General features: G+C 43.2%; 1 protein-coding gene across 1 annotated transcript; it reads left to right on the forward strand.

Moving 5' to 3' along the window:
* Positions 1 to 16,862: 16,862 nt before the first annotated feature.
* Positions 16,863 to 86,789, forward strand: C1QL1 (complement C1q like 1). Its single transcript, XM_066586525.1, has 2 exons — positions 16,863 to 17,471; positions 86,302 to 86,789. Exons 1-2 carry the CDS (start codon positions 16,863 to 16,865, stop codon positions 86,479 to 86,481), a joined length of 789 nt encoding a protein of 262 aa, XP_066442622.1. The 3' UTR covers positions 86,482 to 86,789.
* Positions 86,790 to 144,179: the final 57,390 nt, after the last annotated feature.

A 144,179-nucleotide genomic window follows, 5' to 3' on the forward strand; every position in this document is an offset into this window, starting at 1 on the left:
ACAGCTGATCAGCTGAGGTCCCCAGCAGGGAACCGAAACCAATCAACTATTGATGACCTCTTCTAAGGATAGGTCATAAGGATCTTACAATTTTGCTCCAACATTTTGTTATCATGCTTGGTCTTGAAGATACTGGGTTAATAACCATTAATGACTGCCATTTTGGTCTACACAGATTTACTTAATGTAGGCCTAGCATGACCTACAGATGTAGCAAAGTTTAACTTGACACTTAATGTGTTGAATAAAACACACACAACATTTTTTTTTGTCTTTTCAATGGCTTTTATTGGGTTAAAAGTCAATAAAAGCCTTCTGAAAGCCCCCAGGGTCTCCATTGCAGATTGCCTATTAAGCCATGCCTATGGCATGGCTTGATAGATTGCCTGTCAGATTAGGGTATAATGTAATACCATGGTATTACTTTGTACTGCTGGAGCGATTAAACCATCGCAAGTTCTCGTTCCCTATGGGACCTAAAAAAGAAATGTAGAAATCAGGTTAAAAAGTTTTATTAATTATTTAAAAAAAATAAAAGGTAATAAAAAAAAAAACATCATCAGAAAAAAATACAGAACGTCAGAATTGCGCATTTTTGGTCACCCTGTCTCCAAGAAAAAATGTAATAAGAAGCAATAAACAGGTCATATGTACTCCAAATAGTACTAATAGAAACTACAGGACGTCCCGTAAAAAAGAGCCTTCGCACAACTATGTCGACAGAAGAATAAAAAAGTTATGGCTGCAGAAAATAATTTTATTTTTTTCCAAATATATATATATATTTTAAGTAGTACAACAACAAAAAAAGATATATATTTTGTATTTTAGTAATCATACTGACCCATGGAATAAAGTTATCAGCTCATTTTTGCTGCAGTATGTAGAAACAAGAACCCCCACCGCCCACCCCCCCAAGTAGATGGCAGAATTGCGCTTTTGAGCTTTTGCGATCGCCAAGTGTGAAGGCACCCTAAAGGGGGTTAAGATAACTCATTGCAGCAAGTTATCAGCGCTGGGTTATGGCCCATTTACACCGGACGATTATTGCTAAAAAAAATCGCTAATCGGCGATCGTTTTAGCGATAATCGGTGCGTGTAAATGTGCGTTCATCGTCTGCTTTTCGGCTGATCGTTAAATTCAGTCCAACATAAAAATCATCACTCACTTTCATCAGTCGTTCTCCCTGTGGAGAACAAAGGATCTGAGAGCAGATAATAGCCTTGGGCTATTAACTGTGTTCAGTGAAGGCTTCATTTGCATACCTAATTGGTATTTAAGTCGCTGAGTAGCTACTTAAATACCAATTCATTTTTATGCAAAATGATCGCTCAAAACTGTCACTCAAACTGATGTTTGAGAGATCTTAGAGCGATTATCTGCTCGTGTAAATGGGCCTTTAAATTTTGATACATTTCTATAACAATGCGCCACTTACAGATATAATATAGTGAAAGGGATTGGAATTGTAAGCACACGGCTGCTGTTTTAGGACCTGTGATGACGTCACCATCATTGCTTACATGCCCGTGTCACACACACAGAGCTCTGCTGCATGCAGGTCACACACACACAGCTTTGCTACATGCGCATCACACATACCACACACAGCTCTGCTACGTGTGCGTCACACACACAGCTCTGCTAGTGGGTGTGTTCACCCTTAGGCTGAGGGTTACTATACTTCTTAGCCTTACATTATGACATAGAAATGGTGCCATGTTACACCAGTAACATGGCAGCATTAACAGTAATAATGTAAGGCTAAGAAGTATAGTAACCCTCAGCCAAACCCTACAGTGCTGGAACAAATCTATCCACACTGTGCTTCTAGGACCTTCGTGCCTTGAGTCTATCCTGTCAAACCCCTAGCTTCCGGTGGCGTCAAGGTACAATAATACCGGCCTATGGATCCCTCAGGCATCAGGGCTCAGGTGTGATTGGTAGCTCTACACCCATCATCAGTTACTAAAAGAGGCATCACCATGTAATACCGTTAGTTGAGTTTGGTAAGACTCCTCATGTCTCTCTCAAGTGGTTCGACCACTTTGCATTTTGTTAATTGACAAAAATAAACTATTGACACTTCTATTTTTGAAAGCATTTTTACTTTGCAGCATTTTTTCCACCCCTGCCTAAAACGTATGCACAGTACTGAATATGGGAGAGAGTTGTGAGCATGCTCTGTGACCTGTGCAGAGTTTATTGTGCAAGGAGAGGGAGGAGGTAAGCTGTGACCATCACCTACTGTGAATGGTAAATCCTGTGTCATCTGTATACAGGTGTAACCTTTCATTGTAATCCTACCTGTGATGATAATGAGACATTTTCCGTACAGAACAGGAAGCGGCAGACTATTATTAGATCTTGTGAAAACTGCAGGATTTCAGGATTTTTTTAAAATGTAGATTGTGACATCAAAAATTTAAAAAAGCACTAAAATTCTTTAAAAAATATGTTTAACATAAAAATTGATTTTAACAGTAGGTTGTTTCCTGATGACACATTTCCTTAAAAATTGCGTATGCCAACACGTTGTCGGCGGTAGCAGTCAGCAGAAATCTTAATATTGCTCTTTGCTGAGATACGGCTTGTAACTCACGACCACCACATGATAAGTAATGGAAAGTCCTACTTATCAGTCAGATTGCGTTTTGTGTTGTATGAAAAGTCGCCCTGCCAATCCTTTGTCTACAGCACCGCACCTCTCATCAACTTTGTCGTATTAATAAACTAACACTGTGGCCTTTTCAATCCAAATATCACAAGTCTCTATTGCTATTTGATTAGGGTAAATAGGGAGGGGGAAGGTAGTTACGTCGATGCAACACCTGGGAAGTTTTTTTGTCTTGCGTGTATCTTCAGAAAGGGCAGATTGTCCTCAAGGTCTTCTCATGCTCAGATGAGGACATGGTACAGTTTATGTCACCGTGATCCTGATCATTACATAATTCAGCAGCGCAGTGTAAGCTACTGAGTAGAGAAGCCTTCATCCGGGTTGTCATCTGCAAGTCTGGTACTAAGCCATGGGAGTAACATAAAAGCCTTATGTCCTGATGACATATGATGTTAGAATTAAAAGAAAAAAAACATTAAAAAAAACAACTTACTCCTGCCGCTCTGAGGATGCCGTACTCTATCTGGCCCGGGCATGGTGCCAAGCCGACAGGAAAAAAGCACAGGCACGTTAAGCAAATTGGTTGAGGACTGAAGGTGTAAATGAGTGTTCCTTCTTGTGTATGTCCGTTTCATTCATCATGGTTGTTTTTCACTTTAGAGGATATTTCCATATGGCTTTATAGGACTGTTGTTTAATGTTTTAGTTCTTTATTAAGGGTGTTCTTATATTCGTCAATTCTCGTCCCGAAGTAACGAGCGCTGATCAACAAAGCATGTTGATCAGCGCTCGTTTACGATTCTTTCGCATGGGCCGAGAATAGCCTGCAAGGAGACGAACGATTGCTTCTACAATCGTACGTCCTTATTGAGCTGCTGTAGATCTCCCTGTTCACACATGAGTAAATGAGCAGAAGACCAGTGAGCATTTTTAAGCCTGCTAAAAGGCAACTACCCCGTTTCCCTGAAAATAAGCCCTACACTAACTTTTTGGAATTTTCAGGGAGGCCTAAAATATAAGCCTTACCCTGAAAATAAGCCCTAGCTGCATTACATAAAAAAAGGAATACATTACCTAGCTGGTACGGTACAGGTCCTCCTGCTGCTCTCCGGAGCTCCAACATGCTTCTTGCAGTCCTCAGCCACCCACAGAAGATGACTTCCTGGTTACAGGATTCATAAATCCTACCTCCAGGAAGCGATGACTCTGATTGGTTCTCGAGCTCAGCTTGGCCAAACAGTGCAGCATTCGATGAACAAATCCAATGGCTATGATTGGTTCATCGAGCTCTGCTTTGGTTGGCTGGGCAGCGGTCAAAGAACCAATCACAGCCATCATGTTGTGGAGGCGGGATTTATGAATTGGCCAATTAATGCCGTGGCTCAGTGCGACGGAGCTTCAGAGAGCAGTGGGAGGGATTAGCAGTAGTAGCAATTGTTTGTCCCCATACCAGTGATTCTCAACCTGTGTAAAAGAAATCTAAGCATGCACCAATCAACATGCTTTGTTAATCGGCTCTTGTTACATCAAGCCGAGTATCGGCCTGTGTAAAAGAATCCTTCGATAAAATTAGTTGCTTGAACATTGATCAAGTAGTTTCAGGTTGCCTTCAAGCATCCATATTTTGAAAGCTGTCAATTATAATATTTAACTAGCCTGTAATTGTGTTTTGTTAGTGACCCGTGCCACGCTGCTTTAGAATCCGAAAACGTGGCAATATTTCTTTATTTAAGACCAGGGAATATACATCAAACTTGATATCTCATAGGGGTTGTAGTTTGGTCTCTTTCTCAGATGGCAAGTCTAAATGATTCTATCTTTCATGCACCTTGATGGAGTTGTTATGGACCAACTGGTTTGCTTTGGATTTGGCGTCAGGCTAAGCCATGGGAGCGGAGTCGAAGGGATTGTGAATTCATTCCCCTAGAACCCACACAAAGAGGTAAAGACTTTCCCATGCAGATGCCCAGGTCACTAGCTCTGGAGTAGTCTCAGCAACAGCTGATGTTAGGATGGAGTGGAAACACCACTTCATGGTATGAAGTCAGTAGGCAGAAATTGTAGTCAGACGGGCTGAGTTTAGGACAGGTGGAGCATGTTCACAACAGTAGACAGGCCAAGGCAGGTAGACATCAATACAGTAGACAGGCAAAAGGTCAGGATGGGCAGCAGACAAGGTCAAAAGTCAATTAGAATAACACCCTAAGCCAACAATTACCCCAATGGCCTTATTGTTCAGTCTCACAACAATACGGAGGCTACCTTACAAAACTCAGGGCAACTGGTGATTGGGATATTACATAGGAAATTAACACTAGCCTCTTAAGGGCCCAGGAACCATTCCCACTCTACAAGTTTATGGAATATCTGTAGGGCATGCCATAAATGTTCATAACTGAAAGAAGCCCACTGGAAAAGGGTTCCTGTGCTCCCCTTATGTAAAGGACACACAGATGTACATGAGTACACTCACTCCACTGTTTCTATATCTCCCATAGGTTATGATAAAAAATGATGGTCACCTCCTCCACTGCAAACAGGCACACATAACACCGTGCAGACCTCAATTAATGTCAATGGCCTCCTTAAGGTCAACTATTTCTTTAAATAGATAAAAAAGTACCACCAACTCATTGAATATTGGAAACTTTCAATCCATACCATTTCGGCAGTCTTGGGCTTAGAGAAGGGAGCGTGACATGATGTGCCTTCTTGGCATTGGGCTTTCCTTATTCTATAATCCTTAGTTTATCATTATCCATCTGCATTTTCCTTTTAATTGAGTTCTGTCCCTGATGCCAGTGGCGGTCAATGCAAATGAAAGCAGTGCGGAAAATGTATTATGTAACGGTACCTCTAGGGAGTGAAAGTAAAGGATTATATAACTATAGACCAACATGAGCAACCGAGGAAGATCCATGTCCTGCATATCTGCTCTAGAGGGACGCTATGGGAGTTAATCATGAATCAATCCCATTGGTCATTCTATGTAGACCTACTACTGTCTGTTGGCCACTTAATAGGAGTACAGAGCATGGTTTCATAAACTTATTAGCTGCAGTGCCAATGGCCATGACTAGGAGAGTTGTGACTGTCTTGTACTAGTTACTTATACTTCTACCATGGCTGTAGTTAAGTAGGTTGGGATCCTGATGTTTAGCAATTTTTTGGCAAGATGGGCTAGATTTATGACTCACTCCTGTCATTCGGTTATCTTGCCCCACTTATTTGTGTACTCAGGCATTCCGTTAGATGTTTTACTTTTATTGTGTTTTATGTGATTTTGTAGCTATAGTTTTTTTTAAAGTCTCTTCAAGACATTTTCTGTGGACTCTTGGGCATTGTGGCATTTATTACACTGGCTAAATTTTTATTTTACCTCTCCGGCGTGGTCTTATTTGTTGATCCTCCTCACATAGGTCAGACAATGTGTCCTGCAATTGAAAACAACTCTTTGAAAAGCAGCTCTTGGGAGTCTCCGGGTTACCGTAACATTAAGGTTTTACTTTCCTTGCCGTTTCCTTTGCAAACCCCAGAACCTGCTTATTAGAGAAGAGGCCAACATCTGGAAGACGGAATTGTCTGAACTGTCTGGTTTTATGTCTTCCCCTGTACAAACATCTGCAGCACAGATTTAGGAGATCAATGTATCTCTTGATTTGTGTCTATGTAAGTCTAGAATTGTTAGGAGTAGATAAGGAGTAGAACTACCTGACGAGAATCGTCTGTGAATGCAGAGCTGCTGCATGTTCTATATGTATACAAGAGAGAACATAGAGGTCAATGATGTACAATGTACATGCTTTGGGAAGCAGAAATTAAAGGGGTTCTAACGTCTTAGCAAATAGTAGTCAGCTAAATGGCTTAAAGGGATATTACCACTTTAACCCTTTCCAATCCACTATCTGACGTCTATAGACATTCTGATTGAAAGCTGTACAGTTCCGATGTCGGAAGATGTCCAGCAGGGTATTCTTACTGTAGATTACTGGCGGCTCTGTCGGGGGGCCTCTCCAGCATGTCACATACCACAGTACTGGCTCTAGCCAGCAGATGGAGCCATTTTATAATAGCAGAAAGAGAAAGCCCCCTAGGAAACTCTGCTATCCAATTTTGGATTCAAAGGGTTAAAGAACATTAGTACAATGTAACTTTTGTAGCACTCCAACCATTTACGTAATATATCCTGCTGCACAGTTTTGCTTGCTGATGTAGATCTGACACCCGGTCACGTGATGTTGCATCTGGCCGTTTTCAGAGCTTCTGCCAATGTTGCATACATGAATCCATGCATGACGTAGTATGCATAAGCAGCAAGGACATCGTCAGCAATGTGTGTAATAGTACCTGCACTCCATTGATATGCATTGTGCAAGGATAGAAGCCAAAGCTTTGAGCAGGGGGTTGGACCAGATGACCCTGGAGGTCCTTTCCAACCATTCTATGATTCCATGATAAGGTACTCCTGATGGATAATGACCCCATAATGCAAAACTGGAAGTGATGCAACTGCTCTTCCTAGACTGAAACGAAGCAGCCTGCATGACCAAAATGGCAACAGGGGGACAAGCAATAGAAATTAAGGTAGAAAGCTTGCTTCAGGGCGTTACCATTGCAGGACAGAAGGTGACTGGAGACAGTTGGGAAGAAAAAAGGAAAATCCCTTTAAAATTTCCTGTTGTAAATACACTGCCCTGGATCATATCTCCACCAGTGTAGGGACAACTGATAATGTATATGTACCCATGTATGGGACTTTTATACAGATTTATGAAAAAGTAAGTGAACCCTTTTGGAATGATCTAGATTTTTGCATTACTAATAACATGTGGTCTGAAGGCACAATTATAGATAAACACAACGTAACTGGTAACACAAACAATTGTCCCGTTCGTGTCTGTAAGGGCTAATGCCCATGGACGGATTTCTGCTGCATTTCATGCGGCCGTTAACCAGCAGCTATTAGGTTCTATTGAATCTAATAGCTTTCTGCCTTTCAACGTCCATGCTGCGGAATTCTACCGCAGAATTCCGCAGCGTGAAAGAAATCGCAGCATGTTCTAATTGCCTCGGAAAAACGCCCTGCCAGATTCCATTGTAGTCAACAGAGCACAGCGGAAGTATTGCGTGATTAGGTGTCACCACCCACTGCCGGGGTGTTATGCGCTGCGCATGGGTGCAGGCTCGCCAGAAGGGACTCGCATGGTGGATCGGGAGAGGTGAGTATGGGGTCTTTGGGGGGCGCTGTGTCAGACTCCACTAAGATATTCCACTGGCGGAGCCCGACACGGCTGTGGGAATGAGGCTTGATTAAGCACATTAAGTAATTCACAGTGCAGGAATGAAAAGTAGGTGAACCTCTGTGTCATAATGACTTCTCCAAGTGTTAGTTCACAAAACGGTGTTTTCATTATGGAGATAAGATTGCAAGTGTGGGATTCACATGTGCTTTGCCCATTTAATGTAGGCATACAAAGCCTGGTTACTAGTTACACAACGTGTTTTCTGAAGAAAGTTGATTAGTGTGAACAGCGCTACAATGCAGACACCTTCCAAAAGGCCTCAGAAGACATGTTATAAAGATCCATGAAGGTGGAAAATGCTACAAGAACATTGTGTAATGATCTAGTTCAGGTTTGGAGTCCCTTGTTGTAACCGGTGTGAATTGGTAGTATAGTCAGGGAAGCTAGAGGTCGGTACACAGGTAGGTATCAGTTTGCGGTATGGAAGAGCAGGCAGGTAGCGTAGTCGAGAAAGCTAGAGGTTGTTACACAGGTAGATATCAGTTCACGGTACAGAGGAGCAGGCAGGTAGCATAATCAGGGAAGCCAGAGGTCGGTACAAAGGTAGGTATATAAGTAGCAGTATGGAGGAGTGGCAAATGGGGAGAGCTTGAATACTGGCTGGGAGCAAAATAATCTTGCAAGTATGGGAGGTAGTTAGCCAGGTTTATATGGTGTGGCTAATCAAGGGGCAGGGTGGAGCCAATCAGGGAAACAGGAACAGGGACCCAGGACCAGGTCATGTAGGGGAGGTATTTAAAGGGCTGGATAGGTCAGCCAGTAGAGCTGCTGCCTGGTGTACAGGAGTTCTTGGGTTCGAACCCTGACACATTGCTAAAGACCTGGATGTATATCAATCTCGTTAGACAAATTAAAGGGGTTGTCCCGCGAAACAAAGTTGGGGTATACACTTCTGTATGGCCATATTAATGCACTTTGTAATATACATCGTGCATTAAATATGAGCCATACAGAAGTTATTCACTTACCTGCTCCATTCCTAGCGTCCCCGTCTCCATGGTGCCGTCTAATTTTCAGCGTCTAATCGCCCGATTAGACGCGCTTGCGCAGTCCGGTCTTCTCCGTGTTGAATGGGGCTGCTCATGCTGGAGAGCTGCTCCTCGTAGCTCCGCCCCGTCACGTGTGCCGATTCCAGCCAATCAGGAGGCTGGAATCGGCAATGGACCGCACAGAAGACCTGCGGTCCACCGAGGGTGAAGATCCCGGCGGCCATCTTCGCAAGGTAAGTAAGAAGTCACCGGAGCGCGGGGATTCGGGTAAGTACTATCCGTTTTTTTTTTTCAACACATTCATCGGGTTTGTCTCGCGCCGAACGGGGGGGGGGGGCTATTGAAAAAAAAAAAACCGTTTCGGCGCGGGACAACCCCTTTAAGAAATTAAGAACAACCAGGACTGTTGCTCTTCTCCCTAGGAGCCTGGTTTTGACTCAGATTTAGGGCTCCTTCCTGAGTTGCCCGCAGCTATTAGGTTCTATTGAACCTAATAGCACAATGCTTACGGTGCGGAATTCCACCGCGGAATTCTGCACCGTAAAATCACCCGTCCTCACCCGCGGCATGCTCTATTTGCCGCGGGTGTACGCGCGGACGGCTTCCATTGCAGTCAATGGAAGCCGTCCGTCGCGCTATCTTCCGCTGTAGCACAGCGGAAGATAGCTTGAAACCGCTTCCCCGCCTACCGCTAGCCGCGTCATATGACGCGGCTGGCACGTCATGTGATGCTGTGGGCGTGTCATATGACGCAGTCAGCGCGTCACGCGCTCTATTGTGCATGCGCGCTGAAGCGTCATGCGGGACGTAGGACGCCGGATCTGGAGGTAAGTATTGGGGTCTCTGGGGGGGGCGCCGTGACGGGCTCTGCTGCGGTGGAGCCATCACGGCCGTGTGAAGCCAGCCTTAGTTGTGGAATTAAGACTATCATTTGAAGAGGTGAAATCCACATTGCAAGTCTGCTGCAGCTAATTGACATGCTACACATTTAATTCCGCACCTCATGTCTATTTCCACACAGATTTGGGGTGTGTGAAGAAGATTTTCAAACTCTCATTGACATTACTACTCCTGTAAATGCTGTGGATTTTCCATTCAAAGAGATTACACAGAAAATCTGCAGCAAACCCACCCTGTGTGGACATACCCTTAGGATGGGCAATCCTGAAAGAGACGAGGAAGAACCCAAGAGGAAGACTTACAGGAAATTCTACAAACACCAAATCCTCTGTTTATGTTTCAGCTATTAGAAAATCACTGAACAAGAAGGGTGTTCATGGAAGGAGGCCATGAAGGAAGACGCTGCTATATAAAATAAACCATTGCTGCGTATTTCAAGATAGCCTGAAGCTACCTATATGCTTCACAATGCTTCTGGGAAATGTTCTATGAACAGATGAGAAAAAAGTAGAACTTTCAAGCACAAATGCGCTACACTATGTTTGGAGGAAAAAAATACTGCGTATCAAAAACCTCATCCCAACTGTGAAGCCTGGTGGAAGGAACATAACGGTTTGGGGCTACTTTGCTCCTCAGGACCTGGATGTCTTTTGATCTTGGAGGAAACAATGGATTGTAAGGTGAATCATTTTACAGGAGAATATAAAGGCAACTGTCCATGACCTGAAGCTGAAGAGACATCGGGTGTTGCAACAAGACAATAACCCAAAGCACAGAAGTAAATCAACTAAAGAATGGTTAAAAAAGAAGAACATTTGTGATTTGGAATGGCCGAGTCAAAATCCTGATTGTAACCCTATTGAGATGCTGTGGCATGACCTGAAGAGGGTTGTGCATGCAAGGCATCCCAGAAATATTGATGAACTGAAACACATTTTCAGGGAGGAATGGTCTAAAATTCCTCCCCAACATGGCCCAAATCTTATTTGCAGCTACAGGAAACAGTTACTTGGGAGTGATTGCTGCCAAAATGGAGATCTATAGGTTATTAAATTCAAGAGTTCACTTATTTGCTTTTGCCTGCACTGTGAATGTTACTCAGTGTGCTCAACATGAGACATAAACTCTACATCCGTTTGTGTGTTATTCGTCAGATTGTGTTTGTCTATACTGTGACATAGGTAACAATCGGACCACATTTTATTAGTAATCAATGCAGAAAGCCAGGTAAGAATATATCTACTTTTTCTTGCATTCCAGAGAAACAAAAATACATTTTGGAACACGACAGCAGTGCTGGCCTTAGGTTAGATGGCATCTATGCAGAATTTATTTAGTCTCCTCTCATCACCCATCATAAGAAAAAAATATATATATCTCACTGATTGATAGTCTGCCTATGTTCTGTTTGTGCAGAAGGCAGCTCAATAGCAGTATATGCAGCATCAAGGAGCGGGCCCACAGCCGAAGAGACAGCGGGGTATGGAAAGGCCTTGTCACGGGGGGTTCTACCATGTCCTCCTTTGGGGGTAGCTTGGGACCTTGACACGTTACTGCTAGGGGAAATCACAGGGGTAGTAACCGAGGGTTACCTTAAAGGGGTTGTCCCGAAAAAATTTTCACACCCCAGTCCCCCATGTTAAGCAAGCATCACAAACTACCCATGTAAATCGGTTTTTTAGAGCGTTTCTACTCACCATGAAGCTGTTTCATGAAGTTATAAAAATCTTCTTCCAAGATGGCCGCCGTCATTTCCCAAGGTGCACCGCTCGTCTTCTCCCATGGTACACTGCGGGTCTTCTCCCATGGTGCACCATGGATGTTCTTCTCCAGTTTGAGCTCCACTGCCAATTACAGCCACCTCATTGGCTATTCGGCACCACATGACGGGGGCGGAGCTACGCAATGACGCGGAGAAGAGGGAAGAGCCAGGATGCAGCTCGTGAGCCCGGACCATCCAGAAGAGGAATCTTCAGTGCACAAGCGCGACTGTTCGTGCGACCAAAGGATAAGTTTGATCGTCGCCATGGAGACGGGGACGCCAGCACCGGGAGGGGGTAAGTGTATAACTTCTCTATGGCCAATATTTAATGCACGATGTATATTACAAAGTGCATTAATATGGCCATACAGAAGTGTTTAACCCCACTTGCTGTCGCGGGACAACCCCTTTAAGTACAGTTGTCAGTCATGAAGCCACCCTTCCATCCTCAGCGGTGGATCTCCCAGATGTAATAAAGTAGTCCACACACAGGGTAACTTTCTGAACAAGAACCGGTTGGTTCCACTCGTTTACTGTAAACTCTTGTACTCGAATCCAAACAAACACTCTTGGTGCAGAAACAACAAGTCATAGTGGTGCAATAGGGAGGATTCTCAGGGTATCTGGATAATCCACAGTCCAAGTTATCTGTATGATCCCTCTCCCGGCAACTCTCTCTCTCTCTACCGGTCAACACTCACTCTCGTTTCTTCTTCCTCTTGCTGTGAAGTGGCTTGTCCTTCTCTCAGCGCTCCGTAGAAGAACCGAGGTCTCCTGGGTAGAAAAGACCCAGGCTGAGCGTAAAGAAGTCGCTCAACTTCCTCCATCCTTTCCACTCACCCAACGACCTCACGGGCTTGCAGTCAGACTTTCTCTCACTCCACTTTCTTTTCTCTGTTTCTTTCCTTTCTTTCCTCTTTTCTCTCCTTTCTGACTTCTGCAGACACATATATCTATACTGCGACTATAAAATGATACACGAAATACGATACATTTTCCAGACAGGACAGGACATACTAGACATTAACCCTTTCAGTCCTGCAACCATCCAATCCACATAAATCTGATGCATTCCACAAACAAGACACTGACAAGACAATGCCACGAGACAGACATATAACACTATGAAGGGGTCCTACTAACTCTGGCCTTACATATACACCTTACTGAATACTGTACCAAACAAAACTCATAACATAAATACAGCACCAGAACCCAGCTCATTACATGAATACAGTACCAGAACAAAGATCATTACATACATACAGTAGTGGAACCAAGCACAGTAGATAAATACAGCACCAGAACCAAACTCATATCATAAACACAGCATCAGAGCTAAGCTCAGTATATACGGTAAATATGCACCAAACCAAGCTCATTACATAAGTACAGCATGAACCTACCTCAGTATATAGATATAATACCAGAAACAAGCTCATAACACAAATACAGCCCTAGAATCAAGCACATAACTTAAATATAGTATCACAACTGAGTGATTGTGTTGCGGGAGCACAGATGGGCTGATAGTAGTGCCTTGGAACACCAGAGGGACCAAGAGAATGATTCATGTAGCTATACAAGACATTGCTGCCTGGAGAAAGACGATCATCTGGCCAGGTGGACCTAAGTAAGGTGATCGCCCTAGGCTTGCATCTACCTGGTGCCCACCCCATAAGCTAGTGGACCTCAGTTAAACAAAATATATGCATACATTGCAGACCATAAATGTTGTGAGAAGGTTATATTTTGAGTGTACGCCTACCACTGACCTGGACCAGGTTGGATGTGATGTGTGATGGACAAAGAGCTCCTCATAATATTTCTCTTGATCATCAGTGATGTACACTCATTGTAAAAAAATCCCTTTCCCAGAAGTTGTCAGAAACTAATGAAACTTTCTCTGTGATTGTAACATCTAATATGAGTGATTACAATATCAGAGCAAAAGGGTAATTTATTGTGGAGAACTGCCTCTTTGTAGGGAGTCTCTAGTACTCTGTTGTACCGCCTCTAGCTTGGATACAAGATGTGATATGGGCGGGCATTGAGGCTCTAGTACCCTGTTGTACTGCCTCTAGCTTGGATACAAAATGTGATACAGGCAAACATAGAGGCTTTTGTACCCTGCTGTAGCGCCTCTAGCTTGGATGCATGATGTGATATGGGCGTGCATAGAGCCTCTAGTACCCTGTTTTACCACCTCTATTTTGGATACAAGATGTGCTACAGGCGGGCATGGAGGATCTAGTACCCCATTGTAGTGCTTCTAGCTTGGATACTAGATGAGATACAGGCGGGTATGGAGGCTCTAGTACCCTGTTGTACCGCCTCTAGCTTGAATACAAGATGTGATACGGACAGGCATGGAAGCTCTAGTACCATGTTGTACCACTTCTAGCTTGGATACACATAATAGCACTGTGAGATAAAATGGTTCTAACAGACACAGGGACCTGTGATGATGGCACCACCTGTCTCTGAATGGTGGACAATAAAACAGTTGGAGCTGCTGGTTCTTGTCGGACAATCAGACGATCCTCTCTATTGGTGGTCTATAGGGGGTGTCCTGAGCCCGGTCACCTTTTGTGCCCTCACACATCCACTGTCCCCAACACCTCTTAACAGTCTGGTCAGAACGGCCAGTGGGGGACAGTTCATTGATACGACCATCCAGCTTCTCCCATCCCAATAATGCGCCCCCTCTAGTAACGGAGTGAAATCTCTTCTCTGCGTCATAGAGACGTCTAGTGGTCAACAAGCTCCACACAAGCGGAAGAAGAGGTCACTACACACAAGGAGCCTCTGAGAGCCTTTTATAGGCCAATGGGGGAACCAGTTTTAGGGCCTCCGGTGACAAGACCGTCCATCTAATCACCACAACTCTCATCATTTACAGATCTGCCTGAGATGGAACTGCAGGACGAGTTTTGCAGCAAAACGACAACTTCTTCGAGGGGTTTGACAAAGAGTGTAGATCATCCATGTTTTACGACGCATTTGCACCATGAGCCCCATAAAACACATTATTACACCCTGATGCAGAAAGAAAGAGCCAAATAAATCAACAGTGTCGAAGGGAGCAGTCATGCAAAAACTAGCCTTAAAGGGACTGATGTGTAGCTGAATGCAATCCATTGTTCCCCGTTATTAGACATCTGATACCTGGGAGCGACTGACTATGGTATTTTTCACTGTGATGATATTACCTCCATGATTGATACTTCATCTCACATCTATCCAGTGCTGACAACTTCCATGATCATTTACATACATGCATGTGTGAGAATGATACTAACAGCTTGTCTTGTAAAGGTGCGCTTCTCTACCATGACAGATTTAGGTTTAGTGCTTCCTTAATTTATAAATATCCAGATTTGTCATATATGTCAAACATATAGCTTGAAGCTACTGGGCCCTGGCAGAAAAATCCCTTTGGGGGTCCAAAGGACTGTCACGTATCGTTATGTGCAATGGTTTCACAGGACAACAGGGAAGTCATTAAAGGGGTTGTCAGAAAAAGGGAAAAAAGGGTCTTGTCAGGTATGTTCAAATGTAGCAGGTATAATGTGGTTTTCATCTCTGGATTTGTGGACAGAATCTACTATTAGGGCTTTTTCACATGTACCAGAATTTGATGAAAAATCCACAAATCTAACGTGCAAATTTTGATGCAGAATTGAAAATGGCTTAATTCTGCCAGCAGTTCTGCGTTGAAATCTGCATTTAGATATACGGATTTTGGTGTGGATTTCCATGGCGACAAATTCCGGTACGAGTGAAAGAGCCCTTAAAGTACAAGCAAAGCAGATGAGATTTAACCCTTTCCAATCCAATTTGTATCCTGGTTTTCCTTGGGGGCTTACTCTTTTTCTGCCATTATACAACGACGCTATATGCTGGCTAAAGCCAGTACTGCATGAGGTGACACGTTGGATAGGCTCCGACAGCAGAGAGGCTGGCAATATACAGTAAGAGAACCCTGGCGGAGGTCTTCCAACTTCGGAGCTGTACAGCCTTAAATCATAATGTCTTCAGACGTCAGACAGTGGATTGGAAAGGGTTAAAGAAAGATTTCGAATCCACAGCATATCAATTTATGCTGCGGATTTTACACATGTATCACATTGCCGCGGATTCATTGCAGAACTTCTGCGGAAAACAATACCGTATATCCGCGTGGACGTATGCTTATTTTTCCAAAAACAGTGCCACTCATGTCCATAGATTGTGGCGGGCATTGCAGAAATACCCAGTTGCACTTTTTCTAATCCCAAAAACCCTTTTAAAGCCTCCCTTCTGCAGGCCCTTCAGATTTACAGCTGCCCAGAATTTATATCCACCCCAGCATATGCATCAGAAAGTAACGCTGATACACAAACATACAACTTCTCACACTTGTCAGATTGCTTTGCTTGCCTCCTGTAGTTTCGGAATATGATGTGCATTATGAGGACACGTAGCTTGTGTGCACCTATTCCTGGATATGCTACACCTGTGTATCTCCCTGCATAGAGCTGCATACTCTCTTTCATCCTTTAGGGGGCACTGCTCTGTTTCATATATAAGAGTGGGAATGCGCGGATCAACCTCTCACAAGTTAGATTCCCTGCCGCCTTTCTGCTTTGCCTCAGCAGCTTTCACCCTTTCTCGTAATCTTCTTCTCCCCAGCTCTCTCTCTTCTGTCCCTGTCCGACACTGCAGCTGCTTCTCTCTTCTTCCCACTTTAATCCTCTTCTCTCTAAGTATTCACATTTACCTGCTCCCCCTCCTCCTGTCTGTCCTACCCACCTTCTTATCTCTCTCATACAATTCCCTTTCCGCTCTATTCTTAATCATTGCTTTCTCCACTGTTCTGTCACATATTATCCATTCACTTTTTTTGGTGTCTCGTCTCTTGCAGTCTTGTTCTCATTCCTCCTGAGATCCCTTTTTTCTCTTCTTTCCCTTTCCTTGCATATTATTTTCCTGCAAGTTCTCTCAAGTTCTCACCTTTCTTTATATTTGATCGCTTTCCTCTCACTTTTGTTTCCTTTCATCCCTTCTAGCTTGGCTCATTCGTCTACTTCTACTTATTGCTCTCTTAAGTCTGCGCATTTTTCTTTTGCCACATTACTTGTGGTGACTTCTATAAGACTACCTATCCCCTTCATTTTTGGAGGGGCCACCTTGCCTCTCCAGCACAACACTCGGCACCATAGCTCCCCCCGGTCGCGCAACTCCCCGTCCCTTGGCCCCATTTGGCCTTGGGAGGAAGACATTGGTGGCAGTGGCTATTGGCGTGGTGATGGTTCTAATATTGGTCATCCTAATTCCAGTGTTGGTCAACTCAGTGGGCTCTGATGGCCACTATGAAATGTTGGGCACCTGCCGGATGGTATGCGACCCCTACCTCAGCAAAGCAGGGGTAACCACCACTAGTACCAGCATCAGAGCCGGGACTGGAGCTGAACCCTTGAGTGACAGAGGACAACAAGCTCCATCAACTTTAGTGCAAGGTCCTCAGGGCAAAGCTGGACGTCCTGGAAAACCAGGTCCACCTGGAGAGCCTGGACTACCAGGTCCACCAGGTCCACAAGGGCCACCAGGAGAACGAGGAGAACCAGGGAAACCTGGACCACCAGGCTTGGCAGGAGGAGGTGTGAATGGTGCCATAAGTACAGCCACATACACCACCATTCCCCGTGTGGCCTTCTATGCTGGTTTAAAGAACCCTCATGAGGGTTATGAGGTCCTCAAATTTGATGACGTGGTCACCAACCTTGGGAACAACTACGATGCGGCAAGTGGGCGTTTCAGCTGTACAGTACCGGGCACTTACTTCTTTACCTACCATGTCCTAATGAGAGGTGGAGATGGTACCAGTATGTGGGCGGACCTCTGCAAAAATGGCCAGGTGAGTGAGCAGCAATGGAAAATGTATTATTTTTTAGCCTAAATTATAATCGCATGGAGATAAATAGCTAAATCTAAAAAAAAAATTAAATTGCATGAAAACAAATGATGTTTTAAAATACGACAATCAGATTGCTACTTCTTTGTTGTAAAGTCATATATGGTCTGTATTTTTTCTATAATTCGCAAAATGGCTATTTATTATCATGTTATTAGCAAAAGAATAGCTAAAATTGCCTAAATAATGATAATTGCATAGAAAATTACAAAAACATCAGCGTTCACAAATGGCAAAAAGTATTTCCCGTCCTTTTGAATTTACACAATAAGACAATCATTCCTGAATAAGCAACACGGTATAAGATGAGCACCGCGCTGTGTATTTGTCACGCTAGGAGCCTTTTCTCTCTTCACTTTCCTTCCACTGGGAACTTGAATAAACTGAAAATATTCATAGGAAATCTGCACTAAGCTGTAGATTTTTTTGTAAGGTTATATTAGGTTTTCTGCATTAGGCTTCCAAAGTAAATTAAGTGATAGATAGGGTAAAGAATTTTAAGAGAGGCAGAAAAGAAAACATCAAGGAGAAGAGAAGAAGCATATTTAAAGAATTTCCATCTATTCTAGAACTTCTGCAGAATCCTCACTTGAGAAGCTCCCTGATTGGCACCATCACAATTAATTAGCATGAGAAAACAAGCTTGCCTACAGGGAAAATGAGTAATGAAGATTAACTAAACGGGCCATGAACTCACACGGGGCAACTACATTGTGCCCGTCATACCATGTTAAAGGGTCTCGTTACTCTGATAGCACATAACGTGCCATGGCCCCCGTAAACTTACATGTTCTTATTGCTCTATTCTTATCTCAGCATTGACTGAGGAAGATTTTTTTTTGTAGGAGCAGGAACAATGGGTGACTTATTAAATAGAACGCCTTAGGGATAGTGCTTATCCCTTCTCCAACGTTTAAACGTTAAATCACCCGCAGACAAGGGTAAGATAGCTCAGTGGAGCAGGGAAAATGAGTTTACCCAGAGGAAGTGAAAAACTAGCTAAGGTAGACAGTTAGCACATGGTAGGAAAGATAGTTTGCCTAAAGAAGGAGATAGGTAACTTATCTAGAAGAGATACGGTCAAGAACAAGTGAAGTGTAGTCAAGAACATCGCACGTTTTCTGCTGATCAATCAAGAGATATTTCAAAGATGACAGGGAAGAAGATAAGACTGAGTATAGATGATGTGGTCCTCAAAGAAGTTAGACTAGAAGCAGAAAAAAATGGACAATCTTCTAAATCCAAGGGAAACCACAAAAACCTTGGTAGGTTTCACTGAAGTTATGTTTTATGGATGTCCCATGGATAAACTTCTGATTTATGGATGTCCCAGCTGGTGGAGAGGAAGATATATTAAACTAGATCAAGTAGAAGAGTCAAAACACGTTGAATGTTAATGATAGCTAGTTATCAAGAATAGAAGATGTACAGTAGGACATCTTGGAGAAATAGCTACCTAGAGATGGATTAAGACTTTAGTTACATGTTTGTAGGTACCGAAAGAGCTTTAGAGTCCTTCATAACTGGGACCTAGATTGTTGAGTTGACCTGGTCCAGAAGACATGAATATATTCTGATTTATAGGAGACAAGTCAACTGTGCTGGCAATACCTTAGATCAAATTTGGTCAAGTACTCCAATGGTGGGATTTTTCTTAAATTCTGAATGGTTCCTTGTGGCTAATCACTGTAACATAACGTTATTTTTCTTTTTCAGTTGTTATTTATTTACCAGCTATATTGGTCCTGAAATAAAAAGATCATAACTGTGCTTTAAAATCATTCCAGACATAAAACCACTCAGAAAACAATTTACGGAGTATGACCACCCCCAAAGTTAAAGTGGAGCTTAGAATTTTAGGAAAGGAAACATTAAGGAAATGCATCTAGCAATAGCACAAAATTACAAATCATCTTGACGAATTGATGGGTCTTTACTTAATTGCCACCAAAAGTAATTACGCTGGGGGTGCAATAAACATTTAAACTTCATAAATATAGAAACTACACAAAAGTTTAGAGCCGTATCCACCAATACAATGTTCGCAATCATACAAAGAGCTTACCTCCCAAAGGAGGACAGATATTCTATTATGGATTTGGACATTGTTGTGTTTACAATGAGGTGAATAAATTCCCATTAGCTGTTCTTCTCCTAATCAGTACTTTGTTAAAAAGAAAACAGAAAAATGCAAATGATGCTAGTTCAAAGAACGCAAAAAACACAAGGACAGAACTAGTACATGAAAGGAACTAAGTGGATAGTAAAGACATCTAACAGGGATACAAAGAGATCCATTCCTAAGACACAGACTAGTCAAAAGTAGGGCACAAATATTTAGTCCTGATGAGTAGACGGATTTATTAGAGGGAATATTCCTAATCAAGAAAGACCTCGTTCAGCCGAGAAAATATAAAAACAACATTGTAAACTAAAAGGAAGCAAATGACATAAAAAAGGACGAAAAGACAAAATAAAATGGTGGCAGAATGAACCACTTATGATGGGGAGGGCGAAAGAGAAGACAAGAAGAAGAAGAGGTTGGATCATAATGAAGGGCAGGAAGGGCTAGACCATCTGAGGATAGAGAAATTATCCCAAATGTGCCGTATTGAAGCTCGGGAATTGGTAAAAAAGGTCATAGAGTAATAATGTAGTGAATGACAGGGCAACATAACTTCATGAAGAACCACGAGGACCAACCTTTGAAGAGTAGAGTCTAGCAAAGGGCAGGGAAGGCTATGATAAGAAAAAGAATGGGGGCGGGATCCTCTAAGAGGCTGGTGAAGCTAAGGCAGATATGATCCAAGGTGTGGATTGGAGAAATAACCTAGTAAGGAACAGGTATGGTGGTCATGTGTGTGCTAAAAGTAGAATGAGCCAATGTGAGTTGAATGGAGAACTAGTCTGTACTAGAGATGAGTGAGCGTACTCGCTAAAGACAGATACCTGAGCGAGTATCGTCCTTTTCGAGTACCTGCCTGCTCGTCCGCAAAGATTTGGGTGCCGGCGGGGGGCAGCTGGGGAGAGCGGGGGGAACAGGGGGGAGATCTTTCTCTCTTCCCCCCCCGCTCACTCCTGCTCACTCCCGCAACACAGCGCTCACCCCCGCCGGCACCCGAATCTTTGCAAGCAGGCAGGTACTGGAAAAGGACGATACTCGCTCGAGTATCTGTCCTTAATGAGTACGCTCGCTCATCTCTAGTCTGTACTGAATTGGGGAGCACTGTACTGTTTAGGACAGAGATAGTTTTGAACAGTTCTAGTCAAGTTAGGGCAATTCGAGTTAGTCTATGTAACTATAAAGTGTGCTAACATAGGGAGAGATAGCCAGTATGCGAAAAGGATAGGTAACCTATATAGAATGGACTAGTCTAATGGCTATTCCTCAAATAGAGCTCTCACTAATGGTAAGCCTAGGATATTTTCAATGCTAGCCTCAATCAGACCATCTGATAATTCATGAATTGGATGATCCTTAGCACTACTAGCATTTACAGTGATAAGATGGTAGTGATGTAACAGGAAGACCCATAACAATAACTGTACTTGAATATTTTTTAGCGGGTCAGTTCATTATTAGGTCTGATGGATCTGATCATGTCGCCTATCAATTGTCATTACCATTAAGTTCCTTTGGTTGGATTATTGAGGAAAAACTGCTGAGCCCAAAATAAGGATTAGACTCAACAGACTTCTAGAGGCAACTAACCAAGAAGATATGAGGCCTGTCAAGGCTAAGCAATGTGAAACAGGGATAGCTTAGAGGATGGATAGAAGGTTCAATAGCCTAGAGCAGGGGACACCCAAAGGCAATACAAGACAGTGGACACAACATATTTAGGTATTGTCTTACCATAGACTAGCTCTAAACAAAAAATTCTCACCGCAGATAGTACATACTATAAACCCGGAGTTTGGTGATCTTTTACAAAAAGACTATATTAAAATAAAATGTTCATTTACCCAATGATCCGCTACTTTAGTTATACCCTGTGCAGTTCTCATCTGTTTGAATGCTAGGCGAATGTTCTGCTATGGGCTTATCAGGAATGAAGCGCTGGTGACAGGAGCACCCAGGAAAGCCGTGTTAATTCTATATATGGGAAAGCTATACAAATCTCATAGTTGCTATTGGTAACATGAACCAAGGAAGAAATGGCGATATAAAAAGTAATGGAATGGATTGTAGAAGATAATGCTGAGGAAAAACAGATTATATTTCATATAGCAAATAATATACGGACATAATGGATTTGGTTTATTATTGTAGATTTTTTTGTGTTTCCATCTAACCTGCTGTTAGATAGATAGATAGATAGATAGATAGATAGATAGGAGATAGATGATAGATAGATAGATAGATAGATAGATAGATAGATAGATAGATAGATAGATAGATAGATATGAGATAGATAGATGAGAGATAGATATATAGAAAGATAGATAGATAGATAGATATGAGATAGATAGATGAGAGATAGATGAGAGATAGATAGATGAGAGATAGATATATAGATAGATAGATAGATAGATAGATAGATAGATAGATAGATATGAGTAATATAAGAGAGAGATAGAAGGATTAACAGATAAATAGAATGATAGAAACAAGAGATGGATGAAAGATAAATAGATACGAGAGAGTTATATATATATATATTTATGGACAGATATGAGATAGATAGATAGTTACATAGATATGAGAGAGTTAGATATAGATAGATATGAGAGAGTTAGATATAGATAGATATGAGAGAGTGATAGATGTGATAGATAGATAAATAGAATGATAGAAACAAGAGATTGATACAAGAGATGGATGAGAGATAAATAGAAGAATTATTAGACAGATATTACATAGATAGATAGAGATAGAAATGAGAGAGTAATACAAGAGATAGATAGGAGATACATAGATATGAGATAGATAGACATTAGTGAGTAAGCCCACCTGCAGACGGGCGGGTCGGATCCGTCGGCGAGGATTCTCACTGCGGGACCCGACCCGAGCGCCTGCAGGGAGCAGTGCGTACTTACCCGCGCCCGCGGCTCCGGCTGTTTGATGTGCCAGCTTGTGCAGACCGGAGCAGGCGGCGGTTTGTTTGCCGCGTGAGATTTCGTGCAGCCAAACCGCGGCCGTCTGCATAGGATTGTGTTTGTTAACGCAATCCTATGCAGCCTTCCAGCAGCGGAAATCCCGCCGCGGAATTTCCGCTCGTGTGCAGGCGCCCTAATACAAGAGATAATAGATGAGAGCTAAATAGAAGGATGAAAAAATAGATAGATCGATAGATATGAGATAGATAGATAGATAGACAGATAGATAGATATGAGATAGATAGATAGATAGATAGATAGATAGGAGATGGATAGATAGATAGATAGATAGATAGATAGGAGATGGATAGATAGATAGATAGATAGATAGATAGATAGATAGATAGATATGAGAGATAGATAGGAGATAGATAGATAGATAGATAGATAGATAGATAGATAGATAGATAGATAGATAGATAGATAGATGGAGAGATGGATAGATAGATAGATAGATAGATAGATAGATAGATAGATAGATCCCTGAAGTTAGTTTACTTATAGACAGCAAGTAGTATCATGAGTAGAGATGAGCGAGCATACTCGCTAAGGGCAAATATTTGAGCGAGTATTGTCCTTAGCGAGTACCTGCCCGCTCGTGAGAAAAGATTTGGGTGCCGGTGGGGGAGAGGGGGGGGGGGGTTGGGGGGTGTGGGGGGGGGGTGAGATCTCTCTCTCCCACCCCCGCTCCCTCCTGCTCACTCCCGCAACACACCGCTCACCCCCGCCGGCACCCGAATCTTTTCTCACGAGCGGGCAGGTACTCGCTAAGGACAATACTTTTGTATTTATACTCGCTCATCTCTAATCTGAGTCATCTCAGAATAATTATAGTACATATGAAGTAAAAATCTCTTAAAAACCTTCCCTATAGAGTAGTCTAGAAAGTAGTTTTGGTTACAACTGTACACTTTAGCTCACAATGTAGCCTATTGTAGCTACTATTGAGCTACTGTAGATAATAATGGATATATTAACCATGTAGAGGATCTGGAAGGCATTGTCCAGTTTGGAAGGAAACTTGGCTGAACCTGGTGAGACATAAGTGCCAGCCCCGCGGCACAGTGCCATCTATAAATCTGCTTTAATTACAGAAGATATTAGATATAGTGAAGTGACGGAAGTCTAAGCTTTATTCTGCGGGTCTGAAGTAATAGGCTTCTCTCTGCTAATAGAATTGTGATCTCTAAACCCCTGTAAATTCAGCTTCCCACCAATAATTCTCAGTTTATCCTGGTTGTTCCCTGGAGAACGGCAGCAAAATCCATAAGCAGCAGCATAACAATTATTTCAGCAAGAGAGGAAAACAAGAAGAAAAGTCCCAGAACTGAGGAGGAGAGAGTCTGGGAAATCCTCGTTTAGCTTTCAAAATTAACCCTGAAAATGGGAAAATCCTAAAATCTGTCTGTGTTACTTGGAGAAAATGATACGGTCAGACCCTCCAAAGCAGCCGATGTTTCAGTGATAAAGCGCCTCCTGGATGTAGGTGCTAAACTGGAACAGCTCATCAAAAGATGGAATGAAATTTTGGGGATGTGCAATTAATCAAAAATGGCGATGTGTACAGCGGCGGATAAATCTAATGAAAATCGTGACTCGTTGATATTACTTAACAGTCATACCGAAAGTACGAAATGATATTATTAGTATTATAATCGTTCGATATTTCCAAAAATAATGACAAGTATGATCATTATTATAAATCCCTTAATCCGGAAAAGTCTGGTAGACTGACGCAGAACTGTAAGATAACTTGGAATAGTGTATTATATGCCAGCACTAGATGTTTGGGCTGTCTTCAGAGGCTCTCTACCTTTACAAGTAAGTTGTATAACTTTCTTGCATGGTGAGATAGCCCAGAGCACTTCATAATCTGGAACATAACAGGTTTCCAGTGAGTTTTCTAATTAATCTATCTCTCTATCTCATATCTTATATCTATCTATCTATCTATCTATCTCATATCTATCTATCTATCTATCTCATATCTATCTATCTATCTCATAATCTATCTATCTATCTCATATCTATCTATATATCTCATATCTATCTATCTATCTATCTCGTATCTATCTATCTATCTCATATCCATCTAGCTCACATCTATCTATCTATATATCTCATATCTATCTATCTATCTAACTATCCATCTCATATCTATCTATCTATCTCATATCTGTCTATCTCATATCTATCTATCTAACTATCCATCTCATATCTATCTATCTATCTATCTATCTCATATCTATCTATCATCTGTCTATCTCATATCTATCTATCTATCTATCTATCTATCTATCATCTATCTGATATTATCTATCTATCTCATATCTATCTATCCATCTATCTATCTCATATCTATTTATCTATCATCTATCTATCTATCTATCTCATATCTATCTATCTATCTATCTATCTATCTATCATCTATCTATCTATCTATCTCATATCTATCTATCTATCTATCTCATATCTATCTATCTATCTCCTATCTATCTCATATCTATCTATCTCATATCTATCTATCTATCTATCTATCTATCTATCTATCTATCTATCTATCTATCTATCTATCTATCTATCTATCTATCTATCAATATATCTCATATCTATCTACCTGCCTATCTAAGATGGGGTATATTGCTTGCTTAAACTGTCATTTTAGATGCCAGTCTAAGTAAGAGTGGCATTGCCATGAAGTATACCAAATGTCACAAGCCTCTGAATACATTTGGCGCATCTTTTGGGCAGTCCGTGTCCCAAACCTGAAAGTTTTTGGTGTAAATTATAGTAAATCTGATGAGTCGGACGCCCCAACACCTCCTTATGGTAGGCTCTGTCCACTCTTTAAAAGAAGTGCTGGTGGGGCTGACGTAAACCTTCAAACCTTGCATGGCAATTGTGATTTTTTTTTTTTTTAATACCACTATTTTGACCCAAGCGAGATCCTACATAATGCCCCAATATCTGTTTTCTAATATGTAATATTACTGAATCCTGTAACTCTATTGTATCTCAGAGAATATGAAATGATATTCCTTTAGGCCGGTCTTACACGACCAGATTCGAATTGCAGATTCCGCTCTCGCCGTCCGTGTGGACGATTCGCGGTAAAACGCGGGCTTTGAAAGGCATGAACTTTCGATTTTTTTCCGTGCGTGTAAGAAAAATCTCAGCATGCTCTATTTTGCTGCTGAATCCACGTCCGACCCGCAGCCCATACACAATTAGCATTACATATGGGCTGCGGGTTCCCGCGCAATCACTAAGCAACAGAGCGGGAAATGCAAACAAAGGGGAAAAAAACTGTTCCACGCAAGACAACCTGCGAGCCTCCGCGGTCATCTACAATACAGATACTTGTGGAACGCAGCATTGCCGGCCGGGCTCACAGCTGGAATCTGCTGCGGGCCTACCGCATGCAGAATCCGACTCATTCGTGTGAGCCTTGCCTTAATCTGGCATCTGTCCAGAATTCTGAAAATCTGCCATTTGTTTCTAGTAAAGAATTGCATGATGGTCTTGAAGGCCAAAAGTTAAAGAATATGTAATTAGGAGAGTCCTCTAGAGGCATAATAAAGTACTAGTGACAGGCTTTGTATTTGGGTTGTCTTTCTAAGGTTGGTCTCACATGTCTTTCTGAAAGAAAAAAAAGCCACATATTTTGTGCTAGTTTTCATACGTTTTTAATTTTTTTTAGGCTGAATATTACAATTAAGTCCATAATGAAGTATAAAGCACACTACATGCAACATGTTTTGTGGTGTTCTAGCTCATAGAACATCAGGAACGAACGCCTTCCACAGGCCAACATATATAGTCACTGCCACAAAAAGAGCACTGTATCCTCTAATTAAAATTTTAATTTTATTAGTAATCAAATTATATAAAAAAACCTAACTGCACCCTATAATGTTCCAAACTATAATATCTGGATAAGGAAGCGGAGTAACCTCCCTGAAAAGGGCGACCTCACCTGCCTCTCCCTATCTTTCCCTAATTAAAAATAGGGAGTGGATAAGAGAAAGGGGAGGTATTAGATACGCAGGTCAGGAAAAAAAAGACCTGATCCAAAAAATAAAAAAATATTAAAATAAAATTTCCCTGCTAATCCCCAAAAACTTCAATTTTATTAGTAATCAAATTATATTAAAAAAAATACTAATTGCACCCTATAATGTCCTAAACTATAATATTTTTTCTTTGTATTTTTTTCATTTTGGTGGTTGTATTTTCTATTAAGTGTGATATTCCCTGAGTATGGTGCTTTTGACGTATTTTATAGCATTTTCCTTCCTCATTAGGTCCCATTTATGCCTGATGATGTCTGCCTTTCATCTTTGTGTTGACGCTCCATATAAAAGTGAATGATGAATTATTGCAGTATTCATATTAACCACTAGATGTCAGTATAACAGGCAAACTTGTGAGAAAAGCATTTCATTTTACAGCCTGCAGTGAAACGGAATGCTACCTTATTATTATCACTTGTATGTAGTTATACATTGTTATTTACTGTGAATTAACGCTATTAGTTACTACGTAATGTTGTATGCTACTAATGATAAAACTTGCGCTATGGGTAATTCATTGGGCATCATTTAATGTTAGGTTTTTACATTGAAAGTAAAATGGCGCTGGCTAGTCCTGTTTTGCAGCTCTCACCACCCCCTTCTGATGTCTTTTCTCACCATTCACAAAAAACTCAAGGCACTGAGGTGGTGTTGATGGTTTGCAGCAGCTGTCAAACAGTCTTGACTGTTACCTTCAGCGGCGATAAACACTTTCGCTTATTAAAAGACAGCCCATGGAAGAAATAGCTGTCACTAAACAAGCACAACAAGAATCCTACGGATACGCATTTACATATGTATCATGCTTGTCTTGCTGGAGTCGAACTTGTAAGATTGGGGGATCTGAAGACTGAATGCTTTAAAACGTATTTGCAGACCCCATAAGGAGTGGATATCAAACACTATTTCCACCAGGAAACCTCTAGCAGCGCCACCTATTGGATGGCAGCATTCCTTCAAATCAGTCCATGACCCTTTATACAGGTCTGTAGAGCAATGATTGGGAATTGAAAACCGAGACAGAAGCCATACACAGACAGCTGTTTCGGGGTTTTGCCCCTCATTAGTGTGCAGTAGGATCCTGGCTTGGCTAGTGAGAGACCTATTACCCACGTCATCCACATTGAAATAAATGGAGCAGCACCCCACATACAGCTCTTTATTCACTCTGGTCGGAGCAGCAGTACTGATGTGGTAGGAAGTGGGGCCAGGGGTTCAAGTCCTTAACTCAGCATCCTATGTAGTTTTGTCTTGTCAGACATTTATGGGAATTTTTCTATGCTTTTGCACTAGATTTCTTGCAAAAAAAAGTCACAAACTTTGGTGCAGAAATTCGTGACTTTTCATTTTTACACCACTTTTGCCATTTTCTGAAAAAAGTGGATGCATCATAATATCACCAGTCTTTAGTAACCCCATCCCCCCAAATAAAAAATTACATCATCTATTATAAATATGAAGAACAACTTTGCACAATACTGCGGACTGGAGTGGAGTTCAGTAAGACCCATAGCGCCGCTACAAATGGCTGCTGTCCTTGGTCCTGATCGGATTCTATACAGCACTATACAAAGGGCTTTATCTCCGAGTCTTAATACAGTTTATAGTTGAGTGTAATCGTCATTCTCCACTTCTAAGTCGATCATTTATTACAGGATAGATGTATCTGGATGAGAACGCTGCAGATTTCCTATGTAGTTGTTCTCCCTGAGACTCAATGGCTTGTCACTTATCACTGTGCAGCAAAGCAATAGGTAACTATATAACCACTAATTAGCCCATAGTACTGACTGCAGCTCCGACAGCTTATGGCAGACTTCTTTAGAACACAGAGCAATAGATATGGGAATAGTAAGACTTGACAGTAGTGAGCTTGGTGCTCATGAGCACTTGTGGGTCTACAGGTGTGCTGCAGCCCAATTCATTGGGGTGTGACGTTAGGGAATGGGGAGATGTGCAGGATACATTACGCACCAAGACAAATTTTGGCAACTTTGTCCATACTTCCCAAACCACTGAAATAGTCTGCATTAATATACATTGAATGGCAACTTTATTAGACCCGTTTTGCCTTCAGAACCGCAGCAATTCATTGTGGCGTAGATTTGGTGTTGAAATCGTTCTACAAGAATATCGGCCCCTGTGGACAGGAAGCTTCTTGTATTTGCCACAAATTAGATGGAGGTGCTGACATGTTCTGACCAGCGGATAGGTAGGGGTCATCAATTCATGTTGCTTGTGCCAAATTCTGATCTCCCATCAGGACAGAAATCTGGATTCATCTGACCAGGGATGTTTTTCCGTTGCTCAGCAAAACAATTTTTGCGCCCTTTTTGCATCCTGGAGTTTCGCCTTTTTGTTTCTCTTAGACTATGTCTTTTAGCCCTGGTCGTCAGGACCTTTCCTCATCTGGCATGCACTGCTCCCCAGCATGGGGACTGCGTTCTGCTCACCAGTCTTCCTCGGCTGCCCTCACATACTGCCCATCTGTTGCTGCCCCTCTTACAGCCCAGGCCCTATATGTGCTGCCAAGCAACACAAACTGCTGCTCTCTCGTCTGCCTCTGTCTGCAATGATGCAGGTCAGGGGCTTATATATCAGACGCCAATGGCGCCAATGTTGTCCGGGCTTAGGGGAGAGGGCAGGGCTTTGCAGAAATGAGTAACCTTTAGGGCAAATGTCTATACATGCGGTATATAAACAAATTTTCTCCCATGCCTTCACCTGCACCCCCCTACATGCCTACAAATAGCGTCAAGCAAACTTCACGTATAATACCAGTATATGAACCCGCAAACAGGATTGTAACTACCAGGGTAGCAGACATCGCAGCAATAGAGCTTAAAGGGGTTTTCTGGACAAAAACTATTGATGATCTATCTTCAAGCTAGGTCATCAGTAATTAATGGCCAAGGACCTGCCATTCAGGATCCCCAGCGATCAGCTAATCGCCAGGCTGTCATTGCAGCGAGGTCGGACCTCGTCATAGGGAACGGGAGAGGAGGTGCCATGGCTGGCTTCACTCCTATAGAAATCACTGGGAGCTGAAGCAGGCCAATACACCTTTGACACTTCCACCTCCGACACCGGTATCAGATGCGGAAGTATAATGGCCACTTCAGCTTCCATTGATTGCAATGCAAGTGAAGTCAACTATGGCACTTCCACTCTCGTTTTCTATGATGACGTCTGACTCCGCTACACTGACTGCGGGTTGGACAATCAGCTGATCGCTGGGGATCCCAAGTGGCGGTTCCCTGGCAATTAACTATTGATGACCTATTCTTTGGATTGATCAACAATAGCCTGCAAAAGCCCTTTAAAGGACTTGCCGTGTAAAGCCTGTATGCTGTTGGGGTATATAGAGGGGGTATAAAGTCAGCTGGTTCCCAGCGGTGCCAGAGGTCGGACCTACAGTGATCAGCGGCTACAATCTGGAAGGTTAAGACAATGCCTTATCTTTTGATGGTGGTGAGGGAGAAGGACTCTTGTTGGAAGATGACCAAAGCCAAGCGAGCGCAGAGGTGAGAGGGCAGAGGTGAGAGGGCAGCGTCCGCACTGACTACATTAATGCAGCTATGGCTCCCATGCCCATTATCAAGAGTAAATATTAAAAGCTTTGATCTCGCCGTATGTCGCCCCGGCTATTTTATTCTCAAGCAAACATTTTGCAAAGATCAACAAACTCTCTGAGAATCTGCTGGGTCAGCAAAGTGCAGAACGGCGCACATTTAAGGAGGACGGCAATTAGATTTTGATGCAGTTTGTTTCTCCCTACACTAAAACAATGACGTTATTGGTAAATGTCATGGGAGAGGAAAACTGTGCTGTTCTGTATCTGGAGAAAATGGACTTATCCTGCAGTGTAAGGCGGCTTTCACACCAGCATTAATTCTCAGCAAAGTGAGCCGCACTAAAAAAATCGCTACTAACTCGGATGAACGAAGAATAGCCACAACTAAGTCGCGGCTATTCTTTGTGAGTTTATCGTGGCTGGTTGCAGTGAAATAACGCTGCAGCCCCAAAATCCCTCGGCCGTTAGAAGTACTTTAATGACTTTTAAATGCCTAAATGAGAGGCGCCTGTCAGCGTTTAGCAGCGGTCGCCGCTGCTAAACTCCCTCCATCTTTTTCGGACGGCTCCCATAGACTCCCGTAGGAGTCTATGGAGCCTCCTGTGCTGGTCCAGGAAAAGATAGGACAAGACCTATCTCTTAGCGCTGCTAGAAATTTCGGCATTGAAATAACGTGCTTATGTCCTGTCTTTTGCAGTGTGATTTTTTTGGCACGTAAAAAAAAACATTTGTCTGAAGGAATCCATGGGAAACCATTGGTTCTAGTGGACACGATTTTTTTGATACACCTACTTAGCATCAAAATAACACTGCTGTGAAAAAGGCCTAAAGCTCCCTTATACGGGCCGATATCAGGCCCAAACGTTCCTGCGAATGCTCGATCGCCTGACAATAAGGCTGTGTAAAAGGACAATTAATTAGCCAAAGATCATTGTGTCATTTAGTTGAGCATAAAAATGCTCGTCGGTCATCCATCCATGTAAGCAGCAGCACGTGAAACCCATCAATGATACCTGCACGGGGACAAACAGTCGGTTGGACCCACAGAGCAAATTATCTGCCCATGAACACAAAGCGCTCACCAGCATGCTCATTGTTGGTCAGTGGTCGTTCGCAAAGACAGATTATCTGCCCATGCAAAAGGCCCCTTAACCCTTTCCAATCCAATTTGCATCCTGGTTTTCCTAGGGGGCTTACTCTTTTTCTGCTGTTATACAACAGCGCTATCTGCTGGCTAAAGCCAGTACTGCATGAAGTGACAGGTTGAATAGGCTCCGACAGCAGAGAGGCTGGCAATATACAGTAAGAAACCCCGACGAATGTCTACCAACATCAGAGCTGTACAGCCTTAAATCATAATGTCTTCAGACGTCAGACAGTGGATTGGAAAGGGTTAAGGGCTTATTCACATGAAAATATTTGTACAGCATGTTGTGCACGCGAAATTTGCAAGCGCAATACACAGTGAAAGGAATCCATTGATTTTAATGGGCTTGGCTTGTTCACATGAGCTTATATTGCACGCACATTTCATTTGCGCAAAAAAATGTGCAGCATGTTCTACTTTTGTGCATATTGCACAAGAACGCAGCACGTATGGAACTATTTTAAGTTAATTGCCCATTAAAATCAATCAGAGCATGTTTGTGTGTTATTTTGCGTACGCAAGTGCATATGACACACGTGCACAAAAAATACAGTAAAACACGCAGAGGCGCGTGCAAAAACTCAATGCCATTCGTGCAAAAACTCAATGCAAATGTATGTTAAAATGCACTTATACCCGTGTGAAACCAGCCTTAGGGCTCAATCACACTTAGGTATCTGTGCATGGTCAGTACACAGATAATGGAACCTAATGATAATAATGGGCTCTTTCGCATTTTCCATATTTTGCGCACACATTTCTCTTGCACACAAAAAAAGCACATGCTCTATTTTGTGCACATTTGCGCATCAAGGGGCCCCATAGAAGTCGCCATACGTAATGGGATGCATGGAATCTTGTGCAAAACTGTGTTGAAAAGAACACATCTGGACTAGAGATGAGCGAGCGTACTCGGTTCGGGTGTTTTTGCACTCGAGCACCGCTTTTTCCGAGTAACTGACTACTCGGACGAAAAGATTCGGGAGGCGCCGGGGGTGAACGGGGGGTTGCAGAGGGGAGTGGGGGTGGGGGGAAGAGAGAGCTCCCCCCTGTTCCCCACTGCTACCCACCGCTCCACCACGCCAACCCCCCGCTCACCCCTGGCGCCCCCCGAATTTTCTCGTCCGAGTAGTCAGTTACTCGGAAAAAGCGGTGCTCGAGTGCAAAAACACCCGAACCGAGTACGCTCGCTCATCTCTAATCTGGACCTCTTTAGGCTAAGTAACCTTTTAAATCATTGCGGGATGTGTCCCGCGCCCATGTGAACATGCCCTGTGAGTGCAAAAATTACAGTCAAAATATCCCTACACGCGTGCAAAAGCGCCTCGTTTATAGCGCAATACAGATCTGTACTGTGGGTAATGGGAGGTCTGCTGGTTGGCATTGATTGAATTCTGCATCGATGACACGTGTGCTTCATTCACCTGACATAAGAACGAACTCAACACATTCTATTTGAGAAAGCACTATCATTCACATCGCCTGTAATGAAGAAAACTCGTTGCGTTAACAGGAGAATGAATAAAGTTCTGATAAAATAAAGCACACCTTTGTTTTTCTAGTAAAATTCTCTGCCAGTCTGATATATCACACACCTACCTTCCCATTGGAAAAATTAAGAGTTGTAACCAAGATGGCGGCATTCAAAATAGCCATCATGTTGGTCACATGGTCTAAGCGATTTCCCCTTCCCTTGCAGTTTGTATGCAAAATTTGATCACTGTCTGCAAAACCATTTTCATTTATATCTTTTACCTTTCAGCACCAACCCTGCTGCATAGACATAGGGGTACAGTTACTGTTTTACACCAATTTCCGGAGTAAGAAAGTTGCTACATTTTGCGTAAAAGGGGATTTGTGCAAAAAATTACAACTTTTCTTCAGTCTGTGCTGTCCCTGCCACTTTTTCAAAAAGCGATTAGGTTTAAAGGAGGGGGTATGGCCGCCACAGACTGGCAGACTTGAGTATAAATTACACCAGAAACTGCCATAAACGTACACCTAGTCAGGACCAGGTGTACATTTCTCAGAAAGTGCACGGACGTGCTGTGAATTCGCCTCTTCATGTACTAAGTGCACTGTCCACTGGGGAACATCATAGTAAGCCAGGCGTCGGAGATGAAATTTCCCCCATAGAGTTAAATTATACACTTCTACCACTTGCAACCACCACTAGGGGGAGCTTTACTGTATACAATTAACATATTGAACTCAATAATAAAACAGTATGCAGTAAGTTCCCCCTAGTGGTGGCTGCAGGTGACCAGAATTGTTTCATTCTGTCTTTACAGGGGAATTGGAAGTCTGTATTAGAAAAACAGAGTCTTGACCTCTGTAAAGATAGATTAAGAAATTAATCGGTGCAGAATGAATTAAAATGTGGACATTCACTTTAAAGAAAGCAACATTGCTGTGAAATCAGCATTCTGACCCTCCAGCATATTAGATCCGAGATGGTCTGAGGGTGTCTTGGGGCGGTTATTTAGTCCTGTAGACTAGGAAGGACGTGAGACTGTGCTGCAGCGAGATCCTGGAGGAGTTAATGCTTTTCTGTGTCCATTTCCTCTCCTTCGCTTCACAGTCGGCTGTCTCCTTGTATAATTCTGCTTATCTCATCTCTTTCCCTCTGTCAGTTGTTATCTTTCTGTGTTTCCCTCTCTCTCTGTTTCTCTTTTTCTATCTGTCCGTTTCCGTCTGCCTGCTCACATCTGTCACTTTCCCCTTCTCCCTGCAGCCTCTTCGCTCTCGCCCACCCTCTCCTCGCCTTTATTCCAGCCTCTCCCATCTCTCCTTCCATTGCACTTAATTTCTTACTCTTTTCCCCTCCCTGATTTGCATTTTTAACTCATTCCATCCAAAATTAATAAAAACTTATTATCACTTGACTATTCAGTTGCAGACACTCCAGCGTCCTCTCCTGGGTCCATCGAGGGTACCAAGATCTAATGGCTCCCCAAGTATAATGTCTATGTGATTAGGAATGGAGATGGAGTTTAAGCATTTGAGGGACTGGAAGGAAAGAGAAAACTGGCATAATGAGGGCACAAAAGAAGGAGATTGGCATAAAGAATTTAGAAGAAAGGAAATATTGCCATCAACATTACAGGAGTCTACAGAGTGGATATGCAACAGAGGAAAGATAAGAAAAAAGAGAATTAAAGGGCTTCTCCACTTTGGACAATCCCTTTTTGATAAAATTGTCCCTTGAAAATAAGCAGATCATAGGGCGTCCCACTGCTGGCAACCCCAGTGATCAGCTGTAATCTATAGGGGAACCTATCAGCAAGTGTTGCATTCCCCTACAGCACCCCCACAGGGAAAATGAAGCATTACAAGGCTTCTATTGAAATCAATTCTAATGAACAGACATACCAGATCCTTCTAGTCGAGGCTTATGGATGAAGATTCTCAGTTGACAACCGAAGTCTGGCGACCACTGCCTGGCCCGATCTCCTGACATCAACACTCACACCGTGGGCATCTTGATGTCAGGAATTCCAAAGGGTTATGCTGCGGCTGCTGTTTGGCAGGCAGCAGTCACCTGACTTCCACTGTCAATAGAGACCATGAGAATTGCGAAAAAACAGTGCTGGATTGTCTGGACTAAAAAGGGTAATTACCCATTTGTTTTATTGACTTCACCCATTTGCCTGTTACTTTAAAAAGTTCATTTCTAACCAGACAGCCCATTTAATATCCCTTAAGTTGACACTTGAAGGCCATTTAGTCACCATCAACCTAGACGAGGAGAACTAGATTAAAATCAACCCCCCCTTCCCCTTCCACAGTGGATTAAGTAAGACTTGATGATACTAAGGGGACTCATCTCATCCCTGTATGGTTCCCTGATTGTGGTTTTCCCTTTTGTTCTTTGTATTGTGTCTTTTGTAGTCTACGTTTAGACACGGCCATTTACTCATATACACCGTCAACCTTGAGCAGGGTGAACTGGATTACCAACAGCACTCCCCACAGCGAAGTAAGGGACCTTTTACATGGGCCGACCTGTTGGGCGCAGATGCCCGACAGGTCATCTCAGCAATAATCGTTTACATGCCTTTACACAGAAACGCTCATCGCTCAGTGAATTGCGGTGGAGCGGGATGGGGATCGGTCCGGTCGGCCCGCCTTCATTCACAACAAACAGGCAATCAGTTTACATGGGCCAATGGTCATTCAGTTTTCTGCATGCAGAAACTGAAACGATGAACGAGAAGTGAACAAATTCAGTTGGGGCATTGAGGGCCCTAAGTAAGAGAGGCTTTACACTGGATGACCATCGTCCGAATAGTTGCAAATGAAGAAAGAATAAATACAAACACCACTTGTTCTGTGTAAACACGTCCACCAACAGAGTGATGAGCGTCAATTTCCTCACTAGTCGTTTTGTTCCAGCTGACCTAAAAAATAGTCACTGGTTGAACAAAAAGTTGGCACAATTGTTCGTATTTGAACGACTGGCAAACCAATTTGCATGGAAATCCCTTCTGCAAATGATATCTTGGCGAACAGCTAAAGAACAATATGTAAAAGCTTTCAAACCCCTGTTGTTCGTACACTTCAGCGACTTTTTTGAGTAACTACCTGAATGATAGTTGCTCAGCATAAAAGTACCTTCGGGGCTCTTGAACACGAGCGTGTGCATAGAGTATGACGTGATTGTGCTGTAAATGGAGAGCTATCACATGTTCTTCTGAGCATATCCATGCTGTTTACTGTACTTTGTTGCGCTGCTGGGCCCATTAACATCGTCACAGGACACAACTGCGGCATTTTGGAACCGGCTAACCAGCCTAATTATTCCCCGGGTTTTATCAATTAACCATACAAAATCTTGGGGATGGGGTGCAGACTTGTGCACCCTCATAGATTTCCATGGTGCCTTGGGTGCGCAAATTTGCCCAAAATAGAGCATGTTGCGTATTTTTTCCCCCGACTGAAATGCACGCGCCAAAATGCTGAATGTTAGGGAATCCATTGAAATCAATGGGTTCTATTGTCAGTGGTTTGCACAAGTGATTTTGCGTGCGCGAAAAGGCATGCAAAATTGGCCGCGTGAAGGAGCGGCTGTTCCATTCACTTTAGTCACAGTGCCGAAGATTACCAAGTTCAAGCTTTGGCAACTTCCATTGAAGTGAACGAAGAATCAGTGCATATTCAGAAGCTCAGCTCCTTTCTCTCACAGGAACTGATCAAATTTGCCGATGACACAAAACTAGGAGGGATAGCTAACACTAGGGAAGAGAGGGAGGATTCAAAAAGATCTAGAAAAGCTTGCACAGTGGGTGGCGACTAACAGAATGGTATTTAACAAGGAGAAATGCAAGGTCCTACATATGGGCAAGAAAAAAATGAAGAAAGCACATACAGAATGGGAGGAATTGGGCTAAGCAGCAGCACATTTGAAAAAGACTTGTGTATACTAATAGATCACAGACTGAACATGAGTCAACAATGTGATGCAGCTGCAAAACAAGCAAACAGAATTCTGGGATGTATTAAGAGAAGCATAGAGTCTAGATCATGTGAGGTAATTACCCCCCTCTACTCTTCCTTAGTCAGACCTTATCTGGAATACTGTATCCAATTATAGGCATCCCAATTTAAAAAAGACATCAACAAGCTGGAGCAAGTTCAGAGAAGAGTTACCAAGATGTTGAGCAGTCTGCAAATCATGTCCTATGAGGAACGGTTAAAGGATCTGGGAATGTTTAGCTTGCAAAAAACAAGGCTTGGAGGAGACTTAATAGCGGTCTACAAATATCTGATGGGCTGTCACAGTGCAGAGGGATCAGCCCTATTCTCATCTGCACAAGAAAAGACTAGAGGCAACGGGATGAAACTGAAAGGGAGGAAACACAGATTAGAGATTAGAAAATAACTTTCTGACAGTGAGGGTGATCAGTGAGTGGAACAGGTTACCCTGGGAGGTGGTGAGTTCTCCTTCAATGGAAGTGTTCAAACAAAGGCTGGACAAATATCTGTCTGGGATGATTTAGTAAATCCTGCACTGAGCATGGGGTTGGACCAGATGACCATAGAGGTCCCTTCCAACTCTATCAGTCTATGAGTCTATGGACTAACCACGCTCCATTCTCGGGACCGGTGAGGTCCTACGGTGGCAGTTGGACTCTGTGAGTAGAGTATAACTTTGTAACTTGGCAAGACCTGTTTAACACTTAGTTGACTAAGGTAATGCGATTTCATCTCTATACGGTTGAGCACTTGCTCTTCTTTTTGTGCTTGTACCCTTTATATCCATATCATGGATCCAGTTAACATTGAGGTCCATCCGGGTTATGACCATAGCACCTTCCTGGTGGATGTTCTAAAGAACAAGGTCCTCCATTGTTTCATACCTACTTGGATTATGGGTGGTTTGGTGAGGTGTTGCATAGTTATGCCCCCCCCCCCCCACCACCTGGGTGGGTTTCTTACTTTGCTATTCGGGTGATGCTACTCTATATTTTGCAATTCCGTGTCTCCACAATACAAAGAACACCTAAATGGAACAAGTAACAGACCATAGGAAATGTCGGAGAATCTGTAATTAGCGGTGGAGGGATAATTGGATTCCCTGGTTGATGAGTTGCACCTAGGGTTAACCACCTATGGAGTAACATATGCCAGGCGCTCAAGCTGCCAGCTTTTAAAGCGGCATTTTCCTATAAGTCCAGCTCAGTCCCTGCCCTTTATAAAGCAATGTTAGATGTGAATCAGTGCTGGTCAGAGGAGTATTGTGCCCGAGGAGCCCGGCAGCTTCTATAGAAAAAAATATTATCAATTTTAGTTTTCTGTATGCAACGCCAGCGTTTTGGAAAATTAAGAGGCAAGAAAAGGATGGCCTGCAGGAGCTTGTGTCTGTTTGATAAAGACATGGAGCCCCTCTCGTGTTAGGCGGATGTGACAGGCAGAGCAGATACATGCTGATCTCTGCTGAAACTCAGGGGGGATTTGCCTCGTTTCATTGAGGTGAAGGAGGGAACTCAACGCGGAGAAAGAGGGAAGAGAAACAGACGTTCATATAATGGTTTCCTACATTGCCTTCTGTCTGCTTTGTGTCTTTCTTACTGTATGGAAGCGGAAAGGTATTTTACGATGGCGACAATCTAGATGGAGCAGAACGGAGTTTGTCACATTTAGTGGAGTTCAGACATTGGGGGGTATTTATTATGAAAGAGTACAACTCAGGGGTTCACTCAGCGAATTCTCTAGATACACAGGCAAATCCAGTGATCTATAGAGGAACCTGTCAATAAGTATTGAATTCCCCTGCAGCTCCCCCACAGGGAAAATGAAGCATTACAAGGTTCCCATTGAAATAAATTGTAAGGCATAGACTTGCTGCATCATCCTGATCAAAGGACTGGAATAGAAAATTGGTCAAAGTCTTTGATAAATCAGGTGCAACAAAAAGGCTTAAGGCTGCCTTTATATCTGCGCTGGAACCTTCCGTCACAAATCCGGTACAAAATACAGGAAGAAAAAGTGCTGCATGCAGCTCTTTTACTGCTGGTACAATGCTGGCCGTTGAGTGGAAATCAATAGGATCCCATTATAGTCAATGGGGTTCGTTCGGTGCTGGTCAGTTCCATCATAAGGCCTCCTTCACACGTGCGTTATTTCAAAGGTAAGTTAGCCGCACAATGAAATTGTGAACATCTCTGTCGCATGCGCGAAGAATCACCGTGAAGAACTCGTGGCTAATGTTCATGATTTTTCCGTCCATTCACACGACTTGCATGGGTAATTATACCGCAGCCCCAAAATCCCTCGGTCGGCAGAACTACTAGTAGTCACTTTTAAATGCCTCACTAGAGGCATCTGTCAATGTTTAGCAGTGCTAGCCGCTAGCCACTGCTAAACTGTCTCCCCCTCCTTTTTTCTGATGGGTCCCATAGACTCCCATAGGAGTCTATGGAGCCTCCTACATTGTGCGGTCCAAAGATAGGTCAAGACCTAGATTTTTTGGCAGCGTTGAAGTTTGGCTGCTGAAATCACGCACTTATGGGCTATTTTTTGGGGTTCGATATTTTTGCGTGCCAAAAAAATAATTTATCTCAATGAATCTATAGGAAACTTGTGGTTCTGACGGTCGCTATTTTATTATGTCGCTAATAAGGCTTCAGACTGATCAAATGGAGCAGGAAATGTAACTCCATGCTGTAGATATGAACGCAGCCTAATCCTATTGATACAAAGTGGGGAGGGGGAGGGACTTGTTACTTGTATAGCGCCAACATATTCCACAGCACTTTCAGATATTTTTTTTGTTAATGGGTACTCATGTTACCAACCTAAGAAGGATGCAAGGCTGAGTCAACCTTGAGCCGGCTACCTGAACCATGCGGGGATTTGAACCACAACCTTCAGGTCATGAGCGAGAGCTTAGGCAACTACTTTCTGTTGTCTTAACACTCTGTGCCGCACAAAGTCTTGGAGGCAGAAGATTTATAATGTTAGGTTCATAGGAACTATGTTTTTGAAAATTGACATACAGATGTAGCAAATGTAAACTTGACATTAAACGCGTTATGATAATTTAAAGTGAACCCCGGTCCAGGGATAAAATTTAGTTCGGACCGAAGGAGGTGTTATATTAAAGGGATTGTTCAGAGGAGATAAAAGTCTCAGATCAAACCTCTGAGATCCTTACTGATTCTGGTAACGGAGGTCCCATGTACCCCTCTTCTCAACACTGTGGGCAATGACATCAGATTGAATGGAAGGGGGGCCAAGCATACATGGCCGCTGCTCCATTCAATCTCCTTCTCACTGTGGGTGTTGTCGTAAACCCACAGTGAGGAGAAGAGAGAATATGGGACCTCCATTCATGAGATCAGGGAGAAGTCTTGGCAGTGAGAACCCCACTTATCAGACTTTTGTCACCTATTTTGGGATGAAGACCTGAGAAGATGCAAAAGGTTGGATTTCATAAAGGCAGATGTTAATGAACTCCAGTCCACATCAATGACGTGTTAGAAGGACCAGAACAGAGGAGCTGATTCTGCTGCTGAATTTACCACCTCATGCTATTTTACCATCTTTCTGCATTTACCTAAATCTTTTTTTATAACTCGGACAGCCCCTTTAAGAAAGACTACTGTACCATGCTTTCTGGTGAGCACAGCTTATAAGGGCACTCTGTCTGGCATTGTTTATGAGAGTGCTTTTCGGTGGGCACTACTATAAGGGACACTGAGTGGCACTGTTTATTAGAGTGGGCACAACATATAAGGGCACTCTGGCTGGCACTGTTTGTGAGAGTACTCTTTGGTGGGCATAGCTTATAACGGCACTCTGGCTGGCATTGTTTATGACAGTACTCTGGTAGGCACAGCTTGTAAAGGCACTCTGTCTGGAACTGTTTGTGAGAGTGCTTTTTGGTGGGCACTACTATAAGGGACACTGAGTGGCACTGTTTATTAGAGTGCTTTCTGGTGGGCACAGCTTATAAGGGCACTCAAAATCTGGCAGTATTTATCAGAGTACACTGTGACAGGCAATTCTTTTAAGGGCATTCTCTGGTTGGCATTGTTTGTGAGAGTGCTTTCTGGCGGGCACTACCTATAAGGGTATTCTCTGGCTGGCACTGTTTATGGAAGCACTTTCTGCCTGACATGGCTAATGAAGGTACTCTTTGGGGTGCACCTTGTATCTTTGGCACCTCGGGGATACTCCTGAGGGCACTATGTGGCATTGTTAATCAGCAGTTACAGGTGGAGCTGGTATTAGTGTATCTTGATGCCACCAGGAAGAGAGCCCCCAGGTCCTGCAAGGGCACTACACAAAAAATAGAGAATACATACAGTGGTGTGCCGGCACTGCAGCTGCAAAACCTCAAGGAACAAGTGCCTTGCCCGGCAGCATTGGTTGTGGTGGCCGCCCAGAAGCCCCCTCACGGTGGAAGCGCTGCACGCCATCGCCAGCAGAGAGGCCAAACCTAAGCCGGGAGCGCCCGTTACGGGCCACTGATGCGGCCACCGCAACGTAAATGACAGTCGTTGCCCAGGACCAAGGCATAATGCCAAAGCAGCGGGGACGGAGGCGTCAGCCGGGACTGATAGGTGAGTGGGTGGCAGAGTATCAGGCTTTCCTTAAATGCCGCCCGTAACGGACCAGAAAAACACGCTGCAGCGTCTCAATAGATTTGACTTCCTGCGCTGCAGCCTTACACTCAGGGTTACTACAGTTCTTAGCCTTACATTATGACATGTAAATGCTGCCATGTTACAGTGGGAACAGGCCAGCATTTACAGATTATAATGTAAAGCTAAGAACTGTAGTAACCCTGAGTGTAAGGCTGCAGCGCGGTGACAAATCTATCCTCACTGTGCTTCTAGGACCTCTGTGGCTTGACCCTATCGGGAGCTGGGGGTGTGAGAGGGGCATTCCTCCTGTCAAACCCCTACCTTCTGGTGGCGTCAAGATACACTAATACTAGAGCTCTGACCCCGGTGTAGTGGCCTGCCCTGGTAATTGCAGGCTGGGGTCTCATTAAAGTCAATGAGAGCTACACTTGCAGTCAACAGCTCTCTGCTTCCACTCCATACATTGTGGTTTGGCACTGACAGCAAGCGTCTGAACAGCTGATCAACTGGGGTCCCTAGTGACAGACCCCAATTTATCAACTATTGATGATCTATCCTGAGGATAGGTCATCAATATAAATAGCCCCCAAAAAAACTATAAAGGTAAAATTAAGATGCATTCCTGGACTGCATGAAATGAAGAACGTTATAAGAAAAGTTGAAGAAGGAGACACAGCATGGCTGTCTTGTATCAGGAAGGTCTCATGTTGAAGGGCGCTTGATGCTCATAGTAAGCAATCACATTTCTTTGTCTCTCTGATTGCACCCCAAGGCAAATTCGCCATCTTTAGAGAACTGCTGTCAGTGATATAGATGTGGGGAACGCTAGAGAAATATTGCCCATAAGCTCCACCAGGAATTCCTAGTGGCGTCAAGATACACTAATACCCAGAGCTCTCTGCTTCTGCTCCATACACTGTGTTTTGCCTTTGACAGCAGGTGCCTGCATAGCTGATCAGCTGGTGGCCTGAGTGTCATCAATAAAAATAGCCCTTTAACTTTGCTATTTGCACTTCCTAGGTGATTGTACTTCTTGTGCATCTATACCTGGAGGACTTAAGACTAGGTTCATACTACAGCTTTTTTTCCCCATTGTTCGGCTCTGTCCTTTAAGCCAAACAACAGAAAACCACGAATGCCGGATACAGCATATGCCGACCTGTATGGCACCGAAGGATCCCACTGACTATAATGGGATCTCTATAGCTTCTGGCACAAGGGAAGAAATCCTGGATGGAGACTCTGACGCAGATGTGAACTTAACCTTATATTGTTTTGATCTCATCTTATTCAGGACTGAACAACCTTAATCAGAGGAAATTGGATAAAAGCCGAACTGATCCAGCACTTTATACACCTACACATGTATCGTATGCACATCATTTATTTATTTAGATGCCAAACAATCAATCTTACTTGGCTTCAGCCTAAAAATTAAAGGGGTTGTCTGAGTTAAGGAAATCCCTCTCCCCCATGCCTTAAAATAACAAATCAGTGGCTACTCACCTCTCTCCGTTTCCCTATTGTCCCCCATCAACAGCTCTGATCTCCAAGTAATGTCGCTTTACAGGTTACAGTCAGCCTGAGCCATCTACAAACAAACTGCAGCAGCCAATGACAGAGCTCAGCAATCATGGCTGAGTCCTGTCATTGGCTGCTATAGCAGGTTTATGGGGCGTCGCAGCAATCTGTAAATAAAGACAGCTGAGACCGCATCTGACGGCAGGGGAAGAGCTGGAGGACTAGAGAGGTGGATAGCCACTGATTTGTTATTTTAATGCATGGGGCTTCCAGTGACAGAAGTTTCTTTAAGGGCGGATTCAGACGAGCTTTGGCGCAACTACGCTTGGCAGCATGGAACATAGTTGTGCCTCAATGAGCGGAATCCCTTCGCTGGCAGTTCAAACTCTTTGAAAAAAGAGGTGAAAAGATAGGTGCCGTCTGATAACATAGTTTAACTACGTGCGGGAAAGATAAGGTAAGTCTCGGCCGTACAAATCTCGGCCGGGAGAAGAGGTGGTGAAACCGAAATCACTGAAATCCTGGTTTAATTTTGACCCGTTATACGGCCGTGATTAACACGGCCGCATAATGGGAGAAAACCGCTCTCATCTGAATCCGCCCTCACGCGGACAACCCCTTTATCTGCAGCCAAAAGCAAAGAAAGGTGCGCATTAGGGGTCATTCACACAGGCGCATGCAGTTTTGGTCCATTAAATACACAGCATTTTCACGGACCAAAGTTGCACATATTTATTGCGTATTTGGTCCTTCTTGCGTTTTTTTTGTATGCGTATTCACTGCATTTTTCCAGCATGCAAAGGAAACTCAAGAATGTAGCTCCGCCTCCATCCCGCCCTCCAATTGCAAGCAGAGGTGAGGGGCAGGGAGAGGGGGCGGGAGCTCAGTGCACTGCTCCCAGTTCGGACTGCCTCCTACCCTTGCACAGAGGGACAGCGTATATCGACTGGGTGTGAAAACCCGACCGACATACGCCTGTCTCAATAAGCCCTTCATCTGTGGATTCCACAAGTGTTTTTCGCACCATGTGGATGACGTTTGTTAAAATCTCATCCATATGGCCCATACTGTAAATACTGCAGCAGATCCGCGGCACGTGAAGATACCCTCAGGCTATATTAAAATTTAGTGTTTATTACGCATTAAAAATCTGCATCTTCAAACGAGGAGGTGAGTTGTCCCAAGTATGCCTTACCTTGTATATATGATAGGGGTTAGGGCCTTGTTTTTCTAATACTGAGCACTAAACCCCCTCTGAGGATATAGGGGGGGAATTTACTTAGACCAGCATTTCACAAGTCAGTATTTTTCTAAGGGCGGTTTCAGACTAACGTGTTTTTCTCCCCCTCATATGGTCGTGATAATGGGACAAACAAAACCCTTGATTTTAATGGCTTAGTTTTCACCATCATGATTCTCGCCCGTTAATACCAAGAAAATAAGACACTGTCTTATATTAATTTTTGCCCCAAAAGAGGCACTAGGGTTAATTTTTTGGAGATGTCTTATTTTACTTACCCTGCAAGCTCGGTCCAGGTCTCTCCCGTTGCTCTCCAGGCCCCAGCGTGGTTCCCAAAGTCCCCGGCCGCCCATACAGGAGCACTGTATTGATTGGTTCTTCGAGCCCTGTGGCTCAGCCAATAACAACCATCACGTCTTAGAGGTGGGATTTATGAATTGACTGAGACGCAGCTCAGCCAATTCATAAATCCCGCCCCCACGACGCAATGGCTGTGATTGGTTCTTTGAGCGCTGCATTGATTGGCTGAGCCACAGTGCTCGAAGGGCCAATCACAGCCACTGTGTGTCGCGGCTAAGCCAATTCATAAATCCCGCATCCTCGAAGCAATGAGTTGCTCAGCCAATCAATGCAGTGCTCGAAGAACCAGTCGCAGCCATCGCTTCGTGGAGGCAGGTTTTTTGAATCCTGTAAGCAGGAAGTGATCCTGTAAGGTTGGCCGAGGACTGCGGGATCGAGGCATCTCTGAACAGCTGCCTGTTTGCTCTGAATAGGGGCGGGCGGCCGGAAGAGATCTCAAGGGCGCTCCACCCCCATTTACTGAGCGATTATCGCTCCTATGTTAAAGCACTAGAAAGATAATCATTGGCACGACTTTCGGGCACTTAAGCGCTTAACAGTCATCCTATGTAAAAGGACCCTAAGATGTGTCGTATGCCAGAAACTAGCTAGATTCGTACTAAAATTTATACCAGTTTCCTGCTTAAATTATAGTAAATTTGTCCGGCCCTGGAAGGCCTGCTTTCTTTTGCTAAGCCCCACCCACTTCTTAGAAAAGTGACAAATTTTGCCAAAATTTGAGACTTTTTTTTCTGCCAGAATACTGGTACACAATCATTGAAAATTTCCCCTATTAGTGTTAATTTCTGCAGCAAGCATTATAAAGATGTCATTCAGTAGCACAGAATTTTTAACATGTTTGAATTTTTTTTAAAAAGGGACGTTCATTCTTTGTAAATGCGTTAGTATAAAAAAATACATTATTACTGGCACAGAATGGGTCCGGACCCATCGTGTCATAACTGATTTGGCTTTGGGCTGTACTTATGGAATCCTTGATTTTCACCCTTTAACCTCATGTTTGCTGCAGGGCTGCCGTTACCCCAAGGGTAGTTTCAGTACAGTCACAACTGACACGGACAGGCCAAAGGCAACAAAGCACGGTACTGGAGAGACAGGCAGGGATGTAGTCAATATAACAAGCCAAGCATAGGCAGCGTTCATGCAATACAGAGAGACAGACAGAGGGTCAAGACAGACAGCAGTCAGGCAAATTGTAGTCAGAAAACAGTCCAAGGTCTACACAGGCAGAATTCTGGAAATTTGGATAAATAGGTAAGGGGAAAAATCAAGAGTCAGACAGGAAGCAGGAAAATCTTCAACCAAACAGACCATATTCTTTCAGTGGGGAAGGGTCCCTTATATTACCTGGGAAGCATCAGGTTTGGATGAGGACAGGGAAGCTGGCTGCACTTACAGCCCTTTACAAGGTGCACCGAGCACGTGACCTATGGGCAGCCGGAGGAAAGAGCGGGGCGTGCTGCACAAAGGAGACAGGGGATGCTGACAGCCACCACCGGCAAGAGAGGAAGATGCGGAGAGGCACCGCCAGCTACCGCCAGCAGCCATACAATTATTTGGTGCAGGATTGTGGACTTTGGGAGGAGTAACCATTTAACCTGAATGAAAAATAGATTTGATATGCCTATCTATTACTATAAAGCGACCGAAAATGACAATTTTTTTTAAATCCATCAATCTACGTGCGAATTGGAACAAAACAGCACTTTTTTACTATGTGTGGATCCAGACGACCCTGCACCTGCATATTAACAGTAAATCAACCAAAATGCCACTATATATATTTTTTAACCTATTATTTGGTACCAGAATGGACAAGTTGTGTCAGCAATGGACAGACATATAGTACTGGGCATGGAGATGGTCAATGGAAAAATAAAATGCATTTTGCCTCGGTCTAAGCACCATTGTCTGTTTCAATTTCAATTCAAGCAGCCATGCGCACAATGACCGGCGTAAGCCTAATGCACACAGTGACCAGTGTAATCAATAACACTCTGCAGACTCAGACAGGGAAACATCTCCGACCGGAGGACTTAATCTGCTTCTCACATTCATAGGTTTGCATAAATCCATTGACTTTAATTAGTAGGTGCACGGCTGAATTACAAGAGGCGCTGGTTCAGGATATCAGTGAGGGTCCAAGTGCTGCGATCAACACCAAAGTGTGACTCTTCTGATGTCAGAATGAAACATCGGATGACAACTCAATGGGGAAAGCCTTAGGGCGGCTTCACGCGGGCGTATGTGCAAAAACGAATGATATGTGTTGTAAATGGCGCGTTTTTGCACACATTTTTGCACATTTCACTGTACTTATAGTGCTGACAAGGACATTTCACATGATTTCAGGTGATTTAAAAGGCTATGTAGCCTGATTAGTTCCAAATGTGTTCTTTTTCTGGCAAAATAGCGCAGCCTGATGCGCAATTACACGGAATTTGGGGCCTTAGGTGCGCAATTGACAATAATCAACTTAGGAACACTCATCCTCGGTTATATTTTACCTACAAGTAGTGCATTTAGTTTTCCAAAAAGTGAAGCGCATGTGATACACCGAAGTGTGATACTCTAAGGCAGGGGTCCCCAACTCCAGTCCTCAGGGACCACCAACAGGTCATGTTTTCAGGATATCCTATGGTAAGAACACCTGTGGCAATGTCCGAGGCATCGACAATAATTACATCACCTGTGCAATACTGAGGAAATCCTGAAAACATGACCTGTTGGCGGTCCCTGAGGACTGGAGTTGGGGAACACTACTCTAAGGGACCTTTTACATGAAACGGAATATTTTACAAAAGTGTTAAGGAATATACCGTCCCTGAATTCCACATTAAAATCTGCACTCCTGACTGCGGATTTTGATGCGGAATTGCCGTTAGGTTTGACATTAGCAGTGCAGATTTTGGAGCTGAATATTCCGCAGGAGGGCGTATTCCACAACGCTGTTGAGGAATATTCCATCCTGTGTGAAAGGTCCCTAAGTACAGGATGGGCCATGAAAAAGTAGCCCACCTCCGATCCCTACGCAACATGCTTTGGAAGAGGCCAAAACATTTTCATTTTACCTCAGAAATTAAATCTGCGCTGTGATTGGTTGTTCTGGTTGCCACAGCGAATACATATTGTGGAAGACTATATGTGAAACGGATCAATTAAAGAAAAGCAAGAGGCCTTCCCCGATAACGACCCAGGTACAAAACCACTTGCATAGTATTTACTATGCATAGTAAGCATAGTATTCAGAGCCCAGCGCTAAACCGGATCTGTTGAAAACATGAAGAAACCGAGGCTTCCATCTGTCTGAATGCTCAAAGTTGTCCAAGACTTTCAGCAGCGGACTGTAAATAGTCCTCCAAAATCAACTCAGGGACTGTCTCAGAAACTTGGTGTAGCACAAATGATGTGTTGGTGAGCACTGATATCTCTGAACCTGAAACCCTTCCGAACAAAATGCAGACACTGGAAGAGCTCAACAAAGTTGTAAATTACTGTAAGTGGTCGCTGACTATGATTGCTAGAGGACATATGGACTCATTGCTGTACTTTATAGAGGTTTCATTTATCATGTTATGCGAGTTCAGAGTATATGAGGTTCTGGTCTACTGAAAATCCTCCCCTGACTCACAAAATACCACTGCATGGTGAGAAATTTTGGGGTTGGTGTGCAGTTTCAGGAACACAAATAGTGCGCCCAGTTTTCTTCAAAGCAACTGTGAGTATCGCAATTTGTCAGGACATGTTTAAACAGTTTTACCAGAAGAAAGAAAGTACTGCTTTATCCAACAACATGCCACACTTCCTGTGACTCACTGGCACAGGTTCATGAACTACTTATGAAGAGTGAACCGTGAGTACGGGGTTATGGACACCATTTTTCCTGGACTTGTTCACATGCAATTTTTATCTGTGGGGAAATTTAAAGCAGAAAGTGTACACCAATAATCCACATACCCTGGATGAACTCAAGGAAAACATTACAAACACTATTCACAGCATCACCATTGAAGAGCTGCAAGCAGTATCAGCCAACATGTTGTGACGTGCCCACAGGTGCATAAAAGTGAACGGAGTCCACTTCCAACATACTTCCAACAACACAATGCACCTTATCCATGACTTTGAGGAAAACATCAAAAACACTATCCGCAGCATCACCATTGAAGAGCTGCAAGCAGTATCAGCCAACATGTTGTGACGTGCCCACAGGTACATAAAAGTGAACAGAGCTTGTTCTTCCTGTCGCAGTATTACCAGAGGCAAGCTACTTTCCCATGGCCCACCTTGTATAACATATGTGTTTTCTAATATTACTTTGTTTGATATATTCATCAATCAGTCATACTGTATGTAGCTCCCCTCATGTTCTGACCCATCAAGTCGTGGACACCACAAGACCTATGAAGTCTCCTGTGGTATCTGGCACCAAAATGTTTGCAGCAGATCCTTTAAAAGGGTTATGTCTTTGCAGCAAATTATCTCCTATCCTGTGGATAGGAAAAACTTCCTGATCATTGGGGTAAGACCACCGGGACCCCCACTGATCCCAAGATTTTAGCCAAACACATCCTGAAATTCTGACATGCAAGGCCACCTCCGCTCCAGTTCTGATGCTCACATGCCCATTGTAGACAGTCAGTGGTGCACAAAAGATCAGTAGGGGCATTTTGACTGGTCTGCCTCATACGCCTATGAAACCACTCGTCTTTACACTAATGTAGAACATATTTACTCCATGGGAATTTTAAGATCATAGCCCTCTGACAGTTCTTCAGTTTATGCAATAGTCATAGACAGGAACTGCTGTATTGAAGATATAGTTGAAGACATCACTCAAGTCATTACCAAGAAGTTAAGTGGTGTCAAGCTAATATCAGCAGATGCAAAGGGATACAGAACTTGAAATCAGAACCAAAGCAAACCAAAGGATGTAATTATCAGAACTAAACCCGAGGCAGGTCCAGAAATCTTAATAGACAGTTGGGTAGGGTCAGGGGTGGAAGACTGGATCCCCACTTGAATCATCTGGATTCTAATGACAAGCAATGGTTTCATGGCAACATGTTATCACCAAGGACCAGCGCTGAAGCAAAGGTTGATGAGTGGCATGAAAGTCATCAGAAGGTGCTGGTATCCAATAATCTGGATATGGCTGCAGAATCCTGCTTAAAGCCAAGAGAAGGAGCTTGTAGAGAGAGGAATAAGATCAAATTTAGTGCATAGTCTATTACGATTACACTATCCTACCAAAGCTAATTGGACATCTGAGCAAGAATCAAAAGTAATATTTATTTCCATATGTTATTACTTAGTGGGGCTCCTTTGGTCCTAATGACATCAGATACTCTCCGTGACATACTTTCTGCTAAAGTCTGATACACTTCAGCTGGTATTTCCCTTCATTCATCCTGCAAGCATCTGGTGAGTTCTCTCAAAGAAGATGCATCAGTCCATCTACAATGGTGCAAGGTGCGTCGTCATTGGACAGTTGAGCAATAGAACAATCTATGGAGTGACGAATCACACTATTCCATCTTCAAATCGGATGGAGGTACCTGGGTGTGGAGGATCCTGGGGAAAGCCTTCCGCCTGAGTGTGTTGTGCAGACAGATAAGTACAGCGGAGGTTCCGTTATGTTCTGGAGATGTGTTACATGGCATGGTCTCGGTTCGTTGGTTGTAGCGACAAGAACCATAAACATGGTCTAGACAGTCTAGACAATAATGTGCTGCTGATAATGTGGTAATACTCTGGGAATGGTCGGCAATACTTCCAACAACACAATGCACCTTGTCCATGACTTTGAGGATATGGATGCGAATATTGAGGCAGGACAACAATCGTACAAATGGTCACCATCTAGCGCATGCGTTCTGTCAAACAGCGAATTTTTGGTGAATCACTGCTAATTAATGAACAAAATATACATAATGACAATATAACCCATATCGATGATAAAAAAAATTTAAAAAGTGAGTATGAAAAAACAAATCTGCAAATAAGTGAGATGAAAGATAGGAGGACAAAAAGTCCATTAGGATGCACGAAGTGCAAAAATGTGACGGAAGAGTAAAAAATAATAATTTGTATAAATTAATATCACAAAGTACCAATGACAATGTTGTAGTAATTATCACCAGTCCATTGCCTCTGTAGGATACCAATATCCATAGATGTGCTTTAAAGAGTTTGTAATAAGAGAACAATACTTAGAAGGATCTCCAGTCCACTTCTTATCCATGTAACAGGGAGGGACACAAAACATGGAGGATGGAAGAGTCATAAACTGTAAAGAAACATAAAACTGATACATAAAAAGAATGGGAGGTAGAACATGGGGAACTATAGAAATCTAGCAAAGCAGACCACTTCATGCAATCCCACGGGGACCATGTGTCTAAGTCTCAAATTTCCTACTACCATCAGCCGATTCAAAAGAGCTAGAATGTTATATGTTATTACATGATGCAATGCAGTCAGTGCATGGAAAGCATCCCCTACGGGGTGGATTAGAGGTGAATGCATTTCTCAATCTGGGTACATATTGGCTCCTAACGAGTATATTACTAAGGTTACGTCTCAGTCTCACTGTCATCAGTGGTCTATCAGAAAGTGCGGTGTACAATACCGGTTCAGACTTCAGTATTTAGCCAGAATGGAGCATGAAGTGTGTCAGACGTTAGTAGAAAGTATGCCACGGAGTATATCCTATCTAATTAGGGCCAAAGGAGGCCAAGTATTAACATATGGAAATAAATACTACTTTTGGTTCTTGCACAGGTATCCAATTAGTTTTGGTTGTATAGTGTATAAGGTGTTTCTCCCAGCCAACCAGTACTGTTATGTCTTTCACAACCTCGAACAGGCGAACTCAAACGGAACCGCAGAACTGCGAAACAGACTTCATACTCGCCAACAGGCGTACTGAAACGGAACCGCAGAACTGCGAAACGGACTTCATACTGGCAGACAGACATAAACCAACCACTGACAAGCACTCAAAACACTAACCTGTATACCTGAGACACACCAGATAATGATACCAATAACATCCTACATACAAATGAGAATATTTTTCTTACAGATAATGAGTGGAAACCTATATGATATGTTTCATGTTTATTTGTTTAGTTGTTTGCTTAACATTTACAGTCTTAAGATTGTTTTTACTAAAGTCACCCCTGTCAGGGGTATTCTTCAGCTCTTTATTATGTAAAGTTATATAAAAATGAAATAAAAGCTTTTAAAACTAAAACACTCATCTGCATACCTGCACACATAGCCAGATGCAATAACTACAGGATGTACGAGGTAATAGTTCGGATTTTGGCTAAGATACTTAAGCCCGCGAACCCACTTCACGGGTCCTCGTTGCCTCGCAAGTCCCTACTCTAACAAGACAACTAACCCCAGGAAACCTGCCATATGGGGCGATCATCCTGACAGGGACAACACCGCGCTGGAACCTAGGGACCTACCTAGTCCTAGATCTTAAACGATCCACAGCAAGACACAGTTCACACCTCATGTCCGGCCACCTGCACAGACATGCAGGAACATAACACTGTTCACACAGAACAAACAGAGGAGAGCCCAGCAGCCTCTAGCAGAGGAACTGGTATATATGAGCAGCAGACCTGGGGGATTGGCTGACTGGAGAAATCCACACCCAGCCAGCTCAACCAACCCCCACCTGTGGAGCATTGCTGCTGGAAACCCAACAACAGATCCCAGCAGGACGCTCTAACAAGTACACTGCTCTGTACTGACGAAAGGCAAGAACCACAAAACAGCTGATAGATATTTCCGTCTTCCTTTTGGAGTTTCTGGTTGGGCTGGTATGAAAAAGTTTTCTTCGGTTTCGAGGAGAACTAATTTGCATATTTTTTTCCCATGCAACATTGCCTAAAAATACATCTCCATACACCAACTGCATCTCTTTAATGAGAACCAGTATGTAGCAAGTCTCAGTATAAATATCTATAATATAGGAGTGTATGAACTAGTATAATAATGCATATGAAACATACTCAAATAACTGAGTTGGTCGTGTCCTTTCTGTCTATAAGTGTGAAATTCAAAGACAAAAACAAGATGGAGGACAGGAAAAGTTTAATAAAAGAGTAGTAGGAGGTAAGAAGGATTCACGCCGTGAAGATTTAGAACCCATCCAAATATTGAAAACACCTCCCAGTAGTTAAGAACAAGTAATTAGCTAATTAAGCCAAAGACAGGCGCCTGTTTCCAGCACCGGGGGCGTGGGATTCAAAACATGTCATCCCTGGAGAATTTCTCCGGTTCTATGTCTAAAAAAATGCAGGAACATTTCCAAAGAACAGATGTCTTGGAAGAAACAGGATAGGAGATTAGAGGTTTTATTATATGGAGGTGGTAGAGCGAGAGAGAGGCTGGAAATGACAAACTTGGACGACAGAGATTTCATTAATGGACCATTATGCCAGAAGACACAAGACCCTATTGAAGGTGACCCCTATGTAGGGTTACCATCTAACATAGGAAAAATGTGAAAGAATGTGTCTATTTATAGAAGACCAGAGAGGAGGCAGGGAGGGTTATAGGGGGTTAAATAAATACAGACGGTTCCCGAGTAATTAAAAGCACGCTAAAAAAAAGGGTTCATGGCCTTCCAGTGCCATGCAAGCCAAGTGGCTGAATGAAGCAAAGCCTCTTTCAATTAATCCACTTATGATAAAAAGATAAATGTAATAAATTTTAGCAATTTTTTTCTGCAATAAGTACAAAATTGGATGCACAGTAATTAGGGTGGAATGACTATACTATTGTTACGGGAACTGGCTGATAGCTTGAGGAACCTGAGTCAATCATGTCTTCCTGAAAAACTGATTTCATACTTAAATATTGGATGATGGGCATCATGGCTCCCACCCACCTTGTTCCAGTCTCGTATCTGGATTACTGTGCAGGACCTATGTAGTAAGTGATTCCCCCATCTTGGATTGGACGTTGATCATGGTCATATAGGTTGGTGGGGTTAATACCTAGACAAGTGACAACATATAGATTTTTAGCTCATGACTGTTAATTAGGATGCATTCCCTCTAAAAATTACAATAATCGATATTACAATAATCAGTAATTATTGAAGAGTTTGGAGAAGTTATTGCAGGGCTGGCTGAAGGTTTATATGAGTTTTTAGGCGACAGAGTCACAATGGGCCTCCTTAGTGCTTTATAGGTCCCACTGTGCCTCATGATTCATTTATAGGAACCACTTTTCCTCTCATTCACACCTTCATCCCAGAAGTGACTTTCTGTCCTTTTGTGTAAAAGCTTTGATTATTTCAGAATTAATTCTTCCCTCCCCTGAGTCACTTATAGACCCTATTGTACCATGACTCATTTATAGGCATTACTGTGTCCCCTGAGTCATTAATAGACCCTAATATGCCACTAATCATTTACAGATTCTACTGTGACCCTTGATAAGTAATACGGCCCCATCGTGGCCCTTAGTCGTTTATAGGCCCCATTGTGCCTTGACAATAAAGTAATAAATTCCATCACAGTACCATGGCTTCCTCCATCCTCTACTTTGGCATCTTCTGGCTATTATTGTGCAGAATGATGATGCCGTTGACATGATGACATCATCATGCCATCTGCATGACAGAGAGAGCACCAAGTTACAGAACAGGAAGTGCTTGGCTTCCTGCAATGACGCTGTCATAGTCAATTGTATCCGTGTTTTAAAGAAGTGGATAAAATTGATTTCAAAGAACAAGGGGCAGATCAAGCTCACCTCTGATCTGAGCTTCCCCAGGCTCAGTATAGCCCAGCACCTGCCCGGGTTTACCAGTTGCTGGTGCTTGCCCAGAGTCATTGTATTATTTCTTTACATAGATAAATTGCATTGGATTGGTGAATGAGACATCCTAAAAACTTTTCCTTATCTCCCACTACTTTCATCAGCACCTTGGACAGAGTCAGATTGCATGAAGTCAATGGAGCAAAGTTGGAGAGGTAGACCGCCAAGTTAATTTCACTTATGGCATCGACATCAAGATATTGTGTGACCTTGTCTTCCTATTATTCTAAAAAATAATGATAGTGAACACGATACAGTGGCCAAGAGGTGCTGAGAAGGTAGAAGTAGAGAATTTGGAGTACCCTGTTGGTAGTATCAGTACGATAGACCAGGGATGGGACACCAGGTTGGATGTTGTGAGCATTGATTCAGTATCCAAAGAGCTCAACAGAGAATGGAGCAATTTGTCGCAATCTCACAGTAGGTCTACATCCAGGTTGTAAGACACGAATGCGCGTGATATAGTATTGTCTAGATCTTGTAGATCACCCATGGAAAACAGATGTTCAGAAATCAAAATTCCCCGAGCTGCAAGTAAATTACAGCCACAATATTCTTAAAACAAGGGGTATGCACATAAAAGTGAGGGATTTACTGGTATTTTTACTCTCTGGACCAGTCTTGCAAGCAAGTATCTCCAGATGTTGTGGTCTCACCATGGTCTTCCATCTTCTAGCTTCGGGGATCTGTGCGCCAAAGTTATTTTGCCTGTGTCATAATGTTTGTATACACAAAAGCAATATATATATATATATCCCTCTAAATGTACAATAACCACTAGGATTCGTCTTTGGCTCTCTTTACACTCTTTGGTTTGCACTGATCCAGCTGTTCCTAGACCCTCTCCACCTCTCATTCACACCTTCATCCCAGAAGTGACTTTCTGTCCTTTTGTGTAAAAGCTTTGATTATTTCGGAATTAATTCTTCCCTCCAACAAGCCGCTATTCAGCTGACCCCCCAAATAACGGGAGGGTGGGGGTCCTTGTCTCTGCCAGGCAGGTTCTTTCTTGCCCCTCCCCCTCCTTCTCTGTTGCATAAAATGAATACATCTGCTCCAGATAAACATGTTGGCAGCTGCTGGGACAAATCCACCTCTTCAAATGTCGCTTCTGATTAGCTTGTCTTGGCAAAGCTTCGTCATTCTCCTGTGTGACAGAATATTCCTCCTTGTCTGCGGTCCTCCCCCCCCTCCTCTCTCTCGTTCCCCATCTCCATCCCTCCTTTCAGTTCCTCTGGATGTTTTCATTCTTTTGCAAATACCTTCACTTTTTCTTAAATCCTCCGCTCATCCCCTTATGTTACTCTTTCTTCAGATTGTGATTTTTATCCCTCCATACGTCAACATGGTCTACGTAGACATGAGAGCACCATTATCAGGCCCTCGTCCTTCATGTTTAGGTGGAAGGTCTAACCAAATTGCCCAGTAACTCTTTCTGGAACTGCATTGACCTACACAGAATCTTACTAAGAATTCTGCACTGTTGACTCCATAAATCTACATTGAATTGAGACCCTAGCCCTTTACTAGAAACCCTAGCCCTTTACTAGAGACTCAAGACCTTTACCAGAGACCCCAGCCCTTTATTAGAGACTTGCACAATTGGAGCTTCCCCGGAAAGTATCCCTGTGACCCCGGAGTGCAGCATAAAATCACCTGATAAGTTTTCTTTGGATTAGTTTCAGTGTGAATCTACATTAGATGTGAAAATTCAGCGATTTGAACGACTACCAACGAGGCCTGGTCATTGGTGCTAGACCGGCCAGGGGTCAGGATGTCGCTGCCAACCGCTTGGCTTTTTTTCATTAGCAGTGTGGAGAGTATACTGAAATTGGTCATACAGAATTAGAATTGCGCTTTGTGCATGAAAATAAAAAAGGTGTGGAAAGTGAATATCAACTCACCCGGTGCTCGGTGGGTTAACCCTGTCAGGGTTTCCCACCGGCACCCGCTGTCCAAGCAGGTATATAGAATGATCTTTTTCGGCTGTTGTCCAGTGAAACTGGAGAGACGTCCTTGGTCACTGACAGCAACCTGGATAACCAGGAGCTGTAATTTTTGCACAGGTGTCAAAAAAGAAAAAGATTTTTAAAATATAGTGCCCGCACTCTTAAACATGCCAAGAGGATATGACTTACTGATCCATTGGAGACCTGCAGTCCAGGTAAAAATCTTTAACAGCTACACGTTGCGGCATATGAAACATGCCTACAACTAATTGTAATTGATACTACATGGATTTAACATGTATTTGAAGCTTGAGAAGGGCATGTTTTGTATGCCGAAACGTGTAGCTGTTAAAGATTTTTACCTGGACTGAAGTCTCCAATGGATCAGTAAGTCATATGTCTTTGGCATGTTTAAGAGTGCAGGCACTATATTTTTTTATCTTTTTCTTTTTGACACTTATACCAAGAATGGTGTGATCAGCACCAAAAGGGGTTAGCAGAGGATGTCAAGAATCTCGTGACCAACAAACGCTGCGCAGCGAGGCAAATTGCAGCCGAATACAACACTGGTGTTCCAACTAATGTGTCCAAATGTACAACTCGACGTTCCTTAGCAAAAATGGGCTATAACAGCAGACGACCAGTTCCAGTGCCTTTTCTAGCGTCAAGAGAAACAGAGAGCTGAGACTTCAGTGGGTAAAAGAACACAAAAGTGATATCACTGAACAGTGCAAAAACTTCTCCTGGTCAGATGGATCCAGATTTCTGTTTCATTTTGCTGATGGGTAGTCAGAATTTGGCACAAGCAGCATGAATTAATGACCCCTTCCTGTCAGCTGATCAGAACATGTCAGCACCTCCATCTTATCTGTAGCAAATATAAGAAGCTTCCTGTCCGCAGTGGCCGGTATTCCTGCAGAACGCCTAGTGGAACCTACACCACAACGAACTGCTGATGCCAATGGATGTTCAATTCTATACTGGATATATGACCCTAATAAAAATGGCCATCCAGTGTAAATGCATCCAGATGGAAGGGACTTATAGTGCACCAAACCACAGTATGCTGGCTATATTTTATATGCTTTGCACATTAGTTTATGCTTCTTTATTCCAGGAGGGTGTGATATGTTTTGAGGTCATTGCTCTTGTGTGCAGTAATATGAGAACCCAGCTTGGTGGGGGGTAATAAGTAATAATTACCTGAAAGCGCTGCGGAATAAGTTGGCGCTATACAAATACCATGATTTGATTTGATATGCTGAGAAGCAGCCTCCAGGGATTGAGCAAAACAAATAGAAACTTGACCACAAACCAGATAGCCAAGCGCCTATTATATTTGTGCTTCACCCCTGCAGCCACTGGCATAACTTTAGGGGATGCAGAGGATGCGGTTGCACCCGGGGCCCAGGAGCCTTAGGGGGCCCATAAGGCCTCTCTTCTCCATATAGGGAGCCCAGTACTATGAATAAGGCATTATAGTTAAGGACCCTGTTACAGGTTTTGCATTGGGGCCCAGGAGCTTCAAGTTACGCCTCTGCGTTAAGGGGTTAAAAAAAGTTTGGGGGCCCCAACATAAACTTTTGCACCAGGGTCCATGGCCCTTTAGCTACGCCCTGCCTGCAGCTGCTTCCCTGCATTTCTCCATAAATAACCCAAATGCAAAATACCCACCTAACAAGTCCCATGGTTGTGCATGTGCAAACTTTACAGCAAGTCCTTCGTTTAAAGGCTGGTTTAGACGCAACGATAATCGCTCAAAAGATGTCGCTCAAGCAACTTTTGAGCGATCATTGTTGTGTCATTTACAGCGCAAGATGATCGCTCAAGATAAGCGATCACCTTGCGCTGCCAGCGGATGATGCAGAAGACAAGCGGGGGGTTCCCGATTGTCTCCTGCATACAGCTGTTCCACCGCTCCGAGGGCCCGTCTGTTATACAGCCCGGCGCTTGGAGCAGAGAATGCTGAAGACAACCTGGGTGTCCCCGCTTGTCTTCTGCATACAGCTGTTCTCCACTGCGAGCGCCCGGCTGTTAAACAGCTTAGCGCTCGGAGCGAAGGATACAGAAGACAAGCGGGGTGTCCCCGCTTGTCTTCTGCATCCAGATGTTTTCTGCACGGAGCGCCCGGCTGTTATACAGCCGAGCGCTCTGAGCGGGGTATGAAGAACAGAGCTGGACAGTATCAGCTGTATCCCGCTGTGAATCCCTAATAAGGCTCATCATCGTCCTTCAGTGAAAGACAACGATGAGCGACGGGATAACGAAAACTGCATGATGTCAGTGCAGTTTCACACAACGATTATCGCTCAAAAGACGGCTTTTGAGTGAATTTCGAGCGATAATCGTGTCTAAATGGGCCTTAACAGGTCCATGGGTGGCCCATAACCATTGTTTGGGGCTTATATGCACAGGCCTGCTGTGGCAGCAGCCTTCAAGAAGACACTTATAGATCCCCAATTCCTGACTTTGGGTAAAAGTGGGCATCTCCACCTCAGGCAACATTAGAATTTTCCTTTTTTACAGAAATCAAATGAATTGAAATCAAAGAGGTTGTCCAGTTGCAAACTATTGATGGGACTACCCGTAAGATAAGCCGTTAATAGTAGATTGGTGGGGGTCTGCCGTCCAGGACTCCTAATAGTCAGTTGCTCACTGGGCTGCTGTGCTCATGCACTGAGCTGATTTCTGCAGAAATCAGCTCCTTTCCCACTGCAGTGGCCAGGTTTGGTATTGCAGCAATATAAGTGAACGGGGAACTTTGCCCATAATACCATACCTGGCCACTGTAGTGGGAACAGAGCTGTCTGCTTCCTGCAGAAATCAGCTCAATGCACAAGCATACTGCACAGGCAGACAGCTGATCAGCAGAGGTCCCAGGTGGGGAACCTCCACAATCTACTATTGATGGCCTCTCCCGAGGATACACAATTATTAGTTTACAACTGGACAACCCCTTTAATAGAAACGATTCTAGGAACTCCTTCCGCAAATGGCCATTGCAGTGTGCCAATATTGTATTACGTGCACCTGGCCTTGTGCAGAAATGGGATGATATAGCTTTAAGAAGCATGCTGATACATCAAGCTCTAATTATGTTGATGTCAATGGTAACAAAATATTTCATTGAGGGCAGCAGAATTTTGTCTCTCTTTTCTTCTTTTTCCTTTTATTCGAATTAAGCTCAAATACCAAAAGCAATTTCATGCTCCATGCTCCACCTGCTTAGAAGCTTTACGTGGTCACTACACTTTTATTTGATGGGAATCAAGGACAGACATAGTTTAAATGTGAAATCCATCTCTGAGATGTAGGTTCTGCCTATAATCGCACAATACGAAGTATAATACATCAGTAATGAGCATAGTATTCAGCCTGATGGAGCACATACCGCCATACAGTACACTGCTGGAGACTACTGGCTAGGGAGCTCAAAGACAACACTCAGGCCTTTAAGAAGTGCATTCCAGTCCCCTAATATTTTACTACCCGAGAAAGCTGAAAGTATTGTCACTTCTCAACATAATCTTTCTCTTAACATACACATTTTTCGCAATTTTGACATCATATAAACGCTTCTTTATTGGTCTATTTTGGCGACTGGAAATTTGCTGATGTAAGAGCAACACAAAAACTTGCGACCACGGAGAGTGTCCTTGATCAAAAGCCAAAAATTGCTGGTTGCAAGTAGGGAACATGAGGGACCACTTCAAAGTTGTTGTCATGAAGAAAACCCTGAAAAAGGGCCGCCTGGTGAGCAGAAGCGTTGTCTTGATAGAACACCACATGGGCAGCCACCTTTGGCTAGAAGGAAATTCTTCGTCAAAGCATCTTTAAAGGAAGCACTTGTCACCGTAGTGCCCTTTGAGTGTGGATTACGCCTTCACTGTCCCAAAACATGGTCACAATCATCTTAGCACTGGTGGTAACCCAGTGAGTCAATGTACTTCCATTGTGTTGATTGCCATCAGGATTCAGGATAGAAAAAACTGCATCCACGTCTCATCCATGGTGATCGTTGATGGAATGAAGGCATCATCCATGCCGATGTCACGTGTCAAGATTCCCTGACACATTACCATATGTGCAGCCCTGTGATCGTTAGTCAACATTCGCTGCACCAACCTGGAGGAAACTTTCTGTATCTTCAGGGCTTGACGCAGGATGGTGTGCACAGATCCTACAGAAATGCCAACTTTGCAGGTAATCTCTTCGACAATCAATCAGCAGTCCTCAATAACCACTTGCTCTACTTGCGCAATCATGTTGTCGAACCGGTTGACGCACGGTCAAGACTCCTTTGGTTCATTCCCAAAGTTCATTCAAGTCCAATGTTCGGACTTCTTTGAACTTTTGCACCCATGAACACACACTTTCCACATCCATGACGTCTTCAACGCATGTCTCACTCAACTGACGATGAATGTTGATGGATGTCATTCCACAGAAATGAAGTCAACGGATGATTCCGCACTATTCTTGGAACGTGAACGTCTCCGTTTTACGCATTGAACCCTTCTAACTCCAGCCGTTGTCACGTAGGTTCTCCAATTGCTGCCATCTGTCTCGCTCATCCCCAAAGAATATCCAAGTCTTCTAAAATGTTTTCACCTGCTCCTATTCCCGAGGGGAAAAAAGTAGGAGCCCTTAGAACTTGAATGCATCTCATAGGAGTAGTTGACACCCAACTTTACTTTATAAGTCAAATCTGTTCGATTTGCCAATCAGGGGTCTGGAAAAGCTGGGAGATAACTACTTATGCTGTAAAATTGCTGTCGAGTCATAGATAGGGATTTTGGTGCTGTTGGTTTATCTATAATGCGGCAAACACTACAATGCCTGTGCTATATATCATCGCTCGGAATGTCTGCAGTGCTAATATATGCGGTGTCACAGACACCAGTGATCCAGGGATGTGTGCATTTATCAGGCCTGTCCTTAGCTAATCTGGGGGCTTCAGCCTTTGTCTGTCCTGAGCCACTTTACTAATTACAATCACATTTATTGTTTGGCAGTGCACTCAACTTATGTCACAAAAGGGGAAAAAAAACATGCATTGGTGTGAATACAGAGCAACAAAATAAATGAGGTTATCTCATTACAGAAACCCCTCTAATCGGATACCCCCCCGACAAACAATTCACATGCCTATATATTATCCTTGCAGTACTGGACCATGTCTGCCAAGGCACTGGTGTCACCGACGTCTCGCTCCTCCGCATCATAGAGAGCGAACTTGGAGCAAGAGCCCCCTGTAAAGGTTATGGAGCACATGGACAACCCTATATTTAGGGCAGAGTCACACGGGCGTATGCGCAAAAACACTTGCAGCAGCGCAGCGTACTTGAGCGAGGTTTGAAGAAGAACATAATCTGCATGTTAAATGCGTGTCTGCGCATAGGCCAGCTCACACGCATGTGACGCACCCTTTCCGTGGATTTCTTCTAAAGCCTAATGAGTTCCGGATGTGTTCTTTTTCCCGCATTTTGCCCTTGTGTATTATCGTTTTTGGGGGGTTTTTTTGCTAGCGTGAAAAACACTGTAAGGGCTTATTCACACTGCCGTAGGTGCAACTACGCTCGCTGGCATGGAGTGTAGTTGTGTCTGAACGAACAATCGCTTTGAAGGCGGTTCACACTCCGCGCCAGAGTGCAGGAGTTTGAATATTACCGCGGGAAGACGGTTTAACTGCGCGCAAGGACAATAGGGCAGTTCCTATCTTTTCCCGGACGGCTGTACAAATCACGGCCGTCAAAAGAGATGGTGAAAACGAGACCACTGAAATCCCATAGAGATCAGTGGTTTCGTTTTGTCCTGTTGTACAGTCGTAATTATCACACCTGCCATAGACTTCTATGGCACTTTTTTTGCGAAAAAAGCAGGACAATAAGGCAGGACCTTTTTATATTTTGCGTGCGCACGAAATGTGTGCACAAAAGGCACTTATGAGAACACACCCATTGAAATCAATGGCTTCTATACTCTGATTTTGTGTGGGCAAATGCCTGCGTAAAGATGTGCCTGTTCATCAAAGCGATTCCTTACATCCTCCTCTGACCCCTTTCAGCAAAAAAATAGTTTCCATCCACAGGATCCCGTTTTGCTCGATGTTTCTCCTCAATCACACCATTCTCTATATACTCTCCACACCGCTGCAGGAGAAAAAACAAAAGTGAAATCCCGGCTCCGGTTAGTCTAGCACCAATGACCAGACCTCGTTGGAAGTTTCAGATCGCTGGAATTTCCCATCTATTGGCTCAAAACTGCTGATTGACGATTTTGTGATTTCATCAAACCCCTAAATCTACTTGCACCTCTAGATATATAGCGTTATATAATGTATACTATTCAAAGTATTATGTCATAACTAACCTAAAATGTCCCAATGGGGTGGTAGTTCTGTACGGACCTATCGTACAGGGTGGGCTTGGATACATGAGCTCATCAACAAGAGTATTCCTGGAAATGATTTATATAAAGCTGTTGGCAGCTATGATGTGACACCTGCTTGGATGGAAATATAACTGCAAGTACTTCATGCACTAATTCCGCACATTCATTAGCAGAGACGGTTACTGGAGGGATTGAACCATTCGGATTCTGTGATACAGAGAAACAGCAGACTGACATCTGTCGCTTCGAAAATATTTTACTTGGTGGAAGCAAACATACTCTCAATGTTTTGGTCAGCGGTGCCTCGTAATGTGGGTCACAGGTATCATTAGGCTTGAAGAAGGAAGGGGTGGGGGGCCCTCTGTAATAGCTATGAACTATTGGCTGCAATGAAAAGTTTGGAAGCTTTAAAGTGGATACTGGACATCCACACTAGGAGTAACCAGTGCCCCCTCGGGGGAAAATTAAAGTGAATCCGTCATGTTGAAAAAGTAATCCAATCTGCAGGCATCATGCTATAGAGCAGGAGGAGCTGAGCAGATTGATATATAGTTTTATGGGGAAAGATTCAGTAGAACTTGTAATTTATTCATTAAAATATCAGCTCTTTCTATACTTAGGAGTCCAGTGGGCGGTCCTATCATGATTGATAGCTATCTCTATAGGCACAGTCTTACAGGAAAGGCTCTCAAACACTGGTAGGACCACCCACTAGATGAGAATGAGCTAAGGCTATCTATATATACACAGCCATACAAGGAAGTCTGTCACTCACTGATAGGACCACCCACTGGACTCCTAAGACGAGAATGAGCTGAGGCTATATATATTCATAGCCATACAAGGAACGCTGTCACTCACTGATAGGACCGCCCACTGGACTCCTAAGACAAGAATGAGCTGAGGCTATCTATATATTAACAGTTATACAAGGAAGGTTGTCACCCACTGAAAGGACCGCCCACTGGACTCCTAAGCATAGAATGAGCTGATATTTAAATAAAATACAATTTATATTGAATACTTTCCACAAAACTATATATCAATCTTCTCAGCTCCTCCTGCTCTATAACATACTGACCGAAGACTAGACTGCATTTTTAACCTTCTACTGCTATGTATGGGCCAATTAGTTAGCTAAGAGGTGGGCCAGCCAATTCAGCCAGCCAATCGCCATTAGTCTGTGCATATTTATTCTGGCCCCTCCTCTTTGAGGATGCCGGTTATTCATTTGGTCTGACTCCCTGTCTGGTCATATTATTTGAAGCTCTGGTCTGGGATAAGGTCTCCTCATATCAGTGGGTGAGGATCAGTTCCCCAGGTTTTCCTATTGTTGTTTACTTTATATACTTTCTTTTCTCCACGTTTGTCCTACCTCGTACATTCTCACCCTGTTTGGACGTTACATTTACATCTGGGTAGGTCGTTGTGGTCTCGCCTTGCACAAACGTTACTCAGGGTCTGAGTGCAGTGAAGTTTTTAGACAGATTTAATCATTGCAACTTTTGAAAAAGTTGAAACATTTCTGTTCATCTCACTCCAGTAGCTCAGTGGTGTGCAAAGTGACTCCACAACTCTAGAGATATATTAAACCCCTTCACTCCCCAGGATGTATATTAACACCATTGGTGTGCAGGGTTTGTATAGAGTAGGATTGCGGGGCCGATCCCACTTCATAGAGTGTGTTCAGCCCCCAGCCGACAGCTCCTACTTACCCGCAACAACAGCGATCGGTGTGACTGCTGATTGCGGCTGTGAGCTTTTCAAATGCCCCGATCAGTATTCAGAGGTCCAGAATGGCCCGCTACATTGAGATTGTAAGTTGGCGTTCGGTGGTCCTGGTAGCATGTTGGCTTATTAAGGCTTAAAGAGCTGCCATGACCGATTGCCTATCAAGCCATGCCTGTGGCATAGCTTCATAAACTGCTTGTCGGATCATGGTATAATGCAATACTACGGTACTGCATTATAGTCCATGAACAATCAAATGACTGCAAGTTCAATTCCCCTATGAGGACTAAAAAAAATGTACAGTTTAAAAATGTTTTATTAAGTTTTAGATAAATTAAAAGATAATAAAAATTTCAATCCTCCCCTTTCCCATATTTACAATAAAGAAATCAAAAGAAAAAAAAACAAAAACATATTCTGGTATTGCTGCATCCTGCAAAAAAAAAAAAAAGAGTCCTCACACAACTATGCGGACTGAAAAATAAAAAAGTTATGGCTATCAGAAGATTGTGGCAAAAAATATTTTTTTTCTTTCAAAGATATGTTATTTTTAAAAGTAGTACAGCAAAAAAAAAAAAAAAAAAATATATATATATATATAAATTTGGTATCATAGTAATCGTACTGACCCATAAAAACCCATAAAAGTTATTATGTAATTTTTGCTGCAGTGTGTACGCCTTAAAAACAAGACCCCCAAAAGCTGCAGAATTACGTTTTGTTCCATTTCACTCAATTTAGAATTTTTTTAAAATTTTTCAGTAGATTATAAGGTACATTAAATAGTAGCATTGAGAAATACAACCCGTCCCGCAAAAAAGAATCCCTCAGACAGCTATGTCGACGGGAAAATAAAAAAGAGTTTTCATTTTCAGGCTCGTTCACACAAGGGAATTTGCGCAGCTAACTTACATGCGCAAAACAATTGCAACTATTAGAACCAATACTGTCATATGGAAACAATTAAGAAAAAGGAATTTTAGGTACGCAAGAAAAAAAAATGGCACCTCAAAAAAATAAGACATTAGCAACTGCAATTCCCTGCTGCGCGAAAATATAGGACTTGAACTAGTGTCCATAGACTCCTATGGGAGCTGGAAAAAAGGGGAGAGGGAGAGGGTTTAGAAGGCAGGCCAAGGCTCGGAAAAGAAGACAGCTGGCTCTATTTTACACATTAGAAATCATTAGGAGCATTTCTACCGACCGAGGGAATTCCGAACAGCAGCGCATTCTTTCTACAACACGCCACTCAAGATCGTATTGTAGAAAAACACATTGATGTGGATCATCTGTCTCATTTGTGGGCAGAATCGCTATGGTCGTCTGTGCGTCGCTGTTGCGAGAATTTGTAGCACTGCCTGAGAAGAGAGAGGCGGGTTTATGGGCAAGGCTTACTGAGAAGAGAGAGGGTCCGGCACGCCCACCGGACCACTGCTCTTAATTTATATGCCGCGGGGAACATTTTAGACAGCGATTACACAGGTATGGCTTTGTAAATAGACATGGAACAATAATAGGCCCATTTAGACACAACAAGAATTACTCAAAACTCACTCAAAGCCGTCTTTTGAGCGATTCTCGTTGCGTCTAAATGCACTGACATCGTGCAGTTTTCGTGCACGGGTCGTTCCTTGATCACTTCAAGTTTTCTTGAATTGAGCGATCAGCTGTTATCAGTGCAGCCGGCTGTTATCACAGCCGGCTGCGCTGATAAGGTTTTCTGTGCCTATGTCCTGCTGTGAATTCACAACAGGGCACGGGCTGTAGATGTGCAGAACAATACAGCTGTTTGCTTATGCATGTATTGTTCTATTAGAGTATGCAGCTGTGTCCCGCTCTGGCGGCATATTCTATAGTAGTTAATTAGCTACTATAAGGTATGCAAAGATGATTACTCAAAATCATCACTCAAACTGTCGTTCGAGCGACTTTTAGGCGATTATCTGTCAGTGTACATGGGGTCTTAGTTTTTTAAACAGGGGCAAGTGATTATTTCTGAGCTTGGTGTACTGCCTTAAAAAGTGCTGACATGTCCCCTTTAAAACCAGCATTTATAATAATAGTATTTCCGCAGGCTCACTGTGTGCGGTCATCATATGTTAGGTGCGTTTTGGTTCCTCCATGCGCCTATGCAGAAATGTGCGCTATAAATGTGCCGATATGCGGTGACCACGCCCCTTCGCAAGAAGACATATTCCCTTTTTAAAAAGTGGCAAACGGCAAAATGTCACAAATTTTAGCACAAAAATTTGTGACTTTGTTACCCCAGAAACTGCTGTAAAATCTTTTATAAATGTCCACTATATTTAGTAAGGTTAAGGTAGTCATGTGAGGTAGGCAATCCATGATGGTTTATATCATGATCAAGAAATAGGAAAATGGCGTATAACAGGGAGAAAAAAGATCAGTACGGTCGTATTCACACGGGGAATTGCAATCTGTAAAAAAACAATTTAATTTCTCATGTGATTTTCATGCATTTTTGCAATCTTCATTCGTTTCATGTGTGTGTTAAGTGCAGGCTTTGCATTTCCTGGTTCTTATTTTTTTTCATGGTCTCCATAGTTATATGCATTAACAACGGATCACGCTCACATCATGGACGTGCCGCTCTAATTTTTACTAAGACTCTACATGAAAATCCTCATTCAAATCAATATATTCCATTTCTGTGTGATTCTAGTGCGAATTTTTTGAAAATCGCATGAAATGCATGAATACAGCCTAAGGGCAAATTTACCCAAACGATATTCTTGCGCTAGTTTTGTGTGATGTGATGCGCACAAAACCCGCGCAAATGTGAAATCCATTCTTCAATCCACCCACACAATCAATCTTTCCAATTCTGCGAGGAAAAAAAAGAAAGAAAAAAAAATCGCAGCACGTTCTATCTTTGGGCATTTCCTCGGAAAGCCTCGCCCATTGTTTTCAACAGGACCTTAAAAGACATCACATGGCGCTCGCCTGTGATAGCCTAAGTTCAGGTCAGTAAACCCCGCGGTCAGGCCAAGACTAGTTGGTATTACGGACTCAGAAATGCAGCTGTAATACGCTCACTTGAAATTGGCCTAAGGGTAATGACCTTATTGTCGGAGTCCATGGAGGACAACTCCTTCAGGTCTTTATGGACATCTCGAAGATGCCAAGGCTGACTGATCCTTCTAGCATAACAAGGTCATGGACATCACCATAAATACATAATCAATTGAAAAATTACATAAAACCGGCATTATTTCAATTCTGACAAGCTGTTTGATTTTCGTTTTTGTGTAACCAGCTGCTTCTGACCTTGATTTCTCCAGACACTACCTCTGAACAGGTGCGTGAATACAAAAGACAAATTATGAATACTGAACAAAAGGCTGCAATGCTGCGAGCTGATTGTGTACAGCGCTTCATAGTCTAGTAAGAATGCCGACATGAAAAATGAATGCTGAAGTGAGGTAACGACCCCACGCCCGGGCCCACACAGAGGGCAGCCGGGGCAATAATGCTGTAGGAAGCATTCAGAGGGGGCCTTGTTCTAGTAGAAGCTTGGACGTGGTTGGAGTTTTCAGGATAGTTGCCGGATCCTCATGAGAAACACATAGGTCGCACTGTGTCAATTAGTCATTATGGTGGTCCACTTTAATTAGGGTTGCTACCCGACCGGTAATTCACCATCCCAGCCGGTAATTAAGGCCAGTGCCGGTATTCATTTTTTACTAGTCATATTAATGGTCAATAAAAAATATTCATCAGCTGAGGGCACAACGGGCAGCAACCCCACAGCATCTAAGATTTCACTCATCCTCCCTCTCTGTAGCTCCTGACGTCCTCGGATGCTGTAATTAGAACTGTGACCCTTGACCTCTCAACACCCCCTGGCATCTGTGGATCAGTGCGTACAGGATGTGTAGGATGATTGGGGGGGTGGCATAATTACAGCAGCAGAGGCGGACAGGAGCTAGAGAGAGGATGAGTGAAATCCTAGATGCTGTGGGGTTGCTGCCCGCCGGAGGTTCAGGATGGGGAGAATGCAAAGAGTGGCACTTATTACTAGTGGGTCACTACTGCGGGCACTATTACTATTGGAACCAATTATTAGGGAGGACACTGTTACTACAAGGGACACTATTACTACAGAGGCCACTTTTACTTCTGGGACCACTAATGGGGGCACTGTTACTTTTTGGGCCAATAGGGGGGGACACTATTACTACTGGAGCCACTAGAGAGATCGCTTTTACTACTGGGGCCAATATTATTATTGGGGACACTAGGAAGGCCACTATTACTACAGGGACTACTTTTACTTTTGGGAGCACTAATGGGGGCACTATTACTATTGGAGCCACTACTGCGGACACTGTTTGTAGTGTTTTTGGCACTAGGTTTGGAGTCATGGGCGTTGCAACCATGCAGATCCACAATGTAGTTAGGAAGAAAGCCAGGGGTCGGTGTCAGGTGGTCTCAGGTTGCGGTACAAAGGAGGAGGCGGGTATCGTGGTCAGAAGGAAAGCCAGAGATCAGTATCAGGTGGTCGCAGGTTGCAGTACAAAGGAGGAGGTGGGTATCATGGTCAGGAGGAAAACCATATGTCGGTATCAGGTGGTCTCAGTTAGTTTGTAGGGGAGCAGGCAGGAGAGGAGCTTAATAAGCACAATAATCATGTGCTGGTGTAGTGGCAGGGTCAGGCTTTTATAAAGAGCCTAATTAGAAGCAGGGCAGGGCCAGGAGGCAGATAGATAGCTCACTGGATAGGGACACCTTCTGGAGCACAGGAGGTCCCTTGTTTGAACCCTAACAGTTGCCCCTTCCTTCCAGGACAACCTCCGGACATTCCAGGGGACGGTTTTCCTGCATACCTGGCATGAAACTTTCTTGCCAGCCTGGGGGCATGAACATTGGTGGAATTTTCTTCTGGACCATATACCTGCCACGGCACCAGGTATTGCATTCTGCCCTGGTGCCTACAGGAATCCAGTATCTTCTCCACAAGAAACTCATCCTGTCCTTGTACTTTTACAGGAGGGGGAGATGGTTGTTGTCTTTCAGCAAAGGTATTTTCCTGAAAAGGCTTCAGTAGGAACGCGTGGAAGACCGGATGGATTCTGAGGCTTTCCAGGAGCTTTAATTGGGAGGCCACCTGGCTGATCCTTGCTGTAACTTGGAAGGGTCTGATGAATCTTGGTCTAAGTATAGAAGAAGGTACATGAAGTTTTAAATTTTTGGTGGATAACCACACCCTATCACCCACTTGGAAGGTAGAGGCTGCTTGGCGTTGCCTGTCTGCCACCTTCTTATAAGCATTTTGGGCTTCCTGTAAGGTTTCTTTCAACTTCTCTTGTGTTTTGGACAACACTGTCAGTCTGTGATTGACAGTTGGGATAGGAGTGTTGATCGGAAGGCCAGGAATGAAGATGGGATGAGTACCATAATTGGCATATAACGGGCTCTGGGCAGTTGAGCTGTGTTTGGCATGATTGTAGGTGAACTCCACCAGTGGTAGATAACCACGCAGTCATCCCGAAGATGGGAAATGAAGCAGCGGAGATACTGTTCTAGAGTCTGGTTTCTTTTCTCGGTCTGGCCTTAGACTGAGGATGAAAGGCAAAGGAAAGATTCATGGTAATTCCTAGGGCCATGCAGAAGTGTTTCCAAAATTTTGACATAAACTGGACCCCTCTGTCAGAAACCACGTCGTCACGAATTCCATGTAGTCGGAAAAGTTCCCAGATCATCAACTCCGCGGTATGCTCAGCGGTGGGAACCTTTTTAATGGGAATGAAGGGAGCCATCTTCGTAAGTCGGTCCACGACCACAAGGATGGTAGTCATTCCTTTCAAGGGGGGCAGATCAACTATAAAGTTCATAGATATAGATCCCCATGGCCTGAATAGGACTGGAAGCGGTTGTAGGAAACCCAGAGGGCGAGCTCATGGCGTCTTGTTCTGAGTTCATACTTCGCAAGAAGTAACATATCTCTTCACTTCCCTCCTGCAATCAGGCCACCAGAAGGAACAAAGCAGGAGTTCCAAAGTGTTTGTGACCCCAAGGTGACCGAAATGTTTGGATTCATGAACTAGTTTAAGGACTTCGAGTCCACCAGCCTCGGGAACATATAGTTGGTGTTCTTGCCTCCAAAGTCCATTTTTGAAAAAAAAACTTCACATCCTTCAAAGGACAACATAGGATAGGGTCATTTTCATATCCTCCCTTAAACGTTGTTAGGGGGTCTTCAAAGTGCAGGATACCCAAAACATTTTTGGGGACAGAATTGTGTAGTCAGTGTTTGACCTCTCTTCAGACTCCGAAAATATCCTGCACAAAGCATCCACCTTACTGTTTCTGAAACCGGGGCGGTAGGATACAATAAAATTGAACCTGAAGAAAAAATATTTCTTGTCAAGAAATATTGGTTAGTGTGAACCATGCCTCGATGGAAACAACTTTCAGAAGGAGTGTTATACAGTCTCAGTTAGCTGGAAAAGATTATAAAAGCATTATTGAAGACCAGGACATAAATCAGTCCAGAGTAAGACAAATTCTCTACAAATGGAGACAGTTCAGGACTGTTGCTACTCTCCCTAGGAGTGGGCTTACTGTTATGATCACTGCAAAAGCACAACGGACAATCCTGAAAGTGCTCACAGCAAAGTACACCAGGCAGCATCCACGAATGGTATTAATAAAATAAATGCATCACAAAGGATGCTCCTTTATTTTTCCAAAAGTAAAAACATGCAAGCAAACGTTTCAACTCCAAAAGGGAGTCTTTGTCAAGCTTGGCGATAATGGCGATCATGTAAAAGTTAAGACAGTTAAAATTTGATGTGCCGTTCAGTTTGGGCCCCGTTCTGCATCCAGACAGAAGATTAGGGCCACAATGGGTATATTTCTGAACACGGGACAAACGGGGGTATCCATTTTGGGGTGAACGTCTTCATTTCTATGTACGCTGTACAAAAAAACTATTTTTAAAATGACACGATTGCCAAAAAAAACCAAATCGTTATTTTTTCCTTCAGCTTTGCCTCGATTCATTCAAAAATGGTGGAGTCAAAATACGCAGTACACCGCTAGATGAATTCGTTAAGGGGTCTAGTTTTCAAAATGGGTTAATTTCTGGGGGGTCTCCATCGTTTTGGCCGCTCAAGGGGTCTACAAGTGGGCAATGGGGCCTAAAACGCCTTTAGGCAAAATGTCTGTTCTGAAAACCACCGGCTGCTCCTTTCAGTTTGGGCCCAGTTGTGCATACGGACAGAAGATAAGAGGCACAATGGGTATGTTTCTGAACACAGGACAAATGGGGGTATCCATTTTGGGGTGCAAATCCTCATTTTCATGTGCACTATAGAAAAAAAAATCCTGTGTTTAAAATTACATATTTGCAAAAATATGAAATTTTATTTTTTCTTATTCAAATTGCATTCATTCCTGAAAAGAAACTGTGGGGTCAAAATACTCCTGTCCCCCCTCAGTGAATACATTAAGGGGTGTCGTTTTTAAAATGGGGTAATTTGTGGGGGTATCTATCATTCGGACACCCATGAGCCTTTACAATCTTGGCTTGGTGCAGGAACGTAAAGTGTTCCTTAAAATGTTAATAATTAATGTTACATTTGTACGTCTCCTAAATGGTTAAAAAAAATGAAAGTTTTTCCAACGTGCATCCAGAATAAAGTAAACAGATGGAAATATATATCTTATCAAAAATTTGTTTATTATGTTTGCACATATTTGAGATATTGCAGTTGGAAATGTGAAAAAATTACGTTTCTTTCAAAATTTTCCCAATTTTGGCGCTTTTAATAAATATACACAAAAATTTATCAGTCTATTTTTTTCCGCCTAAATGAACTACAACATGTGGCGAAAAAACAATGTCAGAATCACTTGGATATGCAAAACCTTTACGGTGTTATTCCATGTTAAAGTGAAAATAAGGGAGATGGAATAACTCCTCCACAGTGCCACCTATTGAAAGGCAGCATTCCTTCAAGTCAAAGGCCGACTTTTTATACAAGTCTTGTTACAATGACTGGGAATTAAAAGCAAAGCCAGACCCCATGTACATACAGCTGTTTCCGGGTTATTGCCCATCATCAGTGTACAGTAGGAGTCTGGCTTTTGCTAGTGAGAGGCCTGGGACGGGGGTCAGAAACACTCTTTTCTCCTTAGGGAGAGCAACTATATACTATAAACTAAATGAGGAGACTCAAATGGCCACGCACGCTCCTCTGGGTAATATGCAAATAAGGGAGATGGAATAACTCCTCCACAGTGCCACCTATTGAAAGGCAGCATTCCTTCAAGTCAAAGGCCGACTTTTTATACAAGTCTTGTTACAATGACTGGGAATTAAAAGCAAAGCCAGACCCCATGTACATACAGCTGTTTCCGGTCTGGCTTTGCTTTTAATTCCCAGTCATTGTAACAAGACTTGTATAAAAAGTCGGCCTTTGACTTGAAGGAATGCTGCCTTTCAATAGGTGGCACTGTGGAGGAGTTATTCCATCTCCCTTATTTGCATATTACCCAGAGGAGCGTGCGTGGCCATTTGAGTCTCCTCATTTAGTTTATAGTATATAGTTGCTCTCCCTAAGGAGAAAAGAGTGTTTCTGACCCCCGTCCCAGGCCTCTCACTAGCAAAAGCCAGACTCCTACTGTACACTGATGATGGGCAATAACCCGGAAACAGCTGTATGTACATGGGGTCTGGCTTTGCTTTTAATTCCCAGTCATTGTAACAAGACTTGTATAAAAAGTCGGCCTTTGACTTGAAGGAATGCTGCCTTTCAATAGGTGGCACTGTGGAGGAGTTATTCCATCTCCCTTATTTGCATATTACCCAGAGGAGCGTGCGTGGCCATTTGAGTCTCCTCATTTAGTTTATAGTATATAGTTGCTCTCCCTAAGGAGAAAAGAATGTTAAAGTGACACACGTCAGATTTCCAAAATTTGGCCTGGTCATTAAGGCGCAAACAGGCTTGGTCACTAAGGGGTTAAACAGGTTTCTAGTGGTTCAGTTCGCTCAAAACTACTGTAGTCCTGAACACTGGGGTAACAACATTGCCATAAAAACCCTGTACAACATTCTCAGAGTGTTATACAAGGCTTTTATGGCTCTTAGGCAATGTTATACACAAGTTTTAGGGATTTTATTGAACTTGCGGTTTGGTTTGAACTAATTTGGACTGAAGCAAACCTTTTGCAAAACTTCGGAGAAACTGCTAAACTGAATTTTTCAAAAGTTGGAACAATACGTCTACAGCGTTACAAATAACCCTGCACACCAACGCCAAAGCCTCAGCCGATTGTGAAGCCTGCTGGAGGGAGCGCCATGGTTTCAGGCTGCTTTGTGTCTCAAGGCCTGAACACCTTGTGATCATTGGAGGGAACAATGAATTCTAAGGCCGAATTCAGACCTCTGTGCGCTGTTATGTAATTCACAGACAGCACATGGACCTATTATATCCTATGAAGCTGTACACACAAGCACTTTTACACACGGACCAATGGTCTGGTGTGAACAGAGTCTTACAATTGCATTAACCCTTTCCAGTCCAATTTGTATCCTGGTTTTCCTAGGGGGGCTTACTCTTTTTCTGCCATTATACAACGGCGCTATATGCTGGCTAAAGCCAGTACTACATGAGGTGACACGTTGGATAGGCTCTGACAGCAGAGAGGCTGGCAATATACAGTAAGAGAACCCCGATGGATGTCTACCAACATCGGAGCTGTACAGCCTTAAATCATAATGTCTTCAGAGGTCAGACAGTGGATTGGAAAGGGTTAAGTTCACTATTCTATCACATATGTCAGCATTCTAGATGAACGACAATCCGTTGTGTCATTCTGTAGATAGAAACAAGTGAGAAGATCTGCACATCTGCAAAAAATACAACTTTTCTTGTACCATGTGATGTTGTACTTGGAATATTTACCCATATGTTCCTAAGCGTTCGTGTGGGACGTGTGAATGTGGAGGAATAAAGCAGACACTGCTGAAGAAGCACACAATTCACAGGTATTTGTGAATCTCTCGCCAAAAACAGCCTCCGAAACAGCAGGCAGGGCAGCGCAGGACACCCACTAGAGCAGATTCCATATATTCCAAGCACAAAAATTCTGAATCTTTCATGCAAAGTAGAAATCGGGAGTCCGGTGTCATAGTTCTCCGCTGATTGACATCCTTCCCTGTACTGATGTCATCAGCAAAAATCATTCTCCATAACAGCCTTAGAAAACTGTATACCTGGGCAGGAAAATATGCAGACTGACCCAGCGCTATAACTCCCTACTGCTGTCCTATATTTAATTAACAAGGGTGCACTAGAATAGGATGGATGCGCAACACAATGGTATGGAGCACAGGCTCCTGGGGGCCCCTGAACATGGACTTCAATTTTGTGTTGCGGATCCTGTAGGGGATAGCGAGTAAAACTCAATTGCAAAGTTGAAGAGTAGCGTGTGAGAAGCAGAAATCCGCTTCCGCGTCTCTCTAAGTCCCAACGGACCGCTGCTATGATGGAAGTAAGGAAAGCGTATCGGAAGTGGCCTCCTTCCGCTACAATACATGGATGGAGCCATTTAATAGTGCAGTTTATGGCTGACGCTATAATTGTGGGACCGTGTTAGTGAACGGTGAAGCGCCAATTTAGTGTAGATGTAATGCAAATTACCAGTAAGAGCGCGACCCAATCAAAAGACAATGCAATTTTCAGCATGAACATGTGGGTTGGAATTTGGCGCAATATCCTTCTTGGACCAGTCTTCATTCCAGGGACTCTCAGCATGAATTGGTAACTGTAGATGATGGTGGACGACTTTGTGGATGATCTGCCCCTATCATGGCAGAAGGAGGCCACTTCCAGTACGTTTATTTTTTCAGTCATGGCAGCGGTTCTACAGGAATTAGAGGGACGTGGAAAGTGGATTCCTGCTTCTCGCATGCTACTCTTCAACTTTGCAATTGGGTTTTACTCTCTATCTCTTACAGGGGCCGCAACACAAAATTGAAATCCATGTTCCGGCAGCTGGCGCTCATGCGCCGTACCATCATGCAGCGCATCCATGACTTCCTATTCAAGTACACCATGGTTATTTTAATATAGGAGATATAGCGCTGGATCAGCCTTTATGACTTCACCCTGTATTGCAGGCAGCAAAGAGGTGACCTAAAAGCAAACATCAAACTGGGCCTTTATTATATTGCCGGGTGCGTCCACTGAGCACATGTGAGCCTAGTCTTTGTTTTCGCTTGCAGACTCTTTTCCAGACCCTTTGGCCATTTCCTCAGCCCCTTGCTTGCTGACAATGTAGTTCCATTAGAGAGGGCAGTCCTGCATCGCTCCTCGACACCCAGTAGCAAAGGAGATAGGGCCAACCAGGGCCCCATAGCAGTGTAGACCCTTTATGAGTAGTTCCTGCATTCATGTGTATATGCCAGATTTTATGACTGATGATGCTAATACAGAAAAGGAGGGCAATCAATATTGAGTGTCAAGGACCAAATGCTTATTGAATTATATGAGAATAGAAGAACAGGTCAGCATTTTCTCAAGAACTGCACCACTCCTGACCATAGACTCCATCTAGCATTACAACTCAGGAAAATAGATATTGCTAAGGGATTTTAGTAGGGTAATCAATGCCACAGCTATAGCGGATGCAAAGGATAAACATGACCGGTGGTTTACCTGGTACAGATTTTGTATTGGGGCCCAACATATATCATACCCATAACCAATGCCGACCTTAGGTTAGATGGCACCCTCTGCAGAATGTGTTTTAGTGCCTCCCCATCCTGTAATAAGTAAGAAAATGTATGTATACTATATATTGTACTGCTAGGCATTCGGTCTGTTGTTGGATTGTGCAGAAAGCAGCAAGATAGTAGCATTACTGCATCAGAAGAGCTCAGAGAATAAATACTATACCAAGGCGAGCTCATAACATAAATACAGAACCAGGCTCAGTACATAAATACAGCACCGGAAGCGAGCTCATAACATTAATACAGCACCAGAACCAAATTAGTAATTAGATACAACACCAGAACCAAGCTCATAACATAAATGCAGCATCAAAACCAAACTCAATACATAAATACAGCATCAGAATCAAGCTTGTGACATAAATACAGCACCAGAAGGCAGCTCAATACATAAATACAGCACCAGAAGCCGGCTCATAACAAATACAGCAGCAGAACTAAGCTCAGCACATAAATACAGCACCAGAACCAAGCTCATACCATTAATACGGCAACAAAACCAAGCTCATAACATAAATGCAGCATCAAAACCAAACTCAATACATAAATACAGCATTAGAATCAAGCTTGTGACATAAATACAGCACCAGAACCAAGCTCAATACATAAATACAGCACCAGAAGCCAGCTCATAACAGAAATACAGCAGCAGAACTAAGCTCAGTACATAAATACAACACCAGAACCAAGCTCATAACATAAATGCAGCATCAAAACCAAACTCAATACATAAATACAGCATCAGAATCAAGCTTGTGACATAAATACAGCACCAGAAGGCAGCTCAATGCATAAATACAGCACCAGAAGCCAGCTCATAACATAAATACAGCAGCAGAACTAAGCTCAGTACATAAATACAGCACTAGAACCAAGTTCATAACATAGGTGCAGTGCCAGAACTCAGCTCAGTACATAAATACAGCACCACAACTAAGCTTACAACATAAATAAAGCACCAGAACCAAGCTCAGCACATAAATACAGCACCAGAACCAAGCTCAAAACAAAAATACAGCACCCTAACCAAGGTCATAACATAAATACTGCACATATATACAGCACCAGAACCAAGCTCTTAACATAAATACAGCATCAGAACCAAGCTCAGCACATAATTATAGCACCAGAACTAAGCGCAGAATATTAACAGAGTATAGGAACAAAGCTCAGAACGCAAATACAGCACCACAAACAACCTCAGTACATAGATACAGCACTGGAAACAAGCTAATAACATAAATACAGCACCAGAACCAGGTTCAGTACATAAACACAGTACTAGAACCAAGCTCATAACATAAGTACAGCACCATAATTAAGCTCTGTATATAAACACAGCAACAGAATCAAGCTCAGCACATAAATACAGCACCAGAACCAAGCTCATAACATTAAGACAGCAACAAAACCAAGCTCACAACACAAATAAAGCACCAGAACCAAGCTCATAACATAAATACAGCACCAGAACTAAGCTCATAACATAAATACAGCAACAGAACTAAGCTCATAACATAAATACAGCGACAGAACTAAGCTCATAACATAAATACAGTAGCAGAGCTAAGTAATTGTGTTGTGGGGCTGCTGATGGGCTGACAGCATTAGAGGGGAGGAGACCAAGCCAGAAGGAGAATAGTTCAGGTAGCTCTGCTGCTGCTGCACGGAGGAAGAAGATCATCTGGCCTTGTGGACCAAAAGGGGCAACTGTTCCCAAACCTCCCAAGCTGGTGCCTGGCACCTGTCTGACCACATGGATAGCACATAGCTCAGGCTGGCCATACCCATGACATGCTGTTAAAAAGAATTAATAGGGGTATAGCACACAGGGCAGAATTTTCATAATGGAAATACACAATGATTCCAGGACAACATTTGCAGGGGTTACATTTGTCATGTATTTTGCCATACATTTGCTGTGGCACAGGGTGAGATCTGCAGCTGACATGCTGTTCCACTCTTCTTCTAGATGAGATTTGTTGAAACCTCATCTGCTTTGCTGCTACTGTAAAATGCTGCAGATCTTTTGCATGCAAATGCATTGTGGAAAATCCATAATGCATCTCGCCTGTGTGGCCATACCCTAAAGACTCAACGGTCCTCATGGGTCTCCGGACATCATCAAGGACAACCTCTTAAAAGCATACATTGACAAATGCCCACTGAAGATGATTTGATTTTATAAATTAATCTCTGGATTATAGGCAGATATTGGAATACACACAAGAAACTGTACTTCTAGCAATCGCATGTGAATGATAACATTACCCAAAATGCATCAATCGCTGTTACGGTGCGCTGGCCACGATCCAGAAATGGGTCTAGGGTGACACATCCCAATATTAGCCCAGACCCATATGATCACGGCACCACAGCCCATGCGCTCTCTCATTCGGCACTGGGCGTCAACATGACAGCATTATCTGCTGTTGTGGAGTTTGATTGGTTGGCAAGGAGGTGGTTCCCCCAGCAAGCCAATCAACTGTTATTAGAGTATATATATTTTGGCCCCTCCTATCAGAGGGCAGCAGTAATTCATCTGTCTAGTGGAGTTCTAGACAGGTCAGAGTTCAACTGGTGTCAGTATACTATTAGAGAAGTTTATGGTCTTATTTCATATTGGTTGGCATTGTCAAATCTCCACCTTGTACTGTTGTGTCAATTATCATTTATAGCTGCCAAATGTCACCCCCATTGTCATCACCTAGGGACAGTCAAGGTTGCCCCAGGTTCCGGACATGAGGCTGCCCTCGTTAGGGAAATCACCCTACTTTTAGATAGGGTTGTCTCATATTAGTATGTTGGGGTGAGTTTCCCTTATAACCCTCTTTAGTGTTGTTATTCATGCTTTTTGTTCTCCGCATTATAGATTGGATGTATATTATGTCAGAACCGGCAACTCTCGGGGCCGCCGTGCCCGCACCACCGGTCCGGCCACCCGGGGTACAGGAGCACGGCGCAGAGGTACCCCGGTTCTTGTGATCTCCCCGGGCCGCTGTAAGACTGGTCGCCGCCGGGTTGCTAGGGAGGCAGCTGGTGCTTCTAGTCGCTTGACTACCAGGCTGGCTTCCCTGGTAACTGTCTGTGCAGTGAGACTGGGGGCGTGCCCCCAGCACCGCCCTGATTAGCCCTGCTGCTGTCAGGCTCCCCGCCCCAATCAGCTTCTGGGGCGGGAGCGCTGACAGCATTTAAATAGGTGTGTTTTCCTCTCAGGCCTTGCCAGTGTTAGTTTGGTCTTCCAGCTGCACCCGCGTATTCTTTTGACTCCTGTTTGTGACCCCGGCTTCCTTGACCTCTGCTTTTGGACCTTGACTACGTTTTGCCTGACCCCCCTGTACTGCGTACCCTCCTGTTGCCGACCCGGATTGTCTGACCGTTCTACCGTTGTTTGTCTTCAGTGTCTGTTTGTCTTCCCGTGTCCCGCTTCCCTAGTGAGGGTAGGGACCGCCGCCCAGTTGTCGCCCTGGGGGTTAGCCCAGGGGGGCAAGTAGGCAGGGACAGGGGTTGCGGGATATATCAGGGACCCCCATATCCCGGACACTGTCCTGACATATTAGTCCTTTTAGGACCACTGTTACTATCCAAATTAGGTGTTTAGCGCCCGGCTTAAGGCTGGTTTACACGTGCTGATGATCGCTCAAAGATCGCTCAAATGACAGCTTGAGTGACAGCTTTGAGCGATCATTTTGCATAAAGTATTAAGTAGCTACTCAGCTACTTAATACCAATTAGGCATGCAAATGAAGCCTTCCCTGTCGGAATCAAGCATGAGCCGTAGAAGAGCCTTCATTGGGTCCTAAATAGAGATGAGCGAACGTACTCGGTAAGGGCGATTTCGCAATCGAGCACCGCGATTTTCGAGTACTTCACTACTCGGGTGAAAAGTACTCGGGTGCGTTGTGGGTGAGCAGGGGGTTGCAGCGGGGAGTGGGGGGAGAGGGAGAGAGAGAGGGCTCCCCCCTGTTCCCCGCTGCTACCCCCCACTCCCCTCTGCAACCCCCCGCCCCACAGCGCACCCGAGTACTTTTCACCCGAGTAGTGAAGTACTCGAAAATCACGGTGCTCAATTGCGAAATCGCCCTTACCGAGTACGTTCGCTCATCTCTAGTCCTAAACTTTCTGTGGCTCGTTGAGCGACCTTTGTATTGGGCTGGCTGGTGGTGTCATCTGTGGGTGGACCGGTGCTGGAGAGCCTTGGAGTTGGACATACTAAGCCACCGCATACTGCATCTTTGGAGCTGAATAATTTTCAGATCCACATCACATTGTGCAGTTCAACAGGTTTATTAACAATAAGTATTTGGCAGAACTCATGATAGTGCTGATAGTGCTGAAGAACCTTAGTGCTTAAAGTGCTTTAAAAAACATATACTTAAATAGATTGTCCAGTTGCAAACTATTGATAGGCCTGTCCACCGCCCAGGACCATCACCAATCAAATGTTTTCCAGACCAGTGTGTTCATGCACTGAACTGATTTCTACAGGAAGCAGACAGCTCCATTCCCACTACAGTGGCCAAGCTTGGTATTACAATCAAAGTTCCAATTCACTTGGCTTGCAATACCAAACCTGGCCATTGCAGTGAGAACGGATCCGTATGCTTCCTGCAGAAATCGGCTCAGTGCAAAAGCACACTGGTCTGGAAAACAGCTAATCAGCAGGGATTCTGGGCGGTGGACTCCCACTGATCTACTATTAATGGACAATCTTGCGGATATGCCTGTCAGTAGTTCGCAATTAGACAAACATGAGAACTAAAAAATCCAGGGGTATCACCCCTCTACATTGACATGAATGGAAAAGACTCATTCGAAGACTCCCAGCTTGACAACCTTGTGGGGGTCCCAGCCGTTGGACTCTATTGGTCTTTCAGTTTTTACCTATCTAATGGATGGGTGAAAACTTGAAAGAACATCAAGCAACTGGCATACCCCTTTAAAAGCAGCCCATAGTGCCCTGTTCATGAGAGTTCACCCAAAAAGTAAACCCCCATTGAAAAGTTTTGCCAGTTTTCACCAATGGACATTGTCTGGAAATCCCAACTATGGCCCCTAATTACCAATAATCCAAACAACTGATCAACTTAGGGCGAGATACCCGTCTGGTGTTGGTCTCGATAATGGCCATTTGTGTAGATAGTTCAGTCGATAGTTGTCCGAAACTGTCTCGATCGCTTGTTACGGCAGACGTTTAGTTGTCTAGTGGAAAAACAAGGATTATTTTCCAGCAGGGGGGACTGCCACTTTTAATGAGTCACATACTCCTCTTCCTTCTCGCTGCCTCTCTCTCTCGTTCTTTAGTTCTTGGCAGGCGAGTCTATGACTGGAGACATTAATTACTAGCACAGTGAGCTGTTTATTCTCCTTATTAACACACCTGTGCTGCTGCTTGTGTGTTAGGCGTCGTTGTCTCGCCTCACGTGTGCCTCCGTCCTGTCACAAAGGCACCGTTGCCTCCGCTGAAAAAAAATACGGGGATTCGTGATTAACCCCTTGAGGGCAATATACTCAATGCACCGTCATTGATTTCCAATACGTTATATAGCTGCAGGTTTCAAGGACTGAAGAGCCAAGGGTCCGTCTGCCTCGGAGACAATGCGCAAAAAAATATTGGCTTTCTGATGTACAAAGTGGAATCAGATTTCTCTGTCTCGCTGCATTTTTAAGGTTATTTTGATGGATTTTTGTAAGATTAAAGGACGCGGTAATTACATCTTGTGATTTCATCTAATTAGTTTATTATTTTCTGATTTTATTTTATTTTTTTTTAACCAAACCCTGCATTTCCTTTTACCCTTGTTGACAAATAAAGAAGACCCACTAATTGCTCTTCTTCTCTCACTCCATTCGTAATGCACAACCACAGAAAATGAAACAGCCAAGAAAATCTACAGGAATTATAAGTATATTGCAATTAGCTCAGATCCGTGCGGCTTATCTCCACCTAAATGTCTGAAGATATGCAGCTTTCCTCTGAACTAATTGTGGATAATTTAAAAGCATTTCTTGGAACCTAATCTTTAAAGGGGGTTTTCTGTGACTTTAACATTGTTGGCTTATTCTAATGATAGGGCATCAATATTTGATGAGTGAGGATCAGCAGAATACAGGGGTCGAGTCACAGTCACAGCTGTTTGTACTGTACAAAAGTGCTGTTTTGGCCATTGGTGGGGATCCCAGGAATCGTAAACCTGAGTGTCACCTCTGCTCAGACCTGTTGGCGCAAAAGACAGCAAAAAAAAAAACAGGGCGCAAGACACCACTGAGTAGCTTGTACACCAAAACACAAATCAGACATGGGGGACAAAAAACTGACAAAAGTAAAAGATAGGAAATATCACTACTTTTTGAACTGCTCTGACTGCACCCAAAACAAAGTGGAGTAGTCACCCTAAAAAGGGCAACCCCACTGCTGGGAAAAAGCAAAGTCCAAGTCAGAGAGGAACAAGGGCACTTAATCATAGATAACTGATACAAGTTGACTGAGTACAACACAAAAAGTATAACCAACGTCCTCAGCAAAAATAAGTCAGTTTAAATACCTGCAAGAGACTCCTGATAGGCTGAATAACTTGACTGACTGCTCAGTCAGCCTATCAGTAAAGTGACAGAAGGAAGATGACTCACCCTCAGTGGAAAGCGCAAAGTGGCATTGCACATATGCCAAAAGATATATTACATGGTCCGGGATTGGCCTACAGATGCCAGCCTGTGCACATGCCTGTGTCCAGCCCCTATCGGCGTCAGCGGCACCGTGACACTTAAGATTTCCTGAGGGTAAGTCATCCATGTTCACGGATTTGTTCTGGACGTTTGGTGTGGATATGCCGCAGTTTTCTTCTGGGGTTTTGATGAAGATTTTAGGCTTGGCAGATTTTACATACGGCCATATATGTGGTGGAAATTTTAGCTGTGTCTGAAGATGTTCTTTCACTATCTTGATGGTAGTTCTTTAGTATTTAATTATAGGCACCGACATATTCCAAAGTGCTGTACAAGAGGGGCCTTGGAATACGTGCGGGCACCAGGGCCCAGGTGCCAATGCAACTTCAGCTCCCAGCTACCCCTTTAGCTTTGCTATTTTTCTTGTGCCATTTTAGTACCCTAGCGGACCCAGTGCAAAGGTGTTCAGATGAGCCTGGTGGACAATTCAGACCAATTACTGGTTATGTTAAACCTCAAGCTACATTGCTGGTGTCAGAAATCCTCCTGGAGGTCCTTAGGGTGCCTTCAAGAAACTGATCCAAAGATCAAAAGTGACAACTTCCAGTGGTGCTGCTCCGATGCCCCAAAAGGAAGCTCAAATATCCAGATGAAGTATAAATTTCAAAAAGAGCTTTATCATCTACACTGTACAATATGTTTCAACCCCCGAAAGGGCTCTTTGTCTACCCAAGTACCTGATGAAGATCCCACTGCATGTTTGAAGCCTTTGAATTATTTACTAGGACTTGATTTTTGAGCATACTTTTGTGCATCAAAGCAATGTCACCTGAAGTTCTCCATGTGCTTTTCTTTGAATGGATCTCCTTAAAGGATTGTAAGCATTTGCTTCATGCAAAGCAGGGTTTTCTTCTTAGGTGTCTGGCAGAGAGTTGCAAAACTTTTCAGATATTGTTAGCATTCTCAAAAAATGCCTGATGTTTACCCAATATGCAGCAAGTCCCTTTTGACCTTCTAAGGGGCTTTTTCGATTGCTTTTAACCCTTTCCAATCCAATTTTGGAGTCAGGGTTTCCTAAAAGGCTTTCTCTTTTTGTTGGTATTTAACAGTGCCATCTACTGGCTAAAGCCAGTGTGTGTGTGCCAGAGAGGCTCCGACAGCAGAGTGGCTGGCAACAGATGGTAAGAATACCCTGTCGGATGTCTTTTGACATTGGAGCTGTACAAGCTTGAATCAGAATGTAGGAAGACATCAGACAGTGGATTGGAAAGGGTTAACTTAGGGCCTGATAACTCTGAAGCTTTATGTCTTTTGAAAAAAGCCATTTTTGAAGTATGAAACCAAGGCATCTATTGTGATGTGGTCAGCAGTAGATGAATATCTTGTGGCCTAAGCTCTTGCTCACTGCCTGAAGATTGCAAGTTCAATCCCCCCATGGTTCAGGTAGCCATCCCAAATTCACAGAGGGAGCAGCGTAAGTCAAACAAAATTATATAGAAAGCCCTATTCACAGACGTGACTTGAAATAAATAGTAAATTTTATTAGGATTATTTAAAACTACACAACACACAGTGGGCACAACACAAACACAAAACTCATCCGAATTGTGGATTTATTCCCACCGTTTTGGATTTTTGACACTCAATATGTTTTTATGATGTTACCTATTGTATATAACACTTCCAAGGAGAGTACTTCATATAAGAGACTTTGAAGATGTGACTGGTTCACGAGTGTCGAGAGAAATTGCTTTCTTGTTGTCTCTAATCAGTGATAGTTCATTCTGTTCAAGATGAATTTTAGAACAGGACATCACACAGAATCTGAAGTGTTATCTCTCAGGTGTGGGGAAATAGTCCACCCCCTAATTTGATGGGTACTTCTGGTTGTACTCCATATGCTTCAAGCTGGGGATGTCATGTCCAGCTTGGAGCAATACTCCTGCTACTCTGTATTTCACACAGAATCTGAAGTGTTATCTCTCAGGTGTGGAGAAATAGTCCACCCCCTAATTTGATGGGTACTTCTGGTTGTACTCCGTATGCTTCAAGCTGGGGATGTCATGTCCAGCTTGGAGCAATACTCCTGCTACTCTGTATTTATGTTCTCTTATGTTCTCTATGCATTTTACCACTCGATATATGTGGATCTTCAGGAGAATCTATACTTGAGATTTAAATGGAGATGAGCATATATAAAATTGAGTATCAAAAAATAATGAACACCTCTAGGAGAGAGCAAGAATAACCTCTCAGCATTGGTTTGAGACGGATAATAGACTCCTCTAGGAGAGAGCAAAAATAACCTCTCAGCATTAGTTTGAGATGGCTGACTTAGATATCGATGTGAAATAATTTATTTCAGACATCAAAAATGAGTGTCCTATAGATGTCAGACCCTCATTTTCATCAATCTCTAAGAACCAGTATAGAATGACTGGACTCCTTTCATAGGGAAAGGGGGCAACTTGAACGCATGGTTTCTACGCTTGGTTTAGTATACCAGTCGTAGACCTTAGTCAGCCTTAATCCAATACAGATCCAGATTTTTGGTCTTTTTTGGAGAGATTCCAACGCTACTAAATGCAATTTTTGGAATAAGCTGATTTGTCGAGGAGAAAAGATTTTCCCAAAAATATCCTCTTAAATGGATTCTCTATCGGGAAAAGTTTCCCTAGTCTCTATAGGCGTCAATTTGATTAGTGCACCCCTAATACCCTCCTAGAGAGAAGATAGCTTAGAGAAGAAAGTATAGTTCCCTTCGCCTCTCCTTGGAAGTGTTATATACAATAAGTAACATCATAAAAACATATTGAGTGTCAAAAATCCAAAACTGTGGGAATAAATCCACAATTCGGATGAGTTTTGTGTTTGTGTTGTGCCCACTGTGTGTTGTGTAGTTTTAAATAATCCTAATAAAATTTACTACTTTAATTCAAGTCACGTCTGTGAATAAGGTAGCCATCCCAAGGTCAACTGAGCCTTCTATCCTTCCGAGGTCAGTAAAATGAGTACCCAACTTGGTGGGGGGTAATAAATAAATTACTTGAAAGCGCTGCGGAATAAGTTGGTTCTATACGAATAGCAAGATTTTATTTTTATCTAACTAGACATTTTCACATGACATTCATCCCATTCTACAGAACCCCAGTCAACAATGTCCTCCTTTTTTCGAGTCTACCCAGTCATTCAGAGATCAATATAATCACGACACGACTTTGTGTTTTCAAATCCTGCCCAAAAGTAGAACAATCCAATAATTTCTCTACCTTTAAAATTATCTGTTTTTCATCTTCTTTTGTTATTCTTTTCTAGGTTCGGGCCAGCGCCATTGCTCAAGATGCAGATCAAAATTACGACTATGCCAGCAACAGCGTGATCCTTCATCTGGATGCTGGGGATGAAGTCTACATTAAGTTGGATGGTGGAAAAGCTCATGGAGGCAATAACAACAAATACAGTACCTTCTCCGGCTTTATCATTTATTCAGACTGAGAAAAAAATGTTCTTTGGACTACCCCTACCTTCACTGCCGGGGAGCAAGGAGCCCAAAAGAGAAGCTTGGGACGGCTGCATGGAACACTTAAATCCCCTCCATTGCACATGGTGCACTTGGGATCATGTAGCTGCTCCTCATTGCTTATCCAACACCTCACTTGTGTCCTCGACCACTCATGTGCCATCTCCCATGCTTCACTGTGTAGCTGTTCAATAAAGCCTCACTATTGTACTCCTGGCCTAACGTCACTCATGCCTCTAGAGTTCATTTGAGGCCACTTTCCCATTCAAAGCTCAATCCCATACTGGACGATTCAATTTTATGAACCTCAATTCATATTTTTTATACCTCTTACATCTGTCTTGTTCTTTTCAGTATTGGATCATATCACTGAAAACTGTCTTGCAGATTTAATTTCCTAATCCAGATATAACTCCTGTGCCAAACGCTCATTTCTCATTAGGGATTATTTCAATAAGCCTCAGTCTAGCTCATGGATAGATAGATAGAGTAGTTCCATTGCGTGAAAAATGCAGGGCAATATTCTTGTTATATAACCACCTCATAATCTGATTCACTTCCCTTTGCCTTGCCATGACTATATACCTCCATCTATTCAGATGCCTATATATCTCCAGCAAGCTTAATGCCTTTAACACTTCCTGTTCCGAAACTCTACATAACTTTCCATCAATGCATGCATGTATTCCTTTGGCAAATACTGTACATCATCCATATATCATATGCTTCCACTATTCTCTTCTAAACAACCATACTCTTTCCGCTGAACCTCCTGCCTCAACCAAGCCTAGCCTTTGCACCTGTAGAAATTCACCAAAATGCATCTCTATACCAACAGTCTTTACCCCTTATCCATTATCCATGTATCCATTACCTCTGCAACTCCTATTCTCAACATCCCTAACTTCATCATTTGCCTCATGTATCCTTCAAGCTTCATTCTTCTGCGTTGATCCATTATCAGTCAGACTCTAAACAGCCTGATGCTCAACTTTCCATTTGACCTTCTCAAAGACCATTTTCCTTCAGTTACATGTCTATATTTTCCTCCTACCCTTACTACCTAATCCCTCCAACAACTTTCCTCACCAGCCTCATACTCAACTCTCCATTTTCCTTCGCGGACATCATTCTTCTTCAATTCCAGCTCAATTCCATCTTTTCCTCCAACACATCTAATTGAATCTTGCAGAAATCCACCAAGAGCTCCGCATGCATCTCTCTACCAAGGCTCAAGGTTCCTTTACCCCTCATCCATGGTCCTTGTACGCAATACCTCTGCAACTTCTATTTTCAACATCCCTAAGCTCATCCCTCTTTCAGGCTTCTGCTTTTGCCAGCCAAAATCCGTTCGCCAGCCTCATGATCAACTTTCCACTTTCCTTTCCGAAGACCATTCTTCCTCAATTCCATAACTATATTTTCCTCTGACCCTTACAACCGAATCCCTCCTCCAACCTTCATGCCATATTTATGTCTACTCCATCACATTAGTAGCCACCTTGAAAACTTCATCTCCACATTCCCATATTGAAACATGTTTTTCATCTAAATAGCTAAATGAGTTCCCTGGGCCTCTAGTAAGCTTGTATTAGTCATGATGCTGTTACTCAACTGCCGTACCTAATAATTATATCCTAGTTGCAAACGTCAACATCTTACTCTATTTCCAATCCTTGCTCCGTTTTCTTTTATCAGCCCCATATTTGTTTCTCGTGCCTAAATAAATCCCAATAGCCCCCAGCGTTATTTCTCCCTTCTACCTCAATCTGTGTATTTCTAGAACTCCCAAATAAATCTTGTAATTATATAGAGAGAGTGTTAAAGAAAGACATGAGAATGAGTCACAGAATATCTTCCTCCACAGACTAAAATATATATATATATTGTGTACAGGACAATCTATCCATGCGCTCTGTGTTCTTCACCTTAGGCTTGTCATATTGTGATTTTTCCATTTGAAGACTGAATCAATCAGATTTAGCAGCAGCATCCTAAAAGCGTACCTAGAGACTTGCTAATTAAAAAAAGTAACACTTTAATGCTAAAATAATGTTTTTTCAGCACTTTATGCCCACATTTTGAAAACTTCAATTAATTTAGATCTGTGAAGTTTGACAACCTGTCTGTACTTACATTTGCCACCCTGCTGGGCATTAGATTGACCTGCACAAAACTATTCATTAGTAGATACAGCCCTCGAATAATCTCCATTGAAGAGCCCATGGTGGCTCTAGACTGCTCTGCTTACCAGCCCGCCAGTTACTTCGTTGGTTCTATCCAATGACTGGCATGGACGTGCCATCAGAATCTAGCCAACATCGTGGTTATTTAGGAAGTTTCACATGTTTGTTGGTCATGTTTTAGATTATATCTACAGTACATGGGGAATGGAGTAATACCTAATCTTACATTAAGATATAAGACTTATGTGCCCTGTTTATTGAGATCCTACAAGTTATCCCTGCTTGACATTTCATAGGGGTTGCCTATGTCAAAAGCTTTGTCCTTTTTTGTCCTGTAATGTTTCTGTGGGATATCTAAGAAATTTCTTGTAAATATAAAATCCTTCTAGGAATTGTAAAAAAAAATATTGTGTATTTTTTGTGCCATCTTAACGAGAAGATGTTATGGGAAGGTTGTGTTTGTGAATATAATGGGGGCAGCACAGTAGCCCAGAGGGTGAAGGGGACATGCAACTGAGTGGGCTGTCGCACCACTGACTCTCCACTAGGCTCCTACCCTGAAACTCTGACGAGCAGTAAAACCATCTACAAGTCACACCATGTGCTCCATTTAGAGTATAACCTGTCTTCCCAACTCCCACCTCCTCCCTCCATCAAACATAGCAGATGGTTTTACTGCTGGCCAGAGTTCTGGGAGTGGGAGGGGCACAGAGGGTGCCCAATAAGTTTGGAACAGCATGGAAGACACTATGTACAGTATTTGGAGGGGCACACAGAGAGGGTACTATAAGTTTGTATGGACACAGAAGTGGTACTATACATTGGGATAGGTATAGAGAGAGCACTATACAGTATAGAAGGGCACAAAGGGGATACTATAGGTTTGGACGGGCACAGAAGTGGTACTATAAGTTAGGATAGGCATAGAGAGAGTACTCTACATTATGGAGGGGCACAGAAAGATGCTGTAACTTTGTGGAGACACTAAGCATGTGCTAGTACTATGGGGGGAACTGATAGGTTTATTGGGATAGTGGCTGGACAGGGATAGTGTGCAGAGACAAGTCTTGGTTAGAAGAGGTTGTTATGGTGGTCTGGGCCTAGATAGGGAAAGCTAAAGCAGATGACAACAGTCAGAGAAGATCTTGTCTGTGATCACGGGAGGTAACTGCACTGTAATTACTATCACTGTGTAGAACTGGTATCTGACAAGTATCTGGTAACTGCATTATTTAGCAGTGTGCTAGAATGAGTCTGGCATCCGCCCCATAATATATAAATATTAATATATATATTTTGTGATGGGATCAGTTTTGGATCACTTTTATTGAGGCCAAAGGTCATTTATCTTCTCCAAACACATGCAGTCAGTAGTCAGGGATGTGGTTTAACTCAGTGTTCCCCAACTTGAGTCCTCAGGGACCGCAAGCAGGTCATGTTTTGAGGATTTCCTTAGTGTTGCACAGGTGATGTAATTATTGTCGGTGCCTCAGACATTACCACAGGTGTTCTTACCGTAGAATATCCTGAAAACATGACCTGTTGGTGGTCCCTGAGGACTGGAGTTGGGGACCACTGGTTTAACTGATACTTTGTCAGACTTTGGTTTATCACAGTTACACAACAAAATAAACAGAAATGAAGGTTTGATCTCTAAAACTTCACAAAACCAGAGGCTTTTGAGCAACTGTACCTACAGTCCAAAGATTGTGGTAAAACTTCCACAGAGCATAAGTACGCTTTGTTCTCAGGAAATCTCCACTTGGGCGGGTTCAATCCCCGCTTGGTACAGATAGCCGGCTCAAGGTTGACTCAGGTTCCTATCCTTCCAAGGTCAGCAAAATAAGTACCCAGCTTGCCAGGGGGTAAAAGATAGCTGGGAAAGGCAATGGCAAACCACCCCGCAAAATCAGTCTGCCCAGAAAACGTTACAATGTGACGTTACCCTAGGAGTCAGTCATGACTCGCTGCCACCAGTGGACTTTACCTTTACCTAAGGACAGTACACTGACCTGCTGCCTGCTCCTTAAGTATCCAACTAACTGGCTTGCCTGATTAATTAGTCAGGTTGGTTGATTACCTGATTAATTTCTCCTCTTGCATACAGCAACATGCGAGAGGAAACATATCTCCCCTCTATAACCACACCTTTGTCTTTATCACAATATATACACTCATTGTCAAAAAAATCCTTCCCCTAGAAGCTGTGATTGCAACATTGATAGAAGTAAGTGATTACAATATCAGAGCAAAAGGGTAATTTATTGTGGAGAACTGCCTCCTTGTAGGGAGGCTCTAGTACCCTGTTGTACCACCTCTAGCTTGGATACAAGATATGATACTAGCAGGCATGGAGGCTCTAGTACCCTGTTGTACCGCCTCTAGCTTGGATACAAGATATGATACTAGCAGGCATGGAGGCTCTAGTACCCTGTTGTACCACCTCTAGCTTGGACACAAGATGTGATACAGGCAGCATGGAGGCTCTAGTACCCTGTTGTGCCGCCTCTGGCTTGGATATAAGATGTGATACAGGCAGCATGGAGGCTCTAGTACCCTGTTGTACCACCTCTAGCTTGGATACAAGATATGATACTAGCAGGCATGGAGGTTCTAGTACCCTGTTGTACCACCTCTGACTTGGATACAAGATGTGATACAGGCAGGCATGAAGGCTCTTGTACCCTGTTGTACTGCCTCTATTTTGGATACAAGATGTGATACGGGCAGGCATGGAGGCTCTAGTACCCTGCTGTACCACCTCTATCATGGATTCAAGATGTGATATGGGCAGGTATGAAGGCTCTAGTACCCTGTTGTACCACCTCTAGCTTGGATACAAGATGTGATATGGGCAGGTATGAAGGCTCTAGTACCCTGTTGTACCACCTCTAGCTTGGATACAAGATGTGATACAGGCGGGAATGGAGGCTCTAGTACCCTGCTGTACTGCCTCTAGCTTGGACACAAGATGTGATATGGGTGGGTATGGAGGCTCTAGTACCCTGTTGTATCACCTTTAGCTTGCATGTAAGATGTTATACGGGTGGACATGGAGGCCCTAGTACCCTGTTGTATCACCTCTAGCTTGGATACAAGATGTGATATGGGCAGGCATGGAGGCTCTAGTACCATGTTGTACTGCTTGTATCTTGGATACAAGATGTGATAAGGGTGGGCATGGAGGTTTTAGTACCCTGTTGGGCTGCCTCTAGTTTGGATACAAGATGTGATACGGACTGGCATGGAGGCATGCAGGTTCTGTAGGATTTCCTGTGGCATATCGCTCCATATTTGCTGTTACCGAGCCTCTAGACCATGCAAATTCATAGGCCGTCAAAGTTGGTGTCCCAGATAGTCCCATACATGTTCTATTAGCGATACATCTGGCAACCGGGCAGGTCACGAAGTATGACAATGTTGTGGAAGCATTCTTGTGATACCCTTGCTGTGTGCGGCCGAGCATTACTCTGCTGGAAAATGGCTCTTGGAAGCCGCCATGAGAAGAACACATGTGGCTGCAGGATGTCCTGAACTTATCGCTGAGCTGTCATTGTCCCTCATACCACTACTAGGGGGGACTGACTATTGTATGCAATGGTCCCCCAGACCATCACATTAGCAGTGGGGGCAGTGTGCCGCTCCACAGAAAAGGCAGGATTGGGGCGCTCACTCCTAGGTCTCCAGACATGAACATGACCATAGTCAGTGCCCAGACTAAACCCGAAATCGTCGCTGAAGACAAACCAGTTCCACTCCATAGCGTCCAGCTTCATTGCTCACAAAACCATTGCAAATGAAGGTGACGGTGGGCGTCAAAGGCAATACACATAATGGGTGGTGCGAGACCCAATGTCCTTCAGCTATGTGGTCTGTCGAGGACGTTCTGGGCCCTGTCACCTTGTGTGCCTTCACACAACTGTAGTGGCCCGAAGTGCATATATCTGGCCCCTATATAATTGTCAACAACTTCTGTAAGTGTCATGTCTTTAGTGTTGATGTTCTGTGCAAATTGTCTTGTCACTAGTTATGTGTATTGCACATCTGCAGCATGTAAGAGGTTATTGTCTGGGATATGTCTGGAAATTGTAATGAGTTATGTTGTCACGTGAGTATGCAAGGTATATATGTGAGTGAAAGGTAAGAAAGGGGAATTGTCCATTGTTTCAACGGTTGAGTGTGGAGGGAGAGTGCCGGTCACATGGGGGTATCTTCAACCCTCATGTGGTGAAGAATGGAAGAGGAAGAGAGGTACCTGATGACGTAATTCCGGGATCCCTATTATAGGAGAGAAAGAGTACGCCATGCAGTGTCCAGAAAGCCATCTGCAAGTGAGTGTCAGTGGAGTGTTGTGTCTCCTCCAGTGTGTGTGTCCAGGAGGAAAGTTATACAGATAACTTGGACTGTAGGCCTGGTGTCATCCTGTGTCCTGGAATGTGTGTGTCCAGTAGCGGAGTCACGCAGATAACTATGACTTTAGGGCTGGTATCATCCTGTGTTCTCCTCCCTGACATCCGTAATTTGTTCTTCCTGCACTGGTGTGTGAGCTTATTAAATCTCAAAGCAAAGTTCCAGTTACTGACCATTCCCAGCGACTGAAGTTATCAAGTTAACTGTGTGTGGACTCTCTTACTTTTCCAGTCAGACATCCTACAGAGTAAGGAACAGTGGCGTCACCCGTGACATATTCCTTCAAGTCCACCACACCACCTATTCAGGTAACCGCTGCTGCAGTGTTGCCTGGAAGAGGCCTTGGCCGAGGTTCTCAGACGAGAAGTTGGTAGTGCTACCGTAACATCCCTAACAACTACCCCCACCATCTCCTCAGTGGTGTGCCTCGTGTCTATTCATTTGTATATCTCCCTACATCTCCCTATATCTCCCTGAGAAATGTATATATATATGAGTATATATACATTTACACACAATTAGTGTCTTATAAATGTACAAAGAATTAGAAGCAATTGCTGATGCCAAGTTATTTTCTTACGAGGTTGGATTGGCTTCTGATTTGAGGCCAAGTGGCTAATTCAAGGCAAGGAGGATCCCCTCTCCATGCACTTCTGATTAAGGAAATAGAGGTGACCTCCATGGGCACACGGCATGGCCATGAAGGGGTTGGCATATTGTAGCCTCTGGGACTATTATTCATAGTAGAGATATGTAGTATGATTCATGACAGTCCCGCTACCATTTGTTTTGAATGCATAAGTTTTTGTAAAATCGTTACAAATTTTCAGTCGTGTTATCCAAAATTTATATTTTCTCAAAAGATAATTAATCCTCTATAGAATACAAATTTCAGAATTCAAAAATATATTTGGAAAAAAATTAAATAAGTTCTTCTTCAAACTGTATTTTTATAAATTTTACGAAAAGTTTAGTAACTGCCACTCAAATATGTTGTACTCTATACTTCGCCTGGCTTAAACAGGATGCCAAAGTATGAAGTTATTCAAATTAATTAGCTTTATTAACCAATCCATAAACAATAGTTGGACAGTTCAGATAGTTAACGGGGATAGATAGACTATTATGCAACATAGGCTGATGTGGGAAAACTTGTGTAACTTTTCTGTAGATCACCATAAAAGAATCACTGAGACAGAACATCCAAAAACGTGACCAGTTTATTCACCCATTTGAACCTTTCTCAAGCAACCAAGTGTGCAAGTGCAATCAACCACAAAGATATATCAAAACGATCAAAAATATCAATTATAACATTATTACAACATTCATAATAATTCATAATATCAAAATAAAGTACATATGGGCATCATTCAAACTGTCCTAATATTCCATGTAAGGGATATTGTATATACGCTTCAACATCCATAAAAGTGATAATAAAGTAGTAACCCACATCTATACAATGTATCATTATAACAATAAAAGATTACTTAGAATTAGTGGATCCCGCTTCCTCCCGCCTTGATCTTGGCATCCTCAAAACTTTTTGCGCTTGTCCATGCTCCTCCGTTTCCCAACTTCATAATGCCAGAAGCTCAGCACCTAGCAAGCATGCAAATGCATGTTCATCGGCTCATTGCGTAGTTTAGGTGAGTATAAGGCCTTAGTCACGCAAACGTTTTATCGTGCATATTTCGCTATGATAAAACTGCGGCCAAAAACCACGGCCATCTGAAGCAATGGATTGCAATTTTTTTTTCCAAAAGCTTTGCCCTATCTTTTGGCTGCAATCAGCCGGCTGCTCCCATAGAAGCCTATGGGAGCTGCCAGCAAAGGGAGGAGGAGGGAGTTTAGTAGGACTAGCGCTGCTAAACTCCCTCCTCCTCTCTTTGCTTGGCAATTCCAGTAGGCTTCTATGGGAGCTTCTATTGCCACGATCAGCAAGCAAAGGGAGGGGGAGAGAGTTTAGTATTGCTAAACTCTTCCCTGGTCAACGGAATTCTCGGCTGCGGCGCATATACACCACACCCAGCCATGTAAATAGGCAAGAAAACGCGAGATTTAGCCACGACTTTCTCTCATTCATGCAATTTTGGGCTGAAAATCGCAATGCCAGAGTGAATAAAGCCAAATAATCTCACTAGTTGGCTGCACATCTTCCCATGTAAATGGGCAGCTGTGCAGCCAATTAATGACAGCTGTATCAGGATGAATGATCAAGTTAATGATCGGTCATCCCCGTAGGGCAGATAATCTGCCTGTGTACACATAGGGGATGAGCGCGGCCTGACATGCTCATTGTCAGTCAGTAGTCGTTAGTATGAGCAGATTATGTACCCGTGTAAGGGCTCATTCACACAGGCATATGCTATTGTAGTCTGTGAAAGATGGAGCATTTTCATTTTTGGTGCATGTGCGCTCTTTTTACATCCATTTTGCAACTCTGTGTCAGCCGTTTTTCACAAGCGCAAAAAAAATGGAAGACGGTTCAAGTAATGCCAGTTTTGTCACAACTCACAGAAAACAGAGTGCACAAAAAAAAAAGTGTGAATATAGCGGCTAATATGTATTCGCTGTGTGCTTTTATGTACCCGTAGACTTTAATGGGTGCTTTTGGTCCAGAAATATAGACTAAGGCCTCATGCCCACAGCCGAGTCGGATTCCAACTGCGAATAGCGCAGCAGAATCAAACCCAGCGCCCCCAGAGACCCTATACTCACCTCTCCGGATCCGCTGCGAGTGTCTCGCCAGGCGAGTCGGCCTGCACCGACGCTGGGCTGTGACACGGATTCTCGCAGTACTTCTGCGGTGCTCACAGCGGAAGTATCGCGGGACAGACGGCTTCCATTGACTGCAATGGAAGCCGTCTGTGCGATTCTCCACACAGAATAGAACATGCTGCGATTTCACATGGGTGTGACGATTTTCGGCCGGCTGTGTCACAGGCACAGCGAAGGCTGAAAATCGCGTGAACGAGAGACAGCTGTCACCAAGTCACAGCTGCAACCTCCATTTATACGCCCGTTGAGACGGCCGAGGCTGCGGCGTATATATGCCGCAGCCTTAGAATACTGTTGGCCAGAGCTAAACTCCCACCCTCTCTCCGCCCTTACCAGCTTATGACAAAGGGAGGGGGCAGGAGTTTAGCTGAGCTAGTCCTTCCTCCTCTCCCCTCTAGCCTTTGGGAGCTGACGGCAAGAGGGAGGGGGCGGGACTTTAGCACACTAGTTCCCGCCCCGCCCCCTGCCATTGCAGAAATACGGCAAAGGGGCAGAGAGGGGGAGGGAGTTAAGCAGTCACGCTGCTAAACTTCCTCCCACCTCAATACTCCGGCAGCTGTCATTGGAGTGTATGGCAACGGCCGTATTACAGCTGGAAAAAATAGTTCCAAAACTATCTTTCCCGGCCAGTGTTAGAACGTCCAACCGGAATGTGCACCATACTCACTATCTTTGCCGGACGACCGTTTTTACGCATCGGGAATATGCCCATCTGATCTCAGAGGGGCAGCATATATTGGCCGGTCGTGAAAACGGGGCTGATACACGCTCATGTGAAAGAGCACTAAGGACGCCTGAACGGAACGTATATCCGCATGAATGAAGTTAGCAGATGGCAAGAAACAGGCCGATACGTCCGTGCCAGCAGATAGATCGTTTATTTTTTGCAATTAAAATGAAAGTTCACCCGCTCGCACTACACCCTTCTTGTGGAATAGAGTGACAATTAAATGCCTAATTAGGGTCTTCTTTTCCAAGGTAACTCCCTCCCCTTCCTTTTTTCTTAGCTGTCATAGAAGTCTATGGCAGCTTTCCGTATAACACGGACAAAGATAGAGCAGGTACTACCTTTCATCGGACTAAAATTTTGCGCGAAAAAAACACGTTTGCCTGAACGAATCTAGTAAAATTCAAGGCATCGCTTCGTCGCGTTGTAGGGGCGAGCTTTTCATGTGCAGAAACGCCTTTGCAAATACGTTCATCTGAAACCGCCCTAAAATAAGACATGATGCGATTCTTTTTATGTGCAACATCAGTCCGCGTAAAAATACGGGCTGGATACTGAAAGAAAACACGTACGTGTGACTAGGCCCTAAAAGGCACTTGGCGGCAAACACACATGACAAAAACCCGCACCTGCGCTGTGTCCTGCAAACTAAGGCTTTATTCACGCGAGCGTTATTATGCGTTTTCATGCCAGACGAAAATCCCGACCATCTGAGGCATTGGATTCCAATACACTTTTGCGGCGCGGAAAAATGTTGCAGCAGAAAAAAATAGAACATATGCAGCCGAAATCGGCGAGCGAAATTATACGCTGTCGGAAAAGATTGGTCTTGCTCTTTCCTTTGACCGATATACACTGGCGGCTCCCATAGACTCCTATGGGAGCTGGAAAAACAGGGAGGGAGTTTAGCAGCGGCCAACGCAGGGAAAAGCTTACAGGTGCCTCGATTTAGGCATTAGAAGTCATTCCGTGGATTTATGCCAAGCGGGGGATTTCTGGGCATATTTTTTCAAATGGACGAGAAAATGCTAATTATGCTCGTCTTTTCTTCATTCACACAAATGCGGGCGACTGTCAAAACGCATACGCTCGTGTGAAGGAGCCCTGATTCCGTGAAAGCACCCTTATAGCTAAGAATCATAGTATAGGGTTTTTAATGTTATTTCAATCGCTTGCTTTTTCTCTTTGTGTCTCTGCAACAGAATAGCAGATATAACGCCGACAGACGATCATTTTTAGGTCATCATAGAACTTTCATTTAACCCCTAACGAGCAAAATTCTGGCTGATCATACAATCACGCTCGGAAACATTTGCCCTATCATGATTTTTCTTACTCGCTTCGTCTAAAAGTCGTCTTCGTGTTCCTTTAAGAACATGATATCATGTACTCCTTATTACATAAAGTCTAATGTCCTTGTCACATAGTGTGCGATGTGGTGAGCAGGGCAGACTCTGATTAGATGTTGGGCGTTCACAACCAGCTCATTGTCTGCCCGGGATGGGAAGAAGTGGACATTTGATGTGAAAGGACTGTGAGGGTTGTTTGTTGGTCTCAGAACCAAAGGCTGAAGTCTGGGGCTCAGCTGTTTCACTGGCGACTGAATGCAGACACTGGAGAGGGCACTCCAGGGCTCCGAAGAAAGGACAGGACAAGAGTGATCTCTCCGACATTGCATGTAGCCTTCTTCAAGTGTTATTTCATTTTAACTCTTCAATGACTAGTGTGGATTTGCACTAAATATTTATTGAAGCAAGTCGGTCAGGGGTGACTTTAAAGTGGTAAAAGGATAATACACTATTCTATCAAAAGTAATTAGACAGCTGAGCAAGAATTAAAAGTAGTATTGATTTCCATATGTTAGTACTTAGTTGGCCTCATTTGGCCCTAATGACATCAGCTATTCTCCGTGGTATATTTTCTACTAATGTCTGATACACTTCAGCTGGTATTTCTCTCCATTCGTGGAAGGTAATCCCATTGGGGAGGGTCCCCTAAGGTGCACTGGGGCCCTGAGACCTAGTGGACAACCCGAAAGACCATAATGTGCCGACAGAAGTGATAGGCTAAGGGCAATGTCTCTGCTTGGTTTGTCATGCCCTAGGAAATGGCCTCTATTGCATCCGTGCAGCATGAGAGACAATGGCCGGCGGTGGGAGCCGGAATATCCACCAGCCATAATGCAGGTGAAACAGAGAACAATTTAGTGAACAGTTGATCTCTTCCGGAATCTGGAGGCAAATAAAACTTGAACTGTTTCAAATTGGTAAAAAAGAATCAGTTCAGTTCTTTAACTTCAGGCAGTGGAATATAGGCGCATAGCGAAATTGCTATCTCTATATACCGGAGATGAAGTTAAAAGGAGCAGTCTCTGAAGGAAAGACTAAAAGAAATGGGATCAAATTGAAAGGGAGCGGACACAGATTAGATATTAGAAAAAACTTTCTGAGAGTGAGGTTGATTAATGAGTGGAACAGGTTGCCATGGGAGGTGGTGAGTTCTCCTTCAATGGAAGTATTCAAACAGAGGCTGGACAGACATCTGTCTGGGATGATTTAATGATCCTACATGGGGTTAGATCAGATGACCCTAGTGGTCCCTTCCAACTCTTCCATTCTATGATTCCATAATTTAATCTGGTATCTGGGGAATGATCAGGCAATTGCAGGCGTGCTGGTACTCACTATTCATCATAGAAGCTATAGTTGGTCGAGGGGACTTTGGTAGGCAGTGGAGAGCATGTGGCAGGCCGAGTGGGGGAAGGAATGTTGCGTCTTCCACTATAAGTGATGCTACGTCCCTAATCTCTGCACTGAGTCCAGAGATTTTCAGAGAACTCTCTCAAAAACAAGACTCTTCTTGTTCATGAACCTGCCAATTGTGTTTTCTCAGAAGGCCAATTTCCACTGCTCTGAGGCCATCTAGTCTCACTTGCTCCTCGCTCAGTATTCTACGTGTTCTCCTCCGCCAATAGAAAAATGGCCTTACAAAGTTGCATCATATCTGTATTTATAGACAGTAACCAGAGGATGGCGTTACGAGCTTATTGGTACAGGTACGTACATCAGCAGAAATTAGACGGAGCGCAACCAATTTATCACGAACCCCCACATATCAACAAAGAATAGGGCTAACTACCGTTACTCTTCTATACATTCATCCTGCAAATGTCTGGTGAGTTCTCTCAGAGAAGATGGAAGCTGTTTATGTTTACTGACCTGATGTTCCAACTTGTCCCAATGATGTTCAGTTGGGCTCAGGTCAGTCCAGTCGTGAAACATCCATATCACCAACATAAAACAGCGTTGGATTTGTGATGAGGCTCATTGTCTTGTTGGAAGTATGGCCGACCATTCCCAGAGTAATACCACATTGTCAGCAGCACATTATTGTCTAGTATGTCAGGGTACACCTCCATGTTCACGGTTCTTGTCACTACAACGACCATGCCACGTAAAACATCCCCAGACCATAATGGAACCTCCACCGTACTTGCCTGTTGGCACAACACACTCAGGTAAGAGGTGTTCCCAAGGACCCCCCACACCCAGGTACATCCATCTGATGTAAAGATAGAGTAGCATGATTCTTCACTCCATAGAACGTTCTTCCATTGCTCAACTGTCCAATGACAACACTTCTTACATCATCATAGACAGGCGAATGCATTCATGCGCTTCGTGATGGATGGCTTGTGTGCAGCGGCATAAGCGGTATATCCAATAGAGTGCAGTTCCCATCACAACCTATGGTTGATACCTCCAAGGGTTTGCATCCTATGGTTTAGGACATGTGAAATGCTAATAAAACACAACCCATTCTACTGATAGGTGTTCAAATACAGAGTTACGGTGGTTGTACATGGCTCCATATAAGCCAGATGATGAGCACCGAACAATAAGATTGATGCTCATTTATATGGCCTTCGCGCTGGCCAAATTAAAACTTATGGGGATGAATGATCATTCATGCAGTTGTTCATCTCCCATTCACTTTCACTATTGTCGACAGCACAGTCCCCTTTCATATGGGGGGATGTGCTCCCAACAGCAATGATTCTTCCAGCAACACAAATGAGCTAATCAGGCCATAAACAAGTGCTTGCTCATTTGTTAGCTGATCAAAAATCGGGTGAAAGACTGATCATTAATCTCAGGTCCGTTCAGTCCTGTTGACAAAACTGACAAACAGAATTGAGTGCAGAGACAAACTGAATGATATGTAAAGTACAGGGGATAACAGAGATGAAAAATAATATAATGGACAGTAGCAGTAATGGAAATCAGGTGTATTTCTTGCCGTATGTCTGGCCTAACTGGACCTGCCCAGATTGCAGTGCATCCTCCCTGAAAAAGGGCGACCGCCATGGTTGGAACCTAGCTAGAATCCCTGACCATTTTCTCAATGTGATATTGTGCCGGCACTCCATTCAATTTCCACGTCACTGCAGGTGGGTGCAGTGAGCCCTCACTGATGAGAATAGGGGAACACAGGACCCCCGTTCCTGGGATCTGTGGGGGAGACCCCAACACAACCAGACGTTTATCTCCTATCCTGTGTATCAGTGGTAAAACTCGATTTTATAATAACCCCTTCAAGAATATGAGACTTAACAGGTACAAGACAAACCTCACTACTCCCTCAAATGCGGAAGTGTAAGGCCGTTTTCACATGAGGGTAGTTTTCATTTATGATCCTTTGTTCTTTTTACATCTGTAACATAGAGCTAATATTAGGGCCCTTTTACAGGGATGGCTTGTCAGGTGCAGATGCCCGACAGGTCGTTCTCCCAGGATCGAGCATCGCAGAATAGCTGGGGATCGTTCCAGCCTACCCACCCCCATTCACAGTAAACAGGTAGTCATTCAAAAGTGAACAACTGCCTGTTTACACCTACCGATCCGTGTTCGGTTTTCTGCATGCAGAATTCTCGTTCCTTATTTAGTCGAGGCATGCATTTACACCGAACCATAATCGTTCAGATTCCCGCTCTGGGAATTAGCATTAGCTACTAATTAGCCAATTAGTAGCTAACTAACTTCAGTTGCATGAATTCAGAGAACAGCGCGTGGTCTGTTCTCTAAATACATCGCTATTGTTCTCCAGCGGGACAGCTGCTGAAATAATGTTATCAGTGCTGCCCGCGGAGAATTCATCGTGCGGTCCGTCTTATCAGGGAAGATGGATTTTAAGCTGAGCTGAACTCAGCAATGGATGAAAAGTGCACGGTAAGTGCACCATGGGCACACATTTACAAGCAACGAATATCGCTCAAAAAATGGCTTTTGAGCAAATTCTGAGCGATAATCATTGTGTGTAAAAGGGCCTTAACACTTGTAGCTCATAGACCTACATACCGTGTTTCCCCGAAAATAAGACAGTGTCTTATATTAATTTTTGCTCCAATAGATTGTACTTTTTTATTAACTGTAAATAGGGCTCAATTTTGGAGTAGGGCTTATACTTCAAGCATCCTCAAAAATCCTGAAAAAGCATTCTGCATCCTCAAAAAAAACAAAAAAAAACTGCTAGGTCTTATTTTCAGGGTATGTCTTATTTTCAGGGAAACAGGGTACAAGTTATACATGCAGCTATCAGATTGGTCACCCTATTGAAGATGTGTTTGACTGAAGGTCATGTACAGATAAGTATACGCCCTCAGGCAATTTTTATTTCGATCTCAGAAAAATCGCTTTAATAGACCTATAACATAATCTACAAAAAGTTGATCTGAGAAATGTGGAATTTGCTGCTTTCAAAATTTACAATCTTTAAATAATAAGCCTATATTAACTCCTTAAGGACCACCCAACATAAATATACGGCAGATGGTGGTGTATAGAGTGGGCTCAGTATCCAAGCCCACTCCATACCTGGCGGGTGACAGCTATGTCTGACAACTGCCATCCATCTACAACTGCAGCAATTGGAGATACCGGTAACTACACTCACTACCGTTTACTGCTCAGATGCTGCTGTTAAAGTTGACAGGGCTTCTAAGCAGCTAGCCGGAGGGGGAGGTGGCCCTTTGGTGCCCCATTACCTCCCACAACACAATTACTTGCCGATGGGTTCATCTGGCATAAGGAAGGCTCCCAGGTTGGCCATATATTGTAGTGTATTAAGCTCTACCAAAAGCCTGTGGCAGAATTGAATAGACTATAGTTAAACATTAGAGATGAGCGAACGTACTCGGTAAGGGCGATTTCGCAATCGAGCACCGCGATTTTCGAGTACTTCACTACTCGGGTGAAAAGTACTCAGGTGCCCTGTGGGTGAGCAGGGGGTTGCAGCGGGGAGTGGGGGGGAGAGGGAGAGAGAGAGGGCTCCCCCCTGTTCCCCGCTGCTACCCCCCACTCCCCTCTGCAACCCCCCGACCCACAGCGCACCCGAGTACTTTTCACCCGAGTAGTGAAGTACTCGAAAATCGCGGTGCTCGATTGCGAAATCGCCCTTAGGGCGCCCACCCACTGGCGTTTGCGATTTTCGTGCGTGAAAAACGCCGCGTTTTCGCGGCGTTTTTTGCCGCGTTTTCGCGGCGTTTTCGCGGCTTTTCCATTGACTTTCATGGGTGCATTAGGAGAAAAATAAGGACACATATGCAACTGACAGTTCCTATGTTAAAAAACGCAACGCAACGCAAAACGCCAGTGGACAGGAGTACATGTTATCTCTATGCCTGTGCAGGAAAAACGCAAAACGCAAACGCAGGTAAAAAAACGCAAGTGGGTGGGCGCCCTTACCGAGTACGTTCGCTCATCTCTATTAAACATACAATACACTTCAATACTGAAGTACTGCAGGATATTGTAAAAACAATCAAACTATTGCACGCTCAAGCCCTTTATGGGGACTAAAAAAAATGTATACATTTAAAAAAATGCTTTTTTAAAAATGAAATTCAAAACACTCTGCTTTTCCATTTAGCATGGGAAAAAAGACAGAAAGAAAAAGAAAAGAAAGCATAATTGGTACTGCGTCCTTAAAAGTCCAAACTATTGAAGTATATAATTATTTGTCCTACATGGTGAAGGTCATAAGAAAAAAAAGAAAAAAATCTGATGTATCCCAAAATTGTACCAATAGAAACTACAAGTTGCCCTGCAAAAAACAAGCCCTCAGGCAGCTAAACTACATTGATGGAAAAATTAAAAGAATATGGCAACAGAAACAATATTTTTTTTAAAGGTTCTTTGTGTTTTTTTCTATTTCACAACATTTAAAAATGTTTCAACGTTTTTAATACATTATATGGTATATTAAAGGGGTTGTCTCGCGGCAGCAAGTGGGGTTATACACTTCTGTATGGCCATATTAATGCACTTTGTAATGTACATTGTGCATTAAATATGAGCCATACAGAAGTTATTCACTTACCTGCTCCGTTGCTGGCGTCCTCGTCTCCATGGCTCCGTCTAATTCTGCTGTCTTCTGGCGTTTTTAGACGCGCTTGCGCAGAAGGGTCTTCTGGCTTCTCTTCGGTCCGGCACGAGCGGCGTTCTGGCTCCGCCCCCTTCTACGCGTCATCGCGTAGCTCCGCCCCGTCACGTGTGCCGATTCCAGCCAATCAGGAGGCTGGAATCGGCAATGGAACGCACAGAGCCCATGGTGCACCATGGGAGAAGACCCGCGGTGCACCATGGGAGAAAACCGCAGTGTATCCCTGGGAAAGGACCGGTGGCCATCTTGGGGAGAAGATCCTTTAAAGTTCATATTTCGTCGGATCGGTGAGTAGCAAGCGGCTTAAAAACCGCTTTAAATTGCTATTTTATACCAGGGGGGGTGACAGGGGGAATGGGGTAATGTAAAATTTTGATGTTTGCCACGAGACAACCCCATTAAATAGAACTATTAAAAATACCACTTCCCTCACAAAAAACAAGCCCTCATGCAAGCATATTGATAGAAAAATGAAAAAATTAAAACTCCTGAAAAGTGGAGATGTGAAAAAGCAAAAAGAAAATTTCAGAAACTCAGAAACTGAATTCACTGGTGTGGGTTGGAAAGTGCTGCGTAACTATGTTAGTGCATTACGAATATCCATCATGGTGTCCGACAGCTTGTGACTGTCAGTGCATGCTGTCGGACATGAAGTTTTTCAACAACTAGAGAGCAACAGATTAGGATCACTGGTCTAAATGGGCCAGGTCGGATGCTTCAAGATGTGGTTCTAAGAGGTTATGTCTAAATGGTTGTCCATTTGGAGACTAGCTATAGAATAAATGCTATATATATATATACACACATATATATATATATATATATATATATATATATATATATATATATATAGTTAGATCTACGTATTTCTCAAGCACAAGGAATGCAAAGTTTTACAATTCTATAAGGGATCTAAGTACATGGAAGATGCAGAAGTTCGGTAGATTAGGTAGACAGACAGATAGATAGTACATTGCCACACCATGAAGAATTGCTCGAAATGAGGCAAAACTCAACACACAGACAGAGGATTATGTTCTGAACAATACATTTTAATTTCAAACAATTGCACATCTCCTGTGGCCCCATAAACAGGATGATCAAAAAGTAGCAAAGCCACCATGTTGAATGATACAATCATTAATGAGACATGGCATTGATTCCATGAGTGCTGGAATCCTGCCCTGGGTGGTGCAGACCATAGTCCACAGTTTACCTTCATTACAAGGCTGTGGAAGAGCATTCATTTCACATCCAATCATGTCCTCCAGATTCTCGATTGGAGAGAGCTCTTTGGATTGCTCTGTGTTGGGGGGTGCATTATCCCGTTGGAAAATAGTGTTGGCAATGCCGTGACGATATGGCAGTAAAATGGGCTGCAGCACCCCATCAACATAACAGTGTGCCATCAATATGCCTCTGAGGCGTACAGGAGGTGATCAATTGTTGATGCTGATGACACCCCAAACCATGACTCCATGTTGACGAGCTGTATACTGCTTCAAAATGGCAGAAGAATCAGACCAGTTGCCATGTTGTCCTCAGAGCCTGACTCAGTGATGAATCTACATCAGTGCTTTAGACTACACCATGTCATTGATCGTGCCAAGTAGCTTAGGATCAACACCACTGCAAGCATTCATGATGAGCCATCCGTTGCGGTATAAGGGGCAGTCTTTGCAATGGATAGCTTGACCGCAAACCTACCTCTTGGAGAAACTGTCATCGTTGACATTGAAGCATCTAAATCTGTCTGCACCCACCACAGAATATCACCAGCTGTACATTGTGTAGCCGCTACTACATGACACTGGATGCATTGATCTATATACTGGGTCAAGAGGGGTGTCGTCTCTCCTTAAGGAGAGCACCCAAAAAGTGTGTGAAGACACCTAGAGGGTGAGTGGGTCACGGGATGGCATCATCTTTTCCCAGAGACTATGGTATCCCCTAACCAACTCACCCCTATGTGTCTCCACACACTTTCTGGGTGCTCTCCTTAAGGAGAGATGATAACCTTCTTACAGGCCTCTCACCAGCAAAGGCAGAAACCTACTGCACACTGATGAGGGGCAAGCACCCCGAAACAGCTGTCTGTGTATGGTTTTCAGGCTTGGTTTCCTATTCCCAATCATTGTTTTACAGATTTGTTAAAAAGTCGTACATTGATTTGAAGGAATGCGTCCTCCAATAGGTGGCGCTGCAGAGGTATTGTTCCCTCTTCCTTATTTGTGATCTATATACTATGACGTTCATCTCAGTGCCCTAGTCCCATTACAACAATGCACGTTTTGTCCTAGCGACCACTCTCTCCAAATTCAACTCAAAGTTGTGGCCCCTTTGTTGTAGCCCTATGATGAAACCTTTAGTAAACTCATTCATTTGATGAAAAGGCTCTTGACGACTTCTTACAGACATCTTCACTCCTTAATCTTTATCCAGACACAAAAAGCAACAGCACAAAGCACTTTCCATGGGCGTGATGTCGCCAAAGACTGTTTTTCACCTTTGATCATATTCCCAGATTATGTGACTTGCCCGAAGCTGCAACAATGTGCAGAACATGATTGTCTGAACATACCCTGAAATTTGCATAATGCTGCAACAAAATCTTGCAAGTTTAGGAGACCTTGGTACCGATTTCTCATTGGGACCTAAAAGTCTCAGAGGAGAAAACTCTGAGGGCACAAGATTTGCTCTCACATACTGTCAAAAACTAAAATCCAAAGATGACATAATTTGAGACACAGAAAATAATACGGCAATTACTAGACGTTTTCGGAGGTGAGAGAGATTTGCAAATGTTCGCTGTGTCAGAAGCACCATATGTCTAGGATTCTTCTCATTTAAGAACAAAATAGGCTCATCTTGCAGCCGTACGTTCACATCTTCCCATTCTTTTTAATTATTCTATTTTTTTTTTTTAATCATTTTGTTGCTGGGACTTAATACCAATGTGTCGTATATGAGGAGCAATTTCTGGATTCCATGTGGGAAGACTTTGTTCTGCTGGCTGTGTTAGTGCAAACCAATACTTTCTATACGATTTGCTATTGGGATTCAAATTCAATGTTAAAGGTAAGCTGAGCTCAGGAGAATGACTATCACCACATCAACTCTTAGGGCTCTTTCCCATGAACGGATATACGGCGACAGCGTTTTTACGTTTTCACGCCTGCTCCGTATAAGCGAGTGAATGGGCGTTTTTCCACGATCATGGACAGCGTTTTCTCGTTCATTCACACGGCTGCAAGTGTCATTTTTAGCGAAAAAATACGTCACACCCCGGAAAACCCTCACTCTGCCAAAATCCTCGGGATGCCTTCCAGTGCCTTTGCAGAGGCACCTGTAAGCTTTTTGCAGCATTGGATGCTGCAAAAATGCCTTCCCCTCTCTTCTCTTTCCCTGCTCCCATAGGAGTCTATAGGACCCGCCGGCGTATATTGGCCAAAACATAGTCCAGAACTATGTCTTGGCTGAGCGTATATGTGCTGGCCATGTATATGTTGTTTTCTCACGCTGCCGTCATTTTTATGTGCCGTATAATCGCCCATGTGAATGAATGCATTGCGAACGAATGCGTATATACGCCGGGGCGTGATAACATGCCGTATATGCACTTGTGGAAATAAAGCCTTAGCGTGATCAAAGTTATCTGTTTATTGATTGACAAACCACTGCTTTTATAATTAACCACTGCTTCTAATTACAATAATTCAAATCTATTACAATTATTTATTACCATTGGTCAAAGAAACATAAACATGCAAGATAAGGAATTTAACATCCAAACTGCTGAAGGAAAAGCAGGGCAGAAGCAGTAGAATCCTTCTCAGAATACAAAGGTACTTTAATTATAAACACGATTATCGCTCAAAAGCCATTTTTTGAGCGATAATTGTTCTGTCTAAATGCGCTGCCATTGTGCACTGTTCATTCACTATTCGTTCATCTCTGTTTTCTAGGAAGCGAGAAATTAGCGATGAGCCTTATCAGCGCCGCATGCTGATTTTCTCAGCGGGCAGCACTGATAGCATTCTTTCAGCTGGTATCCTGCTGGGAATTCCCAGTGGGATACCAGCTGAAATTCCGAGAACAAAGGAGCTGTCAGCGCTCCTGCTGTTTCTCAGAGCTAGCAGCTCAGTGGGACACCGTGAGAACAAAGCAGCAGTTTCCATATACGAAACAGCTGCTTTGTTCTCCGAGTTATTGCACTCCTAGGTATCCTGCTCCGCCTGCATAACTCTTAAGTAGCTAATTAGCTACCTAAGAGTTATGCAAAGATGATCGCTCAAAACTGTCACTCAAACTGTAGCTTGAACAATATTTGAGTGATCATCGCTCCTTGTAAATGGGCCTTAATTGTTTATAGAGAGATAGGAGAACAGGGCACAATGACCAGAGACATTCAATCTAGGGCCTTGGAATGTTGTAATGATCAAGGTCCCTTCTTATTCTTCAATATATTTTAGGAAATCTTGTAAAAAGAAAAAGTACAAAATAATTGACACAGGAGATGGCTACTTGCTCACAAAATGGGTATGCATAGGATAGAACCTGGAGTCATATTTATTTCACTAACAGCCTGCCAAACAGTTGTAGCAAGCGGATCTGCAAAAGTAGATGTTCTTCTCTTCTGATATCTGCAGTATTGTCACACCTATGTCAAAGCTTGTGAAACACCACCAGGTGTATGTACCACCTCCGAAACAGAGAATTATCAAGCAACCTGTACCCCTCCGAATACTCATAGACGACAAAACCTACATAATGTGTTGTCTGCCAGCTCTCCGAAATTAGTCGTTAGTAGATGCATGGATACAACTAAAGATTTCCAACCGATATCATGAACATCCTATAATAACACCCTATGCACAAAGATATTTCACTACTATTGGAATTGTTTGTATCATAGCAACAATTGTCAAGCGTTGCATTGAACTTTTGCATTGACCCACATGGGAGACTTTTAATTAATTGGTAGTGTCCTAGAGTTATTTTTAAGGAAGTCCAAAAATTGAAGCAGTAGCATCTTTACCACGGCTAAAGCATGAATCGATAGGTCAAATTTGTGTCATGGCTTTTAGGCTCCACGAATATAGACAGTTATGGGCTCATATTGGACTCTATGTATGTCCACACCCCAATTGACAGACACATTTGAGAAATGCCACTGGATGTATGAGCCAATGGATTCAACTAAATGCCTGTATGTTGGCTCTTTGCTTGGCACTGTTGCCTTCAAATGCTGTCATTCTAGGCTTGAATCTGACCTTGATGGGGATTTGTACCCGGGACCTCACCACTGCAGGATAGCAGTGCTAACCACTGGGCCACCACTGCTGTTCAAGGAGGTAAGTTAGAGAATCCAACTTTTACTTCTATTGATTTTAATTGAAGTCGGAATCGGGAGTCCGGATTCACAATTATTTTATAAAATTGGGTTAGTCACTCCTGATCTGACCATTTTAATAATCACTCAACACTAGCCAGGAAGCATTCTGTCCACATGGGCCAATATTCCTGCAGAATGATTTCAACACCCTATGGTCCAACAAGCTACTAGATGGGGTAACTAATAAAATAGCCATTCAATGTATATACAGATAATTCCATAATTCTGATATTTGGGTGCATATTAGCACAATTCTTCACCACTTAGCAACCAATTAAATTACATTTATTTTTATTGGTGCTATAGCCAATAAAGGAGAGAATGTGAAATTGAGTTGCAACTATCTATTTATTAGGCAATACCTAATTAGCTCATATTTCATTCATTTTTTTAAAACCGGAATTCCCAAAAAAGGTATTCAATATAGGATGCAAGAGATGGATTTCATGGGTCAGATTGCCAACAGGGAAGGTAAGGATAAATGTGATGCTAACTAGCAAAATAAGCAGGATACCAGTTCTCGGAAACAGGTAAAGATCAATAAGTGCAGATTGCTGTGTGCTCTTATTTTGTCATGCTCGGGCGAAACGCTCTGCATGGCAGCCATGAAAGAGTTAAAACAAAACAACTCAATTACAGATGGTTTTAATGCAGCAAATGTAGCTCCCCTCCCCCGGCTTGGGTCAGTTACTCAGATAAAATCACTGAATCTACAGATCTAGAGTCCCAATTAAGAGGATAGGTAGAAATCAGATGGGGGGAGATACGAGCACTGGTGAGATGAGATGTCAGCCGGAAAATCCGATGGGAAGACAGCAATTACTGACTCAAATCAAGCGTCCTCCATACACCCTGAACCTGCCCAAAGTGTGCCGAGTCAGACTGTGTGTTCTGCGGGGTGGGGGTGCGATGCACATTTGGTATATATAATAGATACCGTATGATCATTTACTTTAAGGGCCAAGCTTAATGGAAAAATAATGGAAATGCTAAGCTTCCACTTTTCTTGGGGTCAGTAACATAACAGACTACACTATTTTGGGTGTAGAAAAAAAATGCAGACATAAAGGAGTGAAGGTTACCTGATGCCATCAGAAAAATCCCATAGAAATAAATGGGACTGTTTAAGGACATCTGTCAACAAATTTTCTACTACTAAGGCTCCCGCCCACTATTGTGAGGAAGAGGTCCTGGGATTTCTTAATTTTGCAATCCTCAATGGTTCTTGATTGGCCCCTAGTGTCATAATTTAGAGAAATAACAACATGACAACACCTAATTCTAAAATGCTAGTGCTTCTTAAGTCTTTCCATAATCTATCCCTGACACTGACCCTAACACCAGACACCACTGATGCTATAACACTAAGGCTATGTTCATACAGAATCAATCCAATCCAGATTTCAATGAAAATCCATCTTGGAAATCCACATGGTTGCTGTGGATTTTTGATGTGGATTTTCATTTGTTTAAGCCAAGAATCGACCCGTGAATTTAGCCCAGTCAAATGAATTTTTCCAGCTCAGAGTTCGCTTTAAGAGTTTTTTTTCTGATGTGTGGCTTCACAGTCTGTATGCAGAAAAAATCTGCGCCATGTACACTACGGCACAGATTCCCATTACAACTGATGGGAGACTTCAGATGTAGATTTCACTGTGGATTTGATGCAGAAATTGTGTAAAATCTGCAAGGATTCAACATCAAATCCTCAGTGAAAAACGCCCAGTAAACATGGCCATATGCATCTCTGTGGAAACCCTACCTGTAACACTATCCCTGCAAACAATGAAAGGCACTAGGACCCAGAGACAAGGAAACTAAACTGAGGCGAACTAAACCAGAAGCAAGATGAGACTGATACAAACAGGGAAGCAAACACGTCACAAAGTTAAAAGCAAGGACTGGGCTAGAAAAAACACTTACTGCCAAAAAAGTAATGCACCAAGAAGGAGTTGTTGGATTCGGATAAAACGTCTTTGTGGGTGAATGTAATGATGATATATACCGTATAAGGGATTACAATATTAGAGTGAAAGGTTAAGTTTATTGAGGAAAAATGTGCAATTCAGAGGAGACTCTACTACCCTGTTGAGCTGCCTGTAGCCTGGATACATGATGAGATACGAGAGGGCATGGAGGCATACAGGGTCTATATCAGAGGCGTAACTTGAAGCTCCCGGACCCCAATGCAAAACCTGTAACAGGGCCCCAACTATAATGCTTTATTCATAGTACAGGGCTCCCTATATGAAGAAGAGAGGTCTTATGGGCCCCCTAACACTACTGGGCCTGGGTGCAACTGCATCCCTTATAGTTACGCCAGTGATGATGGGCCAACTCCTTTAAAAAGATGGACCATAATGGAATTCACAGATAAAGGGGGTTAGGATGTTTGCTACTGTCTGGTGTTTTGTCCCATTACCAAGCTCCAACTTTTGGGATGATTGACGTCTACAATTCCCCTTTCTAATCCAGGCCACATAGAGGTGTCATGGCCTGGTAGTTACACATACACAATTGCCTTTTATGTAATGGTAGATGTTTCAGTCTATATATTCATTTTATAATGTGAGTCATTCCTTTTGTTTCATAGTGTATTAAGCTCTATTCACATCTGTGTCATGTAATGGCCACTGACTTGTAGTTAGCTGTTGTGGTAGCTGTCCCACAGCTGATCCATTAGAATGGGTCAACTGACCTCTCTGTTGCATCTTTTGCTTATTTGGAAGAGGAGTTCCTGTTGGGTAGCATCTATTTAAATATTCTTGGCTTCTGTAGTGTGTTGTTGATTATAGTGTAAACTATGTGCATTTTAATCAAGTATGCTTTATTTGCTTCTTGCATTTTGTTCCTATCCTTGTGATTCCTTGAATGCTTATTATGTCTTCTTCCTAGTCTAGCTTTTTTATCCTGTCACTATAGTTTGCTCCTGTGTTTTTTTTACATTCATTGACAAATAAAATAATGCACTTTGATAGAAATGTCAGATTGCAGCAAAACTCAGCATGCAGATATGTAAATGATTACAGGTGTGGTCTGATTAGACACTAGGTCTTGCCACCAGAGGCTGTAAAAGTGCTTCCCCCCTTACACTATAAAAAGCTGCCCAGAGGTTATTTTTGTTTAGTGGACCTCTTGTTGAGAGATCTTTGATTGGTAGACATCTGCTATGACGCACTTGAAGACATTTTGGCCAGTTAACAGACTTTGAGAGAGGGAATGAGAAAAGCAGAATGGTTGTTTCAATGAATTGCTCATTATCTAGGTCATTCTGACCAAACTGTGACTATATGAGGATACGCACATACGACGAACAGGCTCTTGTCGGACCAGACAGATCACCAGTAGAGAAGAGTGTATGATCCACCGGCAAGCACGAGCAGATCCAACAGTTTTGTTGTCCACCATCTAGAGACAGATGTTATCTTCTTTCTAGAACCCTCTATTTCCAGGCACTTAGCAGAAGGAGATTTGGCCATAACGCCCATTATGTGTCTTGTCATTAACACACCAACACCATCGTCTTCGTTTGCAGTGATGTAATAAACAAGAACCATGGACTTCTAAGGACTGGAACCATATGGTATATTGTGACAAATCCAGGTTCTGTCTAGAGCTGACAGCGGTCGTGTTTGAGTTTGGAGGCCTTGTCTTGAGTGCTTCAATCCTGCCTTATCTGTCACACTACCCCAACTCCTTGTGTGATGAGCTAGGAAAACATTGCATACGATAGTTGGTCACCCCTAGTAATGATCGAGGGACACTAACAGCTTAGCGATATGTGCCAGAAATCTTTTGTCCACATGTTTTGCTTCGCATGGCAGGGCTTCCAATGGGCAGTTTTCATCAGAATAATAATGCATAGCAAGGGTTTTACAGGATTGCCTCTACCAGGTTGCCGCACTTCCTTGGCCTGCCTAGTCGACAGACCTATTGCCGATCGAGCATTTATGGGACCCGCTGGGACGCCAATTTCGTCAGCCTACAAAGGTGCGGGAGCTAGAGGCCCAGTTGCATTATCTGTTGGCAAATGTGCTGCAGAATAACATATAGACCACTGGCGTAATTATAGGGGATGCGGTTGCACCTGAGCCCAGGAGCGTTAAGGGGGCCCATTAGGCCTCTCTTTTTTATATAGGGAGCCCAGTACTATGAATAAAGCATTATAGTTGGGGGCCCTGGGGGCCATGTTGCATTGGGGCCCAGCAGCTTCAACCTCTGCCCATCACTTAAACTTGCGTTACAACTGGTGTAACGTCGGTTCAGGAAATATGAACAGCGTCCATATTCTTTGAGAACTCCCCAGATATTTGTAGGATGAATGGAGGGAAATATCAGCTGAAGTGTATCAGAGGTTAGTAGAAAGCATGCCACAGAGAGTATCCGATGTCATTAGAGCCAATGGAGCCCCACTAAACATATGGAAATAAATATTCATTTTGACTCTTGCTCAGGTGTCCAATTACTTTTAGCAAGTTAGTTTAGAAAAATTCCGAGATTTCTGTGCACTCCTTCCCTTTAAATCTGTTTGTGTTAGCGCCTATATTGTTGTGTATTCGCTGCTACAGTTTCTGTTACTTCTGCTCTTAAGAACTAATTCAGTAACATTCAGTGCCCTGTCACATACTTGTTCTAGGAGTACTTGCCAGCGAAAAAAAATCTGTCACAATGATGGAAACTCCGGGACACTTGTCATTTATATTAGTATATGCAGAGCAGACATCGGCAAATTTTAGTCCAATTACAAGCAAAAGCAGTCAGTCACATCTAAAGCAAAGGAGTACATATGGATTTAGAAGCTCATAACCGCATGCACATTGCACATGTACGTCTGCAGCAGACATAGTGACACTACGCTGCAATAAGCTTGTTGTATCATATGTCACCCCAGCAAAAAATTGTGTCTTTTTTGGGAAGAGGTAAAAGGAACAATAGGTTAGAAAAGAGGCAAGAGATGGAAATTGTACTGAGAAAATGTAGTAAAAGACTATTAATTGTTTAAGATTTATGACAATACTCCTACATAAACTACCATACAGTGCGCAAATAATAGAGCCACAAAGTACAAATAATAGAGCCATGCAGTGCCCAAATAACACAAAGACAGTGCACATATACCACCATACAGTGGACAAATAATGTCACCACTGTATACTGCACAAAAAAATACCATCATCTGATGCGCAAAAACTACCACCATATGGGGCACAAATAATACCAATACCACCATACAGTGCACAAATAATATCACCATATGGTGCACAAACAATGCCACCACAAATATTACCACCGTACACTGCACAAAAAATACCATCATCTGATGAACAAATAATACCACCATCTGATGCACAAATAATACCACCACACAGTGCATTAATAATGCACCAAAAATATTACCACCGTACAGTGCACAGAAAATACCACCACCTGATGCACAAATAATACAACCATATGATGCACAAACTATACCACCATACAGCACACGAATATTACCACCATACGATGCAAAAAGAATATCATCAAAGGGTGCAAAAATGATGCAACCTTAGGGCTTATTCACACACCCCATGCCACCCTTTCTCATTGCAAATAGTGGCGAGGGGCAGAGAGGGATTGGGAGCTCAGTGCAGGCTCCCAGCCTGGCCCACCTCCTCCCCCTGCAGTAAGGGACACCGTATATCGGCGGGCATGAAAACTGGGCCAATATACGGATGTGTGAATAAGCCCTTATGGTGCACAAATAATACAATTGTTCAACGCACACACATCACTTTACGATGCACAAATAATACCACCATACAGTGCAAAAATATCACCATGCAGTGTAAAAATAGTACCATCACACGATGCACAAATAATAGCAGCATGTGGTGCACAATTAATATCACCATTATACAGTGTACAAATAATAATACCTTATGGTGCATAATTAATATCACTGTATGATGCACGAATAATACCACCACATGTGGTGTACAAATAATGACATCATATAGTGCACAAATATTAGCACCATGCATTACATAATCACCGTAGATAAGGGAGAAATTTGTTTTCAAACTGTTTTTTAAACATTTGCAATGTTTCCATCTCACTACCTACAGTATATTTAAAAAACCTCCTGCAACTTCATGCTGTAAAATGAGTCATATTAGGCTGACACTTCCTGCTCTATAATGATGATTTCTCAGCAGTCATCTCATTATCGTCACAGGCACGATTACAATCAAAGGTAACACCTCTATTATAAAGCTGAAGGCAGATAGCAGAGAACACTCCATGAATGATAAGATGATGGATACAGTTTTGCCTCCTCCTCCCTCCTCCCTCTCACTGTACAGTGGAGCATGCCCACAGCACTTTCCCAATGAAAATATTCGACTGAGGACGTTCAGCTGTCTGCTTTAAATAAATATTCTGGGCTTACTGTTTGTAGCTCAGACCAAAGGCTCTGCCAAGATGGCTGCCACCATAACAATGTATAGAATACAAAAATAAAATTTTAAAAAAATATAAATATATATAGGTTTTAGTATAGATTTTCAATGGATAAATAACTAATAATGATAATTTCTTTTAACCCATTTCCAATGTGCGCCGTACATGTAGTTGGGTTTCATTATATGGAGCAGGATTGGGAGTTGAGCCTGCTACTCTGTGTACACGGTGGGTGTTGGCTGACGCCCAACGACAACAGCTGCAATCAGAGATAACTCTGATTGTGGCAGTCAACTTGTCAAATGCACTATCAATTCGGACAGCAGGATTTAAATGTGCTGAAAGGCATTTAAATGCCCCAAATGGTTTGCCTGCAATTAGAGTGACCAATGGGGTGTCATGGCAGCCTGGTACCTTCTGGAGGCCCCGAGGGTTGCCAATGATGTTTGCCTATTAAGTTGTGCCTGTGGCAAAGGTAAATAGAATGCCTGTCAAAATACAGTAAAATGCAATACTGAAGTATTTCAGTGTATTGTATAAGTGATCAAACAATAGCAAGTTTACGTTTTCGATCAGTAAATTACTTATTACAAAGAAATTTTAAAAAAAATTAAAACTTAAAAATCCCTTTTCTCAGCCATCGCATCCAAAAATTTTAAAAAATGTAAAGAAATTTAAAAATTGCTATCGTTGTGCCCATAAAAGTCCAATGTATTTTTTAAAAATCACATTATTTATCTCGCATGGTGAAGAGAAGACATAAAAAAAAAATTATGCAATGCCAAAATTTGCTTTTTTTAGTTCACCCTGTCCTCAAGAAAAAAAATGCATCAGTGGAAAAATAACAAAAACAGTCGTAAGGGTCAAAAATTTCGACAGAAAAAAAGGTAATACAACCTTAAAAAATAAACTATACAAATTTGTATTTCCACAATTACATGGACCCAAAGAATATGGTTAACATGTCTTTTTTATCTCATTGTGCATATCATTAAAAAAATCCCCCAAAATGGTAATTTTCATTTTTTTTCCATTGCAGCCCATTTAGAAATTTCTTAAAGTTTTCCAATACATTCAGTGGCATATTAAATAGTACTAATGAAAAATACAACTTCTGCATAAAAACAAGCCCTCATGTAGCAATGTCGTCAGAAAAATAAAATTGTTGACTTTTTTGAAAGTGGGGATGAGAAAATGAAAAAAAATGAAAAAGGGCCGCATAGGAAAGGGGTTACGGTCTGGATGACCTTGACCAGCCTCTAAAGTCACGCCATCCTACAGTCCCATTACAAGGTCGTCTTCTGCCAGTCAAGAAAATGCAGCTCACAAGACATAAAAAAAATAAAATAGGTTCATTTTCCTTTTCTCGCAGTCAGTCTGAGCTTCCTAATTTAGGAAATATCAGTCTAGAAAACAATAGCGCGGCGCTGACAGTTAACCCTTATCTATGTAGGAGGCCCGAGTACAACATTGCTGAGCACCACCGTCTCCTGACTGACAATAAGCCCTCGTGACTGGGAAAACAGGGTTATTTTAAGGTGACTCTCAAATTCTTTGCTTTGGGGTTTGAAAGACATGAGGTGACATGCTCCCAAGGGAGCAACGTGTATAACCAAATAGGGCGTTAATTGGAGCAGTTAAACATGTAATTTTTGGTGAGAGTTTTGATGCAAAGTCTGTTGGAGGTGAGGAGGTGCACATCTGTTGTGTAGCTTGCTGTATATCACGTTTCTGCCATCCGGGAGGGAGGGAGGTCAGGATACCGAACATAAGGAGGCATGAGACCTGAGGAGAGCTGTAATAATATGTCTTTATGGAGCACATAGATAAAAAGGAAATGACAGGTTACATTTCATGTCCTACAAGGGGTTGTCCTGTGTAGAAAATTCATTTTAAATAAGGGAATTCTGACTTAATAGAGAAGCTCCTCTGTTCATGATCCTCCATTCTCTTGGCCAGAATGGAGAACAATTATAAAAGTGTGTTTTTTGATGCTCTGGAGGACCTGTCTTGTACTGCATTACACAGACAGCCCATTGATATGAATAGACCATGTGTAATACTTATTTTCACCTACGGGGGTGCTGCAGAGAAATTGAACACTTACTGTCAGGTTTCTCCACGGATTTCAGATGATAACTGGGGGACATTTTGGGATCAGCTTATGGTCAAAGACCATTCTAACAAATAGTGATTGCCCAATGAGGAGAACACCTTTAAATGTGAACTTCGGATAAAAAAAAATTAGTCCCTAGATTCCTTTATACTAATACAGATTGCTTTCATACCAAGCGGGTTCATAGCAACTGCTTTAAACAATCTCTAGAGTGGTGGTCTTCATTCTCTGGCTCTCCAATTGAACTTTGGCAACACCTGGAGAGTGAGGTTGAATGACAAATTGACTTCTTGAGGGAACATAAAGCCAAGTAATTTTCAGGTGGTGAGAATAAGATCACATGACCCACCTGAGGATAAGAACCCCAGGAAGTTTCAGATACAAAGCAATTAGTAAAAAAAGGTAATACTTGCTGACAAATATACTTGTGTACTAATTACATAATGAATGAAAAAGAAATCATTGGAGTGGCCCTTTAACCCTTTAATAATCAAGCTTGAAAAATATATGGCACTTGGTCCTGGGCTTTAATCCTGGCCTATAGCATAAATACGGAGCGGGATTAAAGCCTCTGCTTCTGCAATCAAGCATGAGTAGGTCGGGTCTTCGGCTATCAGACACAGCCAAGGAGCCAGAGGACAAGGGAGAATCATTTTCTAATGGCTCCTGCCTTCTCCTTCCCAAGCTACAAAGCGCTCAATGAGCGCTATATACTACTTAATCCAATGGTAGGAGCAGCATCCGAGGTGTAATAAAGCAGTCCATATAATCAAGATAACTTTAATATCAAATGGAAATTTTCTTTATTCCATGGTCAAGAAAGCGACATTTCGACCCACCCTCTGGGTCTTTCTCAAGCGCTATATACTAAATGTGAAAGTAGAAGTATTATTTCAACTATGCAACCCGGCGATCATGTGACCGCCGGGTGCCCTCTGTAACAGCAGTGCTGCAGGGTTCTAGCAAACCCAGATGAGCTTTGTTAGTGACTATTGTCACTACAGGGGGATCTTTTCTCCTGTAACTAGGGGTCTTATGGATTCCCCAGCTACAATGGAAAAGAAAGTCTAAAATACAAATAAAAAAATACAATATGAACGACCCCCCAAAGGTCTTCTATGACATAATGAAGGATATAGAAAAAAAAAACAGAAAAAAAAGATTAAAAAAAATAAGGCAGTAAAACCACCACATGGGTGAAATCCCTAAAAAGTGTCTGGTACTTTAGATACAAAACACCCTGGCCTTTAACGGGTTAATAAGTTAGGGGTCTTCTGTTCATGCTCCTGTTCTCTTTGCAAGACTATAGAGAAATTACAAATAGTGTCCTGTCTTGTCTTGGATTACGCGCACAACCCAATGAGGTACATGTGCACCGTGCAATACTTCATTTTCCCCGTACATTCCTAGCTACTAGAGATGAGCGAGCATACTCGCTAAGGACAATTACTTGATCGAGCATTGCCCGTAGCGAATACCTGCCCGCTCGGAAGAAAAGGTTCGGCTGCCGGCGTGGGTGAGAGGTGAGTTGCGGCAGTGAGCAGGTGGGAGCGGGGGGGAGAGAGAGGGAGAGAGAGATCTCCCCTCCGTTCCTCCCCGCTCTCCCCCGCTGCTCCCTGCCCGCTGCCAGCAGCCGAATCTTTTCTTCCGAGCGGGCAGGTACTCGCTAAGGACAATGCTCGCTCGAGTAATTTTCCTTAGCGCGTATGCTCGCTCATCCTTACTAGCTACCAATGGGCATGTGGGATATCATGCGGGCAATACTTCCTACTTGAGTGTAGGGAGGCCTTAACCTTATGTGCTTGACTAAATAGACACATAAGACAATGGGCCATTGGACACAACAATGGGAGTAATGTACAGAAAATAAGGCGCTTTTAGATAGAACGATATAATTTTTAAAAATGGCCAAACGAGAAAAGTGAATGATAATTATTCGGTCTAAACATGAGTCGACGACTGAACGAAAATTGTTCACTTTCGCTCGTGGTTCTTTTTTATGCAGGCAAAGAAATCATCATTGGCTCATTCACTAATCGTTTGGCTTGAACAGCGCTCGTTCAGTCTTTAACATTTGCTTGTACAGTAAATATGAAAGATTGAATGATATTGAATGAGCCAACGATGTATCTTCCTGTCTGAACAGGCTGCACGAGAGAGAGCGAGAAAGCGATAACGTCACTCACTCATTCGCTTGTTCAGACAAGAATCTGCTCGTCAGAAAGTAGTCATAGACCGGAGGAAAGGCAGTGAAGACTCTGGGGAGGGGGTGGATTTTTCAAGCAAGTTGCACCTGTTTGATGGCAATAAAAGTAAAATATTTCGACACACACAGCATTTTTGCGATGAAATTTGTGACTTTTATCAACTTTTCACAATTCTCGCCACTGAAAAGGGGTGAGAAGGAAGGCAGGATTTAACATTAATACAAGTGTTGCAGCAGTGCTGAGATCTCTGCTGGATTGACTAAGTCCGATGCAGGTTTTAGACTTGGTACTGCACCTAGCTCAGTAGGTGTGACGTAATGTAGTCACATCTGTGGGTAATTAGCTGGGTATTTACCTGGGCTGCATACTGAGCTAAGGTGCTGTGAATTGCCAGTTGCTCGCTGTCTGAGCTGGTAGTGAGTGGCTCCCGTGGACAACATGGTCTCCGCTGTGATGTGAACAGAGGACGGCTCCTTGTGCTGCAGCTTCCCCACCAGCTAAGTTTGGTGTTTCATTTATGTTTCCTTATGGAGTTTTGCTCTTTCCTTTATTTTGTTGGCCAAGTAGGATTACTTAGATCCCAGGAACAAGTGCAGGCCCGCATCTATCAAAGCGACCAGTCCGCCATGCCAGGCCCTCTCCCTTGTTATCACGTATTTAGGGAAAGACTTCCCATTTATTTTGTGTTGTTCATTTCAGTTGCTGCACTTTGGGCTCTTATTATGCATAATCGCAGGTGCTGGTCCAGCACGTAATTTACAGATAGAATTCACAGCCGTACTTACTCGGTGGGATATCGTTTACCTTTATTAAGATGAATCCCATTGAGGTGTTAACTAGTCAGCTGAAGGCACTGGCACTGGAGGTTGTTGAAATCAAACAGCAGCAAACTGTCCTGGAGGCTTATATTAAGGAGCCTAAGATCAATATTTCAGATCATTTCTCTGGAGATAGGTAAAAATTTTATTTGTTTAAAAGAGTCCCACAAACTTTATTTCAGCCTATGCCTTAGGTGACGAGCTCCAAAGGGTGAGAATCATTATTTCCAGGTTGCAGGGTGCCCCCCAGGCATGGGCATTTTCCTTGCTCCCCTCTTCTGAAGTTTTGCGATCTGTGGATCGTTTTTTTTGAGGCCTTAGAGTTAATTTATGATGACCCTGATAGGGTCTTACTGGCAGAGGAAAAGCTCAGAGGCTTACGTCAGGGGAATTCTTCTATTGAGAAGTTCTGCGCTGAATTTCACCAGTAGTCGACTGAGACTAATTGGAACAACCCTGCATTGCGGAGTCAGTTTTATGGCAGCATAGCGGATAAGATTAAGGAACTTTTGGTGACGTATCCCGCGCCTCAAGCCTTGATGCAGCAATGTCTTTAGCCATTAGGGTAGGAAGACGCAGTAGGGGAAGACATGAGGAGCTTTCTCATATTCCTGCTTTCCTGCCTATGGATTGGGAGGAACCCATGCAACTGGGTTTATTAGTTGGCAATGCCCGTAGGTGGGAGAGGGGTCAAGGCAAAGGGCGGTGTTTCCACTACAACCAGACGGGACATTTCCTGTAAAATTCTCCTCACCGTAACTCTCAGCCAGGAAGACTAGGTAGTCTGAAGGTTAAAGGGGAGACCCCTCTAGGTCCAATGATTGCTTGGATGTCATCCCCTAGGCTGGTGCTTCCCACTGAGATACTCGCTGACCATTTGAGGCTGCAAGTACTGTCTGAAGTACACAATCCTGTGTTGGCTGAGCACCCAGGAATCAATAATACTCGGAGGCTACTGACAAGAAGGTTTTGGGGACCATCTTTGCGACAAGATGTGTTCAGTTTTGTCACATCCTGTGAGGGTTGTGCCAAGACTAAGTCGCCTCGGAATTCTCCTGCTGGGAGATTGAGTCCTTTGCCTGAATTTGTGCTAAACAATAGACCGCTAGATTTTAGGGGGACATTGGCTAAAAATTTTAAGCTGGTGATGGATAACAGACCTTCAGACTAATTTCTTGGTGGGGGACTTGGTTTGGTTGTCTACTAGGAACATAAAAATCAAACAACGGTCATTCAGGTTGGGTCCACGATTCATTTGTTCATTCAAAATCATGAAAAAGAATTGGTCTGGTGTCTTTTCATTTGGAGATTCCTAATTCATTGACAATCAATAATGTATTTCATAAATCTATCTTGAAAAAGGTTGTGGACTCAGGTAATGGTTCATCTCCACTGGCTCCGGTTGTGGTGGATGGAGATGTTCATTTTGAGGTAGGTCGCATAGTAGACTCTCACCTAGCTAGGAGATCTTTCCAGTATTTGAGGCAGTGGCGTGGCTATGGTCCTGAGGAGAGGATGTGAGTGCCGGCAGCAGACATCCGTGCGAACCAAGTAGTTAAAATTTTTCACAGGCTGAATCCTAAGCAACCTGGTTCTAAGGGTCCTGGCGCCCCTTCTGGAAGGGGAGAGGTACTGTTGCAGCAGTGCTGAGATCGTTGCCGGATTGACTGAGTCCAGTGCGGGTTTTAGACTTGGTTCTGCATCTTCTAGCTCAGTAGGTGTGACGTAATGTAGTCACATCTGTGGGTAATTAGCTGGGTATTTACCTGGGCTGGATACTGAGCTAAGGTGCTGTGAATTGCCAGTTGCTCGCTGCTTGAGCTGGTAGTCTGAGTGGCTCCCGTGGACAGCGTGGTTTCCGCTGTGATGTGAACAGAGGACGGCTCTGTGCTGCGGCTTCACCACCAGCTAAGTGTGGTGTTTCATTTGTGTTTCTTTTTGGGGTTTGCTTTGTCTTTTCATTTTGTTTGCCAAGTAGGGTTACTTATGTCCCAGGAACGAGTGCAGGCCTGCATCTATCGAAGAGATCAGTATGTTGTGCTAGGCAGGACCCTCTCCCTCGTCGTCATGTATTTAGGGAAAGACTTCCCGTGTATTTTGTGTTGTTTATTTCAGTTGCTGCACTTTGGGCTATTATTGTGCATAATCGCAGGTGCTGGTCCAGCCGTCATTTGTGAACGTAACAACAAGAGAGGACAATGTACGACTGAAAATGGACCTAGATAAGTTGGGGGCTTTGGTAGAAAAATGGTAAATGAAGTTCAACACTGATAAATGTAAGGTTATGCTCTAAATGGGGTACTGCTAGGGAAAAGTGATATGCAAAAAGACCTGTGGGTACTAGCGGACTGTAGATTTAACTAGAGCAATCAATGCTAGTCAGCTGCTGCAAAAGCAAATAAATTCTTGGGGTGCATTAAAAGAGGTATATGAGCGAGGGACGAGAACCTTATTCTTCCACTATATTAGGCACTTGTCAGGCCTCACATGGAGAAAAGACAGTTAAGGGGCGACCACATAACTATGTATAAATACATTAGGGGACAATACAAGGATCTCTCCCATTATCTGTTAATACCCAGGACTGTGATGGTAGTAAGAGGGCATATTCTACATCTAGAGGAAAGAAGATTTCATAAGCAACACAAAAGGGGGTTCCTTACTGTAAGAGCAGTGAGACTACCTGAGGACGAGGTGATGGTGTGGTGACTTGGAGGGTCCTACAGGGTAGGCAGAGACATCCCTCCAGGAAAAAAGATTGTATTACCTGAATACCGGGGCAAATATAATCTGCCTGGCAACAGCATGCCTGTTGATTGGCTGTGGTCAGCCAATTATCTGACGGGGTAGGTTTTAAGGGATTGGAGAAAGGCTGGCCATGTGACCCGAGGGGGAGAAGCTGAGAGAAGCCTGGGAAAAGAGTTGGAGTGTGGCAGAAGAAGAGTGTCAGCGGGAAGAAGAGGAAGCAAAGGGCACGGTGGAGTGTGTGGAAAGCTAGAGAAAGCGGGGAGAGGAACGGGAGTATGTGGGGGAAGGGCGGGAGCATGGCGACTTGACCTGACAGTGTCCGCATCAGGAGCGGAGTCTTTTTTAACCCTGCCAGAAGGAATCGGAGCCAGGGCAGACCCCACGAGTTTGACTCACAGTTGCGCCAGCAGACCCCAGGGCAGAGGGTAGCTGGCGCAACTGTGAGTCAAACTCGTCCCCCCCCCCCCCCCCCACCGTTGGTAGTCAGTGAGCCCTGTAGAGCCTGCACCATTCTCCCCATATCTCCACAAATAATGTCTTACTATCCCAAGTATCTAGCTTAGTTTGGCAGCCAAATTTTTCAAGAGAGAGACAGTTATGGAGGCACTGTATATTATTGCATAAGCACGAAAAGTTATTAACGTTCCTATTGTTAATTAAACCGTAAAGTGTGAACATTGTCATTGATCTGCAAGTATTAAGTAAACTGTGTACCTTCGGTTTTACTGCTACCTATTTGGATTCATCTTTTCATTTCATGATCCTAACTCGCTCAAAGGCACTGGCGTCACATCTGACATTATACCAATTGCTAGTAGTTGTCACCAAGAACCCTGTTGCAATCCACCTGCTGCTTGAGCCACCATTCCAGGCAGAATAGCAACCACCGCGACAAAGTTAGAATTGGTGCAACCGCTTGAGCCACTCTCCTGCCAACTTCTGCTCACTGCAATGGCAAAATTGATATAGGAGTTTAATAGTGGACTAGACGTTACAGTATATAGACATTAAATAGTCAGAAGGGTTGTTGATAGGGGGGTCTTCTGACTACCGGACTTGCAGTCAGGAAAAAAATTCTCTGAACAGTGTTGATCCAGGGACTGCCATTATGGAGTTGAGAAGGATGTTTTTTCCTCCAGGGTGGGGTAAATTGGCTTCTGCCTCAGTGTTTTTTTTCCCCCCTCTCTCTGGATCAACAAGGGGGTGGAGGGTGGAAACAGGCTGAACTAGATGGACATTGTCTTTTTTCAGCCTAGCATACTATGTTACTATGAGGGTGTGACCACCATCAAACATGCAGGTTTATTAAGTAGTAATAGTTATATTCTGCATGCAGTCCACATTGAACAAAAGTGTGTTTTCACATAGCACAGATTTTGAATTTAAATGTGTAAAAATCTGTATTTTATAAACTGCAATATGAATACCTGTTGAATGCGATAGGATAGTAAAAAGAAGCTTCCAAAGCTGATTTCACTATGAAATCCACACAAAGACAAAATCTTTGTAAATGGGGCCTTAAGGTACATTCACATAGGACGACTGTCACTCTTGTACTTTCAAACTGGAGTGATAGTCATTCACTAAATGGTGGATTTCAGTGGTTTCATTGTCACTAGCTCTTTTTTTGCCTGTTAATTGTACTGTCAGAGAAAATTCTAAGTACAGCACCAATCAGGCCCACCCCACTTGCCCCGCTGCCGGCGGTAAAGAAGAAACACCACATGGAGGTCTGGTATAGTTCCTCACACGGGGACATGACTGCGCCCTTTATTACAGATTACATGGGATCTTATACCCTTTGGTCTCATCACTAGAAATGAGTAATAGTCTCATTGGCTCAAATCCACCGAATAACCATATATGGGAAGTCCGGATTTCCGGCCTGAGACAGTGAAAGTTCAGATGCATAGTTGAACGGTCTTCATCTAGATATGGCGCTTCTGGGAAAACGGCCAAGTACACGGCCTTGTGTCTGGTTCTTCTTTGCTGGGTTTGATACATTTTGTCTTCGCCTTGCAAGGCCTTTGGAATATCTGATGTAAGGCGACATATAAGTTTTTCTCATTTTAGCATTGAATAGAACTTGCATACAGGTATAAAAGCATAAAGAACATATGGCAATATATACATATACCCTCACAGTACGGCCGAGAAAAGATAGGACTTGCCCTAGTATTAACTACAGGCAGGAAAGATAGGGACCTATTTTCACGTGTTTTTTTTTTTAAACTCCTGCGCTATGGCACCGAGTTTGAACGGCTGGTTCAGCGTAGTTGCGCCTATGGCCGTCTGAAGCCGCCCTTAAGGCAAAACCAGCAAAGTCGTTTGTGGAAGAAGAAAAATCTCACTAGCAGCAATATGGCATATTCTAGGGTTAATCCCTATTTACCGAGACATAGAAAACGAAAAATATTCATTACATGTTGGTATTTTTGTCTATCTGTGCGACTGTTCAAAGGGCAAGTCCTACTCATCAAGTAATGGGAATTGAAACTGATGAACATCACATAAATGACAGTAGATGCTAATTAGTGTATTCATTAAATAATACCTATGCACTATGTAATAAGCATATAGCACAAAGAATCATCTAGACTAGAGATGAGCGAGCACCCAAATGCTCGGGTCCGCATTATTCAAGTCGAGCTTTTCGTAAAATTCGATGGGAGACTCAAGCATTTTTGTATGTGAAACGCCGGGTGCCGAGCTTTTTTTTTGGTCTTTCTCTCTCTCCCCCCTCCCCCTCCCCCTCCTTCTCCTTCCCTTTCCCCTTCCTGCCAGACTAAAAATTTTCAAATGACGTGCGCTGCATCGCGGTGGGGAGGGGCCAAAACAGGCATGTCACAGCGGGGAGGAGCCAAAAGCTGGGGCGGGGTCAAACACGATTTGATGCTCGTTCGAGTAACGAGCACCATCGAGTAGCTAATGCTCGAACGAGCATCAAGCTCGACAGAGTACGTTCGCTCAACTCTAATCTAGACCCTTCCCCTTGTGGTTCTCCTCAACCCATACCCCTTCCTTAAAGAGACAGGTCATGTTCTACTCCGCATGACAGACACGGAAATTTTGTCTGTAATATGTTTATGTGAAATTGGCCTTGAAGGGGTTGCACCACAATTGCAAGTTATCCCCTATTCATATAATAGGGTATAACCTGCTGATTGTTGGTGGTCTCATCGCTAAGACCCCCGTTGTCCCGCTGTCCACCTCACTACACCCTTCAGTGAAGAGGAGATTGAATGGAGCGCTGGTCACACAAGCGTACTAATGCTTCATTCACTTTCAGTGGGACTGCAGAAATACCCAACGGCACCTGTGATGTACACTATCCTACCAAAAGTTATTGCACCCCTGAGCAAGAATCAGGAGCAGCATTTATTTCCATATGGTAATACTTAGTGCAGCTCCTTTTCCGTAATGACATTGGATACTCTCCGTGACACACTTTCTACTAACGTCTGATACACTTCAGTTGGTATTTCGAATTCACTGAGGCAGAGGAATCAATTAAATTTTTAACAATTTTCACCGGACTGATTCCTAAAACGGAACTTTTATTAGTACAATGAATAAAATGCTTACATGGGCTTCACATGAATAACTAAAACAGATTCAACTTAAACCCACCAGCTTTGTGTAAATCTTTTTATTAAATACTAGCTGATTATCAGCGTTGCCCGTGTATTTTATTTGTAGACACTAAAAAAATTTAAATATGCGTGTGTGTATATATATATATATATATATATATATATACATATATATGTGTGTGTGTGTGCGTGTGTGTACTGATTTAACCCTTTCCAATCCACTGTCTGACGTCTGAAGACATTCTGATTGAAGGCTGTACAGCTCAGATGTCAGAAGACGTCCGGCAGGGTATTCTTACTGTAGATTACTGGCTGCTCTGTTGTCGGGTGCCTCTCCATAATGTCCCATACCGCAGTACTGGCTCTAGCCAGCAGATGGCACCATTGTATAATGGCAGACAGAGAAAGCCCCCTAGGAAACCCCGAATCCAAAATTGGATTGCAAAGGGTTAATATATTACTATATGAGAAGTAAGAGATCATCTGTGTAATATATTAGTATATGAGAAGGAGGTGGTCTGTGTAAAATATTGGCATATCAGGAGGTGGTGGTCTGTGTAATATATTGGGTATGAGGAGGAAGTGGTCTGTGTAATATATTAGCATATGAGGAGGAGGTGGTCTGTGTAATAAATTGGCATATGAGGAGGAGGTGGTCTGTGTAATATATTGGTATATGAGGAGGAGGTGGTCTGTGTCATATATTGGCATATGAGGAGGAGGTGGTCTGTGTAATAAATTGGCATATGAGGAGGAGGTAGTCTGTGTAATATATTGGCATATGAGGAGGAGGTGGTCTGTGTAATATATTGGTATATGAGGAGGAGGTGGTCTGTGTAATATATTGGCATATAAGGAGGAGGTGGTCTGTGTCATATATTGGCATAGGAGGAGGTCGTCTGTGTAATATACTGGCATATAAGGAGGAGGTCGTCTGTGTAATATTAGTATTTGAGGAGGAGGAAGATATCTGTAAGATATTATCTGAGGAGCAGAAGGTCTGTGTAATACTGGCGTAATTAAAAATCAAAACCTCACCGACTTTCCTTGTAATTTTTGTTGCCAATAGCAACCAATCACAGCTCAGCTTTCACTTGTTATACTGCTGAGATAAAATGAAAGCTGCGCTGTGATTGGTTGCTATGGGCTACACAGATTTCCTTTTAGACAGCTTTCGTAAGAGTGGTTGCTGGGCTCATTTCTGTGTGGTACATAGTGGCTCAGTGGGAAGCTGTGTGGTAGTTGGAGCAGAGGAGGAGGTTGAAATTGCTCCAGGTGTTCATGAGTTACGATGGCACATACATACATACATACATCCTATTTTATATATATAGATGATAAAATTCAATCCATTCTAGATATATAGTAGATTGGCTGTCTTTCTATCCATAGAATAAGTCAATAAACCAAAAGGACGAAGGGGCTGAAAACTAGTGTGCCTATGGTGTAATCAGCGGGTAAAATGTTCCAAACCGGGATGAAAACAAAGGTCCCAGCTACATTGGTATAAATCTTAGCTATGGGAGAGATTCTAAAAGGAGCCCCAATGATTCTTATGAATCGGTTTGAGTGAAGGAATTAAAACCTTATAAGCCCTATTAAAAAGGAGTATGTTTGAGTGGAGTGTGTAAGTAGTCCTTCTTTTTATTTGTCTGTACACTGTTACATGGTTACAAACTGATATTTCACATACAGATCCTACATATCTTCTGGTACATGAGGAACCTCAGATGAAATAAAGTCTCATATCGAGAGGTCATGTAACCAGAGAGATTCGGTCTGTTGTGAAATAGGAGGTCACTAGATTGATTCCAGAGATTTAATTATTTCTGGAACATTAATTATGACTAGGGTCATTAGCAGCTGCCCCCTAAACATCTGAATGGCGGCCACTCTGTACCGGGTACAATGATGTTTAAATATTACATCAAAGTACTCTAGAACCTTAGTGAATCCGTGAATCCTCCCTCCGCCTTTCCATAGGAAATCAACCAATCTCAGATATACAGGCGATTTCGGGAACGTTTCTAGAAGAAGATATTTTGGTTCTTAGTTTTCAGTTCTTACTAAGATTTCCTTTCCCTTATACCAGTTTAGTTCACTGGTTCAACGCCTTTCTGTTGACTGTTTAACCCATCAGGAACCAACTTACTGCAGAAAAAGCTGTCGCCAGCAGTATGTAAACAGGCGACTGGATTCTACATCAGCCCCTGCGTCCTTTTGGTCTATGGACCTATTCAATGGATAGAAAGGCAGCCAATCCACTATATATCTAGAATGGATTGAATCTTATATCTAATAAAAAGACAGATTGTTTACACAAAGGTGGTGGGTTTAAGTTAACCTTGTTTTTGTTTAGTTATTCTTGTGAAGCCCATGTAAGCATTTTATTCATTGTACTAGTAAAAGTTATGTTTTAGGAATCAGTCCAGTGAAAATCAGTTGGTATTTCCCTCCATTCATCCTGCAAACATTCTGTGAGTTCTTTTAAATAGGATGGATACTGTTCATATTTCCTGATTTGATGTCCCAGTTCATTACAAAGATGTTCAGTAGGTTCAGGTCGGGACTCTGTGCAGTCGGTCCAATCGTGGAACATCCATATCCTCAAAACAGTGTAAAACAACGTTGGATTTGGTACAAGGCACGTTGTCTTGTTGGAAGTATGGCTGACCATTCCCAGAGTAATACCACATTGTTAGCAGCACATTATTGTCTAGAATGTCAGGGTCCACCTCCGTGTTCATGGTTCTTGTCACTACAACCAACGGACTGAGACCATGCCATGTAACACATTCCCAGACCATAAAGGAACCTCTGGCATACTTAACTGTTGGTACAACACACTCAGGAAAAAGGTGTTCCCCAGGATCCCCCACACCCAGGTACATCCATTTGACCTGAAGAGTCTAGACATTCCATACAACGTTCTTCCACTGATCAACTATCCAATGACGATGCTCCTTGCACCGTATACCCAATAGCGTGCAGTTCCCATCACAAACTATGGCTGACACCTCCTAGGCTCTGCATCTTATGTAGCATGATTTAGGACATATGACATACTAATAAGATGCAATCCATTCTACTGATAGGGCTGTCAAAATACTTTTGGTAGGATAGTGTATGGCTAATGGAAACTTCAGCTCCTATGGTTGTGGTTGATGCCATTAGAGAAGGGGTTGTCTTCATGACGCAATTGCACCTGAAAGACCCCATTGACTTACAATGGGGTCCATTGGGTTCCAATGGGAAAACTGCTGCATGCAGTATTATTCTCCCTATTATATCTGACAAGACTGCCAATGGAAGCTCTGAATTGAGCTTCTCATGACAGTGTGAACAGAGCCAAATGCTGTCACATACGCAGAACATCACTGTGTGCATGAGATACGAAAATCATATTGTTCTCTATCATCCTTCTCCACCAAACCTCCTAAGACTATTATTTTTGGAGAGAAATAAAAAAACGCTGCTCCAAATCACTTCCAAAAAGAGGTTATTTTAAACAAAACCAATAGCGATTGACTTCACCACGTCCAAGGCTATCAGACAATAAACACAAAACCCAATTGCCACATCCCTCCAGGACTGGAAGGGTTAATGCGGCTCACCCCCTGGCTGAGAGTGACCCATTTACTGTAGCGGAGTGTGGATATAACCCTGAGCTGAGCCGGACCTGCAGAGTGTGAGATCCTGAGATTAGGGCAAATCTCTCAGCCTCGTTACAGAGCGAAGCTGGATCTCGGCAATGAGACGCGTATACCGGCAGAAGAAGAAGAGGGGGCTGCTGCTGTCACAAGTGACATGCCATAGATATGTGTGTACGGATACTTAACCCACACAAACATATTCATCTGTCTGCGTCGCTCACATATATGTCTATTTAGGAATATTCTCAAATTTTGAATGGTAAGAAAAAAGTCACGTCAAATGAAAGCCCAAAAAGTTAGAAATAACTGCGAGCGAGAAGATTTTTTTATTTTGAATGTCATTCAATATTAAAGGGGAAAGTCGCTTAAAGTCAACTTGTGGGATATTGTATGTTCAGAAGATGACATCATCAGGATTCTGGGTCACTGGAAAGGTATGACACAATGGAGTCCCATCTATTTCAGTGGTCACAGCCGCTCTCGTGTCTTAAGGCCCCTTTACAGTTGTCAATGATTATTCCCAATCATCTATTTAGTAATGTGTCGGCCCCCCTTCTGCTTGTATTACATCGGAACGTTGAGGCATACTTTCCACAAGTTCTCTGTAAGTCTGGGCAGGAATAGCTCGCCATTCCTCATGCCAGGCCGTGAGAAGAGATTGTTATGAAGATGGGCATGGGTGGCGGTGTCGTACCCATTGCTCCAGTTCGTCCCACAAGTGCTCAATCGGATGAATGAATAGTTATTACAAAACGATCAGCTTTTTGTTTTACCCATGCCTTCCCAGCATACCGTTCGGCAAACTCAGTGTTTGCTGATTTTCTGCAATGTCCAACTACTTTTGTCCATATAGTGTAGGTGAAAATCCAAACTTGCAAATCCCCACTAATGATGTCAAAAGATGGGAGTTATAGGGGGTTGGCTTACAAAAAATTATCATGACTGTCATACAGTGGAATCGCCCTTAGTACTCCCTCTATTAAAGCATAGGTCATCAATAGCTGATCGGCAAGGATCCGCTACTTGGATACCCACCGATCAACTGATGAAAGTGACAATGGCGCATGGGTGAGCATGGCAGTCCTTTCACCTCGCAGCCAGCACAGCACCATACATCGTATAGCAGCTGTACCTGTTATTGCAGCTCAATCCCATTTACTTGAAAAGGATTGTGCTGCTCTCAGTCCATGTGACTGATAAACCGTAATGTCACATACCTGAGAAGAGGCAGCAACTCTCACCCAAGCGCCATGACCTCCACAATTAGCTGATCGGCGGGGATCCTGAGCAGCAGGTCACTACCAATCAAATATTGATGACCTAGAATGTGTGCAGCGACCGGGTACCAGGCCGTGTGCCGGGGAGACAATGGGGTACAAGATGACAGTGGTTCACGGTGGCTCTACCGTCTCCCTTCCAAAAAGCTGAAGTATAGCCCAGCTCAGTCACTTGCAAGGGAGATAAGATTTTAGCAGACTTGATTACCACAGATCAGTCCTACATTATTGTCGTGACGCCAGTGTCCACAGCAGAGGCGTAACTTGAAGCTTCCGGGCCCCGATGCAAAACCTGGAACAAGGCCCTGAACTATAATGCTTTACTTATAGTACTGGGTTCCCTATATGGAGAAGAGAGGCCTTATGGGCCCCCCAAGGCTCCTGGGCCCGGGTCCAACTGCATCCCCTATAGTTACGCCCCTGGTCCCTAGCTAAGCAATAAGTTACTTGTGATGAATAAATGAATCAACAATCAAAAATGATTTTCAAAACCAGGGACACGCAGTTTCGTGTTACTCATGATCCAACTTTGATTTTCCATCACAGGCAAATTACTTGTACTTCTCAACATGAAGATATGGGCTTCTGAACAGATTCTTGAGCTCTACCTTTCTGAACACACTTGAAAACAGAAAGTTATTTTTCGCAACACACACATCCTCAATCGCTGTTATCTGAAGGACACTTTCTTGTGTTATACGGCCTTTCAAATTACTTTTACTTTAGCTTTTAGCTGCAATGGGCCAATCACAGTCATTCATTGAATGGCTTAGCCAATCAGAGCAATCTATTGCTGGAGGCGTGGCCTTCAACCCAAGTTACCAGCAAAAGATGGTCTGCCAGGGATTACAGGTGCCGGAAAGCCTGCATACAGCTTTGCAAAAGCAGCGGCAGGGACCCTCCGGCGTCTAGTAGGTGAGTATTGCTTTTTTCAGCTTCCTTGGCTGCGTTTTCAGCTGTGCCAAGACGCTGGCAAAATGCATCCCAGCGCTGCTGACAATGCAGTAAATGCAGCTTTGAAAAACACAGGATTTCTGCAAATGCCTGTGTGAGGGAGGCCTAAGTGTAAGGCTGGTGGTAGCTTCCCTCAGTGATAACTCATGGCAACCAACCGAGGTAGCTTTTCCCGGTGATAACAATAGACTCTCAGCCACAAACCAATTAAAGGGGGGGGGGGGAGCTTCAATTCAAAAATTAGGTGTTTTGGTTAAATAGTCCCTTTAAAGGGCTTGTCCAGTTGCCAGACAACATCCCTCTAATAGGGCTACCTGTGGTAAAATAATGAACTGAGCTGTACTTACCCCTCTGCTGCACTGGGAGCCAGCACTGCCATCCTATTGTGATCCCAACGTTTGTTGCTCCATATCACTATATACAGTAGATGTATAACTTATACCAGCTATCCATATATAATTATATACAGGACATACTCAGGATATATCAGCATGTTCCATATCACTATATACAGGGGATGTATAACTTATACAAGCTGTACATATATAATTATATACAGGAGATACCCTGGTTATACCAGCATGGTCCATCAGAGAACTAATGATCACTTGTCCATAAGTGACTGAGTGAGTTACATGCTCCGCCCCTGATCACATGTTGGTGACATCATTACAGGTCTTATGTTCAGTGAGTGAGTTACATGCCCCGCCTCTGATCGAATGACAGTGACATCATCACAGGCCCTTCATCCCAGCCACGATTTCACCTCAGTAAGCTGTTGAATCACCAGAGCTCTGAGCTCTGCCTCTGATCACATGATGGTGACATTATCACAGGACTTTCAGTGAGTTACATGTGATGATGACATTCACTCTATTATATTATAAGTACCACATTGTGTCACCAGAAGTACTGGTACTATAAATAATACTAATAACTAGTCAAAATACTAACGACCCCCTGTCTGTCCCTGTGTGCATGAGTTACATGCTCTGCCCCTGATCACATGACAGTGACATCATCACATGTCCTTCATCCCGAGTGAATGAGTTACATGCTTCGCCCCTGATCACATGACGGTGACGTCATCACAGGTCCTGTCCGGCTAGGTGTTCGTTAGTTTTCCATAACAACGGAGGCCGTGGGGGTTTGTAGGGGATTGCATACTAACGAACACCTACAGCAGCTGTGTACTTACAGGACCTGTGATCAGTCCCCTCCGTGGGAGGAGTCCGGGGTCACCTGACCAGGGGGTGATCAGTGTATGCAGGACTCTGCTGTGCTGCTTTTGATCTCTGTTGTATGAAGAATGTATGTAGCAGAGCTGTGTGCGTGTGACATGCATGTAGCAGAGCTGTGTGCATGATGCACATGTAGCAGAGCTGTGTGTGACATGCATGTAGCAGAGCTGTGCGTGTGACGCGCATGTAGCAGAGCTGTGTGGCGCATTGCCCCACAAAAAACACTAGTGATGCTAGTAATTATTAGGAAATTATAGTACCATATACAGAAGATGTATAGCGTATAGCAGCTGTACATATATAATTATATACAGAAAATGTGCAGGTTATACTAGCATGGACAATATCACTATATCCAGGGGGATGTATAACGTATACCAGCTATACATATATAATCATATACAGGAGATACCTGGGTTATACCAGCATGGTGCATATCACTATATACAGGGGAATGTATAACTTATACCAGCTTTACATGTATAATCATATAGAAAAGAGACCTAGGTTATACCATCATGGTACTTATCACTCTCCCATTCTTTCTGTAGTAAAGGGCTTCCTAACCCTCTCCCTTGTTTGCATACCTTGCAGGACTTATGGAGGGAAGGACTTTGCCAACAGTGACTGACAACCTGGTGCTGCTGCCCCTCTCTTTAGCCATACAGCAATCATGGAGCCAGCCTGGTGCATAGACACATCTGACTAAAAGAAGATTTCCCACATCAATTGCATCAAAAGAATATTTAGTAAATTGTTATTCAGTTATTGTTTTAATGGTGAAAGTAAAATGATGAGGATGATCTGCAGAGAGAAAAAAGTATTAAACTCGTCCAATGAATTGTGCAACATACTCCAATCAGCAAAATGAGCTTTTTGCTAGAATTAGTTCATAATCCCTTTTGTAAAGGATGTTTGCTCAGTGTCTTCTAGAATTGTGTCTCACTAGTAACACATGCATGTCATACTATAATATACACTACAGGACTTCCTATTGGTCTGGGACACCCACTGAAACAATTGGAAACCCACAAGATAACGGTGCCAGGGTATTCCTACTTTAATGCTGGAGTTCTCTCTCCTAATAAAAGTACAAGCGGCATGATTATGGGGGTATCATCCACTGAGTGCCACTTTATTAGGGACCCCGATCCTTTTATACTTGGATGCTTACCTGTATGGAAATTTAAAGCCGTGACCCCGGAGTGCAGCATCAAATCATGTGACAAGTTTTCAGTGGATTAATTTCAGTGTCATTAGATGGAAACCTCAGCGATCTGAGTGACTTCCAACAAGGCGGGGTCATCGGTGTTAGACTTGCCGGAGCCGGGATCTCACTGCCAACCGCGTGGGGTTTTCTCGTGAATGGTGTAGAGAGTATACAGAGAATGGTATGATTTAGGAAAAACATCCAGTGATAGGGGATCCTGTACATGTAAACAAGTCATTGCCGAAAGGGGTCAGAGGAGGATGTCAAAAATCCTTTTTAAACAGGTATTGCACAGTCAATCAAATTGCAACCAAATGCAACACTGGTGCTCCAGCTTACATGTCCAAGCACACAACTCATTGTTTCTTATCACAGACATTGCAGTCTAAGGGCTCTTTCACACGAGCGTATATCAGCAGCCATTTTCACAACCGGCCAATATACGCTATGATCTGGTGCATTGAATTTCAATGCATCAGATCACATGGCCATATTCCCGTGGCGTAAAAGCGCCCACCTGGGCCAATGTAGCGCCAGGGTCTTCCACGCCGGGCCGAAAAGATAGTCCTGAAACTATCTTTCCGGCCGGCTGCATGGGCTCGTATGGAAGCGGCGGGAGATGGGAGGGAGTTTAGCAGCGTGACTGCTAAACTCCTTCCCTCTTCTCTCCTCCTCTCTCCTCCCCTCCCATTGCTGGCTGTTGACAAGGGGGGGGAAGGGGTGCTTAGCTCCGCCCCAGTCCTGCCCCACACCCATTCATTGCAAATAGGTGGAGGGAAGGAAAGAGGAGGTGAGCTGGTGAGGGGCACGTATATGCTCGTATATGCGCCAGGGCCCATGCCGTCTGAACATTACATTTGTGCACCTGTTCACACATTTTTACAGCGCTGGCAGGCGCATGTAAAAACGCCTACGGTCGTGTGAAGGAGGAGTCAGAGGAACAAAAAGTGAGACTCCAGGGGCTGAAAGAGCACAAAAATTGAATCACTGACCAATAAAAAAACATTACCTGGTTAGAAGAATCTAGATTTCTGTTCTAACATGCTGATAGGAGGATCAGAATTTGGTGTAAGCAACATGAATTGATGAACCCTTCCTGTTAGGTGTTCAGTACCATGCAATGTACCATAGAATGTACCGAGAAACTTAAAAACTATTTTTTTAAAATTTATGTGGGATAATAACCACAATTGCGATAATTTTGTGGGATTAGTTTTAATAGCATTCATAAAGCATTATAAATAACAGGTTCACCTTCTGTAGGTCAGTATGATTACAGTGATGCCAGATTTATGTCATTTACATGTTGTACTACTTGTCTTTTCTTATCATATTGTGACCCTCATAACTTTTTTGTTTTCCCATGACTTAGGTTGTGTGAGGGCTTATTATTTTGGAGGGTGAGTGGTAGTTTTAATAGTACCAATTTGGGGCACATACAACTTAATGATCACTTTTTATTCAATATTTTTTAAAGAGGTGGGGTGCTCAACAAAGTGTGAGATAAATAGTGCTATATTTTAGTACTTCATGGATACAACAATACCAATTATATTTTTTTTACATTTACTTTTTTTAAAGGAAGAATAGGAAAAGTTTTTTCTTACTTTTAATTTTTTTTATTTTGTTTTAACACTTTTAAACCATTTTTTATCAAACCTTTTCAGACAGTTTCTTTTAGCCCCCATAGGAGAATTGAACTGGCGATTGTCCAACTGCTTTTACCATTTACTGCCATACTTCTGTATTGCGGTACACAGTACTTTTTATTGTTGTCTTTTAAAGCAGGATATCCGGCCTTTAAAAATTGATGGCCATCAATATCTAATCAGCGGGGGAGGGGGTGGGGGCACTTCAGATCCCCGATGATTAGCAGATTGTATGCTTAGTGAAAAATGTGCATGAAAATCGCAAGTATATGGATGCAATGCATTTTTTAAGTAAAAAGGCATTGTGCTCGGAATCAAAATCCCAAATTTAAGATTACGATATCGGCCCGAATTCCTCGAACCGATATTGTACTCGCCCGTGTGAATACACCCTTATACTAAGCATGTTTGCTTGACTGATCTAAGGAAGTACATTTAGGCCGGTTTCACATGGGCGATAATATCGTGGGATTTTCCGGGGATGCGATAATGCGAGAAAACGCATGTTTGTGAAACCCAAGCTTTGCAATGGTTTCCTTCTCATTAGCAATGTTTTCACTGATGTGATGTTGCAAGACAAAAAAATCGCGGCATGCTCTATCTTTGGATGGACACCCACTTGCTATACGATATCCTTGCAATGCGAGAGTGAGTGAAAACGCATGATAATCCATAGAGGGGTTTGGGGGGGGGGATTAGATGTCTTTCTCGAGTGGAAGGATATTAAAGGATATAGATATTAGGTGACCAGCGGGTTTGTAGTTCCGGGTCTTATATTTACATAGGAACTATCAGAGGTTGATCCAGGGATTATTCTGATTGTCATTACAGAGTTGTGAAGGAATTTTCCCGCAAATGGGCTAATTGGCTTCTGCCTCTTGGGGTTCTGCCCTCCTCTGGATCAACTGGATCAACTAGAAACAGGCTGAACTAGATCCAGCCTAATATACTATGAGTATTAGTGTATCTTGACACCACCAGGAAGTTCTGGTGGAGTCAAGATTGACAGGGGGTGACGTCCTCTGTACGTGCTTGGCTGCATATGTGGTTGGGCTGTAGGTCCTGGCAGCCTACTAAGGAAGTTTTCTTTAGACAAGCATAGAGCGGCCGCTGCAGCAGACACACTGCTCCAGCTTAAAGGCTGTTCCCCGGCGGCAGGACACCAGAAAGCTCCAGCCCCCCACTCCCCGCGATGTAATTGTAAAATTGCAGCCGGGAAGCAGAGGCAAGGCAGCCCACCTCCCCAATGTAATGTTGTGCTCGCGGCCGGCAGCAGGGAGCCCACAGTGGCGGGGGAAGAAAACAGTGTTGGTCGCCGGCGGCAGACTACGGCAGCAGCACTGCAGGGATGGTAGATAGCCGCATACCATCTGGAGTGTCAGCGGCAGCGGGACATGGGCAGCAAGTGTGCACGTGATGGAAGTTAGCCGCGGCACAACATCTGGAGCATCAGTAGCGGTTGTACATGAGCAGCAAGTGTGCACGGGGGACCGTCCATGACAGAACTCACAGCTGCAGAGCTGCTGGGAGCAGCAACCTGGTCTCCGCGACAAAACAATCCAGCGGTGGCCGGGACTGAGGCCTCATCCGCCTCTGGGCAGGGAGGCATCCCAGGGAAGTGGTGCTGGAACGATCGGTGAGTCACATGTGCAGCGTCTCCATTTCTTTTACGTGGCCCTGCAGGCTTAGGGTGACGGCTCCTTTTCTTTTTATCCTAAGCCCAAGTGGAAAAGGAACCCTCAACCTAAACCAGCAAGGCAGGCTAAAAGCAATGGAGATGCTGCCTTCATGTCTTTACACTATCGGGTTCCTCCTGTCACACCCCTAGTTTCTGGTGGCGTCAAGATACACTAATACCTATACTTTGTTACTATGTTTGTAAAGGGGATGAACCGGGGCGGAGAAGCTTTTTAGTACCTCAGAAGACAATTTGCACAGCTCGGTGATGCTAAAGTTAGAGAAGGCATCTTCATTGGCCTTCAGATTCGTCATCTTCTTAAAGATAAAAACTTTGAGCAAGTTCTTCAGGGTCATGAGAAAGCAGCATGGGAGGCATTTAAAGACGTTGTCCATGGCTTCCTGGGAGTTGACAACTACGTTGCGATTGTAAATACATTTCTAGAAAAGTACCATCAATTAGGTTGCAACATGTCACTCAGAATCCATCTCCTACATTCTCACCTGGACTTCTTCCCTGACACTGCGGTGCCGTGAGTGACGAACACGGAGAGCGATTCCATCAGGATATACCAAAAATGGAACAAAGATATCATGGAAAATGGAAGCTTCTCTGCTTGCGGACTACTGGTGGACAGTGACAAGAGACGCCCCAGAGAAGGAGTACAAGTTAGTGTATCTATAAAACCAGAGTTAGGCCTGGTAAACAAGACATAATGTCACATTTATTTTCCTCAACCCAAAATTAGAGTAGTTCAGTTATTTTGAGAAAAGAAAGAACTTCAAAGCGTATTTTTAGTATTTTGATTTGAGATTAGCATATCTTAAAAACCAGACCTAATAAACAAAATATAATGTGATATGTTTCTCGACCCCAAATTAGGGTAGGTTAACTATTCTGAGAAAGGAAAAAAAGTTGAAAGTGCATTTTTGTTGTCCAGTGCTATCCTGAGTATAGGTCATCAATAGTATTCTCCCTGGGAAAACCCCTTTAAGCAATCAACAGTTGTCCCATGTAAAAGTATCCATAGTGGTGAGAGTGAAAACTGCAGGATTTCAGGATTTTTTTATTATGGAGATTTAAAAAAAAAAAACTCCTGAAATTCTTTAAAAAAAATGTTTAACATAAAAACGTGATGCAAACCATAACTCAATTTCTGATTACACATTTCCTTTAAGGTCGGAGATAGTCCGAACCCTACCAAAAACATTTTTCTCATATATCCAATCGACAGGTCATAAATGTTTTGGTAGAAAACCTGTTTAAACCCCCAGGTATATATGTTGCAGAGTTCTTCTCTTTCTCTTCTTCATCCGTTTCCCCTCTCCCCATGTTACACCGTCTGCACATAAACCTTATTTACATTTTCTGTCTTTGTTCAAAACCTTTCTCCTTCTCCGAGGCGGGAGCATTGTTTGCAGTGCGAGATTGTACCGAGCTCAGTAAACCTCCTGGATTTTCTCCTGTTCTCTCCTAAACAGCCACACAATCCACGGTAATCTGTGTTTGTATAGAAACAACATCTCTTTGAAATTGAGAGACATGTGATGAACTCCGTTTAGTCGCCGCGGTAAAGCATACAGATATTTTGAGGCACAGCGGTGAACGGACAATTACATGCATAGAATGTGTTGGAAAGATACTTAATAATTGGTATCATTGATAATGTATAATTTCTCGTAGTACAATTGCATAAACTCCACTATACGTCCATGAAAGTGCGTGTGTCAATGACCTCCATGTGTCCTAATCTGAGGTAGAGTCCCTCGTGACCTTGTTGGAAAATTAATAAGGACTCATTAAATGCAAAAAACTGCTGGAAGTCATACCTAAAAAGTAAATGTCCAACTTTTCATATTGCGACATTTTTGGTCCAACATTAGGGTGTGGTAGGTCATCCTGAAGGTCTACGTACCATTGCAGCCTCTGCACCATTATGGATGGCTACATGCTACCCTTTCCCTATGGACGGTGTGAGCATTTGTTGTCTGCTCCCTTTCCAAAGGCAATGTGTGCAAGCAAGATAGATGTAACTTACCTTGCAGTCATATCCGCTTGTTCTTCTACGTCAAGTAGACCTGCTGGTCCATTGGCCACCATTGGTTTGGCGTCTCAAACTCTGCCAAATCAAGTGAACATGATGGAATCCACTGTAAGTCAGAGTAGCAAGGTTCTACAAAGAGGGGGGTACAAAGCAATAGAAGCCTTCTATGATGTCTATATGCCCCAATTAGGGCACCACTATTATTATTGCTATCCGAGTTGAGCTGTAAAATCCCTATATTGCATTCCTACTACAAAGTGGGCCATGTACAGTTGGCCATATACACTGAATGGCCACTTTGTTAGCAACACTTTCATGCTTGGAGCTTCCCTGTATGGAAATTAGAGCTGTGATCCCCCGGGTGCAGAATAAAATCAAGTTTCAATGGGAACCCACATAAGGGCTTATGTCCATGGGTGCATCGGTAAAATGCTGCAGGTGTCCCACAGCGTTGTAACGGTGTATTTGAGCTGGCAGAGACCACGAATGGGCAGCGAGTGTACTGCACATGCCCACACGCTTGCAGTTATGCACAGTGTGACTGTTTTTTTGGCGTATGAAAATGCCGCCCATACGTAATATATTACATATGGACAGCATTGCATACACTGCCCATACAACAGTATAGGGCTCACGCTGCATGGTACGCTGAGAAAAAGAGCATGCTGCGATCTATTGCTCGTGCCTATCTACGCGCAGTGTCTACACGCTCATGCGAATGGTTCAATGAAAGATCATTTACTTTCATTGACTCCATTCACTGCATATTACGCAGCCGAACATCATACGTGTCAATACGCAGTGAAATAACGCCCATGGACATGAGGCCTTAAAATCAGAAAATCCATCGATTTGAGCGACTTCCAATGAGGCCTGGCGATCAATGCTAGACTGACCAGCGCCAGGATTTTCAATAAATAAATTACCTGAAACCTGGAATAATCTACAACAACTACAAGAAGCTTCCTGTCCGCAGGGGCCAATATGTCTACAGAATGGTTTCAACACCTAGTGGAAAGTATGCCACAATGAATTACTGCAGTTCTGAAGACCAAAGGAGGTTCAACACTACTAGATGGGAAGGGGGGGGGGTAATAATAAAGTGACCATTCGGTGTATATTACAGAAGAGTCTGTGTGGTCACGAACAATGCCTATTCCTCTAACATCACAGATTGTATCACCCACTGAAGTCACCCAGCGGCACTCTATAGTTTATCTGAAAAGTAATCTCCAGTTCTGAAGTTTTGACAAAAGTTTGTTTGTCATCAGCTGGTGAGACCAAAAAGGATAGTAAGTGACATCTGGCCAAAACGTCCGAGTGGCCTTATCCTTCTCTAACAGACCCTTGCCGTGACATAAATATTTCAGCACTCTCTGATATCAGTATTACCCAGTGCTTCCAAGTTTCCCTATCAAATAACCAACTACAGAAGTACGAAATCTCCGGCAATTCTAGGCCAAAGTCATTATTTCATATTTCAAAACAAAACCAAGAAAACCGAAGTACGAAGAGACATAAATATGCATTATGTATGGAACAGCCAACACCCACAAAATCCACATGCATTAAATATTATGTAGATGAGAACGAGCAGCGGGGTATGAGTCAGGTCTCAGGAGAACCTTGACATCTCGCTAAACACCTCCTGCTCGATATTCAACAAGAGACAACGTCCAAGATCTACCCAACGTCTCGTCTCCTTACATCCGCATGTCATAAAGCTTCACCTTGATTCTAGTTCCTCTCTTGCACTTCCTGTGACTCCAAAGAACAGAACTTCAGTACAAGTACGAGTCAACGATGGCATAAAGTGAGGCTCTAAATTTTTACTTCTTTCATCTCCATAATCAGCGGATGTAAAATCGATCATTGTGAAATCTCGGCGCTACATAGAGACCATCAACAAATTGATTGTGACTGATCTGTTAATCTCATTGTGTGTCTGTAGTGCTGAGAAAGTAGGTGTCATATTAGTTATACCTGTCACAAACTTGGCAGGAGGTATAGGATTTCTTTTAGCCAATTTAGAGTTAGCATAAGGCGTCGTCATGGGCTCTAATAGGCTCCCAGGTCTTCAGAAGGGACTGGCTTTCTAATGGGGCAACCGGGAGATAAATAGATGATTGTATGTAGATTTATGAGGTTGTCCGGTTTCAAGCTGTTTTGCTACAGTCTACATACAATCATTAGGAGGGCAGTTAATGGGCCATACCCTGTACGATCCCTATTAGGTAAGTCCATATACAGTACTACCTTGTGGTGGTCCCTTCTGAAGACCTGGGGGCCTATTAGAGTCCGTGCTTTGACCACTCCTTGTGCTAACCCTAAATTGGTCAAAACAGCTAGAATTGGGACAATCCCTTTAAGACCACTGGTGCATGCGCAGTATATGCAAATGAAAAGGACAGCACCCAAGACCGACGTAGTTGCTGATGTACATGGAACCGCAAAAGCTCATAGGGTCTGTGCAATGTCAGTGGAACTAGTTTAAGGTTCGAGCCCACGGATGGGTTTTTGCTGCAGAATCCTGAGCGATTGTCCGCCTCCGGATTCCGCGGCAATAACCCTCCATAGCATGCTATGTTAAAATGATTCTTCATGCGCAGGAGTGGAAACCAACTGCGTTTTCCACTTGCAGATAAAAAATCACAGCATGCTCCATTTAACTGTGGTTCCCGCACAGATGGCTTCCATTGAAGTCAATGGAAGCTGGCCGACCCGCAGCCCGTCCGCAGTTAGCACTGCGGATGGGCAGTGGATTCCGCAGGAAGAGCAGAAGATTTAGAAAAAAAATCTGTACTGCGCATGTGCACCGGCATGTCTGCACACATCTGCAGTATAGAAGAAAGAAGATGCGGACAGGTATGCAGGGCCGCCGGCACGGGTAGATTCCGTGCTGAATCCGCGCGTGCCGTGGACATGAGACCTTAAGGAAGTCTGTCACCACTAATTGGCTGCTGAACTACTCCCAACTGTGCATTTGCGCTCTGGTCATAAGCAGTATCGTACCTCCTCTTTTTGTGCTGTAGAAATACAGCCTTCTGAAAGTTAGGAGCGTTTCCAGGTTTGCCGAACTCTATGCAAATTTCAGTCTGGGCAGTC

Source organism: Eleutherodactylus coqui, chromosome 13 (assembly GCF_035609145.1).
Source record: "Eleutherodactylus coqui strain aEleCoq1 chromosome 13, aEleCoq1.hap1, whole genome shotgun sequence".
Classification (NCBI taxonomy): domain Eukaryota; kingdom Metazoa; phylum Chordata; class Amphibia; order Anura; family Eleutherodactylidae; genus Eleutherodactylus; species Eleutherodactylus coqui.

Bases quoted from the DNA above. Each gene is read 5' to 3' on its own strand.
- C1QL1 (XM_066586525.1), top strand. From the start codon at position 16,863: ATGGTTCTAATATTGGTCATCCTAATTCCAGTGTTGGTCAACTCAGTG. The intron at 17,472-86,301 runs GTGAGTGAGCAG...ATTCTTTTCTAG, and splicing joins ACCTCTGCAAAAATGGCCAG to GTTCGGGCCAGCGCCATTGC.